This window comes from Leptinotarsa decemlineata, unplaced genomic scaffold, assembly GCF_025532065.1.
Source record: "Leptinotarsa decemlineata unplaced genomic scaffold, Ldec_3_MD MMD2_tig00026363_RagTag_RagTag, whole genome shotgun sequence".
In the NCBI taxonomy this organism is placed as follows: Eukaryota; Metazoa; Arthropoda; class Insecta; order Coleoptera; family Chrysomelidae; genus Leptinotarsa; species Leptinotarsa decemlineata.
The window spans coordinates 151,485-273,380 of NW_027412706.1; the positions used below are offsets into that span (position 1 = coordinate 151,485).

Consider the following 121,896-nt stretch of genomic DNA (forward strand, 5'->3'; position numbering starts at 1 on the left):
TCATCAACGGAAAGGTTTATAACACACTTCTTAGATTGGTGCAAGTTAAACAATCTGATTGTTAACTTGAATAAAACAAAATGTATCCATTTTAGTTCTTCCATCGGTCTTGAAAAAGAGCCTACAGTCTTTGATATTAGAGGGGTGGAATTGGTATTAACGAATTTTACAAAATTTCTAGGTGTCTATGTGGATGATTGCTTAAGATGGTCTGAACACATTACAGTCACTTGTAAAAAAGTTAACCAAGCGTACTATGCTCTCTCCAGACTAAAACATTTTATGCCCTTGCATGCCTTGCTGGACGTATATTATAGCTTGGTCTACAGCCATTTAAGCTACAATGTGGGTCTTTGGGGATATGCCACCAACAAAGATAGGGTTTTTATTTCCCAAAAAAAAATTATCAGAAAATTATTTGATATCCCATGGAGAGAATCGTGCAAACAGCACTTCATATCATATCAAATCAAATCCTGCCATTCCCTTGTATTTACATATTTAAATGCTTACTATACATCCACGATAATTTAACAAAATATAACACAAATTCTTCTTACCACAGTTACTCAACCAGAAATGGAAAATTGTTAAGTATTCCTACACACAGATCCTCTAAATTTGAACAGTCACCCAAATATATGGGAATAAAATTATTCAATCACCTACCTGATCACTTTAAAACCATGAGTTTGATGTCATTTAAAAGAGAAGTTAAAAATTTGCTCCTGTCTAAGGCTTATTACAGTGTCAGTGAATTCCTTTTAGACGACTTTAGCTGATTGGGGTCCAGACTTTCATCCTGATTTTATTATTTTATTATACATCCAATTTTGACTAATCTTGTTTTTTTTTCTTTATATTTTATACTTTTTTAAACTTTGAAACTACTGAGATATTTTATCTTAATGTATGTTTCTTTTCTTTATACTATTTTAACGTGTTGTACTGACAGGTCCTATACGTTGTTAACGTCTCAAAGGATAAATAAATATTATTATTATTATTAATGAATGAAGTGATTCTGTCGAGCATGCAGTATTGGAAGATCTTAGCGAAGGGAGAAATCCCTGATACTGGCCTATAGTTTTCGATACTCCATTTTTCTTTCTTTTTATGTATCGGTGTAATTTTTGCTGACTTCATATGACTAGGAAATATCCCTGTTTCCAGTGATTGGTTCATTATGTGTGCGATAGGTATGTCAAATTCTCTCACAATACTGGCAGAATATTGTGTTGACATTTTATTTTTTAGTTTTTTTATTATAGTAGACATTTCTGCATCGCTAAACGGCAATAGAATGATGGAATCAGGAATACTTTTTCCTATAAAATCGAAGTTGTGGACTTGAGATATTAGTTTAATTACTTTTTTTGGAGCTTCCATAAAGAAGTTGTTGAAGATATCTGCAATTTTTTGAGGATTTGTGATTTCTACAGAATTATGTACGATTTTCATGTTATCCTTAGTTATTTCTTTATTTCTGAGTGTGTTTATAATTTTCCATGAGGTTTTACTTTTATTTTCTGACTCTGCCTTTTTTTACTAAAGTATTGTTTTTTACATTCTTCTACTAAACGTGAATGTTGTTTTTTCTTGATCTTATAACTTTCACGAAGTTCATTATGTTGTTTTTGTAGGATATATAGATCTTTCAACTTTTTGCTAGAATCCTTGAGATCGTCTGTCACCCAGCTGGCTCTCCTGTGGCCATTTTAATGCTTTCTGTAAGTAAAGAGGAAACACTAGTCAAATATAATTTTAAATCTTTTGAAAAAGAGGTTGAACATCTCGTCGGGTTCATTCGTTTCATATATCTCACTCCAGGTCTCGAATTTCAACATTTCTGAAAACTTCTGTTTGTTTTTGTAGTTAAAGTATAGACTATATGTCTGTGATGTTTTGATAGTTTTATTTAATTCATTTGTATTAACCATTACCATTATTGATTTGTGATCCGACAGAGATGTATCTGTTAGGGTTATCTTTGCTTTAACATTCCCAAACATGTTGTCAATTCTGGTACTACTGTGATCAGTTACTCTAGTATTTTCGAAAAGCAATTCATCAAGTCCAAATTGAGACATAATATTTATGATTTCACTTGCTTCTAGAGAAGGAGTAGTAAAGTTTATATTAAAATCGCCGGTAACCCAGATACTTGCGTCTACTGAAAAGCAGATGTTGAGAGTTGCTTCCAGTCTAGAGACGAACAATTGAAAGTTTCCAGTGGGAGCTCTGTATATGTTCATAATGACATGCTTCTCTCCATTTGAGGTCCATTTCAGGCAGCATGCCTCAAAATCTTGTTCAGAAGTGTATTCTCTGACATCTATTATGTCTGCCTCAATATCTTTCCTAGCGTAAATGGCACAGCCACCTCCACGGAGGATCGACCTACCATAGTAAGTTATCAGTTTGAATTCATTGATTGAGATATTACACACTTCAGTATCTTTGGCCCATGTTTCTACTATTACAATAAAGTAGAAGTTACTCTCGTTTAATTCCAGCTCGAAAAGATGGTTTTTGTTTCCTATACTGCGGAGACTCATGAAAAATATGAAGTCAACTAGTTCTTTTGCGGTGGTATGCTACTTTGTTTAGCGAAACGCGCGCCGAAATACAGCATTTTGTTTTGTTTTGTCTGAAAATCATTTTTCAGGCAGAAATATAATCAGTCTATTTCTATATTAGTATATTAATTCAACTGAAACACACCTGGGATCTTTACACTCATTGTAATGAAGTGCTTCCCATTTCAGTACTTCTTGCCATGCTTGTTCATTATTAGCATTGTGGATTTTAATGATATTATCCATATCTTTTTGTTTAATGTCCTCTTCCTTCCATCGCCAACCTTTTCTCAGCATAGCATTCCAGAACATCTAGAAATTGAAATGATCTTTTAGATTCAATCTAAAATAGTTACATCAAAAATTTTAATAACACTTTATGGTAATAGATCGACCTGATAAATGATTCAAATTAATAGAAATGTATGTACATAGAAATTAAAAATCAGTCCAAATCTATTTCATCACTTCCAATATTGCAGTCTACAAGAAAATCTCGTAAACAGTGAGAGATAGAAAGTCAATCTTATTTTAGGAAAATTGATTACTTTCAAGAATTATTGAATGAAAACACAGAATCAAATCTAAGTCTTCTGGCTCTGAAGATACATCAAAATATGTAATGGAATTAGTCGATACTTGATGAAAATACATAACGTATTCATGCGAGTCTACTTCAGACACACCTGAAAAAGCTTTTGTACTGCGAAATGCATGTTGGATTTTTGTAAAACTGTTCAAGTGAAAATCTCACAAGAAAAGGTTATCTGAGTAAGAACCTCAAATAATTTAGGAGTAGAGAGAATGAGGATCGGTAGAAAAGAAAGAAGATAAAAATATGAGATACGAAATGAAGAAAGAAATCCCTGCCAAAAAAAAGTCAGCCTCTTGGCACTCTCCATGGATGGGGTACCCATCTTGCTTGAAATAAAATTTGTACCGATTGTAAGCTTACGAACCATTTTTCATCAAGCTGCGAATCAATAACCGTGAAATATACTGCTAAGAATAGGAACATTAGGTCACAGATAAGAGAAGTCAAAGAAGTTTATGTAATAGATACTACAGACACTATGATAATTTGAGGAAATGGATACAAATGCTACTTATAAATGACTCACTGAAATTGAATTCAACTCGGGAAGTGAAGCCAATATCTAACCTTTGCACGTATTCCACAAGATCAAAAATGAACCAAAGCTGAAGTCTAATAAAAAATTCAAGTATATTGGTCTACGTCACTCAATTCTGCTTATCATGGATGAAAAAAAATCCATCTTAATCTCTATGTACGACCTTTCTTATCCGTAACTAATCATAAACCTCTTCTTGGATTGATCAGTAAAGCTTTGGATTCAGTGACTATACTAAAACCAATAATGATTGAGAGTAGAAGTAAGCCCAGTTGACAGCAAATCGGGGGCGTGCTTATTAATTTTTGAGAGGGTTAAGAATGAAAAAAAAATTCTTAGTACAATTAGTTAAAATATTCATACTCATTTTTTATTTATTTCGTAATTTACCTAATCGTTGTAGTCATTAGGTGGGCCTTATGAAAACGGAGTAATAATCGTGGTAATTATATTAGGTACCAAATAAATTAACAATATTAATAAAAAACACAATATATATATATATATATATATATATATATATATATATATATATATATATATATATATATATATATATATATATATATATATATATATAACTATTCTCAAGCTTTCGAGTAACTTAAACTCATCGTCAGGGGTACTAGAAAATACAAATTACAAATTTTTGATAATAGAATATAATATAAATGTAAATGTACAAATTTTTGTCTAATCTTCAACCTCAGATTCGTCACTGTTGCTACCGCTATCATCACAGTAAATTATGATTGGTTCAATATTGTGTTCAATACGATTGTCTACGTCCCACATTTTTTGCTCCTCTTTTAAAACATGCTGCATGCATTTCTTCCAGTCTTCTGCAGAAACAGTTCGAATAGCTTCTTGTAGGTGATGTTGCACGTCCACTAATTTGAATGTTCTGTTTTCTCGTGCCACATATCCTTTTACTTGCGCCCAGATTAATTATATTGGGTTTAATTCGCAGTGGTATGGTGGTAACCTTAAAACTGTAATTCTACGACTTAACGCCATTTCATCCACTGCGAATTTTTTATATTTGTCTGTGTGTAATTTTGTTAGCTGAAGAAGTTCTGCCTTTAAACTATCTTTGTTATATTGGATGTTCTTATTAATTAACCATTCTTGAATTGCTGCTTTTTTCCATGATTGTTTCGGTAATGGTTCTAAATGTTGACTATGGTATGGGGCATTGTCCATGACGATGACAGACCCAGGTTCAAACCATTTTTCAAACACCTCCGCATTCATCTCTTCATGATAGTCGCCTGTTTTCTTAGATTTAAATATTAATTCACCATTTGGTAAAAATCTACTGTCGCTTCCTATATGCGTAACTATCAGACGACTACCTTTTCCAGATGGCTGTTTTAACCCAACTGACAAACCTTCAATAAAGGCTTGTCGTGCACTTGTTATATTACCATCTTGCCATACTTTTTTGACCGTATGTCCTTGGTTAACCCATGTCTCGTCCAAGAAGTACAATTTTTTTTGAGCTTCCGAAATTCGTCAATTTTTCTTAGAAAGTTTCTTCTCCATGCTATTATTTCTTAACGTTCAATGAGAATGCTTTTCCTGTCAACTTTTCCGTACGTAAATTTCATTTCGTGTACAAGTTTCCTAAAAGTTTCTTTACCCATTTTTGGGACCAATTCATGATCGCTAAGTGCCTCCAGAACTGTTTGTAGTGTGGGCAGCTCATTTCTGAAAAAGAAACTGTGAATAGTTCTGCGTATACTGGTTTTGGCTTCTTCATCAACTGTGATTTTTTTTCGTCCGCTACTAGTTTTTGGCGTTTGTACGTCCCCATGAATTTCTGCTTCTCTTAGTATTTTGTAAATCGATGATTTTGGTACACCAGTATAATCAGAGCACATATCAACTAATTTATCTTTTGTAATTATGGAACTTAATGATGTAGAAATGCCCGGTTGGTTATTCGGAGGTACACAAGTAGAATTACAGCACATATGCACAAAGTCATCTTTTGGTGGCTGATGATCTCTTTCAAGACAGTGAAATACTCGCAGTACAATTTTTTTTTCTCTTACTGACCGAGACTCCGACCGTTTTACCTTTTTTCGACGTGGAAGGCCCGACCATGTCTACCATTTTTTGAGTAGCTTGAGAACGGTGTAGAAATATAATTATGTAACGCTTAAACACTTATTAGCACTATTATTTTCACCAATTGTTATCACAACACATCGATTGCTGACTAACTTAACTGTAAAACGTACAATTCACGTTGTATAATTCACAAACTAATGATACGCTCATGGCTGCAAGTACATTAGTGAGGACTGCAACAATGAGATGGAAGTTACGGTAAAGTGACAAAGACAGAAATATCGTTGCGTACAGCGTTGCCACTAGTTGTAATAAATATCTAACACTATACAGAAAATAATGAATTTTAACTGATCAGTAATCAGGAAATGTATAAGTATTACTCATTACAAGCTCATTACTGATTTTTGTCATAAATAATACCTTTTAATCGAACTAGTATTGTGTATTATCTATAATTTGCCACAACCTACAACTCTACTGCTTACTATATATTGATTCTGCTATAAACTGGTAACGTAAAATTTAGATATGACAACGCGCTTTACTCTCAATCATTATTGGTTTTACTATAGTCTTCAAATTGAATGATGAAATATAATGTGGCATTAAAATTTCAATAACTTTTATTTATGCATGATACTCCTAGTTTCAGATCAAAAGTGTCTTCCTCTACTAGAAAGTGCAAACTCCAATCCTGAACTAGATATATTTTGAACCAACTACATGTTATAGAATAACTCATCAAAGCATTTCCTAGTGAATCCATGCCAAAAAAGTTTCGATTTTTTTTTTGTAAAGTGAACAGTAGAGACAGTTCAGTTGATCTATGGACCTTTGCTTCAACCATCGAGGGAAGCGGACCTTCTATATTTCACTAGTTCGGACTTCCATTGTCTACTATATAAAATGATTTGAAATCCCTGAAACAACTAGAAAAGAAGAATTAAAAATGAGATAGCTGAAAATAATAATTATATTAACCAAAATAAACCTGAAATGAAATAATAGTGAAATAAAATACAAGTAAAAATAAAACAATTGAATAAATAAAAAAAATAAAGAAATGAAAAAAGAAAGAAAATAAAAATAAAAAGTGAAGAGATTCCAAGTCACGTTAGTTCACGACGTTTCGATTGTTAGTATCTACAATCGTCTTCGGGTGAAGACTGGACTGATTCCTCCGAGAGATGACTATTTATAGGTCGTTCGAGTACTTTCACTTATCCCCGCTTTCCATTTTCCGCTTCACTGGTTCCGTGGGAGATGACCGTTTTTGGAAACCCATCGCAACATATGGAAACCCATCATCAAGCGAAAAATGGCCAACTCCCGCCAAAAAAGGTCATCTCCCACGGAACCAGTGAAGCGGAAAATGGAAAGCGGGGATAAATGAAATTACTCGAACGACCTATAAATAGTCATCTCTCGGAGGAGTCAGTCCAGTCATCACCCGAAGACGATTGTAGATACTAACAATCGAAACGTCGTGAACTAACGTGAATTGGAATCTCTTCACTTTTTATTTTTATTTTCTTTCTTTTTTCATTTCTTCATTTTTTTTTTTATTTATTCAATTGTTCTATTTTTACTTGTATTTTATTTCACTATTATTTCATTTCAGGTTTATTTTGGTTAATATAATTATTATTTTCAGCTATCTCATTTTTAATTCTTCTTTTTTAGTTGTTTCAGGGATTTCAAATAATTTTATATAGTAGACAATGGAAGTCCGTACTAGTGAAATTCATCATGAAACATTGTCAATCACCTTCAAACGGACCTTCTATAGCCGTTCTCATTGATGGTCATGCGGACAGTTCATTTTATACACGTTTCTTCATTTCATTGTGTCAACATCTGCCGCGTGAAGTATATGCATCGAAATCTTATACATACCTATATAAAATATCCGCTGTGATACGATTAATATCATACTCATGCAATTAAAAAATTTGAGGCACTCAAAGTATTACTTCGAGTGAGACATATTGAATATAACAGGAAGGGTGAAGATCGAATCTCCTACTTTGAGTAATACATCCTAAATGTATGATCGGATCTCCCAATAATTCAATTCCAACGATAATTTACTGTAATTGATTGTTTTTTCGTGTATATTTACCTATTATTCACCAAAATACAATAACAGGTTGGTACTACATATCTTACAAGGTTTATAGGGAGTTGTGTTACCTGCGGGCTTGGATATGTCCAGAATTGACTTTCTCCTTCCTTGACTATAGCCTTCGGAATTGTAGAAACTTCCCTATGGGTTGATAATGGAAAAGGTTGACCTGGAGAAGGACTTTGATTGGCAGGACCCATCTATATTTTGAAGAAAAAAAACACATTTATAAACTTGTTCATTTTTCAATTATAGAGTATAATGAACTTCTATCCATATCCATCAAAATTAATCATTGATTTGATAGTAATGCTTCTAGGATGATTCAACTCAAAAGAGCAAAGTTGTAGATTATATTGTTTCAGAACCAAACTATAACAAAGGAAATCCAGATCAATAATTGACAGAAAATTTAAAAATCATAAACTCTTAGAAATCAGCCACATCCTTTTTTTATATGTATTCACAGCACCATTGAGGATAATAGTGTTTCATGTGACATTTTATATCAATAATTCATGATATATCATATCGTGTAGCATTCCTATGAATGAAATCTGCTTTAACTCTATAACAAATTTTTGTAGTGGAAACTGAATGGGGAAAAAGTTATTTTCATTTAATTCAATGTTCTTGTGAAAGAAGTTGTTTCATAAGGTTTTTTATTCAAGTTTGTATCCAAAAGAAACGTGTGAGTGTGATCTACACATCTTAATGAAGATATTTATTGTGTTTATTTTCATGCTTCCTTTTTTTGAAGTTCCCACATTTTTTGTTCAAAGACGGGAAAGTAGAAAGCCAAAAAGCTTTTTTCCCAAAAAATTATTCTCTTCAAAATCTTTTAAATAGACCACAGTCATTACATAGTGTTACGGAAATAGAGTATGTACTTATGCAAAAAACTTCGAAAAAATTATAAAATAAAATGTGGGTTATCAATTCAATTTCAGTGATGCGATGAACATATCAATAGGATATTATGATAACTTTCAACTACACTCCACAAATATAAATTGTTCAACTAAATGAATATATACACAGTATATAATTTGACAAATTTTTCAATTGCTACAAAGTGTGAAACTAGCATTGAGATCTCTACCGAAACATGTGAAATTGAAAAATTTTCCGACTGCAATTTGACTGTCATTCGAATTGACTTCGTATATACTACACTGTTCAACAGTAATCATAAGATTAGTCAAATTATTTTAATCATAGATGTTTAATGGGCATTCATAGTTAACTTACGGTAAAACTGACCAGTGAGTCAAGTCAAATATTAGGTAAGTAGAGGTTATGCTTTACCTCATACCATTAGCTTTTTTCTGCACCGTAGTAAAACTTTTGTCATTTGCATATTTCAGTGATAAAGCTTTGTTAAATAACACTTGATTTATAGATTGAAAAGTAAGAATTTTTAGAACAAACTTTATTCATATTTAATTAGAGGTTTTGTGATGAAGAAATTGTACTACAAATGTCGACTTGTTATTCAGATAGAATTGAGCGTTTCTTAAATATATTTCACCCTATTGACTCTGTGATCACAACATATCAAATTTGCATTTGCTCGATTAGCTCCAGTTTTTAAATCATTGCTTTTTCAACCTAAGATTTCTGTATTTTAACAATTCATTTATTGTTATCAACATACAAATAATTGTTAGTAAGTATAGTGTTAGTTTACTATGAGTGATGCATGAAATGAACACGTCTTATGCATTAATGATTACATTACCTAAGGATCAATGAGATGCATTACCTATCTATAAATCTACCTTGAGCTGTACAGCAACAGCAACAATTTATTCTAATTGAAAACACAACAAACCCAAAAAAAAGTATGTACCTTAAGGTAATACTCTAAGTGAAATCAGGAAAGCCATAACTATAATACACGTTTTAATTTGCCAATTAATTTCTGTACAAGAAATATATTCTTGACCTATACCTAAACTTTGGTGAACTAAGTACATTTTTGTATCAAAATATCAAATTTGGAAAAATATCTTAAATTTTTTCAGCAAACATTTCATCAAGTTACTATTCAAGTGGATTTGTATGCTGTAAATTTATTCCATATTGTAGTTACCATATTCAAAGGATTTAACTCATCGCTCATTCCTCCAACAGGACATTCCGAACTAAATGTCTTCGATTTGGACTTCTGATGCATCGGACATTCTGGGGGAATTTCTCCCTCAAATTTATGGATATCTATATGACGATGTTTTTCAATGGGATCATTTGGGCGGAGTATTTGTGCTGCAGCAATCTCTGCAGCTGAAACCGTGTTTCCCATTATATCAAACAAAAAGCTGGAGAATTGTTCAAAATGAGGCTGAAAAATGATACAACTTTTGAGTGCTAAAGGATCTGTTGTGAATATTTCAGGTTAAAATTATATAATAAGTATTTCTATCGATTTTGCTATCTACTGTTGAAATTTCTTTACCTTCCTTTAAAATCTAAAATAGTAAGAGACTGTTATTGCCTTATTTCAAAGTCATCGAAAAATAGGTATTAGTTTGCTTTCAGTTGAAATTTATTACATATTTTGTGCTCAACTGTATTGAAAGGATAGAATTATAAACTAACCAAAAATATACAGACACAGAAGACAGTAGCGATGACAAATGACAAGACAAGCGACATTAAACTGCTAAGACGAGTTCTTAAATTCAACATTAATCGATCACTATCCTATATTATTCTATAATAATGGATGTGTCGATCGATTCATAGTTCATGAATGCAAATAGAATGAATTGTTGGAATAAAAATATCTACATTTGCAAAAAAAAATCAATCAAAGACATTTTTCCCACGTCAGAACAAAAAAAACTCTCCCTCGGGGCGCATTCTTCAGCAAATCGAGTGACGATTGTCTGTTTTAATCCAAATTATCTAGTGGATACTATTCAAATAGTATTCCTTCATAGAGAGAATAAGTCGCTACCAGACTCCTCCCACGTAACTCACATCAGATGAATTATTCCTTCAATCGATATGTTTGTGAATCATTTCTTCATTGATTTCATTTCGATTAAACTCTTCCGCGGCTTTTTTCAATTTTTCAGATGCTCCTCGTTGATTGGTTCCTTTATCTGATATGAAAACATATCAAACTTTAGGTTATTCCATGATATGCAAATAAAACATTATATCGTGTCATTGTTAGTCCATCTCAACGTACGTGAAGATTTACCGTAAGTGTTTTCTTCGAAAGTTGTTCCATTATTTATCAGTTCACACGTTCTACATTTGTTCACTTTGAAATACTGATAATTAGTAAATACAGATTCAACGACTGGTCATTTATCGATCACCTAGTATTTTTTTTTCTGATAGCATTCAAAACGGTCCCGAATCCTTGGAGTGAAGATTTCTCGTGGTAACGTTGAATTATCAGTTTTGTGAGAGGGTGTTTTATAAGGGTCTCTGAAGTCTATCTCAAAGTTTTGAAATTGAAAAGCCGTAGATACTAAGTTTACTATGTTTTTGACTGATTTACTTTTTCCAATAAATCAATGCCCTCTAAGAAAGTCTAGCGTTGGTAATAAATATAACGTTAAGTCTAGAAGCTGAGAAGCTTCTTCTAGTTCTCCAATGTTCCGAAAAGGGTGGTTTTTGACTCATTTAAATTCTTATGTAGTGAGCTTAATTCATCTAATTCATTTCAGTAATTCAATCCATTCAGAGAATCTTTATAAGTCTGGTAAAGAAGAATAATGTGTTGTAGAGATAAGTTATATTTTCTCTTTTTTTAAATTCAACGTGGAGTTAGTGAATTATCTACTGGACAAGTTTTTTATGAAAGAAATATAGAAAATCAGGTCCACTCAAGTATTCTTCAAATTTCGTCTTATTACTATCATCTCCATTATGACAATGTCTGCGGGAATTTTTGTGAATGTATTTTCCATTATAGACTTCAATAAAAAAAACTTCAGTTTCATTGTATGCTGTTGCGTAGGTACTTATCCAAAAAACTTTCATTAGCTTTTTCTTGTTTTTTTTGTTTTTTGACTTCTAAAGAAGTTTTTTCTTCTGAAAATGATTTCTCAGGCTTTGGTTTAGTCGTCTCCGGAAACTGAACAGCGAAGTATTTGCCTCTCTTTCCTTACTCCTCTCTGATATTATCTATCATTTTTTATTTAATATCTTATTTCGTCATTTGAGACATTTTACGAAACCCGTAATCACAAATGAGATTTTTATGAATACCTGTAGTCTCTGTCTTTTACTGTCATATGAGTTTTGATTTTGTCTGAGTTTCGAACTTCTCAGAAAGCTCAAAGGGCCAAATGTTGAGCCGTACTTAACCACGTCATGGTTTCAGTAAAAAACATCCACTATCTGAAATATCACCAATAAAACCATCTCATAAAAATGAAAAAGTACAAATGAAGTTATGCAATGAGAAAAAAATTAAATCGAAAATAATTGCCGTCCCCTAATTGTCAAAAAATATATTTTTCTGAAGTACCATAAAAATGAGTTTTGTATAAGAAAATACAAGAAACTCATGTAATATATTTATTTCTTTTTAGGACAAAACAAAATAATTGGCAGGATTTCTTAATGAAACGAACCCTTTCAATCCGGCTCTAGAGGATGAAAAATAAAAAATTATTTTCTCAATCGACAAGAGTTTAAGTATTTTGAATTGTTCATTCTATATTAATTGAAGTAGACTGCACGGATATATTTTTTTGCGATATCAGTTACGCTTTATATATGTTTGTATATTCTGAAGTACATTAGCCCATTGGTAAGAAGCAGAAAGCCAAAATTTTCTTTTCCCGATTAACTTTAAATATACTATAACTAGGAAGGTTGAATCCAGTATCAATTTATTTTACTTTCATAATGAGTTAATTGATGGAACATTACAAACATTCCATCTCAAACGATTTTGTATCTAACTACTCATTAAACTCTTGACCCATTTCATTTGCTTTTCAGCCGTAGATACGGCTATCAAATTAAGAAACACTCTATTGTTCAGAAATTATAATATTGCCAAGACCTATTTGGAAAAATATTTCTATAATGATCACACACACACACAATTTTGTAGTACAAACAATTGAATAATTTTTATTTAACAATTGTCAAGGTAAATTGACTTGATATCTAGATATATATCTATTGCTAAACAATTGCGATTATTCTGTCATTGTTATATGGAAATTTGCACTATTAGGGACCGAAACTTCTTTTCATCTTCCTTGAGGGAAAGCATAAAGAATTAGGTGATTATATTTCTCTTTTATTATCTAAAGTTGTGGAAAATATATAATTGAACATTATTAAATGGAAAACCCCATTCAAATGAAATACTTCCATAGTGAGAATTATGTTACATTCTTAAATGCCCTTCTGCATATCGTTGATGATATCTGATATGACAGTGACAAATAGGTTCGCACCGCTTTTCTCGATTTTAGTATAGCTTGTGACATTTTGAATCTTGAAGTTGTACATGCAATTACATTACGATATTGTCGGTAAACGCGTGTACGAGGATAAAAGGATATATTGATATCCATTTGGCCTTGATAGATTCCGTAGATAAACAAAATATTAGGTTACCGTATCGACGAAGAATAACTTTATTTTCATTCTTTTCCATATTTTGTCGTTTTATTGGATATTTTCGATATAAAAAAGTAGATAATTCTGTCAATAATTCAAGAAGAACTGCCAAACTTAAAAATAAAGAATTATTGTCTCAAGCAGCTGAGTAATGAATTATTTTCAAGTACCTGTTCCATAGAGGTACCTAATTAGGTCGGTTGAAAAGTGAAAAATGTATAAGGCAGTTCGTAGTTGACAGTTGATGGAATAATGTCAGAGGTCATTTCCAGAATGCTGTGACTTCCAGTGTCAGTCAGCAGTCTAGTGTACTCTGCATTGCATTGCTTTGTGCCATTGGCGATGTACACAAGTCTATATTCAATCGATCTAGCCTCTCCCTCCAGAAAAATGTGGAGAGGAGGTGGTTCTAGAAGAATCACCATGACCGCAGACGGTGTGGTACTGATGGCACCACATATAGCTAGACAGACCTGCCTCTATAAGCCAGAGAGCTTCACCTGAGCGGTTTCCTGTAAAGCCTTCGGCCACCAGGCAGTTGCCCCATAAGTGATCATTGGTTTGACAATCATCACATATATCCAATGGATTTGTTTGGGACCTAAACCCTAAGTTTAACCAGAAATCTTTCGACATGTCCATAAGGACAGTCTCGATTTGTGTGAAACTTTTTCCAATTGAGCGTTCCAGATGAGTTTTTTTATCAAGGACACTGACAAGATAATTCACCTCAGTCCCAAATGGAATGAACTCACCATTGAGGGAAAGTGGCGTTGCTCCTCCTGGTGAAGGGGATTATCACAGTTTTGCTGGAGTTGACAGACATCTGCTCCCTCTGGTACCAACTGTGAACCACGTCCATCGTACTTTGGAGGATATTACACGCTACCCTTCCCGTGGACCTTGCTGAAAAGACAAGGTCATCTGCATAGGCTTGCAGATCTTTTTCTCTTCCAAAGAGGGCATCAAGTAGACAATCCATCAGGAGCGACCACAGATTGATCACAGTAAACTATACTTAGTATGTGAATAAAAATGGCTACTTCAGTTTTTTCTCCAGTGAAACAAATGAGCAAATATGATTTTTATGTAAACGAAAATATTATTATTCTTATTGTACAAGACATTCTCATTCACCGAACTCCTTCGTATACTGTTGGTTTCCTTATGGAAATGTTATCGCTGACGGGAGTTTCATTTATATATAAAGTGTAGGCCATATAAAAACATTTCTGCAAATGTCTGAATGTTGATGAGAAACAAAGCCCAGAAACAAAGCTACCATTGATGGAATACGGAGACCCTGCTTCTCCACGGACTAAGTGATTTCGATTTCAAAAATTTGCTGTCGTGCTTTAGTTTTTTGGTACTGTCACGCATCTTGCATTGCAAACAATTCGTGACATTGGGTTCGAATTACGTATACCAGATTTGGCTCCGTTCGATTATCATGTCTTTCCTCAATTAAGAAAAGTCTAAAATTTACAAATTCAAGTTGTAAATTATTTCATTATCAGTATTATTAGCATTATAGTGTTATCCATTTTCATAAAATGGAGTGAACCGTTGCATAAGATGCAATTTTGAACAGATTGCAATTTTTTTTAGCAGTTATGCCTTGCGGTACGTGATTCGCACTGTATACTATTTTGGCACTTATTATTGGCATGAATCATCTCCGTTTTGATTCATCCACATGATTAATAACCAAAAAATGAATATCAGGTACAAGAATATCTTCCATTGTTGAATATCCCTACAACCGACAAAAAATAATGTTTCGAACGTAGTTCACCTGTTTCCCAACAATAAAAAAGTATGAGCCATAAAACAGTCGGTTCATTGCCAATCACTTAAAATTACATGTTTTTTTGCAGTGTCCATTCAAATCCAACCTTGATAAAATAAAATACTTAGTTCTTCGGTTACTTCTTCAGCTCCGGGCGGATCATTCACGTGACAAAAAATGATAAATAAATCTCGCAAACTCATCGCACAACTATTTTTAGGCATGTATTTACAAGATGATCTCACTCTTCCTTTCATTTTTATAATTTCAGTTTCATTCTTTGATGATGCGGTTCATACTGTTTTTCAAATTGAATTTAGTACTGATGGGGATAAGTGGGATCAGCTGTGAGAGGAATACTAATTAGAATTAAAGTAGTGAGTTACCGTTCAAGCCTTTTCACAGTTATGGCCAGGGATGGCCACAAATAAAATGATTTTATTGCTAAAAATCGATAAAACGGACTATTTTCGACGAATCTGACTTTGAGAATCAACTTGTCGATCGAAATATTGAACTTGTTGGTTCAATGTCACTATTTTCGGGTTTGAAGGCCGTGGATTTTTAGAATTCCTTCCTGAGATTTTATTAGTTCGGACTTCCATTGTCTAATATGATATAAATTGATTTGACATCCCTGAAAGAATCTATAAAAATTAAAAATATCAGCTGAATAATAACAATTATACTAATCAAGAAAACTGCAATTACAATGAAACAAAATACAAGCAATTATTAACAAAAAATGAAAATTAGAAATTAAAAGTTTCCAAGCCTAAAACACGAGGCTAATGATAGTAGTCGATGGCATTGAAATAGAAAATGAATCATTAAATTTCATTCAATTTGACAACTTTCAATTATATTTTTTTATATAATTTGAGTAGGTACTCCAACTCATTTTCCAAATATGTATTCATTTCCACAATGCCTTTTCTTTAGTGTTTTTTTTTACTTATTCTTTATTACAAAGCACAAATTTGACGATTATCTGGCCCCAAAGTCAGAAGCTTTCATCTAAAAGTATCAAATATCGTAATACGACGACCCAGCTCGGCCTCCGATATAAAAAGATGAATGACTTTGGTGGTATAAACTGTGGAAATATTGAAGAGTACTAAACTGATTCATTGTCAAAAAAGGAGATGACATATATCGGACCGTCTCCTAGTTATATCATCTTCAGATAATTGAACATAACTTTCACATAAATTATTCAAGTAACGCTTCGTTGTGAGATTTTCACTGGACAGTTTACAAAATCCGCAACACGTTTTTCGCATTTTTCTGAAACTTTTCTGTTCCAGTCACCCCTACAAGTCTAAAGAAACACGCATACTTATGAAATTATTGTAATTCTTGTAGTGACGATAAAAAAACTCACGATGCAGTTATGTTATGCAACTATACAACTATTTACTGTTCCTTATAGAGCCATGACTAAATATAACTGCAAGGTGACTCAAGAAATAGAGTCGCAGGATGAACTTTTTTTGAAAAACGAGTAATAAAACTTCCTATGTTTTTTACAACTTGTATTTTTAACTTACGTTACTGCAGTTTATGCCTATAAGAACATTTTCAAAGATGTACGTCCTTATAGGACTGAACTGCAGTAACATTAGTTACAAATACAAGTGGTAAAAAACATAGGAAGTTTCCTGATGATCTCCTATCACCTAGTAACAGCCACATTCATCAATTTATGTAAACTTTTGTAGACTTATTTATACCTACTGGTATAGTTGGGGTGAACCAATTCATTCATAACTCTAACACTCGTCTGTTCATATTTATAGGTGTAGCTGGGGTATTGAAACGCGAATCAGCTGGTTCTGGGCCTACATATAGAGATGGTGATCCATGTCTAGCACACTTTTTTGTTGCCTGCGATGCCTGAGTGTCCTGAAACCAAGTATATAGTCAATCTATTCCTGTCCACCAGTTTCCTCAGTTCTTCACGTCATTCCCAGACCTGTTTCGTTGTCACTTTTGGGTTCATCAGTACCCTAAGTGCAGCATGGCTATCTACGAAAATATTTATCCGCTTATTTCGTTGAGGCCTCAAATTAATGATCCTTCCGCATTACATTATTTACAAACTAGCCTGAAAGACTGATCATGTTTCATGTTCGGTTTTCGACACATCTGCATACCAGGTGGCTGTCGAGCATGTTCTCAGGATGAGTGTTCGTTCTCCACTCTTTGCGGTTTGAGACTTTAACCGCTGAGTTTATGTCGAATATGTATAATGGTGCCATGTGATCTGAGAAAATAACATATTCCAAAATTTCTGTTTTGCTCGATACCATGTAACTCGGTGAGTTTTCCAGTCTGAGTTGACCCACGCTTGCTTCTCCCATTAGTAATATATGTATTGATGAAAGATTCAAGAGTATCTCCAATATAGCTATTGGGATGGTTTGATTGCTTTATTATTCTTCAATATGATTTACCTGGGCACCTTGTTTAGTTTGCTAATGGCGATGGTTTGTTTCATCTTTGGCCACCAGGTAATACAACCAAACATAATGTCTGGTTTAAGCCCCCCATGTCTGGCCAGCAAAGGTGCTATCTTCACCTTAAACTCTGCACTATCTACGCCTTAAACTCTTTCTATATATTGGTTTCAGGTTAGCCTGGGATCTATCATCACTCCCAGATATTTGACGTCCTCCAAGAGATTCATCCCTTCACTTCGAAGTTTCAGAGGTCTTCTTGGTGAATCGAATGGTCGATTTCGTTGGGCTTTTATTCAACCCTTCTTCACCGGTATATCGGTACCTTCACTATATTTGCCCTAGACTAAGTTAACTAATTCGGCTGCATAACCCAGTACTTTGTGACCATTATAGTCCAGAAGACGTAAGTAACTCGTCTAACACTAGTTTCCATAAAAGTGGGGACAAATCCCTCCATACGACAACCTTTTTGCTATCTGTCACTACTATCTCTTCCATGATGATTTAGTATACCAATCTTCCTCCAAGCATGAGGTCTATCCACTTGCAGCTTGTGGTGCCAAACGCTCTTCTCCTCGACGCGACGCCTGGATGACTGATTCTAGGGTCATATTATTGAATGCGCCAAGAAAGCAGGTAAAAGTATTGTTCTTGTAAGCATATTCTGCTTTTTCCGTGACCCGGAAATAAGCCGTTTCCCTCGACGTACCTTACCTTTAGGCATATTGGTAGCCAGTGCTATGTCCCTAATATACATGTCAAGTAGGTTCTCTAATGTCTTTAATGCAAAAGACGTGAGACTGATTAGTCTCGAATCCTGTCCGTTTTTCCAGGTTTTGGAATTTAGTGACCATGTTTTCAGTAAATATTCTACAGCCACACTTGCTCTGAGGATTACACACAATTTTTAAATAGTAGTTCTGGCCCTTTTTCAGAGCATGTTAATAAAAGTTGTTTCAATAGAAACTGTTTTTACTATTAATTTATATAATTATAAGTTACATGGACGACAGCGGACGCCACTGCCATCCTCTACACAGGATCTACGTGAGAACAACACTCAAGATATGTGTAGAGGAAGATTTTCTAGCAATCGAAAGTTGGTTTCGACAGAATAAACTCACTTCGATAAAAAGGAATTACTTACCATTCACGTCTTACTCCAATAGATTGCCTGATATTGGACAACTCAATATCAACAATAATTACTATATAACTGAAAGTGACTCAATTAGATATCTAGGGGTAACAATTGATAGACACCTTCGTTGGGACTTACACATAAAAGAAACAGTAAGAAAGATGAGAGGCACACTTTCTAAATTCCAATATCTCGGAAACTTCCTAGACATGAAACACTTGAAAACCTTATATTCTGCACTTGTTAAGTATCAATTATCGTACGGGATAATTGGATGGGGAGGAGTTAAAGATTATTTGGTGAATCTTGATAAATTCAAAAGTGGATTTTGAAAATAATACTTCACAAACGCCGAACATACTCAAGTGACAGAGATACGCAGGTCCCTGACATGAGGCAATTATTCTGTATGAGTATTCTAAATAATATTCAAAAAGGAAATATTCAGATAACTCTAGCTGAACACACCTACCACAAAGAAACAGGGATAATTCTGTGATCGCCTCTCGTTGTGAAAAAACGATTTGATAAAGAAATGCATGTTACTTGGAACCAAAGGTCCCAAGTATTCAGTGGTAATCAAAGACAATCATAATAATAAAAGTTTCAAGAAAAAAGTTAAAAAATGGATATTGCTCACCAAAAGATTATTTTTCCATAAACTGGTTAATCAAAATAATTTAAAAAAATGTATAATCAAAATTGCTCCCCTATAAACTCCCCACCCCCGAAAAAAGAAAAGAAAAAAAAAAACAAAAAACACACAAGAAAAACAAATTTTAATTCTTATCATTCTGTACTATATTATTCCATTGCAAAGCACGTTCCATTGCAAAGCAGATTTGATTCCACCAATATCAGCTGATCCGTTTGAACCTAGTCTTTACTTCAGCTGGAAGTGAATCCACCAGGCACCCTGTTTGGCACATCCACCATACACGTTCACCATCACCAAAATACCGTCTAAGGCAGAACTGATTCTGAAGCTCTTTGAAAAGTATAAAATCCTATTATTTTTATTTCATCATCCATGTAATGGACAAAACATATTCGTTCATAATTATCTTGGGTAGCGTCCCAGATTTTGTTTATAACTCATTGTATCTTATCATCATTCTACGCCATAAACAAAAATTATTGTAGTAATAAATTATTGTTGCAGATTTTGACTTTCATTTCATAAGGTTCTGTCATTCTCAATATTTTGTTTTCTGGGTTTCATAAAATCAAATTCTAGTGGCGCCTAACATTTTTTTTGCTATCAAACGATATTAAGTTTAGACTTTAACCCATGCCCAATGCCGCCAGACGAAGAGCTGCCGTTCGCTGTGTGTATATATAATAGTCTAAGAGCCAGTGAGCGGCTACCTGCATGTATTTGACCAGACTTAGGTTTTTGTACATTGAGGCCCCTATACCTACCGCACATGATATGGTACCTCACTAAGCCCAAAGTGGTGGACGCGGTGAGTGCGCAGGTAGGACAAGTATCAATTTTTTAGTAATTTTAAATTCATTTGACGACGTTTGCCGTTTTGATATTTTGAAATATATTATTATTGTGAGCGGAAAATAATAATGGCTGAACATTACCTCGCGGTCAACATTGTGGCAGACATATTTGAAAATGTTTAAAATAAATGTTTTTTAAAGTAATTGACGAGATCTGCCATTGATACATTTCACTTATTATAGTTTCAAAAACTTATATTAATTAGGGCAGAAGTATTCAGTGCGTACAAGCATCAGAAAATAACAAAATCTGAGATACTACCCGGTCAGATGTCTATGTATTACGATAACTGTTTTACATCAAAATAATGTATTTATGATTTACTTAATTACTGCATTCATTGAAATTAAATTTTTTTATGTAGTTCATACAATATTTAAAAATTTTGACGATAAAATACGAAAAAATTTCAAATTTCAAGGTATATTAAGGTAACATACATATTTATAAGTATTCATTATTCTTCATTCATCATCATCCGGGTAATGTTCATCGTTGTGTAAATCATCTTCATCATCAATTGAGTCAGATTTTGTAAAAATGAAACGTAAATTGTAAAATATTAATAATTTATAAATAGATTTGAACATATTAGATAAAGAATTGATTTTTATCAACTTACCAGGAATATTGTCGAAAAAAACTCTGAAATCATTGGTGGTGTTGAACATTCACCTTTAATTAGTCGTTGACTAGTTAAATAATCAGGTAATTTTGTTTCAGTTATTCCTAAAATTTCCTCTCTCAAAATAGCAGCAGCTGCTTGCAAGTTATCTTAGTCTTTCAGGTGCGCAAATAATGAGTCATCAATAGTTGAAACGCCCTTAGGAGAAACAACTTTTTTTTTGTTTGACATCAAAATTTGAATGAGGTAGCCGCTCACTGGCTCTTAGACTATAAGTAAAATTTATGCCACAACCGTCAATAACCATTGTCGCTGAACTACTGTAAATATTAGCCTGATCGTAAGCACTATTTTATAATTCAGACTTTCTTAAATGATTTCTTAACATTAATTTTATATTACTTTTTATGAATTTCAATTTACCTTATATGTACTATTTTTTTATTTTTATTATTTACTGATGCCGTTACTGTGATACCGTTGTTTATTTACCCCTTTTCATATTTGAGCATTATGTATACCTACCTTTTATCTATATTTATGGAATAACTTCTTAGATTTATGAATTTATTTTTTATAGAATCAAGTGGTTTCAGTAAAAAAAATCAATAAAATTTTAATGCAACATCATCAAGATCATTAAAAAAATTATTAGTTGGAAGCAGTTACCGGACTGACTGAAATGAAACTGGAGACTGCTTCGTGAAAACAATATTGCACGGTTTTCACTCGTCCATGACATCAGTCAGACATGTTTGTAAATACCCATTGTCTTCAAACTGATTTCAATTATTAATGATAATATACAGATAATATACAGAGTGTCCCCTAGTTGCGGTGGAAAAATGTGAGGGCGTGTTCAGGGGCTGATTTTATGAAAAAAACTTGATATAGATATAGGTCCGGAAATGTATTGTTAACAAAATACAGGAAAATAAAATTCTCAGAAAAAATTATTTTTTGTGAAAATATTGTTTAGCCATACCATTTTCAGTGATAAAAGTTTCATTTAACCTCAAACCATTTAGCCACTGAAGTTTCTTGTAACATTTAATTTAGTGTTGGGTAAGACATCTGATAATAAAAACTTCTTATCCCTTGATATGTTTTCGTAACTCGCTTTGTTTGCCAGTAGCAGAAAAACCAACTAGTGTGCTAGCAACAACTATATATTCGTGATACTTGAAATTTATCAAGTTACATTCATTGTTGTGGCAATGGATATTTACAATACTGGATCAAAAACCAAGACATCCAAGAACGGTTATTCCTCGTTGTTTTCAATTTCATATGTGAACTTATTATTCGTGAATCTCTTATTGAGATGTGAAATCAAATCATCTACTTTTGATTTCATGTTAAAAATCGCAAATACATCGTCAACATTTTTTGGTTGGTTTGCCGTGGTGTTATTGACGTATATCAGTTGATACTTCAAGAAGAATACTTCGACCGATGAAGAAAAGTTGAATAAAAACTCAACAAAATCGACCATTCGATTCACCAAGAGGACCTCTGAAACTTCGAAGTAAAAAGATGAATCTGTTGGAGGACGTCAAATATTTGGGAGTGATGATAGATCCCAGGCTAACCTAAAACCAATATATGGGGTCTCAAACCAGGCATGATGTATTAGCAACCATGGTGTTTAAAACCATGATAACATATGCATGTATTGTCTGGTGGCCAAAGATGAAACAAACAACCGCCACTAGCAAATTAACAAGGTGCACAGGCAAATAATATTGGAGAATAATGTAGCAATGAAACCATCCCAATAGCTCACCGAGCTGAAAAACTCATCGAGTTACATGGTATCGGGCAAAACAGAAATTTTGGAATATGTGGATGAAAGATCGTCATGTTCTCAAATCACATGACACCGAAATACATAGTCGACACAAACTAGTCGGTTAAATTCTCAAACAGCAAAGAGTGAAGAATGGATAGTCACCCTGAGAACATGCTCGACAGCCACCTGGTATGCAGATAGGACGAAAACCTCACATGAAACATGATCATCAGTCTTCCAGGCTAGTTTGTAAGCAATCCTGCAATGGGCAAGGAGCATTAATTTGAAGCCTCAACGAAATGAGCGGATGAATATTTTCACAGACAGCCAGGCTGCACTTGGGGCACTGACGAACCCAAAAGTGATATCCAAACAGGTCTGGGAATACGCGAGGAAGTGAGGAAACTGTGGATAGGAATATATTGACTATATACTTGGTGTGCTAGACACGGATCATCATCTCCATATGTAGACCCATAACCAGCTGACTCGCGTTTCAATACCCCAGCTATACCTATAGATATAAATAGGCGAGTGTTAGAGTTATGAATGAATTGGTAAACCCCCAACTATACCAATAGGTATAAATAAGTCTACAAAAGCGTACGTAAATTGATAGCTGTTACCAGGTGGTAGTTGATGATCAGGAAAAATGAGAAATGAAACTTCATAATTTTTTTTTACCACTTGAATTTTTAATGAATGTTACTGCAGTTTCCTCCTATAAGGACGCACACGTTTAAAAATGTTCTTATAGGACAAAACTGCAGTAACGTTAGTTACAAATACAAGTGGTAAAAACATAGGAAGTTTTATTTCTCATTTTTCAAAAAAGTACATACTGTGCGTCTTTTGCTTGAGTCACCTTGCAGTTATATTTAGTCATGTCTCTATAAGGAACTATAACTAGTTGTTTAGTTGCATAACATAACGGCATTGGGGCCTGCCGTGAAAGCCTACATTCTACATCGTCAACATATCGGATTCAAATGTAGGGGAAGTAATGAAACTCTTCATTTTTCTTCCAATTCAAATCTGCTGCTCTGCTCATGAACATATTAGCTATGATGGGAAAATTGGGTTTACTATTGTCTTCGTGCTGCCTCTAGAAACAGTTGTTGAACTGGAAGCAATTCTATTTCATGCATATAACAAAGTTGTATGTAGTCTTCGATTACTTCTCCACTGAAACCATTGGCCCCCGGAAGATCCTTCAAATATTCAATAGTTTTTTGTATAGGGACACTTTGAAACAACGAAGATGAATCAAATGATACTAAAATCTCACAACTTTACAGCCTGAACTGTCATGTCAATCAACAATACTCATTAATTCGATTGAGAGAGTTTCAAACTGTTTGGTTAATCGTTTAACAATTTTATGAGTAGAGGAAGTTATGACGGAGACACTGATTTACCAGGCTTGTGATTTTCTTGTGGACTGTATATTTTAGGAACTGTAGGATCAGAAACCTGTAGACTTGTGTTCAAAGCCGGTACGATCAAATTTTGACATTTTTGAGTGATATTTTCAACTTCTGAAATCATCCTAGGCAATGGGGTGTTTGGTAACTTATTATAGGGACCGTTTAAAAATAAATTATCAATTCCCTCGTAGTAATTTGACTTGTCCACTATCACAACCTTATTGCCTTTATCACTTTCAGATAGAAAACATCCATCCATTAGAAATGTGTTTCTTGCAAGTCTCCATAACAAACTCTTTCGATGTCTCAGGTAAGTGTTGAATTGCACCTTCAAGATTGTCTACAACATCTTCCAAGATTTCTCTCAAGGGATTCAAACCAAATTTCGAATCCATATTTTACAGATCAAGTTTTTGCTTTTCAAAAGACTGACTCGAAAGATTTTCAACAATGATATATTTCTTCGATTTTTTTTTCGTTTCTTCAACTCCAAGTTTCTTAAGTGTTTTGTTCGAACAAGCTATTTTCTCAATGAATTTTGATTCAATGACAGTGAACATTTGTCTTTGAAAATTATTCCAATGTTCTGCCTCCTCGAGCTCAAATGTTAATTTTTTGTAAACTTCATATGCCCATTATTCAAGCATACTCCTTTTACTATACATATATTTGATTTCTAAATCCTTGTATTTCCGTTTGGCTAAAGGAAATATTGTATACGCAAAGACAGAGTTTTCTGGAATAATAATTCGAACAAAATTTGAAAAAACAGCTTTGACTTGGAATAAATCTCCCCAAAATTAATTTTTATTTTTCTGGTAATGCTGACTAGCTAATTAATTTGTCAAGTTGATATATTTTGAATTTTTCAGATTGTCAGTCTCTCAACTCAGTCCAGACTAAAAGTGTCATTTGTTTTAAAATCACCAATTCGTTTTTTCTCCAAATGTTGGTAGCATTCACAATCGTTTGTAAGATATTACCGTGATTAGTAATTACGTTGCATAAACCTTCTTGAACATTTCCTCTATAAGGATACATCATTGTTTTTATTTTGTGTAGGATTTTCACTTGAAGAACTCTGACATATATTCAAGTTAATATTGCTAAATACATGACACATCTATATGGCATGTGTCATGTACGTATAGATATAGGTTGTTTGGTCTTTTTCATTCTTGAACTTGCGATGTTGCGATGACAAAATAATAATAATAAAAAAATGCCTCAAATTTTGTTTCTTGTTCATCAGTGTTTTTATTTTTCCGTTGTTTGAGTGATAAGTTGAGGAACTATCCTTTATTTTTTGAAAACCATTTCTAATATATAGTTTGAAAGTTATATTATGTTGTTTCTTGATAAATCAAGCAGCCGCTATCGTGTATGTATTATTTATTTTGTTACAAATGCAATAATAAACAATTTATTCAATCTTCATTTTGTTTTTCTGTTAAGGAATGATACTTATTATTTTTAAAGAAAAACTGATACTTTGACTGAGTATTCAAATACTGGAAATGAAAAAAGTTTTCGAAGATTTTTTTATGAAAAATCATTTTTTTGTGTGACAAAACGATATTTTCATATCCTAGGTTCCTTGTTTGTTTATAGGTATATGATTTATTCGACAAATTTTACCTACCGTCAATAAGGTACTGCTATTTTTTTGTAGCAAAAACGGTTACTACATGGTAGGAGATCATCATGAAAAACGAGAAATAATACTTCCTATGTTTTCTTACCAAATTTGTAGGGGACATTTTTCAACATAATTGTTTAGATATTTTCAACGTTCGAAAATTTATATTTTTATTATAGACCTGAATCGACCTGGCCGAAACCAGTGCGTCTAGCTTGTATTGATTACTCCCTGCATTTGTGTTGTTTTTTGCAACCAAGTGTTGCCCAAACTTGCATTTGGCTAATATCATAAAACGGATAGATGCATATGCTGAAGTACAGGTGACAGATATCCGACGGGAAAACAACAACTAACCCAGTTAATTAAAACGGTTCAGAATCCGGTCATTTCAGACTTCATCTGAAATGATCCTTCCGGTATTGACGAGGAGTAAGTACCCCGAAACTGGTCTGTCGGTGGTCGTCCCGACCGAATAAAACTAAATTCAGCTTTTCATATATAGGAAGTTACGTGCGATGAATCTTTCGAATGGAAGACGTTGCACAGGTGCCTGATGGTTTCACTTCAGCTTTCTGCGCGAGAATAGTCGGGTTAGTTGTAGATTCACATGAGAAATAAGGTGTTTTCACCTGTACCTGAGCATATCATATGCATCTCTCCGGAATAAGTTTCTCATTCTGACAACTACCCCGGAGTATGTGTTTGTGGAGTAGCTCCGGACTTTATCTGCAGGTGGCGCAGTTGTATATCCTGCGGAACTAACTACAGATAGAACTTTTCAGTTGAAAAGGTGAGGGAGCCAGGCTTCAACCTGAACGAAATAAAGACGACTTTTCACCAGATAGAGCTTATGACTAGTCGAAATTTATTTTGTTTGCTCGTGATATTCAGACGATTCACTTCGTTTGTCATGATCGTTCCGGTAATGACAAGGAGCTAGTACTCCGAATCCGGTATATCGGTGGTCGTCCCGACCCAATGGAATTAATTTCAGTTATTCACCTACAAAAAGTTACTTGCGACAAATCTTCCAAACGAAAGACGTTGCACGGGTGCCTGATGGTTTTACCTCAACTTTTTGAGCGGCGTTAGCTGAGTTAGTTGTTGTTTTTCCTTCGGTTATCTGCCACACGTACCTATAAAACCGTAGGTTCACATGAGAGGCAAGATTGAGGTGTCTTGACCTGTACGTGAGGTATGACATTTGTCAAACAAAAAAATCCTACACGTGTAGGATTTTTTTGTTTGACATATATATATATATATATATATATATATATATATATATATATATATATATATATATAATCTAGAAAGGTTAATGCAGTCAAGCTGCTGGAAAATAATTCCATGTAAAAAAAAATATAGATACATATTTATATATATATATATATATATATATATATATATATATATATACATATATATATATATATATATATATATATATATATACATATATATATATACATATATATATATATATATATATATATATATATATATATATATATATATATATATCGACCAAATTTCATTTGGTCGATACTCAATAATAAGACATATAGTTGCCATGCCTATACCAATACAATATATGTATTTTGAAGCGGGCATCAACTATTTTTTTCTGTACAACTTATGAGCGGGGGGGGTGGCGGGTATTGAAAGGTTATGGAGAGTTTGTTTACATTTGAAGTAAGTTGGACCATATAACAGTGGCGGTTGGTTCAGTTGATAGTCGGAGGGATATTATATATTTATAAAATAAATCATTTCATGTGAAAATGTATTCTGTTCAAATAGTTCCTACAGGAAATCTGACTCATTATTAATGATTATGGAAATGAGGCCAGAGGCCAGGTTTTCTACCACCTACTAGATTTTATTGTATTACTTTAACAATGTCCATATAGGACGAAACTGCAGTAACGTTAGTTACAATTAAAAGTGGTAAAAAACATAGAAATTTTCATTTCTCTTTTCATTATGATCTCCTACCACGTAGTAACGGCTACATCTATCAATTTATTACTAGATTTTTATTTATGTATGGCTTCATATTTTTATTTATGTATGGCTTATTATAGTAGGGGATTTTTTATAGGAAACCGAGCCACAGGGGGAACAAAAAAGTTACGGAAACAAACAAAATGACGGGAAAAATCAGCATATTCCTTCAAAATGTACAGTGCATATCAAACTGTCTCTACAATCTTAGTGTTGCTATATCAGAAACAAGGGCTACCTTCGTAGAATCACTGAGCACTGGCAGTAGACAAATAGTATGGATGTCTATTAACTGGAAAACTACAACCTGGTATCTTCCTATTGTAGAACAAGCAACAAAGCTCACGGTGGGGTGGCACTATATGCCCTTCGTCCCTACAAACCGGTGATTAGGACTGATCTGAACATGATAAGTGAAGAATATCTGTTTGAATGTACGGCAGCAGAATTCAAAATTAATAATATACAGTATGTTGTCTGTGTCATATTCAAACCCCCAAGTGCAAATTTCTCCCATTTCATCGAAAAAATGGATGTGTTACTAGAAAAAGCTACTGAAGAAGACAAACTTGTGCTGGTAGCTGGTGATTTCAATATTGATATGATGGATTCTGCTGAAAACCCAAAGCATAGAGAAATTATGAATAATCTACTGAGCTCCTATAACATGCAAATATCTATCCAAGAACCAACTAGGGTCTCTGATACTTCCTCTGCGTGTCTAGATAACATTTACATTTCCAGTTATGCAACTTATGAATCGAAGGTGTTGAAAACAAACATATCTGATCATTATGCACAGTTTGTGAGCATACAAGAGGAGATAGTTTTGAACTCTAAATATAAATTGACAAGAAACTACAGCAAAAAAAAATGAGATTTTTTACAAAATACTTACAAAAGAAACCTGGCTAAAGGTATATGAGGAAAAATCAGTAGACAACATTTATAATAATTTTATAACTTTACTCTCCACACATTTTAACAAGGCATTTCCTATGAAACAAACGAAAATAAACACTTATATAAAACCACAATGGATAACTGAAACTATCTTAGAAGCGAAAAACACATTAAACTTTCTCTCAGAACTATACCAACACAATATAATTGAGAAAAAAGTACTTTCTGAGTTCAAACTAGTTTATTCAAACTTGCTTTTGTCAGAAAAGAAAAAATACTATGGAGAAAAAATTGCATTTTATGACAACAAGTCAAGGACGATTTGGAGTATTGTCAACACTGAGAAAGGCAGGCAAGTCACTTCGGAAACTTCTTTCAAAGGAATAAGAATCGAAGACAGACTGATAGTCTCCCCACAAGAGGCTAGTAATCTGATGAATGACTTTTTCGTCACGGCAGCCGCAAAAAATGTTGGTAATACTCCAAGTAGTCTGGACTTGGCAAATGTGCCAGAAATTTTAAACTCAATTTACTTATCAGAAGTTACAGAAATCGAAGTATTAGACATTATAAATGGCCTTAAAAATAAATATTCATCATGGGATGATAACATTAGCAATGTACTACTGAAAAAAATCAGTGTGTACATTGTTAAACCTATAACATACATATTGAATGAATCCTTGAAATGCGGAACATATCCAACTAAACTGAAAACGGCAATTGTTATTCCTGTATTTAAAAAGGGTGATCCTCTAGTAATTGATAATTATAGACCTATCAGTCTGCTGTCTAGTTTCTCCAAACTATTTGAAATTGTTATGAGTGTTAGACTTATACCTTTCTTAGATGTTAATAAGATTATTGTGAACAACCAACATGGATTTCAAAAAAGAAAGTCGACAACCACAGTTTTGTTGAGTAGATTCTATCATTGCTTGATAATGATTCAATGGTGTTTTTTTGGATTTATCAAAGGCTTTCGATTGTGTGTGCCATGCCATTCTGCTACAGAAATTGAAGAAAATGGGTATACGTGGCCCTGCACAGGATTGGTTCAGATCCTACCTCACAGGTCGCACCCAGAAGGTATGCATAAAGGTCAATTCACTAGATCACCTTTCAGAAACTGCTTTAATATCAAGGGGAGTGCCACAGGGCAGTGTATTAGGACTAATCCTGTTCATTTTATATGTAAACGATCTACCATATATAGTCCATGATAAATCCGTTTTATTAAGAAATTATGCCGATGACACAAACGTTCTAATTGCTGGAAAAAACTATCAAGAATTGAGTCAAAAAACAAATAACCCTGTACTCCTACTATCAGATTGGTACCAAAAATACTCACTAATACTAAACACTGAAAAAACAAACTGCATACTTTTTAAGCATAGTCGAAATACACGAGATCTCCCAGCACACATCGAAATCGATAACACGCAAATATCTTTTGTTGATTGAAGGTGATTGACAATGTTTCAATGATGAATTTCACTAGTTCGGACTTCCATTGTCTACTATATAAAATGATTTGAAATCCCTGAAACAAGTAAAAAAGAAGAATTAAAAATGAGTAGCTGAAAATAACAATTATATCAAGCAAAATAAACCTGAAATTAAATAATAGTGAAATAAAATACAAGTAAAAATAGAACAATTGAATAAATAAAAATAAAGAAATGAAAAAAAAATAAGTGGAGAGATTCCAAGTCACGTTAGTTCACGACGTTTCGATTGTTAGTATCTAACGAAGACGATTGTAGATACTATTCATATTATTCACAACACAACAAAAAAATATTTTTTGAATGTTTCCTACACTAAATTAGTCAATTTCTACTAATTTTGGGGTGATAAAAACGAAAATAACAATGAAAAATTTTTATTAGCTCTGGTTTTTGAGATACACAGTACTTAATCTTAAAATACTATACGTGAAAAGTGAAAGTACATAAAACAATATTGTTATGTTTCTTTTAGAATATTTTAAGTACAAAATTAATAAAAAAAACATTATTCTTAGTGTTTTGACAAATAAAAGAAGTTTGTACCACCAAATTTCAATTAAGTCCATCCGATTCTTTGTAAGATCGCTGTCGTTTAGCTTGTCTTTTATAAAACACTTCTGGAGCATCCCTACACACAGACCAGCAGTAGTCTGCAAGCATTGCTTCATTCCAACGGCCCTGATATCTCTGTTCCATTAAGGCAATGTCTTGATGGAATCTTTCTCCATGTTCGTCACTCACAGCTCCACAGTTTTGTGGGAAGAAATTAAGATGAGAGTGAAGAAAATGAATTTTTAAGGACATGTTGCATCCAAGTTGGTGGTAAGCTTGAAGAAGCTCTTTAACCAATGCCGTGAAGTTATCATCTCTTTTTTTACCTAAAAACCCATGTACAACCCCCTTAAAGGCTTCACAGGCTCTTTTTTCATTTCCTGTTAAAATCATGTCAAAAGCAGGATCATTCACGATTTCACGGATTTGAGGCCCAATAAAGATGCCTTCCTTGACTTTAGCATCACTCAACCTGGGAAACTTTGCTCTCAAGTACTTAAAAGCTTGTCCTTCCTGGTCCATGGCCTTCACAAAGTTTTTCATTAGTCCCAACTTAATATGTAATGGGGGAAGGAGAACATCCTTAGGATCTACAAGAGGCTCGTAAACTACATTTTTCTCATTAGGGTTTAGGTCTCGTGTAGGCCAGTTCATTTTTTTATAGTGAGATTTTCTATCCCGACTGTCCCACAGACACAAAAAACAACAGTACTTGGTGAACCCTAATTGCATTCCTAGGAGTATAGCAATGACTTTCAGATCACCACAGATGTGCTACTTGTGTTGTTCATATTTGATTGATTGGAGAAGTGTTTTCATATTTATATACGTTTTCTTCATGTGAACTGCATGACCTATAGGAATAGAGGATAGCTGATTTCCATTATGCAGAAGTACAACTTTTAAGCTTAGTTTTGAAGAGTCTATAAACAGTCTCCATTCAGATGGAGTGTGATCCAAATTCAAGCAGTCCATCAAACCATTAACATCAGAACAAACTACGAGGTTTTCTTTTTCCTCAAAAAAAGGAAGCAAATCTTTTTGACGCTGTCTGTACTGAGATATTTTCACATCTTGTTTTAGAAGATTCCACTGTTGTAGTCTTGACCCTAACAGCTCAGCCTTTTCCTTAGACAAGCGAAGATCTCTTATAAGGTCACTCAACTCTGCTTGACTAATTCTGTGCGGATCACTAGACCTATCGCTTACCTCAAAATCAGGGTCATAGGATGTAGAAGGATGGGTTGCTCCTTCTAAATAGTCTTCATCACCTTCCTCTAAAATTTCATAGTTTTGGGGTGGAGAAGGGACTGGCAAATTGTCTGAGTGTGGTACAGGCCGAAGAGCAGATGGGAGATTAGGGTATTTAACCGTTCCTCTTTTCTTCATAGATAAACCTTGCTTAATGGGAGGAGTTAAGCAGAAATAACAGTCGTCTGTATGATTGGTAGGCTCACGCCAAACCATAGGTACTGCAAAAGTCATTGCCCGGTTTTTATTTTTCAGCCACTCTGGCAATATGACGGAACAAGAATTACAACATATATGAGGAGCCCATGATTTATCTTGGTCCCCAACTTTCACACCAAAATAATGTTCATAGGCTGTCTTAACGATAGGTGTCATTTTACGTTTCTGAGCCTTAAATGTTATTTCACCACATATATAGCAAAAGCTATCGACAGAATTCATACACTTTCGAGGCATTTCAGATCAGCACTTAAATTAATTTAAAAATCAACTTCACACGATAATTTCAATAGCAACCACGTGCGTACAATTGACAAACTCACATAGGTTATGTTTACTACTTAAGAACAGCTGATGAGAGAGGTGTTATGTAAACAAACATGTGAACCAACTGTTGGTGATGAAATATTTCATTTGTTGAAAACTCAATATACATATATATATATAATATAATGATACTATATCTTGAAAACAAGAGCTAATATATAATTTTTATGGTCACTTTCGGTTTTAACACGTGGAAATACATTAAAATCATCTAATTTCAACCCCGAAACAAAAACTTTGTTGTGTTATGGATTTCATTAAAAATTGGTATCCAGGGGCTTTGTGGACCGACTTTTTTTTTCAATAATTCCTGCTAACGAATTCTTTAATTACTTACGAAAAATCATTATTGTAAATGAAAAAAACTTTATTCAAAAATGAAGAGATTGAAAAACTTTCTGCTCAATGTTCAGTTTGTATACTAAATAGTTATTCTTGTGCAACTGGTGTTAAATCTGTTATTGCTCACTCAACAACTAACTTACGTTACACAAAGATTATGATTTCCGTTTTGGTTTTTCTTTATTTGCACGAGGCTCTCGGGTTGCATACAGACAATATTCAATAAGAAATGACGGTTGTAATTTTTTTAATCTTTTTTTTGGATGGAATATGTCAACTGATGAAATAATATTACCTAGTTTCAAAAATTTTATTCATAAGAATAAGATCAAAAAAATGATCATTAAAAACATCAAAAATATCCCCTTCAATAATGTCGGTCCACAAAGACCCCTAGATACCAATTTTGGATGAAATCACATAATAATATCAAATCTCAATCGTAATTATGAATATTCATGATTTCTAATCGAAAATTCTTTATATCGGACCTCACAAACCGTACCGCTTATTTATCAAATCTGAGAATAAATCACAAATTTCTTCATCTGATTTTATGAAGCAAAAATCATTACTTTTGAAATCAACATTCATCATTGTTATGAAATAGTTCATTTGGAATAATTCAATTTTGAACCAGTAAACCACGCGCTTTATTATAAAGCCACACATAAATAAAAATCTAGTAGGTGGTAGAAAAACTGGCCTCATTTCCATTATCATTAATAATAAATCAGATTTCCTGTAGGAACTATTTGAACAGAATACATTTTCACCTGAAATGATTTATTTCATAAATATATAATATCCCTCCGATTATCAGCTAAACCCACCGCCACTGTTTTATGATCTAACTTACTTCCCGTAAACAAAGTTATTCTGCCTTCAATGTAAGGATGAAAAAGGCCTCTCTATTGTCTTTTGTTACTCTGAGGGTCGATACGACCAACCGATAGACCGCTTTCGGGGTACTTGCCCCATCATCAGTACCAGGCATGGTCTCTTCAGAATGGAGTAAATTTTCTGAGTATCACGACCAACTATCATGCCCTCTCCCGGGTTGAGTGCCCTGAGTTGAAATCTTATCCACACGGTTACTGTGCGCAGAACATCCCATCTCGTCAATCCACCCCCGCTCCTCCGGAGCGGTCCTCAACTTACTGATGGGCTCTTCAGCAAGATTGACATCTGACCTCTTTTAGGTGCTTTTACTTTCTAATCCAATGTTTACTTTTATCGTGGTTTTATGTCGCGAGCCCCAGGCATACAGGATTATCGGTAATATCATTATCTTTATCATCAGCAGCTTCACTTTCAATCCCACGTTGCTTCTTCGACCTATTATTGGTAATAGGTTTTGTCGGGCAGATCTCGCCATTTCTATTCTCTGCCGTACGTGAGACCTGAACGTTAATCTTTTGTCTAGGTTGACTCCCAGATATCTGGCTTCGTTGGTCCACGGAAACTCTTGTCATAATGAAGAAAAGAGAAATGAAACTTTCTATGTTTTTACCACTTTTATTTGTGACAAACGTTTGAAATGTCCGTATAGGACGAAACTGCAGTAACGTTACTTACAAATAAAAGTGGTCAAAACATAGAAAGTTTCATTTCTCTTTTCTTCATTATGATTTTCTACTACGTAGTAACGGCTACATCCATCAATTTATTGAATCTCTTGTCCGTTGAAGGTGACGTTTCCTTCCGGATGAACAGTATTGCCTGACTCTTGTCAGGGTTTATACTGATCTTCCACAGGTTGGCCTATTTCTCTAATCTATCTGCTTGTTGCTGCAAGTATCTAGTGACACGACCAAACAAATATAATTCCAGCAGTCATGATCTTTTTCTGTAGTTGGTTCAGTGGGAAGTCCACTGCGCTACCTTCAGACAAAGCCAGGAAACAACTCCACAAACACATACACTATGGTGGGAGTCGGAATAATGATTAATATTCCGGAGAAGTGCACATAACATGCTCCAGATTCAGGAAAAACACCTTACTCCTTGCCTCTCATGCAGACCTACGAATTTCTAGGTACGTGTGGCAGATACTCAATTTTTCACCTTTTTTGACTTTATTTTCACGTCAACCAATGCATAGATATGTAGCAATCCGGTTTGTTTTAGTATTTCAACAATTTTAATATTTCATTCACACTTTCATTTCATTTGTTTCTTACTGGATTTCGAATCTATTAAGACTTTTTTGAGAACGGAGTCCGAACTTGTTACATTCACCTTGAAACACCGTCAACCACTTCAAAACAAGCAGAAATTATAGTACCAATACATGAAAGATATGACAGTCGGTATGCGAAATACATAGTTTTAAAAACTTTAATTTGATGTCATACCCTTATATGTTCCATGAATCACTTCTTTAGAACCTGCATATTGTTAACACATTTTCTAACACAATTCTACGAATTGAGAAAATATGTTTTGGTGGATGCGCGCGTTCAGACGGATTTCAATAATTTTGTTATTGCTGAATAATAACGACGCTTCGGAAAAATCACATGTTCCGAAAATATTTCTATCAGAATCTGTCTTGAAAATTTTAAAGAATAAATATACATGCAGATTGAGGCCCATTCACATAGAAAATCGTTAACTACGAATTTCATATTATGATATTTGAAATAATTTTTGCTGACTTCAATATTTCATTGAAGATTATATAAATTTTTAAAAGAGGAACCAGTTGTAAAATCTGAAATGTGTCAAGAACAAGAAGAAAAAAAGATATCAACAGATATCAACAGAATCTCTTCAGAAAAATATGCAAATCTTCAACAGATGTTTTTTTCAGACGCGAATTGAAAACCACTACTTTCTTCTACGGATATTGAATTACGAAACATATGTTTTTCAAATTGTATTGATATAAGGCTCCGAAACAAAAATTGTTATCAACATTCAATTACCATCTAACCTCTAATTCTGTGTTGACTCATTTGACATCTATCGATGATGTTCGAAGAAGAAACAAACTATAGAAAAAGTGCAAAATTCATTAGATTTTTTTCAATTCTGAAGACGGATTCAGATTTCAGCCTTTGAAACGTTAAGATAAATAATAGTTTGATTTCTTAGCTCTTTTTTGATAAGTACAATTATTAAATACGACAAATTACTGACAAATAGAAAATTTTTCTTTGTGAAAAAAACTTTAAATTCATTGATTGATTAACTGGTTTTCTGCCAAAATTTCGAATTCGATTAAATTCTTTTTCAGGGCTCGAAAAGTAGTTTCTTCGTGTTAATATTACTATTTTAAAAACCATTAGATATATTAGATATATTTTAAAAACAACCAAATTTTCGAGACAACATCACCACATAACGACATGGAACAAACAAATTAATTGATATTAATTGATAATAAGTTGAAGTTTGAGGACCACATAATATCACTTAACAAAAAACTTTCGTCTGGATATAATGCTGTGAAATGAAGCTGTCTATTATTCATTAGTAGAATCACAACTAAGATATACAAGGTGGTTATCAAACGTGCGGCAAAAAATTAAGGGAATATTCCTTGGACTATTCTAAGGATATTTTGTCTTTTGATGATTTTTGATAGGGCGTTTTGTTTCGAAGATACGAGGCGAATAAATTTCGACAATAACATTTTTGGTAATTTTAAAATTATTAGCGTAGCCGAAATAAAAGTATAGCGTATTGTACCTACAAAGTGATAAAAAATGTGACAATTCCATTGGTTCCAATCAACAGCATTCCGATTACTAAAAACGGCTGCAGACATTCAATTTCAATAGGATGTCTCGTAAGTGATCATTTGTTTATGTCGAATAGGTTGAAACTGATTGATTTTGTCTATTTGACGATGCTGGTGTTTTTGAAAGAGTTCGGGAGTCGATGAGGAGAAAATAAGATTCTTGCATCCGAGTTCTTGTAGATTAAGAAACATTACATGTTATTTTTTGGTAATAAATTGTTATTGTCGAAATTCTTTTTCGCTCCGTATCTTCCAAATAAGGCGCCCTATCAAAAATTATCAAAGGACAAAATATCTTTAGAAAAGTCCAGGGAATAGTCCCTTAAATTTTTGTCTCATGTTTAATAAACATCCTGTAGTAACCCCTCCTGGGGTGTATGTAATCAAACTCGACTTGAGTCGATTTTCATTCTACAGAAAAGGGCATGCATTAAGATTTCTCTGTAGTGCCAGGCGGCGAGATTCTTGTAGGCCTTTGTTTGTCGCAAACAAAATTTTATCACTATATGCTCTATTCATTTTAGAAACAGTTTGTTCAGTGCACAAACACAGAATATAACATCCCTCAACTGTCTTTCGTTATACCACACGTCAGACACTAGAATTCAGTTTTCCCATACCTAACTCTACTTTAACCAAACACTCTGTATTGTGTAATGGTCTTAAGATGTATAATCATCCTTTATACACCTGTATACTGTTCTCTATTACAATTTTGATAACTTTTCATATTTTGGAAGATGAAGAAAACCAGACAAGGTTGATAAAAAATTTTGATTGATTTCCTCTAAAAAAAATTGACTTTCGTTCAGCATTTAAACTATCAAAAGCTTCGTCTTCATCATCATCTACTAATGTGAGGATGGTTCTGACAGAAATTCTCGAATGGTGCATTCACATTCTTGCATATTTTGTGAATTCCAGTTCCTACTCGACACATTTAGTAACACTTTGTTAGTGCACTCATTCAACACAGTTCTTCAAATAGCGTTACGATAAACTTTCCCGTGTCGGGTTAAAAGGTCGGAATAGAGAAAGTGAAGATGACACACGAACCTATGGATTCCTGATTGAAATCGCGCACAAAGATCGAAAATAAGTGTAACCCAGTTCGTGCCCTCGAGGAAGGAATAGTTGATGCCCACGCCAAAGATGCTTCTCGTGAGTTTGCATCGGAAAAATATGTGAGCACTGGTTTCTTTGTTGTTTTTGAGGTAACACGTTCGACAAAAGACAAAGGCGCCAAGGAGGTGGGGTTAGTAGAAAGCTGTTTGTTTAGTGTTTTTTTTTTTGTTCCAAATCATGATGGAAAATTATTATTAATTATAGAGAGTTTCTTCTATGATTGTTTGGAGAATGTTGATAGTTTTTTGCCCTGGTTAATTAAGACGAGTTAATAAAACCAGACTCCTTAAATATCGGCTCCTATCAAACTTGCTACGAGTTGTTTTTTTATCATGTGGTAACATTGCTATATTCTGAACCGTAATAGATACGAAGATGATTAAATAGGAAAGAAGCTAACTGTCATCGGGAAATGTTCGATGAAAATTTACGGGGACTCTTGCCCTTCTCGAGTAATACGGGAACAACCAAAAATGCTATTTTTCGTTTTTTTCGAATGGAATTGTTATATCAGAGAATATCAAAATATTGAAAACAAAAATGTTATTGTATTCGAAGTGTACTATGACGAGGTAATAATAAATATTCGATGAAATGTTTCGTGTCAACATGGCCACCATCAACTTTTTTTTTAATGATTACCTGTGTTTTTTATTACAGATATTGATAAAGCATTGAATTCACAATCCAAGGGTTTATCAAATTTGACATATTTATTGTGTTTCATTTGAAATAACTACCATCATCATTGATAACAATTTTAAATTACGTTCCTGTCGTTACTTCTTTCATAAATTGTGGGGATTTCGTCAAAATATAATTCAGAAAACCCAATCAATTCGACTGGTAGGTACCTAAACACAATGAAAATTCGTACTTTTTCGTTTTGGAAATTTTTGTATTTCCGTAATCCTTCTTTCAAGGTTTTTTCCCCTAATCAATTATAATTCGTAATATTTTTATAATTCTCAATCCTGGAAGTAACGAAAATATCAGTTTCTTTTGTCAAAATACGATTGTTGCATAATTTGGCATTTCAATTCATTTACCATCTTTAACGCGTAGGCTTTGCTTGGTTTCTATGGCAGGAAAAATGAATGCGTTGTTGATATCTGTTGATAAATGTCTGACGTTTATGAACATATCAAAGATGTATTCAAATGATGAAAGGACAGATATGCTATTTAATTATGCAAAATCAAATTGAAATCCTCTTTTGGCAAGGAGTATGTATGTTGAGCTCATATTCCGAATATCCAAATATTTAGACGATTAGAAAGAAATTTGAGGGACTCTGGTGCATTTGACAGAAAGAAAACAAGAAAATGTATGGTTATTGGAAGTGTGAAGAATCAAATAAATTTATGGGTGAGCAAATATTACCACATAAAAATTTACACAGTGAAAACTTTTTTTTTTCAGGATTGACCAAAAATTATGCTAATCAAGATTGTTGTTTACGAGAAATTGCCCACGAAATGTAGCTTTTTGTGAAAAAGAACCAATATAAATGCTACAGAATACGCTGAGTTCATCAGCTCAATGAAAGGGATTACGGAAGGAGAGTACAATTTGCAAAGTAGTTAAGAAATAGAAATAGGAAAATTGGAAATATTTGTAAAAAATAATAGGGACGGACGAATCAAAATTCACCAACAATGGTTGGTTTAACAGAAATATCCATTTTAGGTAGAATAATACAAATGAACATTTACATAGGGAAACTAATTTCCAAGAAAGGTTCGGAATAAATGTTTGGTTAGGAATTGTGGAAACAAATATCCTTAGCCCTTTCTTTTACGATGAATTCGATGGCTACTTAGATGAATTTCCACTGAATATCCGTCATGAAATACAATATTTTGAACAGGACGGTGCTCCTCCCCATAATGCAGCAATAGTAAGGGAAGGTTTAGATGTAATATTCCCAAGAAATTTATTGGACACAATGGATCAATTAACTGGCCAGCTCGATTCCCAGATCTCACTACTTTAGATTTTTTGTCGGGGGATACATAAAGGATAAGGTTTTTGAACACCAAGTACAGATATCGACCATCTCAAACAAAAAAAGAGATGCATGTATTAGTATTAAACCTATTATGCTAGAAAATTTCCACATAAATTGTCTGGACCGACAACTTATGTGCATTCAACAAAGAGGTCATCACTTCGAGCATTTAATGTAGCTTTGATTTTCCGTATTGGTTTCATTTTTTCCAAAATTTCATCATGAAATAAATTGTTTTTCTGTTTGATTGTTGTCACTGATGATGGTGGTTATTTCAAATGAAACGCTATAAAAATATCAAATGTGATAAACCCTTGGATTGCGAATTTATCGCTTCATCAATATCTGTACTAAAAAAGACAAGTCCGTATTAAAAAAAAGTTTATGGTGGCCATGTTGACTAGAAACGTTTTATCAAATAGTAATTTTTACATCGTCATAGTATACTTAGAATATAATAAGATTTTCTTTTCCATTGTTATTTCTCCGAAATAACAATTCCATTCGTAAAAAATGAAAGACAGCATTTTTTGTTTTCCCCGTATAACTCGACAAGGGCGAGAGTCCCCTTAAATTTTATTCGACCATTGTATTGTTCCCGCTGACAGTTGCCTTTTTTCCCATTTAATCGTCTTCGTATCTGTTACGCTTCAGAATCTAGCAATGTATACCTCATTTATGAAAAAAGTAAAATGGAAAACAAGTGAATGACTATCTCCAGGTTATACATTTTTAATTCAGATTTTCGAGAATTTCGAGAGAAAATGATTCATTATAATTTTCTAATTGAACGTGTATACGGGATCGAGTTTCCAAAGTTGTATAACAACATTTCATCAATATTACCATGACCTATTGACCCATTACCACATACATTTGAAGAATGAGAACTGAAAACTTAAAAGTTTACCAACTTTCAGCTCGCTGTTTATTTCTTACTTTTGTTTATTTATTTTATAAACGCTCTGCCCTGAAAACGTTTTTGTTCCATTAATTTAAGATATTTTACTTTACTTTATTTGATACTTTATGAAACTTTTTATAAGCTCGCTTCAAGTACACAAATTGACACTAATTAATGAAAATAAAACGATGTAGCTACTGTTCCAAACAGCCTAACCTTTCAATAAACAATTGCTTTCATGTGAACCTGAGATTCCTTCTGAGGAACTCAATCACCTGAAAACGACTTCAAAGGAAATTGGTATAGTGTTGGAGAATTATAGTCGGCCATACGACCCAAAAGTAACCCCAGCTAAGCTAATCGAAGGAGAAGTTGCCTTTCCTATGTTAAAATGTTACAGAGGTCCTAGAGAACCTTTAACAACACCCGGAGCATATTGGATTCCTTGTAGAGGTCGGTTTACATTGGAACCACGAAACTGTCTCTCTGAACACAAGAGAAATTGTCGCCAAAGACGAACCGACAAATCAGATGTAGCTGAACATACTTTCAAAAGAGAAGGCACTCACACAGGGATAATTTCAATAGACAATAAGATACATTGTAGTTTTATTTTTTAATAATATCTATCGCAGTAGTAAAAGAAATGTCAGGCATAAAAACCTGCAGACCACGGCCAAAACACTCGAAAAATTGCTTAGTCATAATTATCTCCGGTAGTGAAAATTAACATTTTTTTATTTTTGAAATTCACTGAGTACATTTTATTCAGTTAAATAGGTCAAGTGCATGTAAACGCTGCCTAGTCTTCAACTGTTCCATCAATTTCATGCCTTGAGGAAAATTATCGGTTAAATCGGGTAAATTGTGTGCAACAAATCCACAATATAAGAAAGTTCACCTAGCAAATGACTTCAGTATATAATAATTTGTAATTTTAATCGTTAAATAGATAATAATAATGTCTTTAATTCCACAGATTAGTTTGCGCATCACCAGTGTGATAATGCAAATAAATAAGAGAAAAACGTCAATAAATTCAAAAGTAGGGAAATGATATGAGAAAATGTATATACATATGAAATGACTAGAATGATTGAATATCTCTAGATGTGTATAGGACATCTACGTCACAAACAATTATTACAAATAATATAAAGTATAAATATAAAAGATATACTAATTCTACGTGTGTATAAATAAAAGAGCAGTATATTAAATAAACCATTCACTTCACATGGAAATAAAGTTATAGCTGAAACTCCTCAACAGTGTAGCAGTTTTTTGACAATAAGAGTTGTTTAACTTTTCTCTTGAGAATATGTGCATGCCTCAAGTATGTATATTCCTGCAACTGTTAATATTTTTAACTTCTGAAATGCTCCCCTACAGGACTCCCTAAATCCCAACTTAACAATGATCCTTACTGCATACCTCTGTATCATCAACACTCGATCCACAGAGGGGCACAGGCTCCTCTGTTCAGTATGCCATACCTGAGGTTAGAATTGAAATTCGCATAATAAAGCGTAAGTAGAATCTCTTGACTGCAGTGAGTGGAGAGATACCTGAGAGAATAACAAGAATTTCTGAGCATTTTTCACAAATTACCTACTTGTGGCTTCCATTGCAAGTTGTTATCAAAGGTTACCCCTAACAATTTAGTTGTTGTTGTGGGATCCAATTGTAATTCGGTATTCTGTTATAGACTCATCTCATGGTGTCGTCGTACCATGACGTTGTTTTATTCATTATCAAGTTGTTTTTTTCATACCAAGAGATAACTCTACTGAAATTTTTTTTCTGAGGGGAACGCTCCTGCTCGAAGTGTGGGACTCCATGACTCTGTCACACCCTACCCACTAAAACCCCTCTTCAGAATTCAAGTGGCCATTTCTGAAACTGCTTTGGGGCATTACTTCAGAAAGAGGATGCTTATTGTTCTTAGTTTTTTTCCTCATCGTTGTCTATTTTCTCTCACCCTGATGTCTCTCTCCTTCGTGTCAATTATGTATTTGGCTAGGAAGCTTATCTTAGTCCAAATTTCTGCATCCTCCAGCATTTTGTTCATTATGTTGTCTGGAGTTAGTTGACCTGTGACCGTTTCCACTTCTTATCTTTTTTGATGCCATCTCATACAGGTGAAGAATGTAGTGGATGCGGTTCTGTATGCTCCAGCTATATAGATAGCCGTCCGGCGTTGAGTGCTTAGCAAGACTTTTCGGTTGACCTCTCTCTGTAGAGCCTTGTGCCAGATTGGTGCTGCATAAAGCATAATTGAATGCACCACTAAGCACAGGATTTTTCTTGTGGCCTCTCTCGGACTCTAGCTTTGGGCATCAGCCTTCCTATCGCCGCTAGGGCTTTGTTAGCTTTTTCCGCTGTTCTCCTTATATGAGCCCCCATTGTTATGTTTTTATCCAACAGCATACCTAGATATCTCACCTTCTCCTGGCTCTCCACCACGGTATCCTCAATTTCTAGGCTGATGGTCTTGATTTTTCTTCCTGCTACCAAGAGAACTGCTTCCGTTTTCTGTGGGGCTAGTCTCAATCGCTTATGATGCAAATGATGCAAAGAGCTGATTTACTATCATTTGCAGGTTTTCCTTCGTTTTGGCTGTAACTACAATCCCCACATCATCGGCAAAGCCTACTATCCTGACTCCATCCAGGGTTTGGATACTGAAGATGCTGTCATAGTAGAGGTTCCATAGAGTAGGTCCTAATACGGATCCCTGAGGAACTCCACAGGTTACTTTCATTTTTGTTTCCACTCCTTTCATTAGCCATCTCTCTTCGAAGTAGCTGATTAACATTTTAAGGAGGTACGGGGTGATCTTTCTCCTGTGCAGCTCCTCCAGTATTCCGTTCCACGGTGCTGTGTTGAATGCGTTCTGCACATCGATGGTTATAAGAGTGCACAGCTTCCTCTTATGGTATGGACCGTCTCTGGCTTTCTCCGCTGTTTCCGTTACCCTCTCCAGTGCGTCCGTTGTAGATCGTCCCTCTCGGAAGCCAAACTGTTCATCTGATAGCCCGCCCGTTCTCTCTATTTCTATCTTCAGTCTTCCCAGTAGCATTTTTTCTAGCAGCTTTCTCAGGACACGCAAGCTCCCACACCACGGCAAGGTAAGGACGCTTTTGGGGAGGACTCTACTGAAAGTGCTTTCAGCTATATTTATAACAGTGTTTAGGTCATCTTCAATAACCAGTATATTCATGTCATCAGCGTAACATATACAGTGAGTTGCAGAATTTCCATTTAGATACACTAATAGATCATTTGCAAATACTAAATACAGAAATTTTTTTTTCAGAAATGTTTTTTCAGAATTTATATTCTCCCCAATTTTCACTATTTGTCTCCTATTTTTAAAAAAGGAGATCAATAAATTTTGGGGCATTCCTTTAAGCATTTGTAAAATAATGGATATAAATAGTGTACGTGAACGTTCATTTTGAGTCCACTTCATCTCCTGAAGACACCAACTTGGTTGGTGGAAACCGCATCGAGAAGAGTGTTATAGTTCTTGTTTTTGAGAGCAGTGCTTGTTTTGTACTAATTTTAATCACCTTTAGTGAATCCAATCCATGTAAACCTCGCAAAACGTTGCCTAGCCTTCAACTATTTTATACATTTGTACAAACATTTAGAAAATATCTGAATATACTGCAGTATATTCAGATGACCTTGAACGTAAAATACTCAAAACCATATTTTCTTACCATTCAAATTTTGACTTTATTCATCAAGACTCTACTTAATCAAGAAACACTTTATTGTGAGATTTTCACTGAATAGTTTCACAAAAACGCAACACATATTTCGATATACAATAGCTTCTTCAGACGTGTCTTTACTTTGTTTCAAGAATATTTGACTAGAATCTTTCCATTCAACAATACGCTTGGTTCTTTCTGAGTTTCTGTAACTCCAAATTGTTGCTCAACAAAATGTCATCGTAAGTGTTCAGTGAGACCCAAGATATATTTTCACGACATTTTCAACAAACAATCAAAGCATCTGTGATATTTGAGAATGTACCTACCTATCGAACTTTACATCGTTTCTCTTGATATTGTTCTGGAAGTTCTACTTAATAACTATGCCGTCTGTGGCGCAATAACGTTTATGAATTCAATGGCATGTACAAGTTTTGTCGTAATATTCACCTGAAAAAAAAATAAAGATCTTCCCCGGTTCAATATTGCAAAAGTCAGTCACGATCCAAATGGCATGACACGCTATTTGAACCAAACAATAGATCTTTTCAAGTATTTCGAATGAATTTTCGTTGAAATCGAGTAGTCAGGTTGCTCGCCGAATAAGAAATTGTTGATAGTTTTGTCATTGCGTCATTTGACTGACAATATTTGTTACTACAAGTATAGAAGTGACTTTCAGTTACAAACTGAAAGAAAAATCCCGCTTGAAATACCTACTTCTGAATGAACATTGAATTACAAGTAATATGAACATTAAATAATACAAAAAACCATTTTTTCTGTTCAGTTTGTACTCCATGCGTTCGTTATGAAATTGAATCAGATATCCATAGCAACGCTACACTATAATATATGAAAGAAATACGATAAAAATATGTCACTCACATGGAACACTATCACCCTCAATGGCGGACTTCAAAGTTTCGGAATAAAACACTCATCAGCACTGATCTGGATAATATTACAACATGAAGCATTAATTTCATTCATAAAAATGTTTTGTATTGAGATGGAAAGGTGAAAGCCAAAAAGCTTCTTTCCCACAGAAATAATCTCTGCTAAAAATATACCCCTTTCAATTTAAACAAAATTCCTAAGGCTATGATTAAATTGGATAAGCGTATAAACATCTTTACGTACTGTCATCATAACATGATTCAAAAAAGGTTGTTTTTTAAAATCGTACATGTTTTCAGCTCTCTTTTCGATTCTTACCTCAGAAACATCGGTAGCCGGTCGATTCGACGTGGGTGCTTTGTTCACTGACTCGAATTGACCGCCGAGTTGGTCGGTGGTTCAAGACCCAGGCTAAACGATCGATTTTCACTTCCTATCGTCCAACTCGTGTTAGGAATCACACGTTGAAAGGTAAGACCTCGTTAATCCTTAGCTCGCACAAGTTTCGACTTCTGAGGGTTATCGTTCGTAGGGGTGCGACATCTGGTTAACGAAAAAACTGATTTTTTTTAAACATGCAAATAAAAATTACGAATAGAAATTCGAAATATTCACCAAAGGGCAAGGTACATTTCGCGAGATCCTCTGATGGTGCAAGAAGAAGGGTTTATAAAATTGAAGAAAACACTTGAAATTAAACAACTTTTTATTCATTAAGAAACACCAACATTTTTAGTGATGTGCTTTTTTGGAACAATAAATAACAAAATTAAAAATGAAAAAAAAAAGACTCAAAAGTAAAAAAAATATCTTGTCTAGGGCGCCGTATCTGTATCTATAGAGAAGGGAGGATGAGGGTAGCCACACTGCACTTAGGCCACATGTGATCCATTGTAAATCCTCCCGAGGAGTTGTCCTCCTAGGTCATCGTCCATCCTGTCCTTTTCAGGAAGGTGGACAGGTCACGGAAGACATCTCCTTTATATCGGCAGGTGTAGCCCAAGACTAGCCGAACACACACTCTCTTATTGACGATAACTCTGGAAACTCGCATAGGACATGCCTGACAGTTTCATGTTCCTGTTCACACATCCTGCTTAGAGGTGTGTCCACTAGCCCCATATTGTGAAGGTGTTTCCTTAGTTGACAGTGGCCAGTCAGAAATTCTATTATCAAGTGTAGATTTTTCCTGGTCATCGCCAGATATTTCTTCGGCGCCAGCTTCCTAGGGTCGCCCAGGGTGAGGTAATCCTGGCTAGATTGCATCTTTTGAATTCATCCCATTTCTTATCGGTTCAAGGCTAATAGGGCTTGTCTGCTATCACTGCGGATTGTTATGTTTTTGCCAGAAATTTCTTTTCTGGTTATTTCTTTTGTGGCGATCGAGATACCGGCCAATTTTGTTTGGACCACGCTGGTATTTTTTCCCATTCCCCACTTAATCCTTAGGCTTAATGATCTGGAGAATACTCCACATCCTAAGCCTTCTTTGGTTTTTGAGCCGTCTGTATATATGAGTATTGCATTTGTAGCATCTGACTCAATTTTCTGTTTTATTTGTATTTTGTAGGATTTATTAAACACAAACCTGGATTCAATGGCATCACTGGTTGCCAGCAGCAGAGGTTGCGCAGTAAGCGCGTCTCGCCATAGGCTCAGTCTCAAAAGACCCATTCCTACTTCGAGGTATACACCAGCCGTGCGCAATCGTAACATGGCCATTAACGCAACCTTCTTAACGTAGAGGTCCGAAGGGGTCAGACCAGTAATTAATTCAATTGCCGCGGTTGGTGTTGTTCTCATGGCTCCTGTGATGTTTAAACAAGCCAATCGCTGTATTTGATATAATTTTGGATGGCCGTTGCTTGTATAACTTTCGGTACCCAATCAATGGCTCCGTACGTTAACATAGGTCTTATTATTGCAGTGTAGATCCAGATGACCACACGGAGTGAAACACCCCATACGCATCCCACTGTCCTCCGATATTGCTCATATATGCTCTTTTTGCTCTACTCTGTAGGTGAGAGTTCCATGTCGACGATAGTACCAAGGTATTTCACCTCTGCAGAGAAGTTTAGTTCACTTTTGAAGATTTCCAGAGGTTTTAAGCCCGATAAACTTCTTTTCTTGGTTGCCGTATTGAAACCCAATTCAAAGCCTACGGCTATTAATTCACTTTACTTTACTTATAGAAACAAAAATTTTTTTTTGCCTAACCAGATTTCTTCCTTTATCTCTATCCCTCTCAATGCCTAAGCCTGACATGATTGATAAATTATGAAGAATGCACCAACATTGTATCCGTCACCTGAAAAAAATTGTTATAATAGCATTCATTTGTAGGTACTTGTTTCTTATCTTAAGAATAATTAACTTATAAAAAGTGAACTAATTCGTTTGAATACAAATTGGATGAGTATAATACCTCTTGATCTGGATAGGAATACTTCGACAAACATTGGTTTATATTCAACAGTAATTTGAACAAGTTTCCTATCAGAGAGAATTTTGTCAGTTGTTTCTCATTCGTCCAGCAGCAAGATCTCGCTGAAATCAATGTGTACTAAGTTTTTACTGAAAAAAGTGAATATTTTACTTGAAATTGATAGGCGTTGTGACACTAGTGGGCTAGGATTCATTCTCCTTCAAAATAGTCACCTGCTTATATTGGATCCAGGTTTTTCTACAGTATGTAATTAACATCTCAAGGGTAAAGAGGCTTTGCTCAGGAAATAGATCTGACATTACAATCAGTTCCACAAGCAATGGTTAAGTAAATGTAAATGTAAGTAAAAGTAAATGGAAATTTCTAAGCGGAACCCCGATAGCTCTTTCGATATAAATAATACGAAATGTGTTACTGAAAGAATAATCCATATGAGCAACTTTATTTGCACAAATAGTTTTCTGCCATGATTCAATATTCATCGGGATCTCCAAAACTGGTCTTTTTGTGAGAAACCTTGCACAAATGTCTGTTGAATATAGTCTTTGTATTAACCTTCTTTCACTAATACTTGCCAGTTCCCAGTGTCTTTTATAATTAGGCAGGGCCGTGCTCAGATGGGGATGCGGAGGTCCGGACCGTCCCTGGGCACGGGGTTCGAGTAATAATATGTAAATCATATTTCCAGCTCTGTTTGTCCATTGTAGCTCTCATTTTTTGAACTTGGCCCTTTGTCATTCATGTAGTGTACCTCCTATAAGAAATTGTACAGGAACTGTGAAAGCAATCGGTAATTTTTGAGAGCATCTCCAAAGTGAACAAGCTTGCTTCAGGCATGCATTCGAGCCATCTTTTCTGATGCAACGTGGCAGATGTTAACACATATGTGTGAAACGCGGTGGGTGGAAAATCACAACGTCTAGTTGAAATTTAAACAAATTTTAAATCTATCATTGGAGCTTTAGAACAATTCAGCACAGACCCAGATATGGAGACCTCAACCAAAGCTTCTTCTATATTGAAATCTGCTCTTGCTAGCGAATTCGTGGTATCATTCTATTTTTTGGCGAAGGTATTTGCAGCAACGTCAACAGTATGCAAAGTCCTGCAGTCACGTCTTTATGATTTAATAACAGCTGTTGACTATATTGAGAACAGAACTTTAGAGATATTCTATCCAATATTGAAAAATAATTTTCAAATTCATTTACAGAAGCAAAGGATTTATTGGCCGATGTCAATAAAAAGATCAAGCTTCCACGGTTGACATCAGTATAGAATACTAATAACCCCGAATAGTATTACCGCATAACTGTTGCAATACACCTATTAGAAGACTTAACTTCCCAGCTCAAAATAAGATTTACTGACCACAAGAAAGTGATTGCTGCTATGTAGGTACACTCTTATACCAACAGCCTGTTCCGAGAAGGAAACGCCATTCCCAAGAGAGGACCTAGTGTTGTACGAGGACCTGGTGGAACCAGACGAGGCACAAGGCGAATTTCAACTATAGAATTATTGTGGCAGGGCAAAAGCTCTTTGGACCGGTCTTCTTGCGTCATTGAGGTTGTCGGAGAGTGCAACAGACAATTGTATCCCAACCTTTACATGTTGTTGAACATTTTCTCTGGTGGAGAGTCCCATAAAAAGTCTAGAAGGTTTGATTTTGTATTGTGAATTCACTGAACTGGGAATTTGAGGTTTTTATTTCTGAAAACGAATATGTCAGTATGGTTTTTTCAGTCGAGGGCTTTTTCCCATGCCAATGTAATGGTAATTAATTAAATTTGAATTAGCAGGTCTTTTTATTGGCCCCCTTCCCCAAAACAAAAATCTGGACACGGTCTTGTAATTAGGAGAAATTATTATTGAACGAAAGTAATCTTTTGTGGAGGAAAATCCGTTTTATCGACCTTTTTTTGGATACTTTTAGCTTTAACGATCTGGTATAGTATACTTAGCTCTTTTTTGGATATTCAAAATCATTAATTACAAATTACTGACAAATAGATTAGTTTTCTCTGTGAGTTTATGCAATAACGTATTGGGGTAAGCTATAAAAAGGCCCTTTCTACACGTGTATAAAATTCTCCATTACAATTTTCATATTTTTCAGACTGTGGAAGGTAAAAATACCAAAGGAGGTCGATAAAAAAATAATATTTCGAGTCATATTCCTAATATAAATTTTCCTAGTATAAGCATCACTCCTTGTCTCAGGCATTTTGGTATAGGTTGAATAACTTTTTACAAAAGCTCCTAAAACTTCACAGCATCTTAATCCATCCACACTCTCATGATATGCATCAGTTGAACATTTTTAAGACCCGATGCACACCGGCATACAATTCAATGCGATAGAAATTATGCGTCGAGTCGGACGTTGTTGAAATTCATTATCTCTGAGCCAGACTAACCTCGCCCGTACAATGTCCGTCTCAACGCATAATTTGTGGCGCATTGAATCAATTGTACGCCCGTGCGCACCGGTTCATTTCACCCAAATATTCATTTAAAAATAAATATTTTGTTACACAACGAATTGCCATTCTTAGACGTATTGGCGAAGAAGACCGACAACCAAGTGGGAAACATCTGTATACCGAAAAGCCACTCACACGGGACAGTATCTGAACCACGAATTCAACCACCATCAATAGACTAAAGGAGGAATCATCAAGACTATATTAGACCGTGCTTTCAGGCTTTGTGATACGAAGGAAGGTCTCGAGAAGGAACTAAACATCATTAAAAATGATCTTCAACGGAATGGCTACCCCAAAGAGAAGGTGGAACAGACTTTGGCTAAAAGACAGCAGGAGCCTCGCAAGGAAGAGAATATGTCACAACCAATGCTTGCACTTCCCTAAATCAGGGGATTATCGAAAAGGGTGAGAGGAATTGGCTCCAAGTACAACATCAGAACATACTTCAGATCCGAAAACACAATCCGTAGCAGCATTACGAAAACCAGGCCACCAAACGCGGACTGCGATTCTAAGGATTGCATTTACCGAATACCCTGTGAGTGCGGAAACTGTGAAACTAAGAGGCCATTGAATGTTCGCATTGCCGAGCACAAGAAACACACACGGTGAGGGAAAACCAGCAATCAAGAATAGCAGAGCATGTTTGGACCCATCAACATAACATCGAGTCGCCCCAAGCTGAGATCATACACAGAGAGGAACATTGGTTCAGGAGAAAATTCAATGAAGCCGCATACATGTTGTCCAACAATGTATTCAGCTAAGCTAGCGAAGAGATACGCAACATATGGAAACCCATAATCAAACGAAAAAAGGCCAACTCCCGCTAAACGGTCATCTTCCGCTAAACCGGTGAAGCGGAAAGGGGATATAAGTGAAAGTACTCGAATGACCCATAAATAGTCATCTCTCGGAAGAATTAGTCCAGTCATCACCCGAAGACGATTGTGGATACTAACAATCGAAACGTCATGAAGTAACTTGGCTTGGAATCTCCTAAATTTTAATTTTTAATTTTTGTTCAGTTATTCTGTTTTTACTTTTCTTTCAGGGATTTTAAATCATTTTATATAATATCAGACAATGGAAGTCCGAACTAATGAAATTTATCATAAAACATTGTCAACCACCCTCAAACAAATATTTTTGTAATTTTCGATTTCTCAATATATTCAGTATATTTGAGGAAAATGTCTTCTCAGGAAATTTATTTTGTTTTCTAAACGCATATACCTATATTTTGATTTCATGCCCTGTCTAACGAAGAGTTTTTGTCTCTATTTTTTGTGCAATAAATTGAAAAAAGTTATTAGAGATGAAATATTGCAATTTAATTATTTACAGTTCATTATCATTGAAATGTATAACAAAAGTAAAAGCACGATAAAAAATCTGATGCGGAGAAATGTGAATGGAGCCAAATTGAAGATAGTTGTTTAGGAGAATTGATCTATGAATACTAATGAATAAAAAAAGCGCTAGGAAAAGGAACCAATTCGTGAGGTGAAGTGAGCGATAACGTTTTAATTATACCCATAAACAAGTACACTTTGTGACACCAATCTCATCAGAAACGTTAGCCAATATTATACTGGGGGGGGGGTTCAATAATTAGTCGATATTTTCTTAGATAACTTCTCAATTCAAGGTTTAGGGAGTATACCGTTTAATATAAATACTTCTTTCACAACAAATATAATGATCCTAATAAATAATATCAAAATAGATTCAAATGATGGTGCACTGATTAGTCCAGCACAAATAGGAACTTTTTGCCCAGTCTGCCTGAATTGTTCTGTACACACTTGAGAAAATAGAAAAAATTATGAAGAAACAACAAGGTTCGGTTGAGTTATCTTTTGGTACAGGCTTTCTGAAAATATTACATCTCAAAATACAAAAACGAAATAATTAAGAAGAAACTTTCGTTCCCTATATTTCAAAATTATTGGAAAGTTGAATGTGTTCAAAATATCAGATTGGCAAAGAATATTCATGAAGCTTCAAAATTAAATTTCACCGTTTCATTCACAGCCACATGAATAGAGTTCATGCAAAAATTTTTGCTAAACTTTTCCGACTTTCAACTTCTTTGTTTCAGTGTGACGAATAGTGTATTTCCATAGAGAGGAAGAATCAAATGAATAACAAAAATATAAATAATTAATTCAAAAACAAAAATGAAAAAACCAGCCCAATAAATAATATTCTCAACAGAAGGAGTTTTTCATATAAACTTGCTAAGAATAATTTTAATTTCTTTTAAGTTTAATGTTTTGTATATTAATCTATACTAATATTATAAATGTGTAAGTTTGTGAGGATGCATGTATGTATGTATGTGTGTGGCTCTTTCACGCCTAAACGACTGAACGACTGAACGAATTTAGATGAAACTTTACATAAATACAGCTTATACATCAGAATAACATATAGGCTACAATTTACAAAGGTTTCGTCTAAATTTGGTCATAATATTACAATAAATATTAAGTATGTTGGAAAAATGCTTGCTCCCTAAGAGCTATCTTGGCGTGTGTTGCCTATACCATTGAAGTTACACAAAGAAAATGTAACGTAAGATTGTTTATCTTGAAGATTTTATTCAAAAGTCCGCGAAAGCAATATCTACCTATGTGGTAGCTACTATATGCAAAATATTGAGCCATAAATGCAATCAAATTGGATTTTTTTTACAATGCACATTTCAGAATATCTGTCAAATTCTTATAAAAATTGATATAATTGCCGTTTTAAGTATTTAATAAACTTTGTCTTTTACATTAAGTAATTTGAATGAATCATTCGAAAGTTATCACGATAGGATTAACTTGAGGCAACGCAGTAAGCCATTACGTGTCGCATCTACTGTAAGACGACGGTGGACGATACGAATCTATTTATTACTTAGTGCAGTTGGCATATTTTTTCAGATACTGTATTTTTAAAGTAAAAATATAAGTTACTAGCTATTGCCCGCTCTCATATTAACGTACAGCCGAAACTACTGAACCTAGAATTTTGAAATATGCAGGTAGGTTATTTGTATAGCGTAAATAAGCATCAAGAAATAGAATCAGGAATTTCCACCCCTAAGGGGAAAAATAGGGGTTTAAAGATTGTATTAATTTCGTCAGTTGGAAACCTGAAGTTTTGTGTTATTAAAAAAATATTGAATCAATTTGTTCGAAATGGTCGGTCACGAAACTTAATGTGACAAACCAAATTCTACACGGGCGAAGCCGCGGGCAACAACTAGTATGATATGAAGATAAAAACAACAATTATTAACCAAGTAAAGAAAATAATGGAGTTATAATTGGTTATTATTTTCAATTATATGATTTAAAAACCGAATGGTGGATAAACATAATGCTGAGAAAAACGTTTCAAAACTCAAAGACAAATTTTCTGCATCTGCATCTCTGCGAACCTTCTCTGAATCTTCTCTCCCACTGTTCGACTAATACACTATATTCACTTCGTCAATTTTCCTTAACTCATAAACTTCAATAGTATAAACACATACAGGGTGATTCAAAAGTACTTTGATAAACTTCAGGAGGTGATTCCTCACAATATTCTAATATGAATTGTCCAAATAAATAAATGTCCGGAAACGCTTCGTTTCCAAGATACAGGATGTTGAAGTTTTATTTTTATTTTCGTTTTTTTCAAATAACTTTTGAAATACTGAGCTTCATTAAACGAAACTTGGTAATAGGAGGTTTTTGAGGTATCGAATTCGAACCTGATGTTCTTATTGCTCTTACTCGTAGGGGGCGCCACCTACACGTCTTTTCCTTTTTTAAAGATTCATAACTTTCTTGGGCGTACTTCTAGCACATTTTTCAGTAAAAAAATCGATTCCTCGATCATATCTACGTAAATAAGCTACCCCTGTTACTGGTCGCTGTAAGCAACCGTTTTTTAAATATTTGGACTTGAAAACTTCAAGTCGATTATTTGATAATCGATGCATGTTGAAGTTATTACGAATATTTTTCTTTTTTCACAAAAATGCTTTGGAAATGAATTTGACGTTTTACTCGTTTGAAGAGGTCATTACTGTTGGCTACGTTCCTTTATGACATCCTTAAACGAAATAGTTATTTTTGTATCAAGGGTGCATAATCAGTATTTGTTTTCATAAAATTTGCAAGAAATGTCAACATTTTATTCCAGGAAATTTTGAATATGTAGAATAAACTAAAATAAACGAAACTAAATTGTATTCAAATAAATTGTTGGAAGTGTCCACCTTCAGCAAAGATACAGGCAGTCAGTCGTCTAGTCATTGAATCTCGTACCCGCTCAAAAATTATTGGTGTGTTTCTTATTGTTTCACAGGCGTCTACTATTCGGTTTCTTAGATCTTCCTCGTTCACTACTGGAGTCTTATAAACTAGTGACTTCAAATGTCCCCAAAAATAAAATCTATCGGGTTTAGATCTAGGGAACCTTGGTGCCCACGCCTGGTTAGGTTCTTCTACACCCCTACCGATCCATCGATTTGGATAGACTGTGTTAAGGAATTCCCTGGCTACAACACTAAAATGGGCCGGAGCCCCATCATGCATAAACCACATGCGGATACGAATTTCTAATGGTACATTCTGAAGTAGTGCCGGCAATTCATTTTCTAAAAAGTGTCTGTAAGTTGCGCCATTCAGTCGGAGCAGAAGAAAGAAAGGACCTATCAAGTAATTATTAGTTATTGCCGCCCATACATTTACAGAAAATTGATACTGATAATGCCTTTCACTAACTGCGTGCGGATTTTCGAGAGCCCAAACATGGTTGTTATGAAAGTTTGTGATAGCATTTCGGGAGAAGTTTAGCTCGTCCGTGAAGAGTACATATCTTAAATATTGAGGATTTCCAGCCAATTTTCTCAAAAATCATTGACACATAGTAATGCGTTGGGGAAAGTCTCGTGGAAAAAGAGTGTGTACCCTTTGAATATGGTATGGATAAAACTGTTGATCGTGGATAATTCTCCAAACTGTGGACTGAGTAGAATTGACAGCTGCAGCAATTACTCTTGTGCTTGTTTCTGGATTCTCCTCGAAAGCGTTCAAAACAGCTTCTTCCAATTCTGGGGTTCGGACTGCTCGTGGTCTTCCAATAATATCAGCTGCCCTCTTAAAGCTACCTGTTTCTGCCAAACGACGGTGGAGACTAGCAAATGTTGGAGCTGAAGGCAGTACTCGATTAGGAAATCGCTCCTGGTAAATACGTCTTGCTTCGCGCGCATTGCCATCCGCAAGGCCATAAACGAAATGCATATCGGCTAAATGAGCATTATTGTTTAAATAATCCATTTTTTCAAAATAAGTGTTTTCTACTTCTACTTACGGAAACTTCAACAAAACGTCTAACTGTCACAAAATATGTAATTACCAAAACTACTCACAAACGTCAAATTTATTTCCAAAGCATTCTTGTGAAAAATGCAAAATATTCGTAATAACTTCAACATTCATCGATTATCAAATAATCGACTTGAAGTTTTCAAGTCCAAATATTTAGAAAACGGTTGCTTACAGCGACTAGTAACAAGGGTAGCTTATTTACGTAGATATGATAGAGGAATCGATTTTTTTACTGAAAAATGTGCTAGAAGTACGCCCAAAAAAGTTATGAATCTTTAAAAAAAAAAAGACGTGTAGGTGGCGCCCCCTACGAGTAAGAGCAATAAAGAACATCAGGTTCGAATTCGACACCTCAAAAATATCCTATTACCAAGTTTCGTTTAATTAAGTTTAGTATTTCAAAAGTTATTTGAAAAAAACGAAAATAAAAATAAAACTTCAACATCCTGTATCTTGGAAACGAAGCGTTTCCGGACATTTATTTATTTGGACAATTCATATTAGAATATTGTGAGGAATCACCTTCTGAAGTTTGTCAAAGTACTTTTGAATCACCCTGTATAATGAAACACTTTCCCAAACCAAAACACAAACACTGTCTTTCGACAAAAGAGACTCAGAATTTATGGTTTCATATGAACCAACATACATTAACGGATTGGTCCAAATGATCAAAACAATGCTTTAAAAGTTGCTCGAAAACTTCAACAAGTATTGAATATGCAACCCGCAAAACAAAACGACCAAAAAGGAAACGTCTGGGATTTACGAATTAAGTTGTGAGGATTGCAATAAAAAGTATGTCGGTCAAACAGAGCGAACTATAGCTAGCTATAAGGAATATGTTTCACATATTCGGTCTAGTGTCGCCCAACATGCCTAAAGTACCGCCATAGAATAAGTGAAAAATGCTTAACATTTTGAGACCAATACATGTTGTTAGACGCGCCTCATGAGACAGAATTTTGTTCTGGTATGGGACAAATGTTTCAATAGATAGTGTCACCATTTTTCGAGTTTGAAGGCCGTTGATTTTTGGCCTGAGATACTCAGGATGTATAAACCTCTGAAGAAGCTAGCCACTCGCGCGAGCGAAACGTCAGGAAGACATTCCAAAGACGGCATTCAAACCCAGAAAATGGTTACACTAAAACTTCGGCCGCGAAAGCCACAACCATATTATCAGATACTGTATTGTATAGTGTATTATAAATCCGTTTCTAATGTGTCCTTATAGAAGTTATGAAACCTATTCAGATTTTTTTTCTGTAAATGAATTTCAAATTTTCCAGTTAACGTACCACATGAGATTTATGTAGATAATTCGATTATAGTCCTGTCAACAAGCTATCATAAATCATAATGAATAGAAACTAGTGTTGAAACGGTCTTTTTCAACTTCACACGTTTCCTTTCTAACATACAATTACAATTTAATTATTACAGTCTACAGTTCCGTAATCAATTTAACAATTTTTGTTTATTGTATTAGCGAGACAATCAAAAAGGGGAACTAAGCGATCCTAATCGCAGCCATAACCCATTAATGCAGTTTTGAACAATTGCTACTAATTGGTTGTAATATAACAGTAGCTTGGAATTTGTTTAGAAATGAAAGACTGACAAGGTCATCGAAATCTAGAGAATTGTTTTCTATGTAGAAAAAATGAAGAAGCAGTAGTTTCCTATATTCTTTGAAATATATTTTTGTTTTACTGTTTTTTGATATTTCGGGGGCTCTGAGCTTCCACAATCTGAAAAATAAATAAATCTTGCTTTAGTGAAAAATATTCACCCAAAAAGTAATATAAACTCTAAAGTCAACAGTCAATTACTATCAAATGAGGTAAATTGTGCATAAATTACACACAAAAGGTAGGGGTTAGCCAATGGCTATCTTCCACCCCTCCTGCTAAGTAATACAAATAACATTTATGAGCAATAAGGTAATTACCTAATATAATTCAATTTTCTTCAGCGGCAAAATTAAAAGAAAGAATATGATAAATACATCTCAGTTTGCAGAAAAGTAAAGGAAAACACTACACTATAATACATTACTCCATGCTGGTCAACAAAGTTGATTTCAAATGATGTTTCACTTCATTTACAGATGAATTCAGGAGAGGAATTATCCTGTTCAAAAATAACGGTGCCAGATAGGAAATGCACCCTTCGTATTTAGATGTAACATGGTTTGGAATGTTGAAATTATTGAACCTGGTATTGATGCTACGGAAAATGAATGAAGTGAAACGTAACATAAATTGTTTTGGAATTATGATACGCTCGCCAAACGTAATGGCGAGCGACCTCGCCTGTAAATACCCTCCCACTAAATTACTACTGGATTACGATAAGCCCCTTGCTGGCCAGTGTCGTACCTATAATTAGTTTTAATTAGGGCCGCGAATGGAACATGACTTCTTTGTAATTTCTTTTCATATTTTATTCAATATTATAGATATAGTAGTACAGTTCCTCAAAATGTTATATAATGATACACTTATCCAAAAACAAACTTTGGTTAGACGATCACATTTTTTCAGAAACAACACAAATTCTTCAGACAATGACCATCACCAACAGTATTGAAGGACAAGTAATGCTACGCCTCTGTGCAGAGCATTTGTATGTCTTGCAAGAGCTGTAGTAGGGGTTACATTGAAAATGAGTTTTTGCGCATGTGGGTGGGCTCGCCATCACGTTTGGCGCTTGCTATATGTATATGAATCATTGTTTCGTTATAGTAGAGTACAGCAAGCGCCAAACATGATGGTGAGCCCGCCCCCATGCGCACAAACTCATTTTCAATATAACCTCTACTACAGCTGTTGTAAGACATACAAAACTGCCCTGTATAGAAGCGTATCATTACTTGTCCTCCAATGATGTTGGCGTTTGGCATTGTCTGAATAATTTGTGTTGTTTCTGAAAAAAGATCATCTCCTAACAAAACTTTATTTTTGGATAAGTGTATCATTATATAACATTTTAATGAACTGTACCTATCTATAATACTAAATGAAATATGAAAATCAATCAAAAAGAAGGCATGTTTCATTTGTACGACACTGGCCAACAAGGGGCTTATCGTAATCCAATAGGAATTCAGTTGGGATAGTCTATATCTGCGCGATCGGTCGCCATCGCATTTGGCGCTTGCTCTCATATTATTCAATAAACGTTATCCGACTGTCATCTGTCCCTGTCTGTCTTCATCAGCACTATCCTTTTTTATTTAATGAAGTTTACAGTTATTGAGATGTTGATACAATTACCGATGTGAATTCGTGAAACTATTTCAGTAAGTGCAATTATTAACTCATCATCCATTTATTGGAATGAAATAGGACTATCCAGGTGAATAATCACGTCATAAGGTTACAGCAAATTTCTTTTCGTTTCTTTATGCAATATAGCGGCTTTTGTTTTGGAATTTTTTTATTATCAGTATCGATATTAATAATAAATGAAAATAATATAATAATATTTGGGAAAGGTTTTGGCTTAATACTTATTTTTATACAAAAAAATGTTTAAATCTCCTAAAAAAGGAAGAAAGCAATTAGTTTCAAATAAACGATTCACGAAGATGTGTAAATCATACAAAGAAGTAACTTTCAGAGACAAACCGAAAGATCAAGCCCTCTTGAAACAACTACTTTCATATAAACATTGAAATATACGGAAAAAAAAATACTTTCTAAACAACAACTTTTATATGAACATTGATTAACTGATTAACGGAAAAACAGATTTTAAACAGATTTTGTTTTAAACAGATTGAATTAAACAAAAACTACTTTTTCCAATTTAGTTTGTGTACCAAAAATTCGTTATCGTATTAAATCAAATATCATGCAAAGTGTCTTACTTCAATTTGATTTAATATATTTATTTAGATCAAATTTTAACAATTATCTATCCACCATTCAAATAAATAAATATTGTGAATCCATAGAAGGTAAAAACCTCGTGCGTACATTATCAAAAAGCAAGCACAAAATATTCATCAAAACGCATGGAAATTGGCAATCAAAGATAACAATTATCAAATTCTGACTTCTAAAGGCAGCAGAATTGCTATACTTTTTTAACAGGCTAGTCATCAGAGGATTCCTGAAGATACGCAGCTGAAAAACAAATTTGTTTATTTCCTTTGATAATGTCAAGAAAACCATTAGAAAATTGTAATTTGTTGTTTTCATATAACCTTTAATTTTTTGTGTTTTATGTTGTTAATTTTAATTTTTTTTTATTAGTCAATCTGTCAATAAGATTCCAATATAATATTGGAATCTTCTATTTATTTTTATCCCAATAGCAATGTGTGCACTCAAGGAGCAATTTTGAGATGGTTTGAGTTTTCTAGTTGTAACAATTGTATTGTTAGTGTTTCGTAAAAGTTATGAAGCAATGTTGAATGTGGTGGTATATCCCTGACTCCCAAATCCTTCGTTATGCAGATTATTATCAATGTTGTAGGCGAAATTTGAGACATTTCAGCTACTCGTATACTGGTATTGACGGATATACTCATTTTGTACACTATTCTTCGGTCGCTTAATCAAGTTCATTCTGTAAATAGATCCAAGAAATATTCATATTATTCAATATCATTCCTGTTAATTAATTGCTCTTATGATGACAAATGTAAATTATAACATTCTCGTCAGTCATCTTCATCTAGTTCCAGTGAATCTTCTCCTGTATTGCAGTAGTAAGTATTTGAAGAGCTATTAAAGGGTGAGTCATCTGACCAAACTCGCTATGAACATTCAACTCAATTCATCCATAGAAACAGAGTCGAAACAGAAAAATTTGGAATTAGAAAGGTACGAGTATGTGATGGAATTGGTCGATACATGAAAATCCATAACTTATTCAAGTAACATTTTGATGAGATTTTCACTGGTAAGGTATGAAAACGCTAGAGAAAGCTATTGCGAAACACGTATTGGGGTTTTGTAAACTGTCCATTGAAAATCTCAAAATGAATTCTTACTTGAATAAATTAGGAAGAGATCAAACCTGAATACCTATAATTTCATGATTCTAACTCGATAACGCTGGCCATCGACTATTACTTTTCATTGCCTTTTAAATTTTAAACATATGCGTCTTTCATTCAAGATTATTGTAAAGAGGAATATTATCCTCACTTTCCTCAGTGAGTGAGACATGCCAGCTATTCTGCATGTAATTACTCGGGTGAGCCTTTCTACAGAAAACTCCTAACGAAATATACGTGGGCTATTCAGAAAATAAGGTGAATATTCAAATTTCCCGGGCTACGTTAATTCGATTGGCGATGTTTTATTTTTTTCATGTTGGTTCACTTGTCTCGAACATATGTTCATAGTTGTGGCTGTTTAGCATGTTTAGTTTTTTGGTGAGAGGATCAAGGTTAGAACTATTTTGTGTGTTCGAAGATTTTCTACTTTCTGCAAAAAATTTGCATCAAATTTTGTGTAAAAAATGGAATTGTTCAAAAACACTTGGAATGTTGACAGTGGCATAGGTTGATTGTACTCTGAGTCAGAAAAATGTTTACCAGTTGTACAAGCTGTTCACATAAAGTCGAGAAGATGTGAATAACGACGCTTGCCCTGGACGCTCCAGCAAATTAACAACCGATAAAAATGTTGAGAAAGTGAAGAAAATTATTGTGGAAAATCATCGAATCACTATTAGAGAATATCGGAATATCGGTTGGCTCATGCCATGCAATTTTTTCGGAAACTTTGGTCCTGAAGCCTGTGGCAGCGAAGTTCATTCATTCCAAAATACGGAATTTCGACCAAAAAATCATCGCATGGGCATACCTGGTGACGAATCATGGTTATATGGTTATGACACCCAAACCAAAGTCCAATCGTCCCAAAGGAAGAGCCCAGGAGAGCCAAGACCAAAAAACTACGTCATGTTCGAACAAATATCAAGGTGTTGCTTACTGTTTTCTTCAATTACCGTAGCGTAGTGCATCAGGAGTTCTTGCTACATTTTCGTACGGTCAATAAGGAGTATCATCTTGAAGTTATCCGCCGCTTGCGAAAAGCAGTACAAATAAAACTTTAAGTATTGTGGAAGAACAATTCATGGCTTTTGCATCACGATGATACACCTGCTCATTTGACATTGCTTGTTCGTGATTTTTTGGCCAGAAACAACACCATAATCATACCGCAGCGACCGTATTCACCAGATTCCCCCCTGCGACATTTTTCTGAATGAATTAATAAATACTATTCGAGAAAAATGAAAATTCACCTTATTTTTTTAATAGAGTAGTATATGATTGTAGTACAAGGTGAGTTTCCATTTTTTGAATGATAATTTTGAATAATTACATGTCGATAGGATTTAATGAAGAAAAGAGACATGAAATTTTGTATGTTTTTCATCGATATGATTTTTCAATCAAAATCATATATCCACCTCAGTTTGCAAATGCAAACAAACAAGTGTTAGTTTCGAATCAAACTGAATAAGTAATTGTTGAAATCAATTCAGTTTATTCCATATCGCTTGGAATCAAGCAGCAAATAACAAGCAGAATCGAAATAAACGATGTATTTAATCGTAATGGACATATTTGTGTTTTGCCTTACGAAAGACGTGTTTCATAACAATTACTTTGAGTAACGCTTCTTGAATTGTTTACCTATTTTATTCACAGACATTTCAATTAAGTATTTGCCCAGGAAGGAATACATATATCGAATAACGTCAAAGAAATTGTGTGAGAAAACACATGTTACTTGCACTTATCCTTCCTTATCGAGACAAAGTAACCGGTACATTCATTCCATTTGCACAATTAATTCATCAAGAAAATGATGAGAACATCCAATTTTCTTCCATGACGTAATGCATGATTACGATCATGAACTGTTTAAAAGAGTGTGCAGGTTGTACACTTGCCATTATTAAGATCGATAATGCTTTTGCACTAACCACACATTTCAATATATATTTTTGGATCAATTAATAAACACGAATAGATGAAAAAAATTTCGATGAAACCAACTGATCATTGAACCCTTCAGAAACTTCTTTTTCATGACACTCTTGATTACTCTTTATAATTTCCCTTTTAACTTCCTTCCATCTTTCCTTTTAGAAATCACGTTAGAGTAAACAAATGAATATGGCATATTGTATGATACTACAGTTATACACGAGCTAGTTTTTCTTATTTTTTTGTTGTTGTGTGTTAAATCGAAAGTTTAATAAATCTTTCGACAAAACACCCAAACAGCAACAATTCTATAAACAGCTCAAACAAGAAGTGGAACAAAGAAAAAATAACGGTCAAACTAATATCAGAATCAAACACTTCAACGGCTCTCCAAAAATAGTGAATTTTTAAGCACTACACCCAGTTACACCTTCAACTGTTATTACCAAAACGTGCGAGGGCTGAACACGAAAACTAATGACTTCTTTAACGCAGTGAGTTCTAGAGAATTAGATGTTATATGTTTGACTGAAACTTGGCTTTCCAGTAATGTATTTGATGCAGAGCTTTTCCCAAGCACCTACATTATCCTAAGATGTAACAGAAATTTCAGCCAAACAAACACAACCAGAGGAGGAGGGGTTATTCTCGCTTTTCAAAATCATTTGAAATTCAAACCCATAGACTTGACGTGTTTGATCTCCGCAACACCTTTTATAGATATAGTTAGTTGCAAATTGCTTAATAATTCGAATTTAATTTTATTTGTTATTTACATTCCACTATCTGTGTCTATTGAAGAGTTCGAATAGTTTTTCAATAATTTCATGTTGCTCGACTACCTCCATGATAATGATGCTTGCTTGTTGGAGATTTCAATGTTCCTTTTTTGAACATAAATGCGAGCGACAGTAGAGGAAAAATTCTGAAAAATTTCATGGAAATTGCTGGGCTACAACAATATAATAATATAAATAATACCAACAACCGTACTTTAGATATTGTTCTATCAACAATCACTTGTGATATAAATAGGGATTTAGAACCTCTGTTAAAGGAAGATAGTCATCACCCTTCTTTGTTGTTTGAAATCAGAACATCACATAACCATATCAATAATTTTTCAAAAACCAATGACATCTTAAAAAATTATAACTTCATAATCGCAAATTTTCCTCTGATGTATCAACTCATTTCTGATATAGACTGGTCTCATATCTTAGAACAAACAAATGTTAATGCCGCATGCTATTATCTAAACAGTAGGCTCTATGATATTTTCGATGTAACCGTTCCCCTGAAAATTAATCGAACCCGTAGATACCGGCCCTGGTTCACACCAAATATAATTAAAAACATTCATAAGAAAGAACGGGCCCACAAAAACCTGAAAAAACATAAAATATATTTTTATCAGCAGCAATTTATCACGTTGAGAAGTGAAGTAAAAGAATAAATGAACAATGCTTATAAAAACTTCCTTAATGAAAGTGAACGCAAAATTAACGAAGACCCAAGTGCATTTTGGAATTTCATGCAGAACAAAAGAGGTAACTCGAAAATTCCCGGAGTGAAGGATGAAACTAAAACTTACACCAAACCGCAGGAAGTTATGGATGCATTTGCAAACTTTTTCAAAAGTATTTATATTATATCTGATGTCTCTTCATGTAATACCCTTGATAACTGCACAAATAATTTACCAACAATAATTATCGATCAGGTAAATGAAGTAGATGTTATCGAAGAAGCTGCGAGAAAACTGAAAAATAAACTAATTGTCGGTCCTGATCAAATACCAAGTTTTGTAGTTAAAGATTCTATTTACCCTTTACTGAGTCCCCTACTTCATATATATAATCTTTGAAAACTTGTGAGTTCCCTGACCTTTGGAAAAAAGCTCGAGTACGCCCAACTTTTAAAAAGGGTGATATTACATCAATATAAAACTATAGAGCCATTTCAATATTGAGCAATTTGTCAAAATTATTTGAAATAATATTATACTCTAATATTTACAATCCAATACGAAATATCATATCAGATGATCAGCATGGATTTATAGAAAACAAGTCTTGCATAACCAATCTTGCATGTCTTTCATAATGTGTCTCTGAAGCCTTGGATAGGAAACTGCAGGTTGACGTCATTTATACAGACATGCAAAAAGCTTTTGATCAAATAGAGTTCTTCATTCTTCTCAAGCGTCTCTCTGAATTTGGTTTTTCAGCAAAATTGGTGAAACTCATGTCAAACTATCTACTCGATAGATAACAGTATAGAGTATGAAGGCTTCAAATCTGCTTCATATACTCCCAGTTCCGGAGTGCCCCAAGGCTCGAATTCAGGACCTCTTTTGTTCTTGATTTTCATTAATGGTTTAACTAAAATAATAAACAATTCAATACTGCTCTACGCTGATGACCTTAAAATATTAAAGGTGATAAAAAATTATGGAGACTGCTTAGACTTACAGTATGAATTAGATCTGATATATGATTGGTGTTCCAATAATCGTTTGAATCTTAACATTACTAAATGTCATGTATTGTCTTTTTCCAGAAAGGAAAGTCTAATACAGTTTACTTACGAAATTGATAACAATACTATGAGTCGAGTTAATGAAATGAAAGACCTTGTCATTAATTTTGATCAGAAATTCACTTTTGTTTCACATATAGACCAAGCTGTTTCATCCGCTAGTCGAATGTTGGGCTTCATAATGAGGAACACCAGAGAATTTAGAGATACTAAGGTGATAATCACGCTATTCTATGCTTATGTGAGGTCCAAACTAGAATATGGGGTGATGATCTGGTATCCCATATATAATTCTCATATACAGCAAATTGAGGCTGTCCAAAGAAAGTTCTTGCAATGCTTGTCTTTTCGCACTACAGGTATTTACCCCCAAAGGGGAATTGACTATTCCATCCTTTTGAACCAATTTAATATTATATCACTGAATACACGTAGACTTCTCATTACAGTCACATTTCTATATAGTTTAATAAATAATAATATCTCCTGTACTCCGCTTCTACAAAAAATAATTTTTTATGTACCACGCCTCAACTCAAGATACGAGAAAACATTTCATTGTAGTAGAACAAATATGAATCTCAAAGCACCAGTAAATTTAATGTGTTATAATTTTAATTTAGTATGTAACATGTGTGACATTAATGGCAACTCTTTGAACTTTATCAAGAACTGCATCTTACATATAACCTTTCATTTATAGTTTTTTTTTATATAACTTTAATTTGTTTTTTGTCAACCTTGTGAAGGCTAATTCATTTATAATATGTCAATTGAATCTAATTATATTATTTCATTTATATTATTAATATCATTTGTAATTTGCCAATTTAATATGTAATATGTGAATTTAATTGAATTGAATGTTATTTTTTTAGTATATTTTCTTTAACATTTCCTGTTATTCGGTGTACACCTGTTGGAAATAAAGTGCTATGTGTCTATCTATCTATCTATCTATTTACTTGTCTTAAATTTATTTTACAATGTGTTCTTGTGTAATAGTTATTATATTTACCTGCCTGTTACCTAAGGACACATTGTAAAATTAATTTAAGACTAGTAGAGAAGGCAATATTGTGAAATTGGTGGATGTAGCCGTTACTATGTGGTAGGAGATCATGATGAAAAGAGAAATGAAAATTTCTATGTTTTTTACCACTTTTATTTGTAACTAACGTTACTGCACTTTTATTTGTAACTAACGTTACTGCAGTTTCGTCCTATATGGACGTTTTCAAACTTATACAATAAACACAATGATTCATTACATTAGCCGTTACATACCACCCTTGTAGGTAGGTACTAACAGAGGTACTTGACTTGATTGAGTACCTGAATTAACTGGTACTGAATTTTAAGACTTATAAGTTTGAAAATGTCCATATAGGACGAAACTGCAGTAACGTTAGTTACAAATAAAAGTGGTAAAAACATAGAAATTTTCATTTCTCTTTTCATTGTGAAATTAGTATAAGACACTCAAGATGGAGGTACCCAGAAGAGGATAACATTGTAAGTATGTTTAGTTTAATATTCCTCTTGAACATGATCACTTCATGATCGAAACACGTTTGGGGGTGTTAAAATAATGAGTTGGTGTGGGGAAAAACTCCAGTAATATTCATTACTACACCAAAGGTTCCAAACAATGCATCACAAGTCTTTTCCTAGTTTGCTAAAAAATACTTACATATTAGAGGTCACTTTCAATGTATTCTATTCATTTTTCATCAAATTCCTCTAAAGCTTTTTTTTAAAATTTTAGGCGATTCGCTGGTAAAGCAATACTTGGCAGAGTCGGTATCTTTCTTTGTTTCGAAATACATTCAAAACGTCAATATTCCGATTTAGATTTGGGAGTAAATAATTCAAAGATAACATATAAAACCACAAACTATATTTGAAATAAATAATACATTAAATGCATGCGTTACATGATTATGTCATTACTTGTCATAACAAATCTGAAGTTATTCATAATTTTGACAAAAAAAGATGAATTACATGAAAAACAAAAAAAGCATATGGTAAGCGAGGTTAACGAAATGTAAATGAATTTATGACCAGTGATGGCAATCATTTTACGAATATGCGAATCATTTATTCTGACGAAACGAAGCTGAAAATTCCATATGGAATGTAAAAATGAGGTGATAACATCTATAATGCATCGAAGATGGTATAAAGAACGTATAACTAAATGTAGGTCGATTACCTTCAAGTAATCTCGATGTCTTGTTTTGATTTTGTAATCTCCGGCATTCTAGATCAAAAGCGAATGGTAATGAGATTATTTGTCGGTTTCAAAAAAACTACGTGTTTTGAGGGCACAAAGTGAAAAATTGTGACATCGTAAATGTCATTTTAACTCAAAATAATTCTACTATATGCCAATAAAACTTATATACTCCCATGTCTAATTCATTGAAAAGATTCTATTGAAACTTATACCAATTAAATTGTCATGAACGAACAACTCATCTGGCTAGTTCCACGATGGCTATTGACTTAAATTCAGATTTACCCAACAGTTTATCTGTAAATGAGTTCTGTTTAAAAATCTGTTTAAAATATGTTTTTCCGTTAATCTCCCATACAAACGACAACTCTGAGAAGTTTAGAAACTTGTGCGAGCTAAGGACTAACGAGGTCTTACCTTTTAACGTGTGATTCCTAACACGGTTGGGAGAATAGATCTATTAAAATGGCTATGTGGATTATCCGATGTCTGACACATATATACTTCTTATATACATTCATTATTATTAAGGTCAGTTATATGATTAGACTATAATCATGTATTCACTTCTTAATCAGTATCACTCTTTTCGGAGATGAATGTATTGCATTCAATGATATCCATGATAATGAACATGTTTTTGTCTATTTTCAATACAAATCATTAAATTATAAAACAACAAAAATTAATTGGCACTCCGGGGCGACTTCATTGATTCCAGTGGCGGATTTGCTTTTTCAGCTGTAGCACCACATCATCTGAAGATCTTGATCTGCCAATGTCCTCTCTTTCATAAAACAAAATGTGGGGTGTCTCCAGAGGCTCCAATAAATTTAATACATCGCCACACGACTATCGTCAAACTAAAACCAGTCCATTTCGTCTTTGACCAAGGCGTAATATTGACCAGATTCGACACCAGACCGACAGTGAACAATGACTGCATGAAGATTATAATAGTGGTCAGTGTTATTATTAGATTGCCTGGTGCCTCAGCTTTACTTGTTTTCTTATAACAGTCAGTTAGTTTGGCGCATGTTTGCCAATACAGTCGATCATCGTCTGTTAAAAGTTCCATTTTCAGATGAATTAACAATAAGCTTTGAACGGACTGGTTATCAGTCAAATTAGGAAACTCTTGAACATTTACTACAAAGTAAACAGGTGAGGATTTTTCCAACAAAAGATTTACAAACACAAAACGAGATAGACTGTACGGAATCATTCAATCCAGAGCGGTCAGGAGTATTGATTCTGCTATTTTTCTGCTCACGAAGAGTAATCAACAAGAACCATAAGAATTCGGAACGATCCTCTTGTTATCCTAACGAGTATCTAGTGGACTTCAAGACTCCAGGAAATTGATTGGCGAGAAAGATGATACATTCTTACAAAACTGCAGCTGCATGAACAGATGTTTGAGTTTGGTGATAAGTAGGAAACATTCCCGTTCTCATTCATCGTTAAAACCTCGTTCTTGAAATTCTTTGTCATGAACAACACTTGTGAAATGCTATTCATGTAGCAAGTGTTTCCTATTATATATTTGTCTGGGAAAGTTAAATATTTGGGATCACCAATGCAGCAAGGCTACATTGGTGAACCCGAAAGTGATGTAGAAAGACAACTTGGAATAGCGTGTAATTGTTTGAAAATGTCCTTATAAGACGAAACCGCAGTAACATTAGTTACAAATAAAAGTGGAAAAAAAAACATAGAAAGTAATATTCCTCATTTTTCATGGTCTCCTGCCACGTAGTAATGGCTACCATCCATCAATTTATTGGAATAAGTTGACCCTGTGGGAGGTAATAGGACAAGAAATCACAGAAAACGGACAAGCTGATAAGTGTGGTACTATAGATACTAGATCAGGAAATGGGTTGATAAGAAACATGAAGAGTACTGGGAAAATATTCCTACCTTCTTGGGAACACATACGGATATGACCATTTGAATTAACAGAACTGATTCAACTCATTCTATCTAGAATAGTTACACGGCTATTCACTGTGCACTGTCCATTCAGAAGATACCTGAAAGTATAGCTGTATAACGTAGACCCTAGCTGCAGACAATGCAGCAAAGAAGCAGCTCGTCTTTATAAATGAGATACAAAGGATCACAGGAGACAAACAGTTCATGAACAAACCAAATTATGTAGGTACAAGCGATGGCATCTCCCTTTACGAAGACGACTAGATATTAGATATTGTTGTGAAAGCTGCAGTGGAAGACGGAGGACGAATATCGTTCATCGACGATGTCAGAACTTGGCTTTGTGACGAACCGACATGGAAAGCTTCACTTATTTTAGATGGAGAGATGTCATCGCCTTTACTTACTCGGGATTGTTCTTCGAGGAGAGCCAAGTCAACCAATGAATTTGTGGTTCAACCTAGCACCACTGATGATATCTACAGTGGGTCGAAAGATACTGTCTGATGTTGTATTATGAAAGCTTCGTTTTTGGTTCTGATGTCAACCCAAATTATGTCTAGGAGAATATGGCAAAAATCCACCAAAGGTCCTTTTCGAACTAGTACTTTGTAAGGACAATAAAAAAAAAGTACTATACAAAGCAAAGTTGGCCTGATATAAATCGGGATTTGATTTATTCATATCGTTAATTTAAATGAAAGAAACTACAAAATTAAGCATTTCTTTATATTCTGACGAAAATTTAAATTATAAACTATAAACTATCGGAAACAACTAATAGTTTTAAAAAATTAATATTCACAAAAAAAATGTATATTCAAAAGTTAAATCCAAAGTATGAAATGAAATAGAATTATAAATTTTCTGTTTTTACTCGCACTGATTAATTATTGTTGTAATTTTCATGTAAAAATCGCACATCAACAACTAATTTCATTTTTGAAATATTACAGTTTAATTGTTTGCTTATTTTTTGCGTGAATTTTAGTCAGAAATTTGTATGGGATAAATATAAACGAAAATAATTACCCGTTCTGAGATCTACTTTATCAGTTGGCTAAATTTTTTGCAAATTGCTCTGAACCGACTTTACCTTTTGCAGCTTTTCCAATAAAATGTTTTCAGGTTACTCCACTTTAACATCATTATTATTATTTATTCCAAAACACTTCATGAACTTAAAGACTTGAAGACTTGCTATAAATCAAATTATCTAAAGGAATAATTCATTCAGACCAGTCTCAACTCCCTATACTGTAGGTTAATGGACTGACATCTATCAGAAAACAACTACTCCCCTGGCTAATAACACGAAAGGCGTTGGATTATATCCGACAGGTGTCAGTGCAGAATTCTTCACTGACGTTATTCCTGCATATGCTGTTGGCGATACAACTGCCGCAATATATTTTCAGTTATTGGAACATTATTGCAGATCGGTTTCGGGCTGTTTGGCCACTCATCAGTGCAAGGTAGTGTCATCAACATAAAGTGGATGATTTCCGATAATTGAAAATCGAATTCCTTCAGAGTATTTCCTCGAACTAGGCTGGAGCGGACAACAAACAATAGGTTTGTCATCGCCCCATCTGCCTGTGAAAGAGGTAACCAACCACATATCCGAAATTTGCCCAATTCCTCGAATAAGGAAACAAAACTTTTCACATATAGTCAGCGGGCCTACTTATGTATGTCAGTCCATTAGCCTACAGTGTAGTGAGTTGAGACTGGCTTAAATGAATTGTTCCTTTAGATAATTTGAAGAATAAACTAATTCAAGCCAAGTCAATTTGAAACAGAATTTGTCTTGTTGGGAGAACAGAATAAAAAATATTGTTAAAGACTTCAATTGAATAATTTTACAAATACCCAAATCACTGATTTTTTATTATTTTTTTCATCGCTCTTGTACGAAGTTTAACAATGGAAATTGTAATATGATGATGAACTTTATTGAAGCCACTTTTGAATCATTCTAGGAAGAAATGAAAAATATACAGGGGCTTAGAAAAATTAATGATAATAGTAAACTTATCAAGTATATTATCTTGTACCCTATTCCTTCAAGCACATATACCTACAATGATCAGTTTCAGGTTTTCAGTGGAGTAAGTGGTTTACACAAGTATTCAGAAGACTTCTGAGAATCACTTCTCTCCAAAGATGAAAACGTAATTGAATAGTCTAGTTCACATGTACTTTTTTTGTGAAATTTCAGAGACGGGTCCAAAAATTACGACCAAGGTGTCATTGGATTCGTATTTTTACCTAGAAAGTTTAAGGAAAGGTCCGAAAAGGCACTGAAAAAAAAACAATGAAAGCCAGACTAGCCGTTTTTGGCTCTATTTTCAGAGCTCTGTAAAAATTATAAATAATTGAGATACAGTTTCGGGAGTTGGGACTTTTTTTACGCAAATTTATTGATCTCCTCAGATCTTTTTTCAAATTTCCAAAATTTTGAAAATTTTTCAAGATATTCAAAAAAACTGCAGCCCCATTTTTTTTCACTTAATTGTTTATGACAATACTTTTTTTAGCGCCTTTTCGGACATTTCCTTAAACTTTCTAGGTAAAAATACGAATCCAATGACACCTTGGTCGTAATTTTTGGACCCGTCTGTAAAATTTCACAAAAAAAAGTACATGTGAACCAGACTATGAGGTAGTAGTTGAAGCAATCTATTACTAATCCTCGTCACTTCCAACATTTATGGGGTAAAGACCATATTCGTTGTATAAAATAACAAATATACATAATCTTGACATTATCAGATCCTCAATACCACATCCTGCTAACATGAAAAAATATTTGCAACATTACATTTGAACTAGTAACTAGCCTTCACTTCATTACAAATGTGAAAAAAATCAACGTGATATCTTCTTCAGTCTTCTCTCTCTCTCGCGCGGACGAACGTGTCATCCTTGAATCCTCCGTAACGAAATCCGCATTCTATATCCTCCAAAACAGATTACGACCAAAGCCGTATTCACACGGGAACAGCTCGCGAGTGCTCCTCATCGCCAACTCGATGAAAAAAATCACGATTAGCTTGACCTTCTCATATTGCTTTCACTTGTTTTGAATGATCGAAGATGCTCAACGAGCGTTCTTTGTTTCGATGATGACTGTGATTTGAATATCGGAAAATCGTTATGGTAATAGGCGTATCTTCTTCCTATTCGGATTGGGTTCATCGAATTAAAAACATCCTGATATATAACATTGCATCGTGAGTCATAAATTACAAGAAAAAATTAATGCATCTATATTCTGGAGTATCTACTCCTCAATTGACGTTACAGTCAATCAGCTTCAGGGCGAATATAGGGGTAGAATTTTTTTTATCATTGTCAACGAAATGATTCTTTAGGTAGATATTATAAAATTGCAGTTTGACTGAAAAGAAAATGTATTTTGTAGCCCCCGAAATATGCTTCTGTGTATACCACTGATCTATTTCATTTACCATGCAATATTCCACTCAAATTTTCCTTTATTCTACTATTCGACTATAATGATTTTTTTAGACGCTTTATATTAGTTTCACCTGTATGTGTACCTCTCCTTTTCATTTCATATCGGGATCTGTATTTGACAGAATTATCGATATTATTGCTTGATCTATTCGCGGGTTTCAAGACTCTCCAACCTATCAGTATGCGACCTCTAAGGTCTCTTGTACATAACCCTTATCTATTCAATCTCAGAAACGATGAGACTTCAGACGAAGTTCATAATAATGTCTGGAGTGCAAGCCCTTGATACCAAGGGCATAAGTATGACTCCTTCTACAGATCAGACCTTGGCTTCTACTAAGCAATTATACCGCAGTTTCAACAGCACAACTTCAATGCTCCCAAAGTTCTATTTGCCCGCAGAAGATTTTCAGAAGAAGTATCTTGTAAGGAATAGGTTTTCATCCAACTCTAAAAGCTTATCAGGTTCCGAAGACTTTGTCTTCGATCTGGCACTCCATTCTACTTTATCAGTTGATTAAATTTCCATTGTAGTACCTTGTTTTTGTGTGAATCTTATTCGAAAGAAAGAAAACTTCTTTCGTCGCTTTCATCATAACACAAGAAGATCACCAGAAAAACCACATGAATTTTACCAAATATTTTAATATGGTGTACGAGTTCAGGTTCCTACCTTTTGAAGAACTCAAAGTTGTGGATGAAATGTATGCTCTATCATCATACTTAAGCTATATTGATGCAGGTTATCCCAGCAATTTTGGTTCACCCTGATGAGTCTGACATTGAATTCGTAACCCATGTCAGATAAGAAATCATATTTGTTTCCAGGATTGATTCCCAAAGAGAGCAAGGCAGATTTATTGCATTGTGTAGATAGAAGTTTGATTGAAACCTCAAGACCTAGGTCTGTGGGCAGAATTCATTTTACTTACAATGTGGAGATTTATGCGTTATATGTTTCTAGCTGGTGACTTGAGTTTCTATAAAAACGCCAGTAACTACTGATGCCCACTGCAAGATGAATATTGATGTTTGTATGTCTCAAATAACTTTAGGTCAACCACATCAGTGACAGATTTCCGGGTATATAACATTAGTTGCAATAAACGGAAAGCGTCCTTCATGAAAGGACTAATCACGACAAAATAATTTGTCGTTGTATGTAACAAAAGAGCACACACGCTACGACAAAAGGCATCGAAAGTTGTTTCCACGACGAAGTAAATAAATCAATACACCTGGAGGGTCATGGAATTGAAACGGCCTTCTATATACGTGGTGAAACACTCAAAGGAAAATTGCGATTATAGTCGATTTACACAAGTATACAAAATGAATGATTCATTAATGAAATCTTTAATTTCCGGAATAATAACGACGATATCAATATTAAAATCAAAGTGAGAAGTAATCGCTGATAAATGTTTAGATAAACACATTTTTGGTAAAACTTTCACATAAACTATGTACTAAACCTTCACTACTATTGACAAATATAATTATTGAGTTACCACTGAATTATGTATACAATGACAAAATTATATTAGTAGTAATGGAATTATTGTAACTCCATTTGTTGATATATTTAAACAACACTAAACTAGTCAAGCCTGAAACATTAGTCAAGCCTGAAGAAGCCTCTGAAGAGCGAATCATGTGTTAAGGTTTAACAAATTAGGAGATTAGGAGAATCACAAGAGTTTTCAATACATTTATCCAAAATTTTCCTTAAATGCCGATCAGATTGTGTTGAATAGTGATAAATATTAACATAAACCAGTCCAACAATGAGGTAATTTCTGTAATGCATCATCTGTATCAATATCTGTAGAGTAGGGAGGGTGAGTGTAGGCCCACAGCAATTAGGCCACATGTGACCCATTATGCATCCTCCCGAGGAGTTGTCCTCCTAAGTCATCGTCTATCCTGTCCTTTCCAGGAAGGTGGACAGGTCACTAGGAGACATCTCCTTTATATCGGCAGGTATAGGCCAAGACTCGCCGAACACACACTCTCTTTGGCAACCTTGTGGTGTCTCACAGCGGCCTCGGCTAAGGTTTTGGAAGGTGCAACGACATTACTGTCTTTGCGCGGCTTCTTCAATCTTCTTGGGGTTCCCTCCATGGAGGTGCTCAAGTGAGGGTGCTTTCCTGCAGGGGCAATCGGTTCCTTGCCTTTATTAAAGGTGGAGCTCTTCGCGCCCGCCGCAGGAAGGTGCCATTCTATTGGAGGTGAAGTGGGGGAGGAGGAGGAGGTACTCAGGTGAAGGTTCTTTCCTTCAGGGGCAGCTGGTTCATTGCCTTTATTCAAGGCGGAGCTCTTCGCGCCCGCCGTAGGAAGTGTCCTTGCTGTTGGAGGTGGAGTGGGGGAGGAGGAGGGTGCACGTATAGTTGTTGCCACTCCTGTCTCTTTCGCTCTATTTATCCTTTTGGCATCGGCGCCGCAAATGCGCCTACGCCTTGGCCTCTGTATTACATCACGAGATGATTTGCTATGTTTGTTTCATTCATGTGTATTCCCAGGAGTAGCAGGAAACGAGTTGGTCACGTCTGATGGAGCCCTTCATTACCAGAGAAAGGCTGATTACAATGAGGTTTCGCCCGGTTCCCCAAGGATATCGTTCGTAACCACGTAGCACCCTGCGTCCATTCAGCTGTTGGCACGGTTCCTACCACCTTAGCTTGAATAGGCTGGTACACGGTGGCATTTTTCGCAAAGGCTTTTGGGGAATTTTAGTTTCCCCCACCCTACTTATTTCTGCCACTGACCAGGAGTCCGGCGACCCCATCCGTAAGACCACATTGGCTTCCCGGACGGGGGTCCCAGTCTCCTGCTACCTGGGGACGCGCCTCATAGGTAGCCCAACCCACAGGTGTAATGTATCATATACAATAACTTAGTTTTCAAATAATCATACAATTAACAAGGCCCTGTAGTAAAAAACTGGAAGAATGTGTCTATATAGTAAAAATCTATTGCCATACTTATGTAGCCTATACTGACCGCACGATTAAAGGAAAGGGTTCATTGATTTTTTTCTCGCATAAATCTAAAGACTTCTGGAAATGGATATTGTAGGGAGATGAAAAGTGGCTAGCGGAAAAACGTATTTCAACTCAGTTTCAACCGATGAACCTATTTGGTGTGCTTTTCGTCTAAATATTGATGTAGATAGAGACTTTCTGCTTTGAAGTTTTTGAGGTAGTCTCCTTGCGAGGTTTCTGTCAGCTGCAGGACCTCTACAAAATATTAAAAAATTATCCACAAAGCCAATGGGATAGGATCTTGTGATACTACGGCAAATTTTTCTTTCTACAAAAGCCTCAGAACTTTCTGTTGGATGTTTCTGCTCGTAATATTGATTACCTTTCGTCTGTCGGAATCTTAACCTTCTTTTAGACTTCCAAGCATTTTGTTTTTCAGAGCTAACGTGAAATATTAGAAATGTTCACGAACCGGTTGATATTCTTCCTGAAATTCCGTGTGTTCTAATGGATAAAGAAGTAATATATTTCACAGTTCTGACTATTTTCTCCATAGATACGGATGCGACTGAAATTTGATGATTCTACCAAACATTTATTAGGTCTTGGTGAGTGGTTAGAAACTCATGTTAGTGTCATCTATTTGCATTTTCTTAATCGGACTTTTTCCCTTTGCAACTTTTCTCACTTTCATGATAATCTCTAGATCTTTGAGCATCTGCCGCTAATCTCGGAAAAATAGTTCGATTTTCTTGAATCGCTCGGTGATACTTTGTAAAAGGCTTTGTCTCTATCAACTGTCACCACCGTAAATAATTTGGCGACTTCATCAAATTTATTCTTTGGGGTCGTACATGATATCTATGTTCTAAAAAACTAAAAAGTAGCAAATTTAAATGCAAATTTTTACTAATTGAATAGAACTGGCCGATACTTGATGAAAATCAATATTGAAACAAATTAATACACTCCTAAAAATATAACCCCTTCAATTCAAATAAGATTCCTCTTGGCTGGGATTTAATCAAATAGGTGAATGAATGTCATTACGATGTCATCGATGACATAAGTAGGTCAAACTTATTCCGTGACATAAAAAATCGTAATTCATGAATGAATTGTGTGTATTTTCTATAATGATACCTGATTTTATTCCATAACGAATGTTTGGAATACAAACTGATTAGAGAAAAGTATCTTCTGTATAATTCAGTGTTCATAAAAAAGTATTTGTTTCGAAAGAATTTTTTTCTTTCGTGTAATTCAATGTTTATATGGAAGTAACCGTTTCAGGAGGGCTTTCTTCCAGTTTGTGTCTGAAAGTTGCTTCTTTGCATGATCTACACATCCATGTATAGAGTTACTTATATTCAAATTGATTCCTTCCTTTCTTTGGAAGATTCCCACATTTTTTCGTATCAAGATGGAGTAGTAGAAAGCCAAAAACTTTCTTTCCCATAAAATATTAAAAGTTACTAATAAATATCTAGTTTTGTCTTGTAAAATATACATTTATTTTTTGCATTAACTTATCGGAATGAACTAGAAGTTTGCCCTTTCTATACCTGTATGAAGTTTTCCATTTTTTATTTTTTCAGATTTTGGAAGGTGACAATTTCCAAAAAGACCCATAGAAAAACTCACATTTGATTGTTTCTGAAAAAGAAAATGGTTTCAATACCTTCTGCTTCTGAGTACCTAGTTTTCATTATTGTATAAAGACAATGCTGAATATCTATCATTTCAATACTAGATCGAATGAACTGACCAATTTCAATGAGACAGCAAATAAAAACGTCCAGCAAAAACGTGTTCACATATGTTCCCGCCACAGAAAAAAGAATGTTTTGATTATTTGAAAGTAAACCAAGCTCCATCTGAAAGTAATGTTACTTTTATTTTTATTACAATCATCATTCGTAATAAGCTCACATGCCTAAATGGTAATTGGTTATTTTCTTTGTGTGTACTATGAAATGTGCATTCTTATATCATTCACACAAAAAATTAAATGATATACCTTACCATTTCTTTTAATATTAGATATTGCGCCATTCCGTGAGAACAGTTACATGTACCAGTGTTTCGTTTTAGGAACTTGACGACCATCTTGCAAAATGCTCGAAATTGACCTTCACGCCATAGATGTTCATTTTGTTTAGTCGGTTTCACATGGATCGAATTAATTATAAAATTATGGGTTATGAGTTATGATACACCAATATCTCAAGAAAAAATTTATATGTATGTTTTAATAGGCCTTGAATAGTTCAGATATCAGACGATTGGTATTAAAAAAAGGATAGTTAATAACAAGTTACGAAATAAAATCAGGTAACAAATTTTACTAATACTGTTCACTAATCAATGACATAAATGTAAGTCTCTTGACGAAAGGGTTTTTTGAATGACAATAGGTACATGAAAAAACAATTTTCCGAGGTAGTATATCGGCAAAAAAAACTTTCTGCACATATCTATTTATCTATTTATTTATTTATATATACACGGCCAAGCCCAATTCAGATATTAGTAGTACAGTGCTATGTAGTACTTGATGCAATACAGTGCATTAAGAGTAAATTATAAGAATAATACAATTTTAAAGACAGATAAGAAGAATATTTAAGAAAAATTTGAATGTATAACACTAGACACAATACAACACAAGCAGAGAGTATTAGATGGCTAGGTGAAGAATATTGTTTTTAAAAGAGTTAGCCAATCTGCAAGCCTTGGGAGAAGGTATGTTCAAAATGCATTCCAATGCAGTATAGTCATAGTATACACGCATCTTGAAGGCAATATATCGCAGGAAATTGTGCTGTACGGCCGCGAGTTTCACTTTTTGTGTAACGTAATGAGGGGACCAAACTGTGGAACAATAATCGATATGAGATCTAACCAGGGAAAAATAAAGAAATTAATAGCACATGATGACAAAAATTCCATAGACTATCTTTCGTCTCTAGTGACAAAATTATGATGAATGTTTTCAAAGAACACCGAAAAAAACTTTCATAATATCAGTAAACGATTTTCACCGAACAAGTATTTGATCAAGTTTTTGATTCAAATAATGAAATAATTCATTTAGCCATTGAATAGGTGTTAGGTGTTATGTAAAATAATTATATCAAACCTAACTAATATGTATCTAATACTATCGATCACATCATGACCTGGTTTTTTATTGATTAACTTTTTCCAGAGGGCTAGTGATAATCCTGTAACACCCACTTAGTACAGTTAGTTATGAGGTATCGAAATTGAAACATCTCGATAAATCTAGTGTAAGCTTCGGCAGGAAGCGGGAAGTCTTAAAGCTGAATTCCAGCGGGGGCGTCTCCCATTTCATGGGTCTATGAGGTGGCGCTTCACCCTGTGGACGTCCTGAAGCCCGATATTGAAGTCTTATCCTGCTGATCCTCCCCTTTCCTTTAGCAATCCTTTTCCTTCCCCCATCCACTCCCGTTTGTGGGAGAAATGTAAATATTGTATATATACTCTGTACATTGTACCTTAGATTTACTCTCTAGAAATAGGCAATAAAGAATTTTGTTTTTTTTTTATTTTTGATCACGTGATCGGGTATTAAGTGGAGCAATCGACTACGTCAATAAATAGGTAAGGTTATATCTGTCGTATTCTACTGTTGTAGTTAAGGGATATGGAGGCCTACCCTTCGCAGATGAATCATCAGTCTCTCCTGCAGTGCCTTAAAAAGTTCTCAGAACATTTAGAAGATTTCTGAATGAAATATTTCGATTCATTTCATTAATACTCCAATAGGGAATATGTTCATGATGTCAAAATTTTAATTTCAATGTACAAGAATTTTTATTCACATTTGAAGATCGCGAAACTCCAAGTATCAGAAGTATTCCCGAAAATCCATGAATATTTTGTTGAGCATGCCCCTCCTCCTGAATCCACCACTAATAGTCAAGATCAACTGTATAAGATTTAATGTATTTCATTATTTGGTACCATTATGTCATAAATATACAATAGATTAACATAAACAACAAAGAAGAAGCTATTACAAATTATCAAAAAATTAAACAACAACTAAAATTGGCGCTCCGGAACGACTTGATTGGTTCCAGTTTCATAGAATGAAATGTAGGGTGTATCCAGTAAATTCCAATAAATTCAAGATATCGCTAGAATATTTAATGACACGACTATCGTCAAACTTAAACCAGTCCGTTTCGTCTTTGACCAATGCCTAATAATGATCAGATTCAGCAACACAACCACAGTGAACAATGACTGCATGAATATTATAAAATGTTTGCCTGTTTTGGTGATCCAAAATATCTTCAAATGCGGTTTTTTCTAATGGTTGGGAAAGGGATGAAAACTGTCCGTAGATAAACAATTTACTTTTATGCCAACGTTTCAGACTTTATTAAATCCATCAAAAGGTCTCTATAATAAATTAATTTAATAAGTGAACAGTATATGCCAATACAAATTGCAAAATTTATAAAGTTTATCAATCTCATATTATGTTGAAGAGTGCCGTTTGCCCCACATAACATTCTGTACAATCCTTGCAGTTGATTTTATAAACGACATTTGATTGCATATTCACATATTCATCGGAGTTTTTATTTTTTGTTTGGAAAAAAATCTTTCGCCTACAGTATTAGATTTGCAAACGCAGTTTTGATGTGTTCATTATTTAGAACAGATCCAAGTTTTCCAGAAAGGTTATGTACATAAGGAATTTTGAAATATTTTGAATTGGTAATTTCCTGTGTATGTTGTTTATTTTCATTTATAATTTTTTTTACCAATTCTGATGTTTTTGTTATGAAACTCAGTATCAGAAATTGTAAGTGCTCTTGATTTTAAGTTCCTAATGTTATTGTTAAAACAATACCCAAGAATAAAAAAATGGAAATTATTGATGTTCAAAGCTTCCACCCAAGTTTGAAATTTACAGCAGAATTGGAAAAAGACAATTCTCTAGCCTTCTTAGACACTAAGATATCGAGAACACCTAACCAGATTTTAAAAGTCGACTGCTACCACAAAACTACTTTTTCAGAAAGGTTTATTGATTATTTTTCACAACACAGTTTTGACAATAAAATTAATATCATTAGGAACTTAAAACCAAGAGCACTCACAATTTCTGATACTGAGTTTCATAACAAAAACATCAGAATCATAGAAGATTTTCTTATTAAAAATAATTACCCTCCTTCATTGGTGAAAAAAATTATAAATGAAAATAGGCAACCTACACTGGAAATTAACAATTCAAAATATTTCAAGATTCCTTATGTACATAACTTTTCTGAAAAACTTGGATCAGTTCTAAATAATGAACACATCAAAACTGTGTTTGCAAACGCTAACACTAAGTAAAAGATTTTTTTCGAAACAAAAAACCAAAACTCCAATTAATATGCAATATAATGTCATTTATAAAATTAACTGCAAGGATTGTCTGGAATGTTATGTAGGGCAAAGGGGACGTTACTTGAAAAAAAGGTTGCCTGAACATGAAATAGATACAAAAAAGTTGAATGTTGCCAATCCAACAGCCCTCGTTGAACACACAAGAGAAAACAACCACAGTTTTGACTTTGCAAACCCGAAGATTTTAGATATTCAACCTTTATTAGGTAATCGACTGTTTAGTGAGATGATCTACATTTTCAAACAAAAAAGTGTTAACACTAGAAGGGACATAGAAGGACTGAACAGTGCTTATTTTAATTTACTAAATCGTACTCTTTAATATTTTAATACAAATAACTTTCCACCATCCTGTGTAATCTATCCTTCTATTGTTTATACTTTTTTTTTAAAGACAAACAAAAACGTCCATTCCTAATCAGTTTGTCTCCCTTGATATCGTTTTCATTTTTAATATGTCTGTGTTTTCATTTGGTTAGTCCTCATTTTCGTTTTTACCTATGTTGTCTGACACATATATTTTAAACGTTTTTTTGACATGGATAACTAATGTTTGGTAACTGCACCTGCAGTTTATAAATTTTGCAATATGTATTGGCATATACTGTTCACTTAAATTATTTTATTACAGAGCCCTGATGATGGATTTATTAAAGTCCGACACGTTGGCATGAAACTAAATTGTTTATCTAAGAACATTTTTGATCCCTTTCCCAACCAATAGAAAAAACCGCATTTGATTATAATAATGGTCTGCTAGATTGAAGTGTTCATCTATTTCGAACCTTCGTGCTTCCTTCAAAGGTTGAGTCATGTTTGAAGATCATCAGCGTACGATAATTAGTCTTCAACGACTAATAAGATTGTCTGAAAAATGTTTTATAAAAATCTTATCGACTGAGCCATAAAAGGAACCCATGTAATAATTCTTTTAACTCTTAATGACCTGACCTGACATATTCATTCGAATGAAAGATTAATATTTCGGAAATTCGGAAATTATATTTATTATTGAAAACTTATTTTGTGTTTCTGATACTATGAGGACGTAACTTTTACAAGTGACACAATTATCCCTAGAGTTTTCTTAAGCGCAACCAACTGTAGAAAAACAGGATCTGAGGAATCTTTCTCCTCTGAATGTAATCTACTCTTGTTTTGGACACTAGCCTGGCCGGATGTATAGTAAAGCGAGTCCTCCAGAGTGCTTTCAGTTGTTCAAGACACTTCACTATTTTGTCTGCTATCGCAAGACATCTGAGCAAATGCAAGATGAGCTTATGTGGTGTTATATAATATGTGTTGCGGTAATCGTTCCTTGCTTTAGGTAGGCTACACTTATAGAAGATGAGCTCATGTGATCTTCTATGGAATGCCTCAAGGTAATGGAACCATACCTTAGATAGGTTATACTTATATTGCACTGAAACCTAGATAAAACATATGTGGATGGGCAGTTCTTCCTGCATCCTATGGCCCTTCTCTTTAACCCCTATGTTCTTATGTCATTCTATGTTCGATTGCGAGTCAACCGTAAAGAGTATTCGTGTGTATAAGATGTCCGTAAATAACTCATAACATAAATTCAAGCAACTTATCGGGCTGTAATGTTTTGTGACCGACAAATATTCATTTTATGTATAGGAAAGACTCGCCAATCCAATCCGGAATCTATTGTTCTTCATCCAGCCTCAAGTTGAAAACTCTGGCCAGAATGTGAGACAATTGATCACCCGATTATAAACATTACCAGTTTAAACGAAAATTGTATAGTGCTTGAGTATAAATGTTTTTGTTTAAACTTCATAAAAAGATTTGAAACGACCCTGCTGCCTAAACACTCGATCCGGTCCTGAATAATGTTGATACTTTAAATACAACATTTTGACCTATGACAAAAATATGTATTCATACCAAATATGCTGTATAATATTTTATAAAAAGATGTGACTCATATAACTGGCTGGATTATTTCTTTTGATGTTACACCTGGTCATCATGATTTATTCAAATCAAATCTTCACCTTGAATAACACCAGTAATAAATTTGTTGATGACGAGTTGTTGAGTCCCTAAAATATAATGGTTGCCTAATAATAAACTAGTTCTTGTTGTTTTTCTGTTACGGTCATAATTGAGTTTATCAAAAAGAAAATGATAAAATTAAAAATTAAACCATTTCATTTTCAAATTATTCGAGATCTTGATAGATAAACTTCATAAAGTCTTCATAAATGTAAGTAGTTCAAATTCAACAAAATTATTCAAAGGTGGTGAAGGATGATAATGGAGAAAACAAACTCTAAACTTAGGTATGAATATTCAACCAAGAATCGTGAAGGCGAAAGAAAAGTGGAAAATTCAGGTGTTATATGACTGAAAGCAAATGTTACCCAAAAAGCATAAAAAAATGGTGGTATAATTCACCTCCCCATGATGCTGACTTGGTTGGTGAAAGGCACGTTAAGAAGAGTATTGAAGTTCTGAAATGTGGGAGAAATGATAGTTTCAGAATTGTAAGAAATGAGCATTGTCTATTTCAATATAAATTTAAAAAAACTTGTCTTGTTCATAAGAAAATCTGTTTAAAATCTGTTAATGAGTTATCACAAAATGTGATAACTCATTCTCTCTTGCCCTCCATAATTATTACCGAATGTACTGAGCTTCTGCGTGCTATACTGAATTACTTTCATTCGAGGGTCATATTGAATCTATGTATTACAGGAAAACCTTGAGAACTTCGACATTTATTCTGAGAAGTACAGCTCAATTTCAGAGTCATGTCAATTCTAACAGTTAAATATGTAACAACGTTCAGAACTAGAACAGACAGGAACATTCTGATACTTATAATGAATAATTTGTTTAGTCCAATAACGCCGATGAGACCTATGTCAGGTCGAAACAGCTCTGTTTGGTGCTGAACTATGAATGCTTCATTTCAACATTAATTTTTTTCTCTAAGTTTAGTGGAGATGAACAATAATGACACCATTGGAGTCACTACTGCCATGTTAAATAATATTGTTTACATGTTTAAATTTGTCGTTAATTTTCTCAACATACTTGAAGACTGGCTAGAAATCAAATCATCTAAAGGAACAACTTGTTCAGGCGAATCTCAACTCCCTAAACTGAAGGTCCGCTTCATCCAAGTTCGAGGAATGATACTCTGAAGGAATTCGATTTTCAATTATTGGAAATCATCGACTTTATGTTGATGATAGACACTACCTTGCACTGACGAGTGGCCAAACGGCCCGAAACCAGTCTGCAAGTGTGTTTCAATATAATTGAAAATCTATTGCGGCAGTTGTATCGCCAACAGCATATGCAGGAATAACTTCAGTGAAGATATAATTCAACGCCCTTCATGGTATTAGCCAGCGAAGTAATTGTTCTCTGATAGGTGTCAGTCCATCAACCTACAGTGTAGAGAGTTGAAACTGGCTTGAACTCAGTGTTCCTTTAGATTATTTGAATTATTCTCAAGCCACACTTTACTCTTTCTAGATTTTCGAGACCATTCAAAATTCACTTGTCTCAACAATTTGGTTCACTGGCTATTTTCCAAGACATATTAATTGACACTCTTTTTTCCAAATTAGATACGCACCTGTTTTCTTTTGAAACCATTATTGAAATATATTCGATCCAACACGCTGATGTATCTTTGATTTATACGGAAGGGCAGTAATCTTTGACTGGTCTTCTCAAAATCAGGAATTTAAAAAAGTTAAATTATCGATTGGTTTAAAGACTATCCAATAACTTTCGACTATTTTCTTGGTAATATATTCCTAAATATAATAGTTTCCTTCGCCAAAGAAACTGACGACGTTCGGTAACTATTTAGTTTTTATGTCATTCGAATTGACTATAATATACACTATATACTATACATTGGAACTGTCACAAAATAAACATTGCTCGGAATTATTGCGATTGACGCATGATACAAAATTTTTGTATAAACGTTCAACTGTCCTAAACTTTGGTAAACACAATGTAAATATATCGAAAACTGGTTTTATCTAGGTCGTCAATATGTTTGAAGTTCAAATTGATGTCATTCTAACAGAAAATTTCATCTGGGTAACAGATCCAACACGAATCGCTACTTTCGCACAGGCACCGCTCTTAGGTCGCCTTAAGGATTTTCCTGAAGTGCTTTTTCCTTGAAAAGATTACAAGAAAAATGAATGAAATGAAGAAGCTATTCGCTTTGCCAATGTCTCTTCTTCTATCCAAGGATGTAAATAAGTAAAAGAAAGTTCATGGGAGGTTAAAAGCTTCATTCAAGCGTGTTAGAGCACTGGCTGTTCTTTTGAGAAAAAAAATTAGACTTGCCAGCTAGTAGATTCAAAAATATTGTGTAAGTAATTCTTTCGAATATCAAGATGTTTACTTGAAGTAAGAAACTTAATTATCTTCTGTTGTTTTCCCAAAATATGTAACGTCTCATTTCTTGAGACAATATTTTCGTTTTTTAAATGGGTTCCTTGAAATTTAATTATTTGTCTAACATGCGTACATATTGTCGATTTTCTCTTTCCAATTCTCTCATCCAATTGAATCTTTCTACGGGTGAGATTTCAATATTTTATAGAAACCGGTGTTGTCAAAACTATTTGAAAAAATTTCTCAAAATATAGTTGCACAGTAGGCGGTGTTTGGTCATAGGAACAGCGAGAAGCCTGAAAGCCATTTGCGAAAATGTTTTCAGTCCTCGAATAGTTTCGACAAAATAATTTACTAAGTGGTGAGCTACGTGGTTTACTTTCGATAATTAGGACGAAAATATTTTGGATTTAGTTCCTTATGATGACTGTTAAAAGTTCCATGAAGGTTCGCACTTTTCAAGGATTCTACTGAAACACAACGTGCACGGTAAAAGGTAAGACCTCGTAAATCCTCAGCCCGTACTAATTTCAACATCTTGAGTTGTCGTTCGTAGAGGAGCGATAGCTGGTTGACGGAAAACCAATTTTTTAAAAACGATCACTTCTCTAAGAAAGAGTGACCCCATTGTTGCGTTTTTTTTTTTAGTTTATGTAACCTGTCGTAAGAAGGCGAATATTTTTGGTTACACTCCTACTTGGGGAACGGTCTTTTGAGGAAAGAATATATCTATTATGTAGTGTACAATTTGATCTATACCTACCAAACCAATAGAATCATCTTGCAAACAAGAAATCGCAATTTGATTCGAAATGTTCATCAAAGTATCAATTGATATTTACAATTATGGTCGAAGAATCTTGAACGTGATTGATATGTTCATTTCTCGACTTCCACTGTATAATTCTACCTAGTTACCGACATGCAAACAAGCATTATCTAACGAGTTACGAGCCAAGACATCCGCGAGAGTCTATCTTCTGGCAGAAAATCCTTCGCGAACACCCCTCCTCTCCCCGGTAGCCCCCCGCAAAGGACATCCTTTCACTGTTTGTGGAACCCATCTTCAAGATGCATCTTCGGCGGTCTATGGTTTTCAGTCATCATTAGACTAGCTACAATGAAGGGTGTTAGTTTTTTGTTTTCCTTAGGTGAGTTCAGTGATTGGCCAATAGAAGATTTTTTCTATTTTTCGGCGAAGAAACTAGACGCTTTATTTGGATTATGACCGGTGATAGTGATTTTTACAAATTATTTTTATGAGTGATTTTATAATTTTTGTAATGAACAAAACTTCTTGATTATCAATCCATACGGGGAGACAAAAATTATATAAAATAACTAAATAAATATCTAGTATGTATCTTGGATATTATCAAGATTTTATATAAAAATATGATATCCTTTTGAACCTTTTCATGCACATCTCTGTGATTTCCTATTCTCATTAAATAGAACATTGAATTATATTTTTTGATATATTACCATTTGAAGAAAATCAATTACTTATAAATTTTTTCAGATATTTGCAATGAATCATAAATAAATAAGGAAAATATATAATCATTACCTCTCGATATATATTAATTGAAGTCGTTAGTTAATTTTTCTAAATATGCTTAAAAATCTAAAAAATTGTTCAAAAAAATTATTGACCTAAAAAATAATATATAAAATTATTCACTCAACATTGAACATATTATGTAGAAATGAAATTAATTAATAATAAATTAAAAAACAATACTTCCTCAAAGAAAACGGAATATTAATGTTTAAAGATATAATTATATAATTTTTAGGTGATTTATTAGATGCATAGTAATTTATTTCATGAATAAGCATATCTCCAAAGAAGTAAAATTACAAATTTGCTGAAAATTAAAACTTTTTCATTTTATCATTTCTTTTTCCATAAATATTAAAGTACATAAAATTATTCCAGAGGTTTTTCTTTTTTTGAAAGTTATGCTTATTCAAGGGCAGATTTAGATCCAAATTTTGGTAGGTAATTTCTAAATTACGGGAACGAGGTAATTTTCAAGGGGGGTGATTCATATAAGAAAGTATATACGTCTATGTATTACAATACTCATTCTAAATGTATTGCATATTGCTATCAGGAAAAGGGTAATTACACCCATTACTCCCCCAGAAATCCGCCCATGTGCTTATTTATCAAGTTATGAGACACACACCCAACGTTCCTGAAAAATAATCACACATCACAAGGAAATATTTTCATACAGTACACCATCTATCAATAACTTTTCAGTTTTTACATTATCTGATGAAGATAGTATGAAATATAAAAAAATCAGTCCGTTTAAAATCCGTTTTAACGTTAACCAGCTGTCGCACCTCTACGAACGACAACCCTCAGAAGTCGAAACTTGTGCGAGCTAAGGATTAACGAGGTCTTACCTTTTAACTTGTGATTCCTAACACGGGTTGGGCGATAGCAAGTGAAAATCGATCGTTCAGCCTGGGGCTTGAACCATCGACCAACACGGCGGCCGATTTGAGTGAGTGAACAAAGCACCCACGTCTAACCGACCGGCTACCGACCGACCTACAAATGATTTCTGAATTACCACTACTATCCCCTCAGTTAGGTGGGATCCAAACATTGAATCTTGAATGCCATGCTCACTGGTATGAGCATAATTTATCTGCTGTTTAGAAGTCGTCTGACGTACATTTTTTCAAGATTCCGGTAAATACTGCAAATTTTTTCCTTCAATCTTTTCGTGGCACCCATACCAACTATCATGTCCACTGTATTAGTTTGTACAGGTTCTTCATTGGATGTTTGTTATATACTTCTTGGCATAATTTGGGTTGCACATAATTTGCTTGCCCACATAAATGGACAGTGGACAGAGAGTAGACTTATTGGTGCAATTCATCAGTTCTTTTCTCAAATGGTCTCATTGTGTAGGTTTCCCTTATATGTTCCCAGACGTTTTTTTCAGTTCCCTAATCATAGATTATGATACCATACCTATATATAGAGTTGATGATCCGTGTCAAATCAACTTTTTCGTTACCTATGATTCATGAGTGTTCGGGCACCCAGTAAAGATTCAATCTATTTGTGTCCACCAGTTTCTTTGTTCAGCCTTTGTTATTGCCCGTTCATTTCCGTAAGTGCTTAAATTATCATCATTATTATCAGTGCAATATCTCTTCCAGATCAGTTTGAGATATGGTATTCTGCTTATATATTGATACTTTTCTTCCTGTTGTATATTTGGGTTCTGTGGGTTGTATGGAAATAATTAGTCGTTTGACTTTACCGAAAAAATTATTTCCTGGAAGAGATTAATTATCATTATGCCATATCATCCCCTTCGTTTACATCAGTCATATATTTTCTGTTGTAAATATAGTATAGCTTAGTGGAAGTACAAGCAATTTGATACCCTTTGTAGCTACATTTATGTCTTATTGGCTCAATTAGCTCCTCCAAAAACGATTGACAACAAAAGAGATTACTTTCAATAAGTTATTACTGAAAAACACCATGTAGGGCGATGGATGAATCAGAATGTATCAACAAAACTATCGAAAAAAATAGTGAACACTATAATTATCCTATCTCATCCCAAACGTTGGATGTCTTAGAGCAATAAGAAAGAAGCTTTCGTTAGACGTGGCTCACTGCCAGATACTTCATGGTGTGGCTACCGGAAAGAATGAACCATTATAACTCATCAGAATAGTCTTCAGGATTCATTGAAAATATAGAACGATATCGCGGAAGCAATTAGGGTGATGGCAGGAGTACGAGTACATCCAATCTCTTGACCCTAGAAAGAAAAAAGAAGTACAATGTCTTGGTTGAGAGAACCGCGAAAGCAAATCTAATGAAACATTGGCAAGAGAAAGGGGGCAGTGGAAGATGTGGACGATGAACCCCTTTGCTGAAACCCGGGGTGAACACTGGGTAAACAGCCTTATAGAGACATAGATTCTTTCGTAAAGCAAGCACTTTCTATCAACGATTGCCGTAGCAAATACAGATCTAATTCAAACAGGGATTGATTCAGATAATATGCAAATCAAATACATGTAAAATTTGGGAGTTTTTCCATGAATTGTCGTGGGTTCGAATTCCACTTCGATCGATAAATGCCACTCATAGCGAAAAATTTTGCGCGTCTTCCCCTACCGCACATATTTTACGTAATTCAACGTTTTCATTATGTCAAGTTAGTTTTTCATGATAATTTTTTTGTGCAGAATTTTTCTGAAACTTTTATTTGTAACTAACGTTACTGCAGTTTCGTCCTATAAGTTTGAAAATGTCCTCATAGGACGAAACTGAAGTAACGTTAGTTATAAATAAAAGTGGTGAAAAACATAGAAAGTTTCAATTCTCATTTCTTCATTATAATTTCCTACCACGTAGTACCTAACGGCTACATCCATCAATTTACAGAATACTTTTCACGGTAAAAAAATTGAATCTTTTTGGGAAATTTCATACCACACAGAAGTACTTCAGCGTTATCGTTAGGTTAGTTTTTCTCGATAAATATTTCTAATGTTAATGTTTTTTCGCGATGTATGCGCATTAAATAAAATCACAACTATTATTGCAAACAAAGAAAAGGAGGAGAGAAGCAGAAATTGAGGATATATAGTTTTTCCACTGAGGTAATTCTAAAACAGTTCCAAAGGCAGCCACAAAAAAATGGTTTCATTTAAAACTATGTCTATAGACTATACTTTCTCTGTTTCTGTTTTCATGTTCAACAACAAAATACAATTAGGTTCGCCCATGAAATGTCTACTTAACACAGTTATTCCTTTATCAACATTAACATCAGTAATCCTTATATTTTTTCTCCCACCAATAGGTAAACAAAGTAAACATTATGGACTCATTTCAGTGGACATCCATGAACAAAATGAAAATGAATCAAAAGAATAAAATCAATTATCCATTTTCTGCACATACGATTCTGATGTAAGATTACGAAACAAAGATTTAGTATTATTCTGTGCACAAAATCAAAGGAGACGTTTGTGAAAAAGTTTCACACATAGAACGCAGCCTTTCGTTAATTATTTGATTAGAATCTTTTCTCACAATGTATTGTACCTAACCGCTTGCGTAGGATTGTTCTTGTGTTTGGTAGAAAGTGAATTAACGATGATTTAGCTTGTACTTGATCTCATACCTGTCTAGGAATATTTGCATAATTGATTTTTTTTCGTTTGGTGTTGATCTGTTGGATCTTTAATTACCACTTTCTAAGTTGGAATGTGATGATCTCAAAATTAGACAGTATTTTCATTAAATTAGAAGGGTCTTGCCTTAGGCCGTTTGGATATATTTTGATTACAGTTTGGAGCTCTTGTAATAAAATATGAAAGTATAACGGCTTTCGAATATTGATAATAAATAGATGGATCACAGTAATAACTTCTGATTTTTTCAGAATACACAAAAGCATAGGAAACATTTGCAAATTATCTTTAATTTTATAAATAAAAACTAAAGGAATGGTGAAAATTCTATAAGGTTTCAAATGATTTCAACATGCCTCATTTTGATGGAAATTAGGTATTAGGCCAACAATTTTTTTGTAGTATAAATATTAAAAAAAACTAATTAATACAGTTTATTTTATGATTTTCACTATAAAGGATTTTACAAAAACCGCGACACGTGTTTCGCTATACAATAGCTTCCTCAAGCATAAACATAGTTTATAGGGAAAATCATATAGTAAACTGTATTAATTAGTGTTTTAATATGACTTTTCATCAAGTATCGGCCAGTTTCATTCAATTAAATATTTTAGAGCTGTTTAGTGCCCCACATAGCAATAGATATTCCAGGTATATTTCATGAATATACATTTAAGGATATTGTATTATGCTATGAATATGCCATGAATATATATATATATATATATATATATATATATATATATATATATATATATATATCTTCTGGAGAATATTCCCTGGAAGTGCTCCTGGCGAACCTTTGATATATTTTAAGAATATTCCTTGGAATATTCTTGGAATATCTTATAATATTCTTAGAATATCTAAGGTATATTCTATTAAGAATATTCCAGGAATAGAACCCGAGGAATATTCATAAAATATTCAGAATATTCTTAGTTTATTGTAGGAATATACAATAGAGAAACACCATAGAATATTCTTTAAATATATTTTATGAATATTCTAGGAATATTTGGAATATTCCAAGAATGTGACGAGTAACCGCTATTAGGCATGTATATATTGCATTTTGATACAAGATTCACACAAGTAATAAAACACATAATATTCATAAACAAATATATTTTAAAAACAATAAACACTGAAATATTTGACGTTTCAACCAATATTAAAAATAAAAAATCTAATTCAAAATATTTATTCACTGAATAAAATATTCCTGAATACTGTCATATTACAAATATTAGAAATGTATTCAAATTAGGATGTTCCTACTCTCAAACAAATGTATACTAAAAAATATACTAAAATAACAACTCTGTGAATTCATCAGCACTAATTAAAAAATAATAAATATATCATTTCATTGAAAAAGAAAAAGTGTATTACATCAAGAAATAGGTTAGGTTAGGTTTCTCACTTGAAAAAATAAACCCACAAATGAAGTATTTAAAATGAGTGGTATGATGGGTTCTTCAATGAATTTCACTTACTTAAAGTTATCCAAACTTTGCTCACCAGAATAGTTTTCCTTATATTTGTCCAACAATGCATCAGCCAGTGTTTCAATAGTAATACCTGGAACAAAATATACATTAACGTTCATTATCACTATTTGAAAGTGGCACAATAAAACTGGAATAAAAATCAAATAGATATATTTTTCGCATAGGTTACTCATGAACATTTACAACATTTTATGACTTGGAGAGCAACTTGCATTGTCTTGTTGAAAAGTAGGTACTCATTACTTTTTCAGTTCCTTGGCGCACCTGCCTGTACCAGGTACCACTCTGTTTCCTTTTGGGCAAATTGATACTATCTTGAAAATGAGTGATAAAAATTATGAAAACAAATGATACAAAAAAATGTGTCATTCACTTACTTTTCTCTATTGAAGATACACAACTGAAATCACTCTAGTTCAAACATGTACTTAGTCAAACCAACAAATCCCACACACCAACTCTCCTCGAACCTAAAATGATGTATAGTAGGTTAATCACCATGACTTTACTATCGATACTATTGCATTTTACTTACTTTTCTTGAAGACTGAATATATGCAACTCTCCTGTTTGAAGATCCAAAATCAAACTATTCGCTGTACTGCAAATTGGACAACCCCAAATTATAAATGGTACACTGAACGTGACAAAATTATACTTTGATAATAACACCAACCCACCATGCATTACACACGCGAACCTGCTACGTCAACCGCCATGTTGAATCAAATGTCGAATTTAACGCAAATGTACCATGCATTAAGGGACAGCCGCTTTCACAGAGCTTATTCGACTGTCGCGCGCTACACTTCAATTGACCAATGAAAAACGTTTACTCCAATTCTTCACTTCCCCATTTCTCTGTTTCCAGGATTTTTCGCTTTGTAATTAAATAATTTCAAATACAGAAAAACAAATAGGATGAGAATTAACCAATTTATTGATGCAATTGGTTCATTTATTGGCCCATTCAAGTTTTTTTGTCGTTTCCAACAGTTGCTGTTGGAGCAATTCATCCAGAATCTTCGCGTTGAGTTCAAAAACTGGTTAACACTATCAGGGTTATATACATTAGGTTATGCATTCGATTAAGATCTTCAAATATTTTTGTTTTTAATAATATTGAATTATTTGAATACGTTATTATAAGATAATTCAAAATTCCATTGTATAGAATATTCCAAAATATACCGTGGGGATATATTCTAAGAATATACCATATGGTATATTCGATCGACAATATTCTTAGAATATTCAAGGGAGAATAATCCATTTATAGACATTCTATGCATATTCTTTCGGGAATAATCCTGCCATATTCATTCAAGCATATTCTTTGAATATTCTAAAGGCATGTATATATTCCAAGAATATTCTATGAATATTTGGAATATATACGTTCGTTTTATGATATACAGGGAATATTCCATGAATATCTAGTGCTGTATGTAAAAAAGTACAATATTGTAAAAGATATAACAATACACAAACGCATAATAAACATATGCAAATTTTGTTGAACTTATAATATTTCATAGATTTTAATTAAACGAAGAATGAAAATTCTATGTTTGAAATGATTATAACATACTTCATTTTGTTGGAAATTATATTTAAGGCTCAGGCCGCACTACGGCTAAACCGCTGCGGATTTTAACCACCTGATTTTCTGAGTGAAGGAAATTAATGGAAGCGATCCCACTGACGGTTTTTTCCCGCGACTGATTTTGAAACCGCGACTTGAGGTGTTTTTTGGCGTTCGATCGTATTCGAGCGTGCGCGTATTCAAAAACGATTCGTAATTACTTCATTAATAATGAGTATCGCCAGAATGGAATGGTTCAATTTGTGTCAGATGTCCAATTCAATATTATCTAAATTTTATCTAAACTCAATTAAAATCGCATTTGTGCATACAGCTTTATTTTGTACATTCTTACAATGTATTTAACAAAATGTTTACATCACTTCATAAACTATAACAATAAAAATGAGCAGAAACTGACAACTGACGTAACGTAACGTCAAATTCCGTTTCAAAACCAACCTCACGCTAGTTTTGAATCATCATGAATGCGTTTCAAATCATGGTTGACTTGACGTCATCGTTTCTACTCCAGAATGAATGTATTTGAGTCTCAGACGAATACGTTTTAAATACATGAGCGCCAAAAAACACCTTTGTTACAGAATTGCTAGGGGGAAAAAACCGAGCCAAAATTTGTAGTACATAGAACTTATATTGGAGCGCACTTTTTTGCGGCAACTGCGGCAATATTTTTATAATCGAAATGCCCTGATCAGTTATTTCCCAAACAAATATCTCAAGAATTTTATTAATCTACACGAAATACCTACAGAAAACTTTACAAACTGAGAAAAAATTGTTTGAACCTGAAGCTGACAAGCTTCATATCGTCTCATGAGTTCCCTAGTGCGGACAAATGTCATCATAGGTGTGATGATACAGCATGCACTATTCTGAAGAACCTCCCAATCCACTGGAGGCACTTGGTACCTATACAATTTCTTTTAGTCAACCCCATGAAAGAATCTAGTGGAATCTTATCAGGCTTGTCAACGCTTTGAACATCTGTTTTCTATCCACTTCCTATCCATATGAATAATCGAGATGTTAGGTAACCATGTGCAAATTTTGGGGAGGGACATCATTTTCCATATCATCATTGGTCTTTCAGATAGTGGAACATGTTGTAACAGTTCAAGCAAGGTGTTCAGCAGGAAATCTAAATGTGGTCCTGTTGAAGTACCAGTGTAAAAATATGGTCCATTGTAATTTTTGAAATTTCTACCATCCAATGTAATTGGACCACTAATGTATGTCGACCACACCATTATTATGAAACCTTCTTCCATTACTGCAGTATCCTCATGACATCTGGATCATTATGTATCATAACCTGGAGGCTCGCGATAATAAGTTATCTTCATTCAAAATCTATGAGCAGCAAACCGTGCACTACACAAAATTTCTGAGGGTGGTACCTGTTTCATTAATTATTTCTTACTAATCTCAAGTGTTTCTGCTGAACTTAACCGAAACATGAAGATTCATTTCACCATATACCAGATTTTCCATTTCATATTCTTCACTTATAGCTGGTGCTGATCAAGATTGTAATTTTGGTTCCACTTTCAGAAAAGTTTTGATGGCAGATGAAGATGGGGAGAACGTTCATGATACATATAATGGAACTGCCATACGAGAATTCCTCCGGGATCTCAGTACACAAACAACAAATCAACATATTTTTTAGGAGTCAATGGCAAAGTGATAATCTCTATTTCAATCTGTGTCAAGTGTACTGTAATAGATGTACTGACATTTGATGTATTGTAGAGAACTGACTTTTTTGTGCTTACGAATGATTTTTGTTGCTGATGAGGTAACTATTTCATTTCAGTGAAACTTTATTACCAAAAGTTCAAAAGTGATTCAAAACATTTTCAACGGTGGCAAGAAAACTCAATTACTTGGCTGTTAATTTTTTGGAGGTGCCATTTGTAATACTAAAGAAGAGGATAGTTTTTTGAAAGGTGTTTAGCATAATATCCACGGTGTTCTCAGGAAAGCATTTCAATGTATTTTCAAGCTGATTCAGTTTCATTTCTGCAGCACTTTTCGTGGCGTAAATAATACCTATTGACTAAATTCTGGGACACTATAATAAATAATAGTGTGACTGGAGGCCATAAACTGTTATGGTTACAACGACTTTCTGGACTTTCTGTCGTCTTTCAATACCACCCTTGTTTCATTTTTCTATCTTTACAGATAACGGAGATATCGCTTGTTGATCTGGGTCACCCTGTATGGATGAGAGGTTACATAGATATTACGTGTTCTTCGTAGTAAAATGAAGACATTGACATTACAGATAACAATCTGAGTAACTGAAGCGTAATAATTTTCTTTCTTTGTAGGGTTATGCCTGAGTTGGGCACAAGCTCAGTTCTACAATCATCGTCCTTTTCCCACTTACAGCCTGGAAAACATGCCAGAAACAGGCTTTTCCTGCAGGGATAAGATTTTAGGGGGATATTATGCAGACGCAGATACGCAGTGCCAAATGTTCCACGTTTGTGTTAAAGTTGCTGGTGTTGGGGTGAGTACATTGATGAGTTTATTTTGTGTTATTCGAAGAATGCGAATTTTCATAGCCGGGTGTCGAAGTTATTTTTCGGGTTTGTTGATTGTGGTTTGCAGATTTGAACCTGCCGTTTCGCCTACATCTGCGGTAGACATCTAATGGACGCAATGCCCTAGTTGCCTTTGCAGTGCATACTACTTCTCCTGATCGCCTTTGATAATATCTACCGCAAACGAAATGTCAGGCAGAATAATTTTGAGGAAACGGCCAACAAACCCAAAAATTGCTTTGACAGTGTGTTTTTTCATTGACAGAAATATTTTACTTTTGAAATCGTTCGTTTCAAGAATAATGAATAAAATATGTTTCACTGACATACATGACACTGATTTCAGAAATCAGGATGACTGTTACAGTTTTCTTCATTCAAATATTTTGAATATTAGATACATTAATTACAGTTCACGGAAAGCTGATCTAGCATGAATTTGTTTCTATAATTGATCTCGAGAGTGTTCGTGAAATGTTGTACAAACACTGTGCTGTGGGAATCTTTTTATGTAAATTTTCGAGTAAACTGGTGATGTTTAGTTCTTAAATGGAAGTTTGACCTCTAAATATGTTGTTTACGTTAATAATCTAAACGACTTTCATTGAGTATGCAAACGATTCAAAAAATGGTTTTTATATTCAAACAGTATGGAGACTAATTACGAATCATATCACAATTCACACTTTCTGATTGACTATTAATTATTAGTGTCATTGCCATAACTTATGTTTTCCGCTTTCCACTTTTTTCAAATACTTTATGTCCACTTTTTAATTTTGCTTGAAGATTTTTAGTATTTTTGTTGCTTGGGAGCTGCCTTCAATTCTTGTCGTAATTTGCACACAATATTCCTATTCACATAAAATATAACAATATCAATCATGAAGGAAACAAAGATTTTCAACTCTTTCAGGTGTTTGAAATTTGAAAAAAATGTAATGAAAAACTTGTTAAAGATGAGGATGAACCAAAACTACTAGTTCATCTCAAAAAATGACAGCTCAAACGACAAATATTCCAAAATCAATTGCTTTTTCCTTCCTGCCGAAACTTTCTACATTTTTTGTATAAAGATGGAGAAGTAAAAAGCCAAAAACCTTTTTTCCAAAAAATAATTTTTCCTTGAAATTACCCTCCCTTTCAATTCGAAAAATATATATTTTTCTCAAAAAAAATTTCATATTTATCAGTGATTTGTCGTATTTGTTCATACCAGTCAATCATCTTGACTGATTAAGTTAGGTTAGGTCCAAAGTGAGTGGGTCTATTCGACCCTCCACCACAACCCGCAAGGGTTTATTGTGGCTCACACCTATTCACACTCGACCAAATAAACCCCGCTTCTTATCGAAGCCGATTAGTTTGTATGGTGAATGGTCTTTCAGGTCAGGAATGGTAAGAGTACGGCTCTGCCTAACTCTAACCATCTGACAGGCACAAAGTATATGCTCTGCTGTTTCATCGTTAATGAGGTAGTCGGATAGTCAAGGTGCAAGATTCCCACCTTGATACCCGCGACAATCTTCCCATATGAGAGTTTTTGCACGTCAGCTACACCTTTTTTTACCTCTGGTTTTGGTGAATCATCATTTGATCGCAAACGTTTGCTAACCTGCTCATGGAGGGTTTCTTCCTCCACCTGAGACAGATTATGCGTACGCCGTTCAAGAATTTGGTGCAAGGCGGTTTAATAAGGTACCCCGCTCTTGGGGCGACTCAGTCGTTTCCTTGGCTGCACCACCAAACCTTTTTTTAGGTTAACTTATTGGATAAGGAGTTGGAGAGTTGAGAAGCTCTCGCTCCTGATCTAAATTTACAGGGAGGTCAGTTGGAGTCGTAAGATCGACATCCATCTTGACTGGTACTTGCTTGAGGAAACCATATTTTAAATTTCTTCATCGTCTGAAATATAAAGAAAAACATATTTCAGAATGAACAAATGATACTTTTTCGCAGTTAAAAATTGGCATTCATTCTGATATTTTCAATTTCATGGTCTGTGACGATAATAAGGTATCATTACCGAAATTGACTTATAAAGTAATAGTATTAGATTAAGTAGCTCAATTTTTTCATTGGTTTTGTGTTCATGTTTCCCACAATCCACATATTCATTTTTAGTTTATATGGCATCGACTGCTGAGGTCATCAGCCAATTATTTCACTTCAAAAAATTCTAGTTTTTATATAGTCTCTTTACGTCGCTTTCTAAACTAGTGCTATTTGGTAGACCAACTAGGGTTCTAATTTCTATACTTTTTTGGGTAGTTGTCATCTCAAACCACGTCATTTCAATTTAGACTATCAAAAAAATTCAAATTCTAGTTTCTTTGTTTTTCCATCTATTCCATTGTAGATGGAAAGATGGACCCTTAGAAATAGATGTACAAAAAATGAAGCATATTTGGTTTTATATTCTACTTTTCATTTGAATAATGGAACCCAGTTCTGGTCGTTTCAAACCATAAACCATAGAAAGTGCAATCTTATGAGTATATCCAACTCTCTCATAAGGAAATATCTTCTTTGGTAACACTTTGAAAAAATATTCAATCATAGGAATTAATCAAATCGAAATAAATAATAATTATGACATTCACCTCGAAAGCATCATGTTTATTGGTCAAGGTGATAGTTGAATTGCCAACAGCAGGATGCACATCGTGTATATTTGAGATACAAATGGAGATGGTCTTGAAGTATGATGTATGAAGTTACTTTCACGAAGTTATATGTCAAATGAACAAGTACCGAAAATTGTTGTTGTCGATGGCGTCGGTGAATCAATTAAAATTGTTGTGTTGGTCAAGATAAATTGTTGGCATAATATTTTCGTGTAATTCTGCGATTCAAAGAAACTTACTTCGATGGACATGGAAAGTTACTTAGATAAATATAATATTAAGTTCGAATTCTCTATTTTTTGTACCCCCCAGCAGAATATGGTGTGTCTAACTTTTTGGGTTGAAGTAGTTCTCGCTGTTGTATATTAAAAGTCCAAAGACAGCGATAGAAAATGCTCTGCTCACTACTCTTTGGTATGGAGAAGAACCAAATCTCAATGAGTTGAAAGTATTTGGATACATAGCCTACCTCTACCTACCAAAACAGCTAGTGACAGGAAAATTCGACTTAAGATCCATAAGATACTTTTCACAAATATTCAGTGGGCATACTTGAAGACTGGCTGAAAATCAAATCATCTAAAGAAACAACTTCCTACACTGTAGGTTAATAGACTGACACCTATCAGAAAACAACTACTCCCCTGGCTAATACCACGAAGGGCGTTGGATTACATCCGACAGGCGTCTGTGCAGGATTCTTCGCTGAAGTTATTCCTGCATATGCTGTTGGTAATACAACTGCCGCAAAATATTCTTAATTATTGGAACACACTTGCAGACCGGCTTCGGGCTGTTTGGCCACTCGTCAGTGCAAGGTAGTCGATGATTTCCGAAAATTGAAAATTAAATTCCTTCAGCGTAAGGAAAGAAAACTTTTCACATAGATGATTCCATAAGATACGTCATGGTTGGAAGACATTACAAAAACGAATGAAAAAGGAAACAAAACTACAGAACATATTTGTCGGGATAGAACTCGTATATCAGTTTAACCGAAGTTCCCAGAATATAATGTTTTTATATTATGAATGCGGGGTTTTTTATTCTATGAAAGCGGGTTTTTGCCTGGATGATGTTCTGGAGAAATTGGAAGAAGTAGAAACCAGAGATGACAAAGCTATGTACAAAGCTATGGAATAAATCGATTCAATCAGAGAAAACAACTCTTGGACCTTTCCAGAAAATCCACTGGGAAAAAATCTATTGGGTATTTGATTACAAAGGATATCTCCAGCGTAATGGTTCCAATTATAATGAGAGCTATGCTCCCGAAGGCGTTTGATAATTGACATAGCTTTTCTAGAATTGAACATGGCAATATTTTCACTGATCAACTTGACGTTAAGAATGCATTCTTACAGAGTAATCTCAATGAACAGCCTAATTATGTTATGAATGATTGCAATCTCGTGTATCAAATGAATCCTGTCAGAGAAATACTGAGAAAAATGTTGTATTAAATATCGACTTTCAACCATATCGTTATTCCTTTTGAAGATTAAGGCGATCTTTCCACGTTTTAATAGATTGGGAAAGATACATCTATGAAATGATAAATTCAGTGTATTAACAAGAGTTTCTACTGTAGACTATATCTCTCCACACTTTTACAGCAAAAAGGAAAAATCTCACCTGGGCCACTTGATTATTTATGTTTTAGTTTGGAGTAGACCAAAGTGATGAACTTGTCTTCAGAAAAATGTTCAAAAACCAAGTCATGACATTCATAAATTGGTGGAAGCATTAGAATTTGTTTGTTACTGTTTGAGTTTTATTGTTGCAGCAATTTTGGCAGGGCATGATTTGAAGTAGTTGTTAAATATTTTGGCTATTTCATTTGGATCTGTTATATTTTATCATTATTATGTTCAATAACAATGTTTTTGTGGCATTCAAATTATTGTGTAATTTCAGATACTACCTTCCATGTTGCTTTATTTTTGTCACTGTTAAAAAATTGATAATATGTTCCCTTGGCCGTTTAAAATACAATTTTGTGTGTTTTTTTTGAATTGACATATTTATTTCTCTTTTGTGGAAAAAGTGTCTGGAATGAATATACTTACACACCTCATTTTGAATATTTTGAGTTTCAACTCCACTCCTACTGCAAGCTCCCAAAGGAACTGGCATTGATATCAATCAATACATTCGGTAAACAAAGAAATGTAGGTGTCCATTATTGGATATAAAGGTACTTTATCGGCTCATCTCTTGGATGGAATGTGCACAGAGGCGGCGTATTGAATGAACCATTGTTTCTTCAAATGATTCTGAATAATTCATTAATGAAGAAATTCGGCCTTGTTGTACAGCACTATTTTTATCTCCACCTTAGAAATCATCTTCACGTAATCACGAGTCTTGAAATGAACGTGAACATAATAATGGTGAATGTGAAATTCAGAAGATTGAAATCCCCAAGGACGGAATTATAGTAAACTAAACAGTGAATATCGAGTTTTTGATGTGAAAGTGCGTACAGCACATCTTTTATTATTATAAAATGAGTTGATGTCAAAGAAGTATGTAGAGACAGGGGCCTCCAATCTTCAGTATTGCGACCTATAAGATATTTTGTAGAAGCCTAATCGATTCGGGCTCAAGAAAACTGAAATTTATAACGAAGTTATTCAGTTTTCTGTGAGGCAATTTCCTTATTCCACGGGAAATTAGTGTTGTTCTTTCAAGAAACTCAAAAATGTTTCAAACTTGAAATTCCCAAAATCTATAATGAACGATAAAATTGATTTGAATATCTCACCTTCGCTGAATTTGTTTTCACCAGATGATCATTCTTATATGTCATCTTCTAGAATAATAACTATGTAATAATCATTAATTAATTGTCCCTATAAATTAATAATTATATCCGGTATTTTCTGGTAGTTGAATCTAACCTATAATTTACACCATATTACGTAACCTAATTGTTTTAATTGATGGTAATTTATCATTCCTTCTTAGGAAGTTATTGTATAGAGAAACATGTGTCGCGATTTTGTAAACCTTTCATAGTAAAAATTTTGCACTAAACTATTGGTATGTTTTGATATGGATTTTTTTTAAGTATCGGCCAGTCTTGGTAAACATTGTATTTGGCAAAATATCTGTTATATGGTGGTTTCCTTGAGACATCCGCAATAGACAAAACATTTACGTTCGTTATGAAATGATGTATGAATAATGTATGTATGACATTTTTGATAAAATATCATATAATATACATTTATTCTAGATTGAAATATTCAGTAAAACATTGAACATCGTAAATATGTCTCATAATAGATCAATTTTCTTAAGCTGATGAAATTTTTTTTATCAATGAAAATCTGTGTTTCTGCTGACGAATTGAAAACCTTGAAAAAAAATTATTTACATATTATCACAAACAGAAAACAAAATGTTTGAAGATAAAAGTTATTAATAATTCAAAATCCTGTTAGCACATAGTTATGATACAAACGTTCAATTATTCTAATGGAATGACTAATACAGTGCAATCCATTAAAAACGAGCCACCCTGAATAACTTTTGGTACAATGATTCGCAGGAAAAATAAAAAAACATGTCAACAATACTACACAGGGGGACACATTTTGACATATTCACATTTGATGTTACTTCCCCAATCGCACTTCCAGAGCATGTCACCAATTTTTTTAATGGATCACCCTATATTGTTTCGCATTATCAAATATCCCATGATGAGCAGATTTCAACCGAGTATAAACCATATAGTCCAAAGCTTATGGTTCGGGAGCTACAAATTATTTGACTTGAAAACGAGCCACCCTGAATAACTTTTGAAACAATGATTTACAGGAAAAATAAAAAACAGGTCAACAATTATACAGGAGGCCACATTTTGAAATATTCTTTCTAGAAACAAGTATGCAAGCAATAAATCAGAAAAAGAAATTTTTTATTAATTCTTGAATCAAAATCTGATGACTGGACATTGAAAAGAAAAAAATTTCTATAGTAAATGTTCAAAAACGTTTCTACCCACTTCCATACAAATGAGCTTTCATTGCCACCTCCACACGGTTGAGAATCTCGGGAGTTATTTATTTGCAATGTCTCTCAAATCTCTCTCAAATCTTCTAATGTTGTTGATTCTTTCTCATACACTTTAGACTTCAAATGACCCCATTGAAAGAAATCTACAGAAGTGAAATCTCCTTAATTGCCCTGTTGATGCACGTTATTATTCGATTCTCCAACATATCCAAATATTTATCACTAGTCAAATTATCTTCAATAAAAAATAGGTCCTATGATGTGGTCACCTAAAATTCCTGTCCAAACATTCGGTTTTCCATTTGGTTGGGTATGAACTTGACGGTATAAATGAGGATTCGTATCACTCCAATATCGACATTTTGCCAATTCCTCTCTCCATTCAAACTAAACGTACATTCTTCCGAAAAACAAATTTTATACAAGAAATTCTGATGCAAGTTGATCCGTTCAGTGAGACTTTCATAAAACTCGATACGTCTATAGAAATCATCTTCGTTCAATTCATGAACTAGTCTAATCTTATACGGATGAAATTTGGATCCTGAAAACATTTGTACGACTGATTCCTGATTCTCGAGATAACTTAGTAAGTGATTGTGAATTTTCCATTAGTCCAACGTACCCTAAAACTGCAATACAAATAGCTTCATCATTGGCAACTCCTGAACGGTTATGTTATGCACTGTATATTACATGTTTGTGATTGGTATCCACAATGGGATTTGTTTTCTCCTATTATCATAAATTATTGGACCAGTTTACAATCAACAAAAAAGGAATCGTTTCGAGTACCTAGACTTTTAAATTCTTCTTATTGGAAAAAAAATTTCTCCTTGAATTGCAGACCACAGTTTGACCCTAAGAAAATATATGTAGCAGAACCAAACACGGTATTTTCAGAGAAATGTTGACTGTATCGAAAAATGGATTTCAACGCTACCTATGGAGTTTTTCCTATCACCAACTGTCAGATATTTTGAAGTTTTAATGAGCGTCAGAATATATTCAATGGTCAAATTTGAAATTAATTTATAAATGTTTGTAAAGGAAAAAAATTTATTGTATGTGAAATAATTTTGTGCCTGAAGCAATTGTCTAAGGACTACACATTTTCGCGAGAAAGATTTTGAATAATATTCATCAGTTACTCTAATTCCATAATGAAAAAGTTCGAAGACGAAACAATTATATGGAAATTATCGCTTATTTGATTTATTACATTGTTGCGAATGGGGAAAATACGGTCCTGAGGACTTATAGAAAGTATTTGGTTTACCTATCACGATTCTAGGTATTTCTAAAATATATCCATCCAACAAATAAAGTAACCTAAACAAAGATAGATGCTTGATCAAAGTAGGATCACCACGCATATTTGCATCTATTGGGTAAATCAAACAAGACTCCTTCCGCTGGTCAGTCAGATTCAACTGCAATCTGCTGTCGGAATGTATGTTACAGTATCGAAGTGGTCAATTACGTTTTAATGCCTGTAGTGTGTACATATACGGTATTGAGTTTAATTTGTTTTAATGATAAATAAACTGCTAATTTATGTCCCTACACTCCACCTACAAAATTTTCCTATACCCAGCCACATATTTTTTTAAAAAGTCGGTCGTTCCTCAGTGCGACTCTGTACATGGAGCCTTGTCTGGGAGATCACGTGCACTTTGCATGTTTTGAAGCACTCCGGTTTTTAGATGGACAGATTATAGGACAATGGGAAATATTCTAGATGCCTTGGTAAGCGTGTATAAATGCTACCCAGAATTTAGAATATACACCTCAAATTTAACAAGCTAGGAATGTGTTCAAGTGAAGTAATTGCATGAGTTGAAATAAAAGAAGAGTATCACTCCGGCAAATTATATTTTTGTGACACTGAATAAAGTCGTCAATTGAAAGTGTCACCTATCTATATAACCATAAACGTAACTGTATCACTTCATTTTTTTTTCAGGTTCAAGATTTCCGATTCCTCTGTCCCAATGGCACTGCATTTGATCAAGACCATCAAATCTGTGCAGACTGGGAAGACATCGACTGTGACTCGGCGACCTTGTATTACTCAAGCGACAATTTTGACTTATACCGTTTAGGATCGGGTGAGTAGAAAAAATTTAAATATGGCAAGGTTCTTACTACGTATAGTTGAAACATTGAGCTACGTGAATCCTTTTTTCTAAAGCAAAATCTCGATGATGTCTAGCTTCATTAAGAGGTGACTAAAAACTTTAGTCTTTTTCAGCCAGTAACCATTCTTGCGTTTCTGTTTTCCTTGACAATGATGGTGATTTTGCTAGTAATAGTTTTTATAGTATAACTGCAGACTTTATGAAACACTTTTGATTTCAAACCTACTTGTATTTGTTGAAAAGGCTTAAAAGAAGAGTTATGTAGATTGATGTTGTAGCGTCCACTGTCCTTCGTACATGTACATGCCTTCTATCAAAATGTACAGAAGAAAAAAATATTAGCATAGGACTACTCGAATGAACAGATAGATTAAGGGTACGTTCCAGTATGCGAATTGCCATATAGCCAAAGTTACAATCAACAATAACCACAACAGTTTTTGGTTGCAGATTAAAAATGAGTATCTCCAAAAAAAATATAATTCTTGCAATTCATACCGTGAAGGTAGTCTCCATATCATATAGGCATGAAGAAAAAAACCTATTTTAATCACCTGCAAGATGATTAGACGTGGTCTTCACCTTTGGTTTCTGTAACACATCTATTATTCTGAAATGTTTTCAATCGAAAATCAAGTTTGTGGATTTCTTCACCCAAAGTTTATATACAACTATTACACATCTTTTATGAACTTTCTTCAATATAGAAACCGTCTTTTCTGTTGTGATGAAAATAATTGTCAAGAATAGTTTCACTTTATTTTCTTACTAAGGGTTGAAAATTGTGTTGAATGATCGAAACTAACCTCAAATAACCTCTTCAATAAATGATCCCAATCATATCCTAGTCATTCGTGGTTTCCTGTCAATTTGGAAGATTGAACAATTTCAATGGATTTCCAATTGGACTAATAGATTTGTAAGACAGTTGAAGGTCTAACTGCCCTAGGAAATGTTTCTTTCAATATTACTGAATCTCTCTTCTTCACTGTTTTGATATTATGCTTCAATTATTAGATTTTTAGCAGTCTGGAGACCGAGTTGACATCCTCAGTTATGTCGAAAGATTGCCAAACATTCTCTACTATTATTCCAAATCATTTTTTCAAATAGTTGCCTGATAGTTTGTAACTGATGTTCAAATCACAAAGTGTACGGGGTGTGTCCCAAAACTATTCGGGCTAGAACGCTTGATAGTCATTTGCGGGATATGATCGTAATCAGTAGTTCTTCACGAACTTCCTAATAGCCGCATTTTTTGTACCGGCTGCACGCCTTGAGTCGAGCGCAGCAAGTATCTATATTCCGTTTCGTCATTCGCCAGCCTCCATACAGTCCCGACATAGCATCATGTGATTTTGGGATGTTTCCAAAATTAGCGCTCAAAGGAAAGAGATTTGACGACATCGAGACGCGCGAGCTAAATACCATTCTAAAATTTGCGTTCATTTTCAAGCCGAGATTTAGTATAAATGATTCTTATCAATTAGTGAATAATATTAAAAACGCGTTATCAATATCGTTTGATTACCAAAATTTATTTCCCAGTATTCCACCAATTGAAACAATTGGACTGGATGAGTCAAAAACCACGTGAATCCGCTAATAAAAGAGGAAATTTTAGATTTACTTACTATTTGTCTATCTCAACGTTATTTCCAGTTTGTCGAAAAATTGTATTCATGCAGTGAAGGACTAATAATGGGGAACCCTATGAGGCCTTTGCTGGCTGAAATTTTCATGGATAACATAATAATCAGTTAACTAACCGTTTCTTGTACTGGTACAGATACGTAGATGATATCTTAGTTTGTTTTATTGGTACAGACAGGCAATTAGGCAAATTCGTTGAATATGTCAATATCATCCACCCGTCAATAAAATTCACCACTGAAAGGGAGGTAAATAATTCAATGAATTACCTTGACTTAACCATTACGAAAAATAACAATAAACATGAATTTGCAATTTTCCACAAACCATCTTACACGGACATTATCATACATAATTCCTCCACACACCCTTACCAGCATAAAGTTGCTGCATTCAATAGTATGCTTCACAGACAATTGAATATTCCACTGTCTGAGTAATTTCCAGAGAGAGCTGAGTTTGATTAAACAAATCGCAGTCAACAACGATTATAAGGTAGATATTATAGACTCCAAGTCCAACCAAATTCAAGATGCGATAATGCCAGTTATAGGACGTTGTCACATTTGGGTGAACCCACCAATAATATTGCCCTTTTTTGAAAAAAGAATGCGTAGATGTGGCTTACAGAAGGAGTAATAGTCTAAGTAAATTTATTTAAAACAATAGAGACAAAACTTCGGTGTCGGATAGATCAGAAGTATATAAGCTGACTTGTGGCTCTTGCCCAAAACTGTATATTGGTCAAATAGGGAGAACTTTCAAGAATTAGGGTAATTTACTGAATGATCAATTAGAAGTGAATAACTCCCCATTACTGAATTTTTTTCAAATGTGGAAACTGGGATAAGCTCAGGTAGTTTAATTCATTACAAACTCAGGTAAAACCTGGTACTTGAAATGTAGGTACTTAAAATTGTAAAATTGGGTATATTAAGCACTGAATATGTAGAATGTAGACACGCCCGAAGAAGCCATTGTATAGCAAAACACGTGTTGCATTTTTGTAAAAGTGTGTAGTGAAAATCTAACAATAAAGTGTTTTTTGAATACGTTATTTATGGATTTTCATCAAGTATCGGCCAATTCCAGCATATATCATAGGACACCATTAATCGAAAACTGCTGCGGAAACTGTTCTGAAAACTTGATTGTTCTCTCAACACAAAGAGGCGAACTGGATTTCTGCCTATGATCATATTATCATCATTTATTCAAATAATGTATTCATAAGTCTTTGTTGTTTTGATATCCCTGTACCTAGTTGGTCACCCAAATAACTTGTCATTATTCCACTGATTATGTATTTAGACTGTGGGGACGTTGATTGCCGAACAGTGAACATTATTAATCAGTCCACTTCATCTCCTGAAGATGCCAACTTGGTTGGTGAAACGCGCGTCGAGAAGAGTGTTGTAGTTCTGGTGATTGGGAACAGTGATTGTTTCATATTTATTCTTCGCCAGAGGTACCTGTCCTTTCTTTAATTATAAATTATATTATATCATGCAAATAAGGAGGTGTCGAAACATTCAAGATTCTAGAAAGAAACAAACAAGTTCCTGGTGAATCTAAGAGTTATACTGCTAGCCAAATAGAAAGAGCTGATACCATATTAAAAAACTGAATTGTTCTGTGAACATGCATGAAAAATAAAGTTGATTTTCATTATGTTTCACGAGTTTTCTTGTCGAATGAGGTATATCCTTGTCTAGACTTGACCAAAATGGCGCAATCTCTAGTCTTGCCAAGACACGATTTTTCAGGGAGAACATTTCTCGTACGAGACAGGATATGAGATTCTCTTTTCTTGATAGCAACACACTGCACTGTTAACTACCATGTAAACCATAAAAAGTTATATCTGCTTTTGTAACAGTCTAAAATAAGTTCCTTGCACAGCTTCTGTACTCCCTAAAGTGCGATTTTCCATTCTACTATTTTAACACCATTGCAGAAAATGTTGATTGCAGAAATAACTCGAATAGTGACTTTGCCTTCAACGTATTTCAAAACCCGTTTCAATTGCTCTGACAAATCACTCTTTTTTTTCGCAATACCTAATGTAATCCAAATAGAGTTGATACATAAAGAGCAAGATATCTCAGGGGAATTTGAAAAATGCGTAATAGGCGATTCTCTATATGGTAATTCGCCGTGTGTAATATTTTAATTAGTTCTGAATAGGAGGTGTTTGTTGCTGGAGTGAACAGTGTCGTACAATCAATAAAACCAGTAATCAAGCAGTAAATTAATTATTCTTGAATTTTTTTATGAATCTATAGGAATTATATAAGTACAAACCAGAACAGCTGAATGATTGCAACCATGACAGCACCATCAAGATATGATTGTAATACTGTAAGAATTATATATTATTCGCACAGACCAGAACAGCTGAATGGTTTGCAACCAAGACAGCACCATCAGATGATTGTATTACTGTAAGAATTATATTCGCACATACCAGAACAGCTAAATGGTTTGAAGCCAAGACAGTACCATCAAGATATGATTGTAATACTGTAAGAATTATATTCGCACATACCAGAACAGCTGAATGGTTTGCAATGAAGACAGCACCATCATGAGATGATTGTAATACTCACTATGGTTAGCAATCGTATCCTGATGTTTCCATATTGACTGGTAAAACCTGTGTAAACAAGGACGAATTGGAAACAATAAACGGCTTTATTTATGAGGGCATATAACACTGTGTTAATAATCTCGGGCAATAATTCATTCCCCGGAATATAAACATCTTAATTAAACCCTAGATTCGTTAATAACTATACGATGAATATATTAATAAAATTTGCATAGACGTTGCCAAACAGAATAACTATATGTCATTATTATCACCAAATTTGTTCCAATCAACTGTTAACGTTATTGAAAATAAAACTTATTGATTAGGAAATTATAAAATAAGTTAACGATAAATAAAAGTACTAGCACGCCTCTGATCTAACGTAACAACATTGCATGAAATGCAGATGATGGAATTAATAATTTCATGTACGTAATCTCGATAGAAAAAGATGGAGATGATGAGTCTTGTTTGAATTGCTACCAGAAAAAGTGAAAGTTTAGCGGTCGTAGACGCAAAAGGTCGCCACAATGTTCTTTGAAGACGGTCGCGGAGAGGATATGAATAATTAGCAGTCATGCAACTGCGATCTTCAGAAAATACGTAATTTCTATTTGCACATAATACACAAGGTGGCTTCTTTTCGATAAAATTATATGAGCATTCAAAGATAAGAAAATATGTGTTGGTAGTGATATTGATGATAAATTTTACCTTCAACATCAATTCTAAAGATTTGTTTCAATAAAAGTAAAATATGTGGCGAAGAATGAATCCTAAACAAGAACTGTTCTCAAACACCAGAACTACAACACTATTCTCGAAGCTTGTTTAACCGAACATAAGCTACGGTGGACTGATTTCTAGCTCTGAACCTGGCCTCTATTAAAGATTTTGGGTATGAATAAATTTCAAATCAATTTCAACAAAGCGATTCATATAAAAGTGAACAATGAGCCATTTGGAATGATACTTTAACGTATTGATCGCATTTTTTAAGAAGTTAATGTGAAAGTAGCCTTTTAAGCTTCTTGCTCGCTTCAACGAATATTAGGTAACCCTAAAAACATTATGCTGGAAAATGATAAGTCGAGGTTATATGAAATAAACTGTGAGAAGTGACAAAAATATATCGGTCAGACTGACCGAACTATTGAAACTCGTTTCAAAGAACACGTAGCACATATAGGATTTCAAAGACCAGAAAATTCTTAGAGTGGGTCGAAACGCCTTGTAGGAACCGCCATGGAATAAATGAATTTCTTTCCGAAATCATTGATGTGTATCTGAAATTGGAAGTAAACCTTGTTAGATATAAATAGAGGCCAGTTCTCTTCATTTACTGAAGACGCCAACTTTGTTGGTGAAACTAGCGTAGAGAAAAGTGTTTCAATTTGGGTGTTTGGGAACAATGTTTGTTTTGGATTAGTTTCACTGATAAAAAGCCATCAGCTAATAAGACCAGGTCTTGCTTGAAGAAGTTGAGAATGAGTAAATTAAAGAATGGACACTTCCCCAAACAATACAAGGGTGGGTGTAGCGAAAGTCAACAATAACCATTACCAGTCCCGGAAATCATCAAATATGTTAAATCCAGCGAAAATTATAAGAAAATATGTAATGATTCAGATGACAAAGCCCAAAATACCGTTTCTTTGTCAGTGGAAAACAATCAGATTGTTCATATTTTCTATTATCATTTAGCTAGAAAAATGTTCAATACACAAAATAATTAATCGCTCATCCAAAAATTTTACCTTCCGAAAAATCTTTATTAATAAATCTCTACGATTTACAGAATTATATTGAGATAACTCGTTTATTTCTATTTATGTGATGAACTGGATTTTCTCGTAAGAATGCCACGAAACGATAAAATTTTTCATGTCCATGAGGTCAAATAATGAAAATGTCGTCAATACTCAACCTTAATTTCGGTTTTATTAGGGCCAGGGCCATATACTCGAAAATAAAATGATTTTGATTCAAAAATGCTTCTCCCAATCATAATTAATGTGCCTTCGATACCACCGATATGCTATTGTTAGGCAGTTAATAATAGTCCATTATTAGCGCAGTAAATTATTCTTGTATGATCACAACAGCTGTGTTTTAAAATATCAATTTCAATATGAATATGGTGAAATAACTTTCTCAGTGAATTACAGGAAGTACTTTTTTATTACCGTACATTACCGCACCCCACGTTATTGGGCTCATGAAACTTTCTGTTCGGATGGTATTGTTCAAATAAGTTTGAGTATTCTTACATAATTTTGAATAAGATCAATTTCTAGATGAAGTTCAGCGTTATGTGTTGCATAACACGGGTGTTGGTCATAATCTCAAAATACCTTATCCACCCTAACATATGTTCAAGAATGCTTCAACTCAACTGCCAGTTTGAATATCAATCAATACTTTGGTTTATTTGTCCAATTTACAAATACAAAATTCAAATACAAATGTAGAATAAGTTTTGTCCATAAATGAGCAAATGTTCGATAAGTCCACGGCACTTGTTTCGAAAGAACAAATTTCAACACAAATTTATAATCCTATACAAGTTATAATATAAAGTATAAAATAAAATAAAATGGGGCCTTGTTGAATATACATATTGTCCCTGAGAATTTTGAACTATGATCATAAGGAAAGATTTTTTTCAATTCTCAACCAAACTGCTGATTTTGCAACGGGGTTCAAAAATGAATGATTTTTTTTAATAATAGTTGACCAGAAAAGTATCTAATTTCCAGGGAAAGTGTATTGTACAGTATAGGAACAATATATGTCAATGAACGTTTTCCCATTGATTTGTGTATTACCTAATGGTATAATATATTAGTTTTTCTGGCGGGTACTGTAAGTAAAACTAGGTAAGGAGAATTGTCTTTTTATACGGCGGCACTGAATATTCGTATTATAATAAAACAGCTGACGAATTTCAATTACATGAATAAAGAGCATCTGAAGGATATCTCGGTCCTTTAGAGATGAGCAACCTCAGGAATCTTCTCTACATGATTTCTCTACAGGAAGATTTTCATTTGTTGTTACGTTAATATATTTTTAAGGTATCTGAATTCGTGTAATATTATTCGAAGCTTTCTGCATACATAGTTTATAAGATCCATTTCAGATTTGAGATCTCTTAGAGAATTTTCTATACAGCTTAAATAGAATGGTACGAGTTCTGAGACAGTTTAAAAAAAATAACTATGAAATCTATTCACAATATTGGTGGCATTGGTTTCGAGTTCACTACCCCAATAACATTTGCAAATAATGAAGACTGAACCTGTGACTGAACCCTGTAGCATTCCAAATGACATTTTAAAATTACCAGTTTTAAATTCTTCAGTTAAACCAAATGACAATCAAAGGCGGATTTTTGCGAAAGTAAGGAAGATAATTATCCCCCTTTAAGCTCAATTTTTCTGTAATTGTAGGTATACTAATTTGTAAAAATAATAAATTAGTTCATTTTACCCCCAAAAGTTATTGTTATATTAGTCAACCAAAATACTCAAATACCATTACAAGAGATTGATGAATCGATATTATAATAGTGTCTTTTTTATACTGATAATGGAAAATAGAAAAAATTTCATTTTTTCCCTAAGCATAATCGTTTGTTGTTTCAGGTTTCGAATCCAAAGCCCACAAATACGGAGAAGATGAAGAAACGTTCTCTCTACAACGTGCCGAAACCGGAGATGCAAGGATAAATCGCGAACAACAAAGCAACGTCATTAACCAAAGGAAAGAGCCCCGAAACTACAACCCCAAACCCAAACAGCATAACCAAAACTACAACAACGAGAAAGATATTTTCAAAGGGTCCAGCAGCTCTAACTTCTACAACAACCGTAACAATGGCAAGGAAAAGGACGAAGACTATGACGATAACATAAACTTAAATCAGGATAGAGATTATGAACAAAAACGGAAAGTAGTGAGAAATAAAAATCGCCGGCCAGTACAAAATAATGATAACAACAGAAACCAGAATGGGGATTACAACAGAAACACACAAAATAATGACTACAATAGAAACAGAAACCAGAACGGCGGCTATGATAGAAATACTCAAACAAATGACTACAATAGAAACAACCAAAACAGTGAAGTGAATAACCAAAAAGAAAATGACTTCCCTGAAGCTCAAACTAGACGTTCGAGTCCTGGAAGAAACACTGGCTTTTCCAATAACTTCGCTGGCAGCAGCTACGTTCCCACTACAGCTAGATCCACTTCAACAACCCTCAATGCTGAACAGTACTCCACCGCAATCACCAACTATAGAAGCAGGAACGGTCAAAGGCAACGTCAGTACACTGACACCGAAAGTTCTTCCTACACGGCAAGTAGCCCTGCTCCGTTCCGACAGACTCAGCAATACAATTCTCCGCCAAACAGACAGAATAATAATGGGCAGTACCATAGCACCACACAAGTACCCCAAAAAGAGACTGAAAACTACCCGCAGAAACCTAAGCAAACGACGGCTTTCGATAACTACGACGTTCCAAAAGTGAGAAAAGTTGTAACCCCTGCTGCCCAGAACTACAATGCGCAGTACGACACGCCAAAAGCAAAACAATTCAGTAGCACATCTGCGCAGTCTTATAACACGCAATATGAAGCGACGAAAAGTAAGTTTGCTAGTACCACTGCTCAGTACGAGGCGACAAAGATAAAACCATCAAGTACTACCGCACAGAAAACTGAGAATTATCCTTCCAACAATCCTAAATATAACGCCTTCGATAAAAAGCAAACAACGCCAGTAAAATCAGAAAATTTACAAACCACTCTTAGTCCAAAACCGTTCACTCTCAACAATTTTCCTACTACTTTTGCACCAAGGACCAACGCTGGGTATACTCAGATAGCTCAGCAGACTGTCAATTATAACCGTAAATCGAGTGATCAAACTACCCAATATGGCCAATCTACAGGTTTCGGTCAATTAGCGAAAAATAGTACTCCTAGAAGTTCGCCTTTTACGCAGTATACCCCAACAGTTCCTAAGTTGAGTTCCACAACGCCAGTAAGCAGGTGAGATATTATTTATTAGGTGATAAATATCAATATTTGCACACATTCCATACTGGAATATTCCAAAAACAACCCACATTGGATTGGAGGCACGTTTTTCAAATAATTCAGTAGTATAAAAAAATAAATACACAAAAATGAGTTTGGAAAGCATAATCGTTTTGATTGTATTAAAAATTTGTTGGTAAGCACTGAACAGTGAAAATCTCGCAATGAAGTGTTTTTTGAATTTATCGTGAACTTTATCACCTGCAAATGAAAAAATGTTCTGAAAAAAAATCCAAACTTGACCGACTTCATCAACACCAATATTTTTTCTGGGGCTTATTTCGCTTATATCGCTTTTACCATAGGCATGTAGTGATTCAACAAATTTCTAATCAGTATATAGAAATCAAATGGAAACTCATTTCGAGTATTCTAGATAAGTCAGAAGTGCTCACCTCAATCTAGGCGGTGGCTGGGGATGAACAGAAATGTCCACCCCAATCTACCGCTTGGAAGTTCATTGCCTTTCCGTATAAATCAAGAAACACTAACGGATTAGACTGCATTTTCTCAATAGGTGGAAAACTTTAAGAAGTTGAAAGTAGCCAATAAAATTTCTTGCCCACTTTAACAAGTTTGGGGTAACAAAATGTTGGGAAATGAAATTTGGGATAAATGTAATAAGCAATAAGAAATTTATTAAAAACTATATCGGCCATACTATTAATACCTGTTTCAGCATATATCAGATTTCAGATCAGAACGCCGTAGAATGAATGAAAACTGTCTGAAATTATTGAGATCAGAACATGACATGATGCTTTCGAAATTCTGAAGATATCAAAGTTTGGCAAAAAAACTATGAAAAATGGCGATAGTTCAATTCCAAACAATCCATTATTTACCTTTATATAAATCGCTCTGTTGAAATTAGAGGCAACTTTCATGAAAACATTTTGCACAAATTTTATCCGAAATCATTTGTTTGTCGGAAAGCAAAAGCTGTTGAATATAAATAGTGATCAGTTTTACAGTTAGGAATTATTCTTCTTTATCTTCTGAAGACGCCAACTTGATTGGTGAAACACCCGTCGAGAATAATGTTGCAGTTCTGATGTTTTGGAACAGTGCTTGTTCTGTATACAATTTTCATGCTGAGATTATAGATGTTCATCTAGTATCATCGGGTTCCATTCAATCCCTAAAAAAAGTCAACTATTGAATAAAAATAATAATACAAAAAATTTCGGGGTTGGGATATATCTTTTGAATAATATTCATTTCCAGTCCACTTGGATTTATTGATATCTTTCTTGGATATCTTATTTTGAAGGTTATTCATCTCCATATTTTTACAGATATCTTTCATATTCAGGGATATTTTGACCTGAATAAACTTCTTAGTCCCCACCGCCAACTCTAGAATTTTCAACTTGTGAATTGTTTTGTTGCCATCAGGATTCTTTTGTTTTCAGTTGTTGTGTTTTATACATTTCCTAGAGATTTTTGTTGTTGTTATTATTCATTTTCATTTCACTATTATAGCAGGCACTATCGTTTACTATCTCAGCAATTAATCAATGATTTTTATTTATTTTTCTTCAATTTTAATTTTATTGTTGAATTGACAATATGCCTTCGATATCTTAGTTATAAAATGTTTTCAGTATAAATATTCTTATCTTTTTTGGTGTGAATATTTAACATTCAAATTCTCCTTCAAATAATTTCTCATTGAGCAAAAATTTTTGAATTCTTAGCTGTAAAACCATACTATGATTAACTGAATTATTGCCTCCAACAATACAATCTGATGATTCTCAATGCAATTTCTCACTTTTGTAACATCTAAAACACTATATAACATTTCAGATCAAGTCGTTTCGATGAAACTCAATACGACGACGGTTCATACAGCACAAAATATGACTATGACGGCGACAAAAAAGATGACGAATTTTTGAAAACGGCTCACAGTCAAAATATCGCAGCAAGCAGAAATGAATTAGCCAAAAGCACCAAACAGCAGCCTTCCACTCAGACTCAAAGAAGTTACGATTCTCCCAGACCTTTCTCGGTGACTTCGAAAGTCACAGAACTACCCAAGACCAGCCCGAAACCAGTTGAGTCGAAGAAACCAACGCTGAACCCTAAGAAAACGAAGGATGTTAGTTATGATTATGCGTATTATGATTCCAACGTAGGTAGTGAACCTGATTACGCTGTCAATGAAGATATTCAGAAATCTACTGGTAACAATTAACCGTTACTAGAGGGCGTCTTTCATAGGTACCGCCAATTTCAATTGTGAAGTCTGAAAAATTTGAAGTTCATTTTATAGATCAGCTATAAAAAGAAATCAATATTGCGCATCCCAAAGTTTCAACAGAGTATTAACAGAAAGATGGCATTGAAAATCGAAAAGAAGCTTTCTCAAGCATCGATATTTTTTATTTTGAGATATTAATACAAATAATTCTCTTTGTTATATATCCGAAGAGTCGGTTTTCCATCATTATCTAGTAAATGATGTAATTTATAAACGCTGGTCTATATCATAATGTACTCAAATATTTTCTGCTGGAAAATACAATCAGATGAACAAAATATCCTTACCTGGTTCTAATTTTTTTGGTGGAAGAACCCAAAATCTGATTTTATTGTTAAGCATGCTTTTAGCATTCTTGGCAGGAACCAGAATATTTGAAATTGAACAGGAACTTTGAAGAAATTCTAATTTAAGTTTGTAAATATTATGTATTATTAAGTAAGAATAAAACTATTGTTATTATACTGGATTTTCACTTTTGAAAACTAATGTCTCCTTATTTACCCAATATGAGGAACCGCGCAGGTATTTGAATTTTTTTGATTTTGGAAATAGTATAGGTTTATGAAGAAATTATTTATTTTCAAGGCAGGTTCATTTTATTCTCCACTCTGATCAAAAATTTATCTAGAATATTAGTTTTCAAATAGACAATGTTATGGAGTACTTAGGAAGGATGAGTGTGGATGAATTATTTGGATTTCAAACTGGCCTTGAATTACTCTCAACATTTTTTATTGTATATGGTGTGAAAAAATAATAATGCAGAGATGAGGATACGCCATTTGTCTGTCAAAATCAAGAGGATATAAATTTGCTAGAAACATAAGAAAGTTTTTTAATGAACATAAAAAAAGGTGATCACTCTCTAGTCACTGCTTCAGCTGCACTCTTATGTTATGATCTCTCACCACATGAAGGTGAAGAATAAGGGTTGCATTACATTGATGCAACATTATTCATGCAATATGCAATTTCACATTTGCGCAAGCGTGATTGCAAGGAAACAATCAGTTTATACAATTTCCATACTATTGCAAGCAAATGGAACAATCTCTAAAAGCTGCTTTAAATTTATTCTTTCTATTTATTACTCATTTCATGTGTGTAGAGGTTGGGTTGGTAAGTAGCTGGTCTAGGCAAGAGAATACTTTAAATTGAAAGGGATATATTTTTAGAATAGATTGATCTTTGGAAAAGAAATATTTTGGCTTTCTACTTCTCCATCTTTATGAAAAAAGTGGGGGTATTCCAAAGAAAGCAATTGATTTAAAGATTAACGTATACAAAGATGTGCACTTCATTCAAAGAAGTAACTTTCAGACACAAACTGGAAAAAAAACTTCTCTCGAAATAACTACTTTCATATTAATATTGAATTATACAAAAAACGATTTATTCTATTCAGTTTGTACTCTATATTGTACTCACAATACTGTAGAATACTTCAATATCAATTGCTTTCTTCCTTTCTTTGAAAGATTTCCACTTTTTTTGTATAAAGATGCGAGGAATAGAAAACCAAAACCTTCCTTTCTCAAGATTCCTATGGCTGGGATTAATTCAAACTAGAGAATGAATGTCATTAAGTAGATGAATTATATCTGATTCAATTCCATTAGGAATGTTTGAAGTACAAACTGAATAGAGAAAACTCTTTTTTGTATAAAAGTAGATATTTCGAAAGTTTGTTTTCATGTAATTAAATATTAACCTATATGAACGTAGTTGTTTTGTGAGGACATTTTCTTCCAGTTATTGTCTGACAGTTACTTCTTTGCATGATCTACACATCTTTGTAAAGGGTACATTTTTTTAAATTGGTTGCTTTCTTCATTTCTTTGGAAGATTCCTATATTGATTTTGTATGAAGATGGAGAAGTAGAAAGCCAAAACCTTTCTTTCCCAATTTCATTCAGTCAAAAATAGAAAAGATAGATTGGGATATGAAATCGTAAACATGTAGGTTCTAACTTCCAGGAAAATATGCTTTTTTACGGCTATCAAAACATTTACTTCCAGTAAGTCATAAGACAGACTCTAAAAAAAATATATCACTCTCTTACATCAAAACAGGGATTGAATGACCCTTTGCTTAGTTTTAATATACTTTTAAACAACCAAAAGCAGAAAAAACTTCAGGATAATAAATATCTATTTATATTTCTATCAATCCTAAACTTCTCAAATTTGTAAATTGAATATTACACCCAACAATTAAAATAAAATATATGTACTTATTTCTCAAAGTATAGCTTGTAAAAAAATTCTGCAGATTTAAAACAGATCCATCAAATTTCTTTCTCATCTGAAGAATCAACTAATAAAACCAAGTCAGCGGCACCGGGTCTATCATCCTTATTTTTAGCCGTACAGCAATAATATATTTGCAGTACCAAATTATATTCTGTTCCTAAGTCAACATCAGGCAAGGGTGGGCGCTCTCGGTCGAAATCTGTAATACTATTTGAAGAGTCTTCTGCAGACTGATCCAAATTCATCATCAAATCATCGTCAATGGGTGGTGATAAGGCAATCATTTCCCAAATGATTAAACCAAATGCATAAATATCGGCTTTAGAGGTAACTTCTTGGGGAAATTTTAATATTTCTGGAGCACTCCAAACATCAGTACCACTATAAAAAGATTGGTTAGTATTCCTTTCTTTATCTAGTTGTCCCGATTTGTTTAAAGGCAAACATACTCCAAAATCACATAACTTGCAAATAATGAAGTCTCCTTTAATAAGTACGTTGAATGATTTCATATCTCCATGCAACAACAAGGCGGTGTTGTGAAGATAATCCAAGGCTTTTGATATGTCTCGAAGCACCTTCAATATAGTATTTGGTGAATATGGTACTTCACCCAGATGATCCAGTCTGTTTTCAATCATATCGCCCAGAGAGCTGGAACATTCCTCCATTATCAAAGCACTATTACCATCTTCGTCTTTGCTAATTGCTCTAAATCCGACAATATTTGGATGTTTTAATTTTCGAAGAATTTCTGCTTCAAATCGTAACCTTTTTTCCATCGACTCCACTATTCCACTCTCCTTTTCTTTCAGAACCTTTTTAACTGCCCAAGGGGAATATGTTCTATTTTGTATTGGTGACCTATGCATCTCATAAACTGCTACACCTAGAAATTATTACTCAAGTTAATGTCACTAGATCAATTGTTTTTCAAATCATGGGATAACTTTAGTAATATGTATGTGTTTATAGTTTCACCTACTGATAATAATAGAGAGAATTATTTACCTATGTTGTTACAAACAAGTTGAACCCAATAAGTATACAGTAGTTTACACATAATAAGACTGATGAATACTACATGCAGTATTGTTGTACAATTAAATGAATTAAATATATAATGGGGTCATTCAGTTAAATCTAATTTTGTTCATCTTTATATATTTTGATAGTGCTGGTCATCTAGTATACTATAGCAGACATTTCAAATTGTCAACATTTAACCTTATCTAGATACTTGTATTCAAAACTATGTGCGATTGTCGGTACAGCATCTGAACCACGTCTGAACTGTTATGAAGCAAAGCAAAGCATTTATTGAAATTGAACGATAATTGAATGAAGATGTGTTTAGTCTAGGAAAGTTACAATAAGGTAGACTTATTCATTGTCATGAAATATTTTAATAAGAAAAAGCATTGAATTTTTCATTAAATTTGATGATTAAAAGCATTTCTAAAGTACAATTATTCAAATTTACATTTTTTGCAGCAATGAGAAATAAAAGAGAAGGAATATATTTGAGTTCAGGTAATAAATAAAGTTTTGTCCACCCTGTTTTCTGATAGGTATAAATGCAATGATTTTTTGATTGTTAGTTTGAAATAATTATGATGTATTTATATTGAATTGATCCTCACAACAAAAACAAGTGCACTTAATGAATAACTTTTTTCACATAGCAATTTTCTAGGCAGTAAGTATATCCTGTGAAAACAAATGAGGTTATGCTTGTACTGTTTAAATATTTAATGTAAGTATGTGTTTATCTCGATATATATGATCCATTTGAAAAGAGGATTGAACATTTGATGACCGAAATAGTTTCAATCTACCTCATAAGTGAATCAAAGAAGTGCTGATAGATTTATGATATATGTCATTTTAAATAAGTAACTATTACGAATCCCTACCTGTTCCAAAACCTATTTTCTTCATGAAAGGAGATGCAGGTATTTGTATCAAATTGCCTTTTTTATTCCTTACAGGAGTTTTGAAGGAATCCATTATTGCTAATTTCTTGGAAGTTTCAAACTTGACGTTCGTTGAAATACGAAAAATATGTCTGTCTAAATGAATATATTATGTTTGGTAGAAAAAACCATATTTGTTCTTCATGTCCATATCTCAATTTTTTGAAATTTTCAACGATTTCAACCGACACAACTTTTTCAAATTCCAAACTTCAAGGGATTTTAGGTTAACAGCATAGACGTCACTGGTAACAACGTTTTCCATTGGTACATTTTTTTATTTTCATTTCATATTTAAGTGGATCCAGAAGTAAAGAAACAAATATGTTATAAAATAATAATAAATTGATATTTGTTTTCTCCCATTTTTGATTGGCGTATTGGCTGTGAGGTACCTTCTCTATTTATTTTTGTCTTTGGCTCGGAACAATAAAATATTTACCCTTGTTTTGACTGGAACATATACAACAATTGTATATATTTATATTTACATAAGGCTAGGGTCATAATAAAATCAATCTGTTCCATCATTTTCGTGAATATTCGTTTGTCTTATTATTCTGATCCTTATTTTGCTAGGTTCGTGTCTTGATAAGTAGAATTTGAAACTTCTGGCGTGAAA

The 121,896-nt window shown here is 34.0% G+C and overlaps 3 protein-coding genes and 1 long non-coding RNA gene across 7 annotated transcripts in view; 1 reads left to right on the forward strand and 3 right to left on the reverse strand.

Annotated features, from left to right (window-relative positions):
* Positions 1 to 10,537, reverse strand: part of Cchl (Cytochrome c heme lyase) — an 18,049-nt gene extending 7,512 nt beyond the window's left edge. Inside the window, exons 1-4 of the mRNA XM_023162939.2 lie at positions 10,375 to 10,537; positions 10,012 to 10,260; positions 7,985 to 8,116; positions 2,725 to 2,891 (exon numbers count right to left, since the gene is read on the reverse strand). Coding sequence (XP_023018707.1) covers positions 2,725 to 2,891; positions 7,985 to 8,116; positions 10,012 to 10,221 — 509 coding nt within the window. The 5' untranslated portion in view covers positions 10,222 to 10,260; positions 10,375 to 10,537. The remainder of the gene's footprint in view (positions 1 to 2,724; positions 2,892 to 7,984; positions 8,117 to 10,011; positions 10,261 to 10,374) is intronic.
* A 71,340-nt stretch (positions 10,538 to 81,877) lies between these two features.
* On the forward strand, positions 81,878 to 117,504 carry Cpap1-i (cuticular protein analogous to peritrophins 1-I). 3 transcript variants are annotated; one of them, XM_074185182.1, is made up of 5 exons: positions 81,878 to 81,899; positions 96,406 to 96,587; positions 105,241 to 105,385; positions 113,309 to 114,725; positions 116,586 to 117,504. In XM_074185182.1, the coding sequence occupies exons 1-5, from the start codon at positions 81,893 to 81,895 to the stop codon at positions 116,974 to 116,976; spliced, it is 2,142 nt and encodes a 713-aa protein (XP_074041283.1). In that variant the 5' UTR covers positions 81,878 to 81,892; the 3' UTR covers positions 116,977 to 117,504. The 3 variants fall into 3 exon arrangements, with proteins under 3 accessions (XP_074041283.1, XP_023024810.2, XP_074041284.1); XM_023169042.2 differs by lacking the exon at positions 81,878 to 81,899 and adding an exon at positions 86,747 to 86,898; XM_074185183.1 differs by lacking the exons at positions 81,878 to 81,899; positions 96,406 to 96,587 and adding an exon at positions 104,985 to 105,023.
* On the reverse strand, positions 92,135 to 93,274 carry LOC141486709 (uncharacterized). Of its 2 annotated transcripts, XR_012467998.1 has the most exons (3): positions 92,996 to 93,274; positions 92,838 to 92,930; positions 92,135 to 92,530 (listed from the first exon to the last, which is right to left on the reverse strand). It is a non-coding gene; the product is annotated as an uncharacterized lncRNA (long non-coding RNA). The 2 variants fall into 2 exon arrangements; XR_012467997.1 differs by having other exon boundaries at positions 92,838 to 93,274.
* A 1,682-nt stretch (positions 117,505 to 119,186) lies between the features above and the next one.
* Positions 119,187 to 121,654, reverse strand: LOC111512879 (lymphokine-activated killer T-cell-originated protein kinase homolog). Its single transcript, XM_074185185.1, has 2 exons — positions 121,215 to 121,654; positions 119,187 to 120,187 (listed from the first exon to the last, which is right to left on the reverse strand). Exons 1-2 carry the CDS (start codon positions 121,306 to 121,308, stop codon positions 119,334 to 119,336), a joined length of 948 nt encoding a protein of 315 aa, XP_074041286.1. The 5' UTR covers positions 121,309 to 121,654; the 3' UTR covers positions 119,187 to 119,333.
* Between the last annotated feature and the right edge of the window lie 242 nt (positions 121,655 to 121,896).

Bases quoted from the DNA above. Each gene is read 5' to 3' on its own strand.
- Cpap1-i (XM_023169042.2), top strand. From the start codon at position 86,868: ATGAAGGGTGTTAGTTTTTTGTTTTCCTTAG. The intron at 105,386-113,308 runs GTGAGTAGAAAA...TTGTTGTTTCAG, and splicing joins CTTATACCGTTTAGGATCGG to GTTTCGAATCCAAAGCCCAC. The intron at 114,726-116,585 runs GTGAGATATTAT...ATAACATTTCAG, and splicing joins TCCACAACGCCAGTAAGCAG to ATCAAGTCGTTTCGATGAAA.
- LOC111512879 (XM_074185185.1), bottom strand. From the start codon at position 121,308: ATGGATTCCTTCAAAACTCCTGTAAGGAATAAAAAAGGCAATTTGATA. The intron at 120,188-121,214 runs GTAGGGATTCGT...AATAATTTCTAG, and splicing joins GAAAATAGGTTTTGGAACAG to GTGTAGCAGTTTATGAGATG.